Source organism: Talpa europaea (genome assembly GCF_964194135.1).
Source record: "Talpa europaea genome assembly, chromosome: 6".
NCBI lineage: Eukaryota > Metazoa > Chordata > Mammalia > Eulipotyphla > Talpidae > Talpa > Talpa europaea.
This window is the reverse complement of record NC_140072.1, coordinates 44,917,522-45,061,700: the sequence shown is the minus strand read 5'-3', so window position 1 is coordinate 45,061,700 and position 144,179 is coordinate 44,917,522. Positions and strand designations below refer to the sequence as shown.

Genomic DNA, 144,179 nt, shown 5'->3' with positions numbered 1-144,179 from the left:
GACCAAAAGGTGATTGTTAGGGGAAAAGGATGTCCTGAGTTAATCCCATACAGGCTTTGTGGACCCCACCCCCACTCCAGACTAAAGCCATCAGGACATTGGGAAAGACAAATCCCGTCACCCCCAAAGGGAAGGTGGCTGGGACCTGAGGGTGGAGTTGGGCAGCCAGGTTGGATATAAAAAACCAAACACGTGGGTCTTGGGGGTCTCACTATCGCTCGCCTCCTGGCTTCACCGTTCCTGGCTGGCGGCCAGCTCTCAGAGTGCCATTTTGGGATTCCTGATCGGCGGATCGGGTAGGACGCATTTAAGATTTTATTTCCTTATTTTCTCCCTGAGCTGTACATTTCCTCATTTCCCCTTCCCTTATAAATAAACCTTTTATGAACCTTTCATGTGTGCCTGCACTAGAACATTGATAAGTCCTTTTAAGCGCGCGGGTGAGGACCCACAGTCAGGCACCCCATTTTGTATCGGGGTTGCTCTACAACATGACAAGGATGTGGGTGAGAGACCCATGGGAAAAACAATGGAGGTTTTTGTCTTGTTGATTTTGCTCTTTTCCCTCCAGACTTGTCGGGTTGTTTCTGATCCTTTTCTGTGGGTCCCCACTGGAAGATGCTTTAGACTTGTGGCAGGCTTTGGGGCCTTGCTCTGGGCCAATCCCATTTGAGTGGACTTTTACCCATGAGGGGACGGGTAACTTTGGGTGCTTGATTTAGAAACTAGATTCATTGCCTATCCTGTATTGTTTCCTAATTGTATTAAAGTTCCTTCCCATTAAAGTCTCATGTGTTTTGTGTTGATGCGGCAGATGACAGAACCTATTCAGAGCAGGCAGGTTTGTGGGATCTGGGGTGCCCCTCTCCCTGCCGTGTAACACAACCTGCCCAGCCAAGTGATTTTGATCAATGAACAACAGTTTTGCCACTGAGTGCAGACGGTAGGGTACAGAGGGGTGTAAGGTGTTAGAGGAGCATCTGGGCAGACAGCACCAGACTACAGATCATTTTAAAGTGTGGCACAGTTACCTCACAAAACTTCAGGGCAAGAAAGGAGGCAAGAAGCCTCACCTCCTCAGGCAGCAAGGGGTCACACGGTGGCCCTCAGGGAAAGGGGAGGTTCCAGGTTCCCTGCCCCACCCAAGGAAAGGTGGAGCTGAGCTGGGAGGAGGACAAGCTGCAGAGGAGACTCGAGTAGAAAGGAGGAAGGATGGAGAGCCAGAAGGAGACCTGGAGTAAGCACATGGAGCAGAGAGACATGTGAGAAGCTGAGCTTGCCATTTGGTCTTGGACTGGTTGAAACAGGTGTGGGTGAGGGACCCATGGGGAGATTAACAATGGCAGCTTTTATCTTGATTTTTATTTTGTTTCTCTGGTCCAGATGTGCTAGGGCCCTTCTGCCCCTTTCTTTTGGGTCCCCACCAGGAGGTGACTTAGACTTGTGGCAGGTTTCTGGGCCTCAGTGGCCCTGTTTTGGGCCAACCCTCTTTGGCTGGGCATTTACCCATGAGGGGATGGGTAGCTTCAGGTGCTTGATTTGGAAACTATATTCTTTGTTTTGTTTTCATTGCACGCTAATTGTATTAAAGTTCCTTTCCATTAAAGGTCTTATGCACTGGAGTATGTTTTGTCTTGATGTGGCAGATAGTAGAACCTATTTAGAATGGGCAGGTTTGGGGACTCTAGGGTGCCCTTCACCCTGCCCTATAACAAAGTTACACATGTTCCTCCTGCATGGCCTGGCCCCAAAGTTAAGTTTTTGGTCTCGCTGTGGGGTAAAGAGTCACAGGGGAAGCTACCTGCCTCTGCTTCCTTCCTGGTTAATCTTCCTCCTGGTTAATGAGGAGTCAGCTCAGTCCCTCCCCTGCCAGAGCTTGGTTAGCAGGGAACTATGCTATTCTGAGGGACTGTCAACATACCATGCACGTTGTTTTCTCCTAGACAGGGCATTATCTCCTAGACAGGGCATTATCTCTTCAGGAAAGTCTCTCGTACTGCTAGATTGGAGTCTTGTTCCTGTCTCACACACACTTGAAGCTCCAGAACGGCACCTTCATTATCTGGTCCCTATGAACAATTGGGAAGGGACAATATGTATTCCAAACAGCTCCCATTGGCTTCCTGCACATAATAGGTGCTAAGTTTGTTGAATGAAGGACTGACTATGTGCTAAAAGTAGGGTAAGATTCTTTTCATGTCCCTGCATTGCCACAGCAGTCTGACAAATATACAGAAAAGCTTTGGATAATGTCAAAGTTGGGATATTTGAAACTGGGGATTGTCTCAAAAAACGTGGCAGGACTTAGTGTTAAAATTCCTTTAAACATTCAGAAAGCATTCAAATACCCAGTGTTTTAAAATCTTTCAAGCCAAGATTGGCCTGTTTATATTTTATCCAAATCTTGCACCTTGATGAATTTAAATAGTTTGCCTCTATGTGTGGCACTGGTGAATTTTTACAAATATCCCTAAATACTATCTGGCATTTTCTCAATTATAATTGGAATGCCTACCTGTCAACACTGAGATTCATGCAGAAATATCTGAAGAGAAGGCCAAATTTGTCAAACTATATTGTTTTTTTCCATTTCATTCCTAATACTACTCTCTTCTCCCTGAGTAAATGATAGAATTAGATCACTTCAAACATGATGTTCTAGCTATGCAAAGATGCCCTAATTAATAGTCTGTGTTTCTTTGAGTCTAAGTACACTCTCGGCTTTGAATCTAAATGCGTTCTTAGGTTTACAGTCTCTCTCTCTCTCTCTCTCTCTCTCTCTCTCTCTCTCTCTCTCTCAAGGAAGAGCCATAAGCCCATTGGAGGCATGGGGAGGTACTGGGATGAATAATCCTTCCCAGAATTCATATCTTTCCCTGGAACCTCAAAAAGGTGACCTCATTTGGAATAGGGTCTTTGTAGATATAAGTTAAGATGAGGTCATTCTAGATGAGGCTGGGTCCTAGATCCCCTTTTCTTAAAAGAGGAGAAGACACACAGGCACACGGGGAAGACCATGGAATGATTAGGACAGGGACTGGAGAGGTGCAGTTATAAGTTAAGGACTGCCAAGAATTGTCAGCTATCACCTGAAGCTAGGGGAGAGGCATAGGACAGATTCTCCCTCAGAGTCTCCAGAGGGAACTAGCTCTGTCATCACCTTGCTTTCAAAATTCCAGCTTCTAGTGCTGCAAGAATAAGTTTCTGTTTTGAGCCCCCTAGTTTGTGGTCATTTGTTTTGATAGCTCTAGGAAAGGAATGCAGGCAGCTGTCTTCAGAATACCTGGGGGATGGGCCTCCCTGGTGGTGCAAGGTGTTAAACATCACACTATGAAGCAATCCGCAGTATCTGCAGCCAAGTTCGATCCCTGGCCGGCCAGAGAGAAACCCACATGGCAAAGCAAACCTCTCCTGTCTCACCTGCTGTTCCCCTCAGCAGTGTATTTCAGTCTGTCTGCCTGTTCTGCTCCCCACTTTGTCTCTGGTGAATCCTTTCACCCACCCCCCTGCATCTCTGACCTGTACCCCAGCTCTTGTATGCATAAATAAATTTTAAAAAAAAAGAATCCCTGGGGGAACTGCCTTTGTTTCCCCCTGCTCTCTGTAGTCGGGGCTCTTTCTGCGTCCCCCCTCTCCCCGGCAGGGCCCAAGATGGAAATGAGAGCCATATAAGTGAAGCACAGAGCATGGTGGGTTTGTGACTGCCAGTCACAGGAGCAGCCATGTGTGCACACAGCCATGTGCAAAGTCTAGGCTGAATGCATTCATCTCAGCTGCCCCTCTCTACAGTGAGGCTAACACGGCCTGGTGGGCAGGTAAGATTAGTGAATGGGCACAAGTTTGCTAAAAATAAGTAAAGCTGGGTGATGGGGGACACCAAGAAGTTAAAGCATATGGAGGTGATGACCCAGTATTTGTTAAAATGACTGTTTGCTGAGTACGTAACATACTAGGCACCATGCAATGCATTGTCTCATTTTAACCTCAAATCAGGTCTTTGCCCAGGGTCAGAGAGCTAAAAAGTGACAGAAAAGGGCAGATAACACACATGCACCAGGAAAGAAAGGAAGACACAACGGAACTGAAGATAGCGTGTGCTTAAGACACAATTTGTTATAGAGCAACCCAACATTAAACGGGTTCCTGGCTGTGGGTCCTCACCCGCGCGCTTTAAAGGGACTTATGAATACTCTACTACAGACACACACAAAAGGGTTAATAAAAGGTTTATTTACAAGAGGAAAGGAAATAAGGAAAATGTACAACTCAGGGAGAAAATAGGGAAATAAAGTCTTTAATGCGTCCTACCCGATCCGACGACCTGGAAACCCAAAGTCACTCTCAGAGCTGGCCGGAGCTGCGAGCTGGCTGAGAGCCAAAAATGGGGGATCCTCCAAAGCCCACCTGTCTGCCTTTTCTATCCACCTGGCTGCTTAACCCCACCCTCAGGTCCCAGCCACCTTCCCTTTAGTGGTGATGGGATTTGGAGTTCCCAGTGTCTTTGACTTTGACCTAGGGTGGGGGTGGAGTCCACAAAGCCTATATGGAATTAGCTTTGGGAATTAGCTTTTCCCCCCTAACAAATTCAGCTTAAAAAAAAAAAAAAAAAAAGTGGTGTAGAAAAATCTGTAAAACAGAGACATAAACAATTCCAACCTCATAGGGTTCTTCTAAAATGTAAATGAGCTAAAGTTTCAAAGGATTTTCTCTTACTTAGCATAGAGTAAGCTCTCAGTAAATACTAAATATTCTAATTATTTTTAAAATAAGTGAAGCAGAAGAGCCAGAGCCTTCCAGAATCCTTTGGAAGGATAGCCTAGAGACAAAAATCAAGATTCAGGAGTGGTATTCTGGAGCCAGGTGTGTACATGGAGCATGAAAATGAAGAAAACAGATATATTCATAGCTAAATAAAATGAAAGGAATTGGGAATGCATTACATGGCCTCCTGAGCTAGACAGTCCTTGAAAGTTGCTGGGGCACGGGTGGGTAGAAGGCAGATGTCACAGGTGTGAGGTCCTTCTCTACCCAACCCCTCCTCCACCCCAAGCCAAACCATTAAGCTGTTGCACCCATAGGACAACATCAAAGGATGACATCAGATAAAAGGACATTAATTCCTATCTTTGCTCCTCTTGCCCTGTGGTGTCATGTATATTGCTTTACCTCTCTAAGGCTCAGTGTTCCTGTTGTGAAATAGGGAAAATATTAGTGCCCATCTCCCAGGAAGATAGGGAATATTACAGGATTCAATGCGTGCAATAGTGCTGATTCCTAGTGTTAGGGGAAAAGGATGTCCTAAAGCTAATTCCATATAGGCTTTGTGGACTCCACACCCCACCCACCCCCCACACTCCAGACCAAAGCCAAAAGACACTGGGAACTGTAAATCCCATCACCACCAAAGGGAAGTTTGCTGGAACCTGAGGGTGGGGTTAAGCAGCCAGGTTTGGTAAAACTGGACACGTGGGCTTTGGAGAAGATCCCCCATTTTGGCTCTCCACCAGCTCGCAGCATTCGCCAGTTCTGAGAGTGCCTTTGGGTTTCCAGGTTGGCGGATGGGGTAGGATGCATTAAAGACTTTATTTCCCTATTTTCTCCCTGAGTTGTACATTTCCTTAATTCCCTTTCCCTTGTAAATAAACCTTTTATTAACCTTTTGTGTGTTCCTGTAGTGGAGTATTAATAAGTCCCTTTTAAGCGCGTGGGTGAGGACCCACAGCCAGGCAACCCGTTTTATATTGGGGTTGCTCCGTAACACTAGTACTAGCAAAAGGATTCCACTGTCCCCCTATAGAGGAGGAAATTGCTGACCAGAGACAGGAAGTAACTCCTTAAGTTGGCTAGGCTGGCTACAACAAAGCCAAGCCAAATCAATTTTAACATGCTGGATGCAGGCCCATAACCTCGACCTGTGCTTCCCCTACGCCAGACACAGTGCTAAGCGCCTAAGAAATGTAACTCATTTAAGTTCATGGCACTCCGAGGAGGTGAGATTTATTATTCTTCCCTTTTACAGACAAGGAACCTGAAGTCCAAAGCAGTTAGTAATGTGCCCATGGGCTCAGAATTGGTTAATGGCAGAGCTGGGATAAACCTGGCACCAGACTATTAAACTTTGCCTTAAAAAAGTTCAGTCTCAAGAGAGAGTTGGTGAGGGAAAAATCAAGAGGTTGGGATATAATTTCAAGGGTTGAGGGAAGGGGCTGGTTAGGCTGTGATTGGGACAAGCATTTTAGGGCTGGCTTTGTCTATGAATCAGCCACCCCAACAGTGTCCTCCAAGACACAAGCTTCCTAGTTGAGGCCCCTTTGCTCTTCTCCAGGTGCCCCTCAGCCTGAGCTTCCTTCTGGCCCTAGCTCCTGGATAGATGAAGAGCAGCACAGCCTTTCAACTCCTGGGGTCAAATCCAGCTCTGCCACTGCTGAGGACAGGTCATTTAACTTCCCACACCTTATTCCTTTTCTGAAAAATTTCCTTTACTTTGCCCTGAGGATTATACCAGTGTCGGTAAAGCTAGTGGAACATGGTATTCACTAAATTCTTGCTGCTTCCCCTACCCCATTCCCAGCCTGCTAAGCTTCCTCCCACCTTACACCCCTACCCCCTACTGTTTACCCCTATCTTCCCTCTGATTGCAGAATCCTGAGCAGTGGTTCTTTTCCTGCAAACATACCTCTATCACATGAGTATATGCCCACTCAAATGGAACTCAATCAAAATTTATAATAGTAACAAACATTTGGAGCATTGTTATATACCAGGGTAGTGGAAAGCTCTTTAAAAGCATTTTCTTGTTAAATCATCATGCTAATCCTGTAATTTCCCAAGGTTTTAAATACAATGAGTAACTTGCCCCAGGTCACGCAGAGATACAGTATTAGAACAGGATTTGGATTCAGTGATCTAACTCCCAAACCCAAGCAGATGGCCGCTCCCTAGTGTCTGAGTCATACCACCTGTCTCCCCAAGAGACCAGCAACCTGTGTTTCTCCCCTCAGCAAGGTCGATCTCAGCAAGATCAGGCTTATGTCCTGCAGCTCAGGGACTGGCCTGAGGGAGGTGCGCCCCCTGGGGGAGCGGGTGGGGAAGGCCCTGAGGGAAAATAAAAAGCAAAAACCTGGAGTAGGGAGGAAGAGGGAGGGTGTCTTGGAAGACACACACCACCAGTACTCACCCTCATTCCCCCAAGCCCATGCCTGCACCCCTAACTCCCAAGCATCCCCAAAACTCCTCCCCCTGCCACCTTTAGCATATACTGGGTTCATCCTGAGAGAAGACAGTGGGTGAGGATAAGAATTATACCAGTGTCCATAAAGCCAGTGGAACATGGTATTTCCATTTCTTCTGGAGAAGAGCAAAGGGGCCTCAACTAGGCCTCAACTGTGAGAATATGGAAAGAACCAGTAATTGGTGGCTGAGAATTTTAAAACAAAGCAAGTTCCTCAGGAAGCTGGCTTCACAGTCCCTGGTGCTGGTCAGCTGACATCATCCTCAGTCTTGCGTTGGCCAGAGGCTCCTCAGTGAGGTGAAAGCTGTTCATGCCCAACTTAGAGAGCATCAAAATTGAGAGGAATAGGGCAACTGGCTTTTACAGAGGAGGACATTTCAGGTATAGAGGACCCCTAGATAGTCAAAATGACTCCTGCTCTGGATACAAAATTAGAATTGAAAGAATATTCTGAAAAGTCTATGACTGAAGTTTCCGTATCAAGATTCTATGTTGGTGTGTTCCAGGGAAAAGTGCCCCTTGGGAGGCTTCTCACACCTGGGGTTAATCTGAGGATTACAGAAGGACTTTTGGAGAGAATATTGATAAAAATGGGGGCTACAGAATTGAGACTGACATGTCTGGAACCAACATCAGATGTATCAAAGTCTAATATGCGCCACAGAAACAGGAGCAAACTATGTTGAAAAAGCACCTTAGAATCAAAAGTATGAGGAACTTGCTGCTCTAGCTCCTTTGCTTCTGATTTGGTGACTATTGAGCAACTAGGGAGTGACAGGTAGAAATGAGTGTGGCTGGAAAAGAAAGAAAGGCCAGTGACTTGTTCTCAGGGAGATCTCACACCAGAGGGCCAGTCTCTCACACAGACCCCCAACCCCATTAGAGGGGCACTTGTGGTCACAGCGGTGTTATGGTCACTAGCTATGGACAGAGTGGCCACGTGTAACACCACAGACACCATTGGCTAGTGACAGGGCATTCTGGGAAATGACCAAGGCCAGGAACGGGATGTGGTCCCTTACTCGGGATGGCAGGTTAGCAGCCACTGCTCTGCTCCGGGTTCACATCCCCTGAGCATCTGTGGTAGGCCCTTCTCCCCTGCCTGCCAGACAGACCAAGTGTAGGGAGGAATTTCCAGTTGTTTACGACTGGAAGAGAAACTAAAATCAAGTAGAGAAACCAAAAAATACTTGGCTATAACCTGTGTTCTTTAATTTATGGCTAGCTTCTATTCCGCAATCATGGACTTGAGGTTGCTGGGAAGGATCCTGGGTCAAACCAAGTCCTTTATGAGCTGAGTCTGTTGGAGTTTCTGGGCCAGCAGGTGAGGAGCCACCAGTTCAGACTCCCTTTTCTGCTGCAGAGCAACTTTTGCACCTAATCATGCTGTTTCCTAAAAGCTTTTGATTTGTTACGTGACTCATGTTACTCAGAGCCTCAGACCTCTTGCTGAAGTGGGCTCACGTCCTCAGGGTAAGTCTGGCGTCCTCAGGGTAAGTCTGGCAGGTCCATTTGGGCCCCTCAAATGTAAACACTCAGAGTGAGGTGTTGATGTGCTGAGCACAAAGCTGCCCAGCATCTCGAGGGCCTGTTAAATCCTTATAAAGTGGCCACCTTCATTAAACTTATTTTTTTTAACTTGTTAAAAAGATGGGGTGGGCTGGCCTAGTGGTTCTCAAAATGTGGTCTCTGCCAATTTCTGTATCCCCTGGGAACTTGTCAAAAGTTCCCACCCCAAAAGACTTATTGAATTAGAAACTGTACAGATAAGCTCCAGGAATATGTGTTTTAACAAGCCCTCCCAGAGATTCTGATACAAAGCCAAGCTTGAGGACCACATGTCTCAAATTCATCTTATTCTGTTCTTATCCTTTGCACGTTTATTACAGTATTGATTTTATTACTGTTAATATGATAATATAACATTCATTAATGAGGCACTTAGAAGTCAACTTGAAAATTAACAAGGCATGGTACTTTCTCAGTAGGAATTTACAATCCAATGGGAAACTTGATTTTAAATAAAACAAACTGATCTCCTCTTCAGTGAAGAAGAGATAAACATGATAAGGGCACTTGCCACTGATAAGCTGAGGGGAAGCATTACTGAAACAATGACAGTGATTCGAATCTTGAAGGATGTTTACAATTTCCAGCAAGCAAAGGAGGAATTTATTATTACTAAATAGCCATTCAAATATCGCTGAACTGGAGTTTTCCCTTTAAGTTCAACAGAGCAGAATAGCTGTTATCCTACGTATCTTTATTTCCCTGACAAGTCAGGCAGCCTCATTTGATGGTGGCTCTGGATAATAACAAGAAAAGGAAAATAAATGATCCTTATTAGTTCACAAGGTCACTAATCATCCAAGGTCATGGCCGGACACTGTTAACTTGGATGTCTAGTTTTTAGTAGAAGAGTTATGTGCAGAATAGAACAATGTGTAAGCTAGTGAAGGCAAGAATGTGTGCTATATGTAAAGGGTTAGATGCCTGAAATGGGGAGAGAAGAATGAGAAAGATGTCAATAGAGACAAGGAGAGAAGAATTGGAGAAGGAATTGGCCAAACTTGGTGGCTGCTGGGGGGAGGCCATCAGAAAAGAGAAAGAAGCAATATTTCCGTTGTGCTTATACTTTGCCTCTTAAATTAAATGTCAAAAAGGCTTTTGACCTGAAAACATAGAAGGATAACTAAGTCAGAGTTTGAATTATTTAAAACTGCAGCACAAGGGCCTCCCTGACAGCACAAGGGGTTAAGACACAACCTATGATGGGCCTCCCCTGGTGGTGCAGTGGTTGAGCGCTGGGCTGCAAGGCTGCCCGCAGGGTCTGCAGCACCAGTTCATTCCCTGGCCACCGGTGAGGGTCCCACAAAAAAAAAAAAAAATAAAAAAAAATAAAATTAAAAAAAAAAAGACACAACCTCTGCAGCACAAGTTCGATCCCCGGCTGGCCAGCAAGCAACCTACACAGCGCAGCAGACCTCTTCTGACTTGCCTGCTGCTCCCCTCAGCAGCGTCCTTCAGTCAATCTGCCTGTTCTGTTCCTCACTGTCTCTGGTGAATCCTTTCATCTCCTGCACCTCTGGCCTGTACCCCAGCTCTTGTATGCATAAAAAAAAAAATCTTTTTAAAAAAACAATGCAGCACAGAATGTTTAGGGCTGGGTCAGAGCTGATATCCAAGGTAGCTTGAGGAGTCAGGCTGCATCACCCATTAAAGAGATCAGGGCAGCCTAGCCCCTAGATTAGTCATGGTGCAATCAGAAAAGAGAAAACACACAATTTCAAGAGGAAAGCTAGATATAAATATTAACTCTAGTAGTGGATTAGAATTATAAGGGATTGACTAGTAAGAAACAAAATAGAACCCTAAAGACTAAAGGACTAGTGGATATGCCACTACCCCTGGGGTTGCTGTGGTGCACATGCTGGGGGAGTTGCTGAGATATTGCAGCAGGAGAGATGAGAATCAGCCATCTTGGGTACTGGGGAAATCTCCTCAGGGGAGGTATCATTGGAGGCACTTGGTACAAAACTGTCAATGATGGGATGCCAAGGGAGCCTGCTGCAGGAATCTGCTGAGCAAGCACTCTGGAACCAGGAAGTAAAACTTTCCTTCCACAATGTCTCACCAGTGCTCTCTACTGACAAAACTTTAATACTGGTTGTGACAGTCCCAGTCTCATTTTCACAGAGCAGTCAAAAAGGGTGAATTTGGAGCTGAAAAGCAAGAAACTGTTAATCAACACAATAACTACCTTAGGATGCTCAGGACATTAAAAAACTGTTTCCTTTGATTTACATGGGACACTCCTTACCTGAGAAAATTACTTAAATCAGTCTATAATTGGAGTTTCAGCAGATGGTGACTTGCCTGATGGACAACTGACCCTGACCCCGTGTGCATCAAAATCTGTGTACAGGGCCTCCCTGGTGGTGCAAGGGGCTAAGACACAACCTATGAAGCTATCTGCACCCACTGCAGCACGAGTTCAATCCCCAGCCAGGGAGATATCCACATGGCGCAGCAGACCTCTCCTGACTCTCCCGCTGCTCCCCTCAGCAGTGTACTTTGGTCAATCTGCCTGTTCTGTTCCCCACTCTGTTTCTGGTGAATCCTCTCATTTCTCCCCTCCCCCTACTTCTGGCCTGTACCCCAGCTAAATCTTTTTTAAAAATCTGTGTACAAATTCATGTTCTTTGGGTTTCTAACAACCCAGGATAAGCAGATGCAAACAAATGTCCATTTCTGTTCTATGTATAAAAAGGGGTAAAAATGGCTTCAAAATCTGACAACGGGAAAACAGTTTAAAAAATTTTGGTGTATTCAAAAGATAGCATATTATGTGGCCATTAAAAGTGACATTTAAAAAAAAAAATTAGGGCTTGTCTGGTGGTGCAGCGGGTTGAGCACTGCGCTGTGAAGCTGCTTGCAGCCTCTGCAGCGTGGGTTCGATTCCCAGCCTGCCAGGGAGCAACCCACATGGCGTGGCAGACCTCTCCTGCCTCGCCCGCTGCTCCCAGTGTTATAGAGCAGTCCCGATATTGAACCGGGTTCCTGGCTGTGGGTCCTCACCCGCGTGCTTTAAAGGGACTTTTGAATACTCCACTACAGGCAAACACAAAAGGTTAATAAAAGGTTTATTTACAAGGGAAAAGGAAATAAGGAAAATGTACAACTCAGGGAGAAAATAGGAAAACAGGGTCTTTAATGCGTCCTACCCGATCCGACTACCTGGAAACCCAAATTCACTCTCAGAGCTGGCCGGACCCTGCGAGCTGGCGGAGAGCCAAAATGGGGAGATCCCCCCTTAAGCCCACGTGTCTGCCTTTTAAATCAACCTGGCTGCTTAACCCCACCCTCAGGTCCCAGCTACCTTCCCTTTGGTGGTGATGGGATTTGGAGTTCCCAGTGTCTTTGGCTTTGACCTGGGGTGGGGGTGGAGTCCACAAAGCCTGTATGGAATTAGCTTTAGGACATCCTTTTCCCCCTAACACGAACAATGCCTGTTCTGCTCCCTGATCTGTCTCTGGTGAATTCTCTCACCCTCCCACGCACCTCTGACATGTACCCCAGTTCTTGTATAAATAAATAAATCTTTAAAAAAAAATTAATGAAATGGGAAAATGTTCATGATAGAGCATAAATGGGAAAGGAACCAAAATAATGCATCTGCAATAGATTCCCAATTATGTTAAAATAAATGGGTGCTATATATGGGTGTATAATAAAATAGAAGGAAATTATAAAGGTGTTTATCTCTAGATAGTGATCAAATTTTCTTCGTATTTATCTATATTTTTTCATGTTTCCCAGACGAAGCATGTGTTCCTTTTATAATTAAAAGAAAAAGTGTATTTTAAGGAATATGCACATCTCTAACATTCAGTAGCATAAGAGAAGCTTGACTTCATAATTCCTTTTGGGAATTTACATTCACGATGTTTTTTCTCTCCAGGAGCACAGACATTTAACTGCCTGTTTACAGCTCCTCTGGGATATGTGTGGGGTGTCTGTTTCTGCCTTTCTCATTTCCTCTTCATATCTGTCTTGGATCTTTTCTCTTTCTGTGCAAGAATAGTACAGAAACATGCAGCAGTGTGATAACAAGGTCTTAGAATGCTGTTTCTGACAGCTGATAGCAGGGCAGCCCACAGTTTATTTACTGACTACAGACCCTCCCACCCTCCCTCCTCAATATCTCCCTTTGCCTGCTTGGTTTTTACCAATTTATTTGTATCCGATGCTCCTTCTGAAACAATCACCGGGATAAGTTGAACTTTCTTTTCGCTTGCTAGATCAGTGTTCCAGAATTCAGGTGTTGTTTTTTTTTTTTTTTTCCTTTTAACCAAACTCAGTTATGCTAAAGACATGGCACACAATGTAACAATCACTTCAAATGTTCATTTAAATTAATACAAAGGGCCTCCCTGGTGGCGCAGGCGGTTGAGCGCCATGCTGTGAAGCTGTCCATAACCTCTGCAGCAAGGGTTCGAACCCAGCTGGCCTGCAAGGATCCCACATGGCGCAGCAGACCTCACCTGCCTAGCCCGCTGCTCCCCTCAGCAGTGTTTTCAGTCAGTCTGCCTGTTCTTTTCCCTGCTCTGTCTCTGGTGAATCCTCTTGCCCTCCCGCGCATCTGGCCTGTGCCCAGGTTCTTGTGTAAATAAATAAATCTTTTAAAAATTAATGATATAATTAATTAATACGGAATATTAACATCCATGTTAACAGCATCCTCTATAATAAAAGAAATTGCATTTTCATAGGATACTTTCAGTACATCACCGTGTGACCAACGCCTTCATTTTTTCATGATCTGATGAAAGATCAGCAATTTTTTAAGACTTATTTATTTCATGCATACAAGAACTGGGGTACAGGCCAGAGGTGTAGAGGGTGGTGAGCGGATTCACCGGAGACAGAGTGGGGAACAGAGCAGGCAGACTGACTGAAATACACTGCTGAGGGGAGCAGTGGGTGAGTCAGGCGAGGTCTGCTGTGCCATGTGGGTTGCTTCCTGGCCGGGGATAGAACTCATGCTGCAGAGGCTGTGGATTGCTTCATAGGTTGCGTCTTAACCACTTGTGCCACCAGGGAAACCTTGAAAGATCAGCAATTTAATGACAAAGATTACTGAAGAAATCATGGGGGAAGAATAATAATGGGAAGACTAAATGGGAAGAGTTTTAACTATTAACCAACACAACTCCCACCTGACCTGCCATACACACATTTGCAGAGGAGATGAAAATTCTCTCTGGCCTGTGGAAAATGACAGCTGGAGGGGCGTAAGAGAGTTGCAGGTTTGGCAGGGGTCTCGGAGGAGAGGATCTAACCCACCTACATTAGATCCAAATGGAAGAGAAAAACAGTCTAGTGGAAATTTCTGAGATGATGGAAATGCTCTTTATCTGCACCCCCCAAGGCAGTAGCCATGTCATAGGTATCTGTTAAGCCCCTGAAATATGACTGATCTGACCAAGGAACTGAGCTTTAAATTTCATTTAAGGTAAAATACCTCTTTGTGGTTAGTGGCTACTGTGAGGAGCACAGAAATTGAGGTATATTTGGAGATCTGAGAGCAGAAGAACCCTATTGAGTCTTCCTCTCCAGAATGCTGCTGCCCACAGGAGTTTTTCACCTCAGGCTGTAGTACCCTTGGAGCAAAAATGGCTAATGGGATGCCAGGGACACAGAGATCCTAGTTAATTAACCTCACCTAATTTCCCATGGCTCTGAAATGGCATGGGGGAACAGCCCACTACATTTTTTGCAAACTCACTCCCTCACCCCCCACCAAAAGTTCAGAAGTTAGTTAAAAAGAGAGAAACGCTTGCTCCAGAATATCTTGGTCATAAGGAGGTATGCGTGCTGTATGACTGTGGCTATCTGAGGACATGCACCGAGAGGTGGAAGCCATGCTATAGCGGGTACTATGGTGTTTCCCCCATATTTATGCTCAGAGGGACACACCTATCTCTAATCTCAATACAGCTCTTCACTACTGCTCTTCACTGGGAATTACCTTGGCTTTTTTTTTTTTTTTAAGATTTATTTATTTATGCATCCAAGAACTGGAGTACAGACCAGAGGTGCAGGGGGTGAAAGGATTCACCAGAGACAGAGTGGGGAACAGAACAGATTGGCTGCAATACAATGCTGATGGGAGCAGCAGGCGAGACAGGAAAGGTCTGCTGCACCATGTGGGTAGGTCCCTGGCCGGCTGGTATTGAACGTGCTGCAGAGGCTGAGGATAGCTTTACAGTGCTGTGCTTAACCCCTTGAGTCACCAGGGAGGCCCCAGAATTACCCTGGCTTTAGGGGACTTTCCTGGGTGGAGCAGCTCACAGCTAGTGACTGACAGGTATGGGGATCAGAAGACCGGTCTCCCTTGCTTCAGTTTGGGTCAACTCTAGAGGGTCATTCCAGCTCCAGAGCTCCTCCCAGGTTGTGCTGAGGCCTCAGTTACAACCACATTCCAGGCTAGCGTCTCTCTGTGTCCAATCCTACCTTCTTCCTCTCGTACAGGTGCACCTCTAGCTAGCACTGTCCAAAACCCTCTCTATGGGAGCATAGTGTGCAATTCTCCATTTCAGAGTGGGAATTCTTTCTAGAATGGTCAGTGCTAGGACAAGTCTTAGGCTACCATCTGTAAAGAAAGATTTGGGAAATAGACAATTTGCTGCCTAGCTGGCAATGAGGACTCTATAACTGGTGATTGGTCAAATACAGAATCCCAGCACTGGAGAGGTATGAAGGAGACAGTGACCAGAGGGACTATGTGATTAGGTGACCTTTGCTGTGTTGACAGAGACTCTGTAGCTGGAAGGCAGGACAGAGGATCAGACTCAAGCTCAGAAATTAATCATTATTGTGGAGCATGGGGAATGCTGGATTCTTAGCCCAATGGCCATCCATAGTCAGGCGCCTAAAAGGTAAGTAGTGGGATCCTGAAACTTAAGATGGGAATATTTGGGTAGACTCAACTGAGCACTTCAAAATGCTCAGATTCCACTGAATTCTATGGACCTGTAGGAGTAGCCCACTCCCTTGTCACCTTGTTGAAAAATAATGCTTCTCCCCTTGCTTGAAGAGCACATAAGTCTCCAATAAGACAGGTGCCTTACAAGATAATGCTTGCTCCCTCAGGATGCACCCACATCTCTTCTGGCAACCAGACTAATAACCAGGTCAAGTCCTGACATAGCCCAGTTGACTGTTAAGGATGGAGAGGAACTACAAACCCAAAGAATTAATGTGTACTTAAAGGAACTGGGAGCATAGGCATGGCACCAGATCCTTAAAGTATGTTGGATAGGTGACAATTTCCTAATATATATGTAACCTTTTCGTGTTGGCACTTTTTCTGAGTGATATGCATTTAAGTGTCTTCCATGTCTTTTCATGGTTTGATAGCTCATAATATAGCCATCTAAGTAATACTTTGTTATCTGAATCTAACACAGTTTAGCTATTCACCTACTCAAGGGCCTTAATAGTCATATCAAAGAAAAGCAGATTTTAAACAACCTGATTCATGTTGATTACTTGTAGCAAATTAACCAAAACAAAATTTGTAAATTTTTTTCAATACTATGAAGGCAATGCAAGTTGTCTCATTTTTTTGCAAAATATTTTGACAATATGCAACAAGACTCCTCCTTGGGGCAAGAGCAGAAGTCCAGTTAGGAGGCTGTTGCCATTCTCTTGGTTGGAGATGAAGTAGCAGTAGGATGGTAAGAGGCAGTCAGATTATAAGTGTATTTTTAAAACTTTGATGATGGATTGGATGTGAGATGTTAAGAGAAAGAGAAGAGCTAAGGATGCAACCTGTGCTGACATACCTTCTCATTTTCACACAGTGGTTTACTCACAGATGTGCTTCTTGAGTGATTTCCCTAAGTGGCTTTGCTTACTGCTGTGGTTCACCACAAGTCTGTTTCCATTGATGGTGCTAATTATGGTATCTTTAACATCACCACAAAACTATTGATTTATGTTTTGTATCCTCTCAGCATGACCTTCAAGAAGCAAACACTGCGTAATATTTGGAAATACTTTTAACTCTTTCATTCTCCCTGAATTTTCCCCTTTCTCTTTCCTTTATGAAATTCTCCAACCCAAACTCAGGAATAACGTAATGTGTTACCAGAAATGAACTGGGTCACTTTTTTTTTTTAAAGATTTATTTATTTATACAAGAACTGGGGTATAGGCCAGAAGCGTGGGCAGGTGAGAGGATTCACTAGAGACAGAGCAGGGAGAAGAACAGGCAGACTAAAGAAATACACTGCTGAGGGGGGGCAGCAGGCGAGAAGGAGAGGTCTGCTGAGCCATGTGGGAATCTCCCTGGCTGGCCAGGAATCGAACCTGCGCTGCAGAGGCTGCGGACAGCTTCACAGTGCTATGCTCAACCAACTGCGCCACCGGGGAGGCCTGTTTTGTTTTTTTGTTTAAAGATTTATTTATTTATGCATATAAGAACTGGGGTACAGGCCAGAGGTGTGGGGGTTGAGAGGATTCACCAGAGACAGAGTGGGGAACAGAACAGGCAGATTGACTGAAATACACTGCTGACAGGAGCAGCGGGCGAATTAGGAGAGGCCTGCTGTGCCATGTGGATATCTCCCTGGCTGGGGATCGAACTCTTGCTGCAGTTTCTATGGCCAGCTTCATAGGTTGCGTCTTAACCTCTTGAGCCACCAGGGAGGTCCAAGTGGATCACTTTGAAGCTGAAGTTTAAAGAACAAGCACGCAATTCTTATTTTCTTTCCCTCTGCCACAATGATCAACAATATTGCATAGACAGGTGCTTCATTGGCATGGGTCCTGAAATGAAAATAACATGCAGTGAAAACAGCTTATTGCCTTAGCTCACGTGCTGGTCCTCCTATCTAGAACAACCTTCCTTCTGTTACCCACTTGGCTTGTTTCCACACATCCTAAGCACTGGGCACTCTGCCCAGATGTAACCTTTTCACTTAGAGCCCCATTATTATTTTGTTTTTTCTTCTTCATAGTATTTATCATCATCTAATATTCTATACAATATGCCATGTAATTTTTCCCATCTCCCCACTAGCATGTAAACTACAGAGGGGCAAGAATTTTTTTTTTTTTTAAGATTTATTTATTTATACAAGAACCGGGGTATAGGCCAGATGTGCAGGAGGGTGAGAGGATTCACCAGAGACAGAGTAGGGAACAGAACAGGCAGACTGACTGAAATACACTGCTGAGAGGAGCTGCGGGCAAGCCAGGAGAGGTCTGCTGGGCCATGTGGGATTCTCGCCGGGTGGCCAGAATCGAACCTGCATTGCAGAGGCTGTGGACAGCTTCACAGTGCAGCACTCAACTGCCTGCACCACCAGGGATGCCCAAGAATTTTTTTTTATTAATTTACTTACTACTGTCTCCCCAGTTACTAGAACAGGGCCTGACATGTAGTAGATGCTCAGTAAATTTGATTAAATGTTAAATGATTCTTCTGTAGCTGAAAAATAAAAAACAAAGTTGTGTCCTTATACTAAGTTACATCTGCACTAAACCAGTTTTCTTACCTGTGTCCCATCTTGTGGATAGTGTCACCCCATGGCTGATTCCAGAAAACTGGGACTCATCCTGGATTCCTCCTATACTCTCAGCTCTTCTCTAAACATCACCAAGGTCGGCCTAGTTGAAGTACCTCAGCAAAATAGTCCTGTCTGACAGCTCACAGTTCCTTTACATTAGAATTAGGTTCTGCTGTGAGTAATGAAATACTCTGAAAACAACTATAGCTTAAACAAATTGGTTTCTCTCACTTTTAAAAAATACAGAGGTTGGTTAGTTGAGAGCTGGACTAGGACACCACACTCTCAAGGAGGCAAACTTTTATCTGTTCTACTGGCTTCCATTCCCAAGATTACTTCTGTAGACATAATGTAAAATTTTCTGGGGGCCTCCAGCCACTTGCCTGGAGGGCAAAAATAACAAGACTTCTACACTGACACCACCTTGTATGCAAAATCTACTGCCTGAAGGTATAAGTCAGTCTTTTCAGAGTAAAATAAGTGGTTTAACAATGGGCACCCAGCCTTTGCATTGCTGCAGGATATTCTTAGGAGGGGAGGAGATTGGATGCTGCTTAGCTATACTCTAGATCAGGAGGTCTTTGGATCAGGACAATTTAGAGGCTAAGGTACAGTTATCAAGAATAGTTATGTGCTTGGTGTTGATGACACTCTGTTTTTGGCTTTGTAAACTGGATTCAAACTCATTCTTCTCTGAAACAGGTCTCATAAAGATCTGTTTGGGCTGTTTCCTGGGTTTGAAACTTCACTTTGATTATCTAGTAAACACATTGTCTATTCTTTACACTTTTTCAGTTAGCCCTGCATACAATAGCTGCAGGAATTAAGCTATCACATCTACATTACTGGAAAAAAAAAAAAAAGGAAGAAAAGCATGCACCCAGTCACTATTCAGTAAGAATATCTGAAAGTCTCATTCACTGTCTGTAATAGTGTAATTCCCATAGAAAGGGGAGGTTCCATGTTCCCTGCCCCACTTATTGAAGGGTAGAGCTGGGTATCAAGGAGAAGCTAGAAAGGATCAGATGGAGACTTATGGGAATAAGACTTAGAGGAGCCACGTGGAGCTGAGACATGTAAAGAAGAAGCTGTGCTTATTTCTCAGCCTTGGGCTTATGCCAGGGACCGGGGACAAGAAAGGAGACACTTAAAAGAAGCATGGGTGAGAGACCTCTGGGGAGGCTGAATGTCAGCCATTACCTTGATTTGTATTTTGATTTTGCTCTTTTCCTTACAGACTTGCCTGGTCCCTTCTGTCCCTTTCCTATGGTTCCTCATCAGAAGGTGCCTTAGACTAGTGGCAGGCTTTCAGGCATCCATGGCCTCATTTTGGGCCATCCCTATTTGACTGGACATTTAACCATGAGGGGATGGGTAACTTGGGGGTTTAATTGGAAACTATTGTGTTTTAACTATATTATTTCTCTTCTCTCTATTGCATACTAATTGTATTAAATTTCTTTTCTGTCAAGGATCTTAATACACTAAGAGTACGTTTTATTCTTATGCAGTGGCTGGCAGAACACATTAAGAGTGTGTAGGTTTGGGGGTCCTGGGGTGGCCCTCCTTTTTCCCACTAACATGTCCACTAACATTCAGTAGCCAGAACTCAGCTAATATGAATTCCACAACTGGAAGGAAAGTTGAAAAATGTAGTCTTTAGCTGGGCATTCATGTTCCAAATCAAAAATCTGGGTTTCTTTTTGTTCCCCCTCTACCTCCTGTTATTATTACCTGTTAAAGTAATAATAATAATATGCAGCCCTGTATAGAAGGAAAAAGTATTTACTCTTGGAAGTGAAGATGAGGATCAACCTGGAAGAAGGGACTGGATGTGAAACTGGATGGTGGTCATGACAGTCATTTGCTATTTCTGCTTATCTTACAAGCACAAGGTGGACTTGCAACAATGGGACAGAAATACTCCTACTCATTGTAAACAAGGAAAAAAAGACAATTGCAGCGTAAGCTAGGAGTGATATACAGAGGGGGACCCCAGAAAGCAGGGGAATGGGCCAAGCTGGTAACCCGACCAGGACAACAAGGTGAGACCTGGCTCCCCTTGGACACTGTAAACAATAGACTGGAACTGGCAAGACCCCTACACAGTAATGCTTCGCAGACAGGTGAGCTCCGGGACAGAATTCAGAAGCATCCTCTACAGACATTGTCACAGCCTCTGTGAGCCCCAGGAAGGGGTCTACCCACCACAACAAGTTGAAAATCATACCCCAGGAGTTCATGGATCTTGAGGCCCTCTGTGAACTTCTTAATTTGCTTATCCACATTTTTTTTGGCTGCTTCTATAGCCTCATGAGCTGTGTTTTTTTCTTCTGGTAATGGATCTTGATCTTCTCCTTCCTCTTCTTTTCCAGGGTAGCTATTATTGCCTGGTACTTCCAGTCAATCTCTGCTTTTGTCATCAGGTTCATCTCCCACAGAGTGCCATTAGCCTTTAAGAACTTCCCTGGGGATGAGGGGTTCTTTCTTGTGGGGTTATTAGCAGTGTTGCTAGAGTTTCTTAACTGTATTAGTGGAACAACAGACATAAGGAGAGGCAGCAGTACACTGGTAAGAACATGGGCTTTGACTCATGAACCCTGTTTTGTGACCTGGTTCTGCATAATAAGTTAAATTATCTAAATTCTATGGGGCTCAGATTCCTCACAGATAAAATTGTTCCGTTATATCTACCATGTAGGGTTGTTCATAAGACAAGATTAAGTAATGTTAAATGATTTATTTTTTTAAAGAGAGCCATGAAAACAATATATCTGTAATTTTTAGGAAATAGATGTTTATAGTTATGTATTTTATTTATGCACACATAGTCCATTACTGTGTTTATAAAATTAAAAATTAATTTTAAAATAGCAAAGTAGCACAGCATTTTCCTTTGAAGAATGAGGAAAATTATCCTAATATGTTAAGGCAGATGTTGTTTGCATTGTGCAATATACTTGAACTAGTGAGATCAAAGGATTAAGGACATTGAGATGGAATGTAAAGTAGAGACCAAAGGGGGTAGGACCAAGAAGCACAGCTGATTGGCTGTGGATATTTTATCATACAGATGATAAAACTTTATAGACTTTTTAAAAAAGAACTGGGGTACAGGCCAGAGGTGTGGGGAGGGTGAGAGAATTCACCACAGACAGTGTGGGGAATAGAACAGGCCCACTGACTGAAATACACTGCTGAGGGGAGCAGCGGGCGAAGACAGGAGAGGTCTGCTGCGCCATGTGGGTTTCTCCGACCAGGGATCAAAATTATGCTGCAGTGGCTGCGGGTAGCTTCATAGGTTGCATCTTAACCCCTTGCACCACCAGGAGGCCCGGGCTTTTTGAAATATTACCCAGTTCCTGGGACTCCCTGGTGGCACAGCGGGTTGAGCGCCACGCTGTGAATCTGTCTGCAGCCTCTGTGAGACTGGTTCGATTCCCGGCCCACCGGGCAGAAACCCACATGGCACGGGCAGACCTCTCCTGTATCGCCCACTGCTCTCTCAGCAGTGTCTTTGGGCCATCTGCCTGTTCTGCTCCTTGCTGTGTCTCTGGTGAATTCTAATCACCCTCCCGCTCCTCTGACCTGTACTCCAGTTCTTGTATAAATAAATAAATCTTAAAAAAAAAAAATTGGAAAAAAAAAAGAAATACTACCCAGGTCCTACTAGCACAGCCTATGCTAAAGGCAGAATTACTGAGTTGGATTTATTTTTATTTCACAGGTCATCAGCATTTGTTTTAATATTGCTTATTTTAGATCTGTAACTTCTTAAACGCTGCATTAGGAGATCGAGATGGAAAAATAAAGAAGAAAGGATGAAATTATTCTTAAAATCTTCTTTTCTTGGGCCTCCCCAGTGGCGCAGCGGTTGAGCGCTGGGCTGCGAAGCTGCCCACAGCCTCTGCAGCACTGGTTCGATCCCCAGCCACCGGGCGCGGGTCCCATATGGTGTGCAGACCTCTCCTGCCGCCTGCTGCTCCCCTCAGCAGTGTACTTCATCAGTCTGCCTGTTCTGCTCCCCGCTCTGACTCTGGTGAATTCTCTCACCCTCCTGCGCTTCTGACTGTACCTAGTGCTTGTATAAATAAATAAATCTTAAAATAAATAAATAAATAAGACAAAACTTAAAAAAAAATTGTTTTGCTAATTAATTCTTATTGGTACATTTAAATATATTCCATTCCTTTTTATATGGTATAAGCTTTCCATCATGTTTCATATTCCATTTATTAATTTTATTTATGCATTCCAGAATTAAAGTATATTTAGATTATTTACAATTTTTCACAACCTTAAAAAATACTGAAAAGAACAAACTTGTCGATGCCTCCCAACTTATATGTGCGGATATTTTTCTAAAAAAATGTATATTTTTACTTTTCTAGTAAGTTTTATATTATTTGTTAATCACAGATATATAGTACAAGTGTGTGCTCTTAGCATTCCTAGTTTTCTAGGTTGTTTAATGTTCAATGCAATTGTAGTCCCCTTTAAGACAACAAAAAATAACATGATTTTTCTCTTATCACCTGTTGTGGTGAACTAATTTTCTAGTGTGAAACCTCCATGTATTCATATGAAAACCCTGAACAATCATGGTTATTCTCTAAATATATATATACTGTTGGATTTAATTTACTATTATTTTAGATAAGAATATTAGTTCCATAAGTGTAATTGAGCTATAGTTTTTCCACTCTTGTGCACTCCTGTTTTGGATTTCATAACAGGGTTTGGCAAATTTTATGAAGTTGGTGGAATATTCTCCCTGCATTCTGAAACTATGAATGTAACAGAAATTTTATGTTCCTTGAGGTTTGGTAGAATTTGTCCCAAGTGATTGTTTTTAACATTAGTCGTTAATTATGTAACCTAAGTCCTCCATACCCTCACTTATTTTTAAAATCTCTTTGAGGTACCTATTTTTGGGACATATATATTTATATATTTTACTTGGATTGCAGATTGTTGAAAATTTTCTCATTATTGTAATAGTTTAGCCTTACCTTAGGCTACTCTATTTCCAGTCATACCAGCTTGCATTGTATATTATCTTTGAGGACTTTATCTTTCATGAAAATAAAATCCTTTTTACTTTTGATGCCTTGCTTTCAATTATATTAATATTCCTGTATTACTTTCCTTTCATTACTTTTTGGCCAGTAGATCTTTTAACCTAATATTTTCAAGCTTTCTGTGTCATTGTTGGAGTTTGTTAAACTGTGGTCAATTTATAGCTGGATTTTGTTTTTAATACAGGATGTCTTTTTAACTTGTCAGTAAAATTAACCCATTTATATTTACTATATTTATTGTAAATACTAATATTTTGACTTATTTCTCTCATTTTTTGTTTAACATCCTTCTATCTAGTTTATTTTTCTTTTTTCATTTCATTTCTGACATTTGTTGGACTGGATAGGTTTTCTTTGTTCCATTTATACTCCTCATAAAGGTCTGCTGGTTAAAAATCCAATTTGTCTTCATTGTTTATTCTTAATTTAAAAAAATATTTACTGTCATGTATTCAGAACATTTATGCTGAAAATTAACATCTGGCTTTTATTTGTAGCTATAATCCCTTGAACACCTTTCTCAACTTTTTCTGATTCTCAGTTTTCACACTCGTAAAATTGGAATTTTGAGTTCTTTACTAATCATCTTAAGGACTAAATGTGATGCCCTATTAAGCCCCAGCTGTATAAGAGATCTTTAGTTCTTTTATCTCATTTCTTCCTCATTTAGCCAAAAAAATAAGTTCCAAAGCACAGTATCAATTTTTATCTCCTTTGTCCTTCAAAGTCACCTCTTCTACCACATCTATTCCATCACTTAGGCCTTAACCCTGTTTTTCAATTTATTTGTCAGTTTCAACTTATCTTCTCAATCTATCTTTACACTAAAAAGAAATTCCATTCTGATTTGTACGGAATAGTTTCTTCTGCTCTGATTTAATGAACGTCATTTTCTCTGTAACTCCACGCCTTTCTTCATTTTTCCTTCAAAATGGCGGACTTTAGACTTCCATGATCACCACCACGTGCGCCTGCGCCTCCCGCGGCCATTTCACCCGTCAGCCCAAGCTTCAGCCTCTGCTCCACGAGGCGCCTGCGCACAACCCTGAAGCGCACAGTCGCTCCTCCCTCTAGCTGAGTACGCCTGAAACCGCACGTTCTCGTCCCTTCCCTCCCCCTCCGACTCTGTACCGCCCTCACCCCTTTCCTGTGAGATTCTTCCGCCAAGTGGAAGGCCCATCTTCGGTCGACAGCCTACGCAATTGAAGAGCAGTCCAATGGGCATTTACAGCCCTGGGGTTCGCTATTAGGCATTAACTGTGCATCACAGCAGTTATCCTATGAGTCCTAAAGTCGATAACCAATTTCGCGGTCCTTTTTGCATACCGTGAGGCAACTAATGGAAAGAATGGCTTGTGGCGGAGGGATCTCTCGTTTACGTTCTGCGTACTTTAACCTAATGGGGGTCGTCCGGGAGTCGGAAGGGGGAGGGGTAAGGGAGGAGGCAGCCAAGGAATTGTTTTTTTCTCTCGCCCCGCCCTCGCCGGTTTGACCAATGGCGGCGGGTTATTTCCTTACGCGCCTCGCCCAGTGTCTTGGACTCAGCCAATGAACAGCGGAAGCGGCTCGGAGGGGGCGGGCCCTGGAGGCTGTGCGTGTCTTGTGAGAGCTCTTGAACCAAGTCAGAGCTAGAGTCGGCTGGGCGGCTGGGAACGGTGGCTGCCGCCGGTGACTCAGGGAGGCGGGAGGCGGGGTAAGAGCGCCGCGGCCTCGGCTGCGGGGAGACGAGGAAGAAAGGTGAAGGCGCGGAATCCGCGGCCTTCCCGTCCCCGTGCCGCGGCCAGGCCGGAGCGAGGGGCGCTCGGGCGTCGGCGGCCGGGAAGCGGGCTGTCGGGGCGGGGCGGCGGGGCAAGTGCGGAACCGCGAGCTCGCCCCTCCCGCGGGGCCGCCTGGGGCGGGGACCCGGCCGCCTGGGACGGGCCCTCTGCGTCGAGGCCTTTTTTTTTTTTCTCGGGGTGAGGGCAAACACTTTAAAATCCACGGAAGCCGCAAATAATTGTGTCCTCACTCCCTGTACGTTGAGGTTTAAGGTTTTTGGAAAGCGAAACTTGAGGGAGCGAGGGTCACGCGGCGCTTAGGCCCGTGTTTGCGGTGGGGGAGGGACTGGGGGGCGGGGAGGGCGCGGGTGGGGAGAGCGGGTGCGGGGTCCTCCCTCGCACCCCGCCGCCGTCTGGGGTCCGGCTCTCCTCGCGGGGGTTGGCCCCCCTCCCTCCGCCCCTGCTCGGGCCCCCTCCCGCCGGCCGCCCCCAACGCATTTTGTTTTTGTGTTTTTGCAGGGAGGAGCCCTTCCTGCTGGCGTGGAAACCATGGTGCTCACGCTCGGAGAAAGTTGGCCAGTATTGGTGGGGAAGCGATTCCTCAGTCTGTCCGCAGCCGACGGCAGCGACGGCGCCCACGACAGCTGGGACGTGGAGCGCGTCGCCGAGTGGCCCTGGCTCTCCGGGACCATCCGGGCCGTCTCCCACACCGACGTTACCAAGAAGGATCTGAAGGTAAAATCAGCTCCCGGGCCTGGGCAGCCGGACGTTTCATAGTTACCGTGGTAACGAGACAGCCAGCACTCCCCTCCACTCTTCAGAAATGGGTGACCGGAAAGTTGGCATCTGATCTGAAGGTGTAGAAAACTAGACCTTGAACGTGTTTGAAATGGTTGTGTGTGGAGCCGAGGGGTGTTGGTGTAGAGGTGCCTGTGTTTTAATAATGGGCTTAGGATTGTTAGAACGTGCTTCGCTGATCCCTTGTGTCCCCGTCGGACTGCACGATTACTTTTTCGGAGGAAGAGGATTGTTAATATTAGGTTGGACAAGTGGGTGATGTTCGGAATCATTAAAAATTGAAGGCTGTTGCTTGGAAGTCCTGTCGTTTTTTTTGTTTGTTTCCTCCCCTTAATTTCTTCACCCAACTTCTAAAAGTTTGGGACTTGTTAGAAATAAAGTGAGTGTAGAGGGAGGAGCTTAGTTATGTTTGGCATTTTAGGGTGGGTGAATGTGTGTGGTGGGTCAGATCTGGAGTAGGTTCCTGGTTGTATGTGATAAGTCTGTGGGTGGATCTAGGATATGACCATATACGGAGAAACAGGGGTGGAGCTGCCCCTTATATGGTATGTTGGAGGAATGGCTTGGAGATACTCCACTTGAATGTTGGGGGGGGGGGGGAGATGGGAACTAGTGCTGCCAGTGATATTTAAACAGAATGGCACTGAGAACCTTTTTCAGTGAGATCTTTTGAAAAAGAGGTGAATTTTGTTAGTACTCCCTAATGGAAGTATTGGTGTGAAAGGATTTGTCTGGGAACAACTGAGGAAGCCATTGTACCAACAAAGACCCCTTTGTGCAAAAATAACTGGAAAAGGTTCCTAACAAAGACTCCAAGTGGTGGAAACTTGAAGGAAGCTTGTCAGACCAGAAGATATTTCACCTTGGCTAATAGATTGTGTTTCAGTATCCTCACTTGGTTGTCCTCATTGCTTTCTCTTGAAAACTGTACTCGAATAAGGGAAGCACATTGTAGCTTTGACTGTTGAATATGCGTTGATTTTTGAAAAGCTGTTCATTTGAACACTTTCAGGGTGACAGTGCTTGCCCAAACCAGTGTTATATGTGGAGAGTCATGGGGAAAGGTGGTGGTGTTATGTAATTTTAAAGCTTCCCACAGTATGCTTTCATGGTGAAAAGGTGGAGTGACCATTGAGCACTTAAGTACATACCAGGCACTTGCTGAGCACTTCACAGCAGGTCTTTGGATGGAGACACTAATAGTGCCCCGTTTTACAACAAAAAAAATGGACTGGTGGACATGAAGTATCACCCAAGGTTATGTACCTGGGAATTAGTATTGCCTGAGTTTTAATCCAGGAAGTTTTGATTCCTGAGCCCACCTTTTTATCATCATGCTCCCTGATCTGGACCTGTGCCACAAAAGGACTTCTGTCATACACTGAGGTTTTTCTACTCTGTTTCACTCCTTCTAGGAAACTGGATTTTGAAGAATAAGTGTGTGATGCAGGGATGGTAAACCTGTTTTTCTTAGGCTTAGTCTTCATAAGATTGGCTTTGTGTACTAGATTTCAATCAGTTGTGTTTTGTTTCACCTACCAACTAAAATTATTCCAGTGCCCTTGTTTTTCTCTGCTTTGACTGGAAACAAGATTTGATTTAAGCTTTACAGTCTTAGTTCTTTGGCAGATGGTGAGAGACTAGGTGTTTCTTCCCCACTGTATTGCCTGTTAGGTTAAGCAGGCAATAGGAGGGTCTTTATGAGTGTTTTTAGTCTCCAAATCTTCCCCACCCCCACCCCCTGAAGTGGTGTTGATAACTTCCTTTTCAGAAAGAGGAAATAGATTTAGAAAAAGGATTCTGGTCCTGACTTGCATAGTTAGCTACTTAGTGACTGAGGGAAGATTTGAATCTAGGTTTGGATGTGTCTATTTTCCTCTGCTAAGAGGTACTTAATCTGGAAGTAGTGAGGATTTAATTTCAATAAGAATTTTGACTATTGGGTTTTTGCTTTACCTGCAGACAACAGTCATCATAGAAGGTGCAAAGATAATTGCAAACTTGGTTTCTTTTTCTAACCATGGTTTATCACTACATTAAGTAGCACATGAAGTAATTGGTTTTAATTTAGAGGCATTTTGTATAAGCAAAAAAAAAATTTTAGTTTTAAAACTCTAGACCAAATTGTGCTTGGTGAAATGTAGGCAGGAGCTCAAGACCATGCTTACACCTGGACTTAGAAATGTTCAGCTTTGGGAGGGGAGTTTGTGACTGGGTGTTGAGATTAATATGAATGAATAAAATTCAGGTAGTATACAGCTGTTTCAGTATTAGAAGAACAAGTCTGACTAGACTTGATTTGTGTCTTCAGTAGGGATAGTATTAAGTAGGCCAGAGCTTGTTAACTTTGTTTCAATTAGAGACTGTGACAAAGTGACTTATTGAGATACACTATGTCTAGTAGTTAATTACAAAGAAGAGTGAAGTCATAATAACATTTAAATACTTATTATGTGGCAAATAATTTATTTAATCCTCACAAATACCCTAGATGGTGTAAACCCCCTTTTTCAGTGTCAGAAATTGAGGCCTAAAGAAGTTTACTTGCCCAGATTGCTCTCCAGTGTCTTAGTAAGCACTAAGCTTTAATATTCAGGTAACGACGTAGCACACTTAATTTTGTTAGCCTTTATAGCCCTATCACCTATGTACTGCTTGGCATAAAGTGTTTGTTAAAATATTTGAATGAACAAATGAAAAACAACCCTAAGATTATTATCTCTACCTGGAAAATCAGTTTAGAAATAATCTGATGAAGCAATGGTATTCTGTTTATATGGACTAACAACACATCTAACCACAGTTGTGGCTATAAGGGTCTCTTTAACCTTGTTTTTATCTTACTCTTAACTTGTGAGGCAATTTTCTTACTAATTGGCTTTGTTTATTATACATGCTGAGAATACCCTCCTTCCCCACTTGGCCATCTAGGGTTTCATTTCCTAGGAATTAACTTACTCCTTGACTCTTTTGCCTCTTCTTAGTCTTAGAAATAGTGATTTGAGCAATGAGTGCTTGCCATCTTTATGTACCATTTGTTGCTAGTAAAGCCCTTTTTGGCAATTGGTACCTTGACCAATGCCTAGCCTTTCATCCTTACATACACTTGACAGTCAAACCATATAAAATAAGTTCCTAGGACGGTAATAAAAACTGTTTACTCCTTATAATTGAATACTGGACTCTGAGATTTTTTGGCAAGTACTTTGTGTAAGAAGACCTAAGTAAAAGCATAATAGATTAATTTCTTAATGTGTTGAATAATGAAATGAGGGATATTTTGCATCATAGTGCTGGCTTTAGGTAGATAATGTCATTAAATACTGCTTGACCCAAGATCATGCCATTCACTGCCTTTTAAACTTGGAAACATTTTACTTGGCCATACAGTTTTCATAATCAATACTCAAGTGAGATTAGTTTATATTAAGAGCAGGAAGATTTGAGATTAGCTTGGATCAGATTAGCTCACATAGTTCATATAGTTTGATTGGATTAGTTCATATAAAAAAGTGATTTCCATTTTGGAAAAACAAGCTTGAAGTAAATAAATTTGAGCTGTCCAACACCAGGTCAAAATATCTGATTTCTAATAAGGTACTTTTTTTTTTTTTTTTTTAAATCAAGAAAAGTTTTTCCTTTTTTCTATGTATAGAAGAACTGGAGTGTAGGTGGGGCCAGGGGAGGGTTTACCAGAGATAGAGTGGGGAACAGAACAGGTGGATTTACTGAAATACACTGCTAAAGGGAGCAATGGGCAAGACAGGGAAGTGTGCTGTGCCATATGTGGGTTAGCTCCCTGGCTGGGGATCCAATTCAGGCCATATTGGTGATAGTGCTGAAACTTAACCCCTAGGCCACCAGGGAGGCCCAAATGCCCTATTAAAAGAATAGCAAATTTAAAAATACTAGGTAATGAATCATTAATAGATTTTTTTTACTTGGCATTTGGAGAGCACATTAATACCTTTCTTATGGACCAAAAAAATAATGGGGTGGGGGGAGAACAACACAATATGGAATTGGAACTAGTCACATCAGTCAGCTTGCTTAATCAAGTCAGTTTAGTTTGCCCTTAATTTGAATTCTTACTTATTGGGGGACGGTGAGGAAGGAATGTCCTTATATTTAGTACCTCAAACCTCAAGCATCAATGTCAGATATGTAGCTCTGACAGGTAACTTCTGAAAGAATATTGAAGAAAACTTAAAACTTGTTAGTTCCATTATATTTTTTTAAAAAGCCATCTTTTTTTAAAATCAGAGTTAATGTGCATATTTGACCATTGCTATACTCCAAAGCCATAAACTAATTTTTAAGTAATTAAACTTTATTTTCAAAATCACTGAGAAACTGGGGTTTAAGGAGGGAACTTGTCTAAATTTTGGTTGATTGTTAATCATAGCTTTACATAGATTGTGGTAAAAGAATTGTGATATGGATTATGTTTTGGGGAATCACTTCAGGTTTTAATACTCTACCTTTTTCTGCTGAATAGATATTGGATAATTATACTAAAGCTTTTCTCTCTCCCGCTTTTAAGAAGTGATAGCCCTTATAAATTAAGATTTGAATTACTGTGGAAGTCAGTGAGGGGTGGTTTTTAGTAGTTACCTTTTGAAGCTAGCAAAACTAGATTCAAGCAGCTTACATATAAGCAAGGATTCTTAATGTTGGGTGCAGGTTAACTGACTTCATTTTATTTTGTTTTTTATTATTTTTTAAAGATTTATTTATTTATTTATACAAGCAATGGGTACAGTCAGAAGCACGGGAGGGTGAGAGAATTTACCAGAGGCAGAGCGGGGAGCAAAACTGGCAGACTGAGGAAGTACACTGCTGAGGGGAGCAGCGCGCCATGTGGGACCCTCGCCGGTGGCTGGGGATCGAACTGGCACTGCAGAGGCTGCGGGCAGCTTCGCAACCCACCAGGGGAGGCCCTTATTTTGCTTTTTTGAGAATCCTTGTGGCTTTTATTTTCTGCATGTAAAATGATTTTAGTGTCACCATCTGGCATTCAAGCTAAGATCTCTTTGATTCTGATATAAGTTTCATATGCTTACTCATTCCTCTTAGACCAGATTGACTGGACAACTCCATCATTCAAAGCAAGGTTGGTTATGTCCTTGAGGTGATGTGCAGCAGAAAAACTAGCTGATTTAGGGGAGATACCAGGACCAGAATTCTGTGGCTTGGGAAACAGAAAGGAAGATGGGCTTTCTGAAAAGCTCTATGAAAAGACTATTATAGAATAATAGAACTGAGGAGAGAGAGTATGTGGAACCCTGGAGTTACATAGTAGGTGTTCACATATTTGCATTTATTCTGTAATAACTGTAAGGTTAAAAGCCTGTCATAACAAGATAGTAACTTCTTAAGGGAAGTTACTTAGGAATTTAGGGATGCATGTTTTGTTGTTGGAGGGAAAGGGTAAGGTGTGTCTTAAATTTCATTTATTCTTAAAGTTAATCTATAGCTATAAAACTGGAGAAGGTTTGGGATTGGGGCCAGTGATACATCAGTTGGGAACTTCCTGTGTATCTAAATGGATGAGAGAAACAGAAGGTAAGAGCCCAGTTCAGAAATTTACCCATTAATTGAGTAATGGCCAGGAATTGAATATCAGTGAAATATAATGGTAAGTAAAAGGAGAGTCTTGACCTATTATTACAACTTATAATATGTCAGTCAGTTAACCACAAATAAATAATTCAAAATGTGGATAAGTGCTAGGAAGGAGAAGTTTTAAAGGCCTTTGAGGAAAATTCTCCAGGGAGCACACACTCTTGGGAGAGAGGGACTCTTTGGAGAAGGGAAGGCTTCTTTGAGGAAAGGAATTTTGAGTTGGATTTTGATGGATGAATGGAAGTTGAACTTTTTTTAAGTTAAAGATTGAAAAGGGAGATCTGACAGTGTATGAAATTATGAATAGTATGATAGATTTACTAATTCTTTGAACCCAAAAATTAGAGACCTCTTTATTAAGAGAAAGTATTTTAAATCAAATAAAAGTAGTGATTTTTGCACTGAACATTGAGGGAGTTCTATTATACATCATTTAAAATTAAAAAAAATTTAATTTAAAATAAATTAATGGAAAACATGTTCATTACTGGGTTAAGGAAGCTAGGGTGTTTTTTTAGTACACCGATGTGACCTTTAAAGTTTTGTTTCTGATTCCTCCATCTAGGTCACTGTCAAAGACCCACTTTTGGACTGAATTCTTTTTTTGTGTCTTAAAATATTTATACAAATTGTAAGCGTTTTTAATTGTATGCTTAAAGATTCTTTGTGAGAAGCAGAAAACTTTATTTGGAAAATGGTATTTCAGAGCTAGTTTAACTTTGATAGATAAATCTAGAGGTCATTCCAGAAAACTTGAGGGTAAATTTATCAATTACTTTTTTCTACATTTAGCCAAGTAATCTTTGACTCCAAACTGAAGTAAATTTCCCAGTTCAATCATCTGAAAGGGATATTGAGATGCCAGCTATTGGACCTTGGGCTAAATCCCACTGATACCTGAGGAATTAAAAAGTAATTGTGGGAGGAGGGGCAGTTTGTCTTAATCCCATAGACAATGTTAACATAGAATTATAATGCCTTGGGATAACTTCTTTGGGGTTTCAGGTTTTTATCTTTGATTCTCAGAAACGCTGCTGTTCGAATTAGCATATGTAAAAGCCTTCTGCCTGGGGGTTCTTTGCTTTCTGGACTTTCCAGAGGTTACTTTAGGGGCAGAGACTTGCACTCTAAGCCCTTGACTTCTGAAAGTGGTTGGGGAACCAAAGCCTGATTCTTGTCTGCTTAGTTTATTTTGGACTGTGAAGAAAAGGTGTGAGAGGGGACAGCATGTTAAATAACACAGTGAAGTAGAATAATGAGGATATTTTTCAATTTGGACATTAGTCATGTATATTTTTGTTAATTGAATTTGCTCTTTTTCAATTGTTTGTCTAGGTGTGTGTGGAATTTGATGGGGAGTCTTGGAGGAAAAGAAGATGGATAGAAGTCTACAGCCATCTAAGGAGAGCTTTTTTAGTAGAGCATAACTTGGTTTTAGCTGAACGAAAGTCTCCTGAAATTTCTGAACGAACTGCTCAGTGGCCTGCAATAGTGAGTAAAACCTGAACTTTTTGAATAATAGCTGTTCCCTGGCCATCAGGGTTTCCAGTGTTGATCTCTTACCTCTAAGGTTTTTCAGGCTCATAATATTCTTTGGCTCTAAAAATAGTAGCAGTCAGTATAGGATTGTGCCATCTCCACATGGTAAGGCCAGTGTAGTTAGAGGAGAATAGTGATTACTAGGTCCAAAGGGGACAGTTCATGCTTTATGAGATGTGAGCTGGAGTATAAAGGAGAAGGGCTAGATTTAGATAGTTGGAAAGGGTGGGTGTGTGATTGAAAAGTTAAGCAGACAGTGAAGGGCATGAATGCTGTGCTAGTAAAGGTAAGATTCTGCCTATGGTTGAGAAGAGCTGCTGGAGGTTTTTGAGTGATGTAAGGTTTTGGTTAAAATTTATTTTGCTCTTTGTATTTCTTCCCCTGGCAATTAAGAATTTGCTAAAAACACAACCCTTTTTTCTAAGATAAATGAACATACACACAATTCTCTGTATAAGTTTTGGGAAAGCTATGCATTTGTGGCTCCAGACCTATATGTTAATGGCTCTTCAATGTATATCTGGTTTAAATGATTGATTTTGGATAAAACTTGTGTGATTTTTGTTGTGGTTGCATAAGTAGTTGTTTAATAGAGATATTTTCAATAAATAAAAACGTAGTAGCTTTTTTCTTCCTAAGTGTGTGCAAAATTGCTAGTCCCCATTTTTCAGAATTATGCTGATAGCATTTATGGGGGTTTCATTTATGAGACTTCATAAAAATGAGAAAATTGAGATTGAAAATGGTTAACTCGAAGTCAGCATCTAGATCTGAAAACCAGTTTTCTTATTCCATTCACTTTCTAGTACTTGACAGAATTTTTGATGCTGAAACATTTTCTTTTGTTTTGTTTTAGATGTATAAATCTCTGTTGGACAAAGCTGGTTTGGGATCCATAACTTCTATTCGCTTTCTAGGAGATCAGCAAAGAATATTTCTTTCTAAAGACCTTTTGAAGCCTATACAGGTAAAACAAATGATTAGTAAACCCTAAAAATAGAAATTCAAAGTCCTGTAACATGAGAATTGAAAATGTTAAATGCTGTATTTCAGATTAATTACTTTAGCAGTTAGTTATTAGATGTCATTCCTCAATCAGTGTTAGCCACTGGGTTGGCACTGTTCATTTGGAGTTGGAAGGACAAAGATTCTATAGTTGAGGGTGGGTGTGTATGGAAACAACCTAAGTGATAACAAAAATAATTTGTCAGTTTTCATTATTCATGGATTCTATGTGAATTCACCAATTTATTAAATGTATTTGTATTCCCAGAGCACTTTGTGCTTTCATGGTCATTTGCAGACACACCAGAAGGGTGAAAATTTTTAATTGTCTGACTCATGTTCCCAGTTGAGGTCCAATAAATTGACTCTGACTTCTTGTTTTACCTCATATTGTTAACAAATATCGTTGTCAAAGATAATGAATTTTTATGTGCTTTGTTGGTGATTTCACTGTTTCAAGTGGCCCCCAGGAGTACTACTGAAGGTGCTGTCTGGTATTCCTAAATGCAAAAAGGCCATGCATTTAGGTCTCTTATGGAGAAAAATACAAGTGTTAGATAAGTTTAGTTTAGCCATGAGTTAAAAGTGCTGTTGTTGATGAGTTTGAGGTTAATCCCGAGCAGTATGTACTAAAGAATGTGTCTTTCAAAAGAAACACATTATTGAGTATTTCAAAACTGGCTTGGTGAAGACTTTTGTTACCCCTCCCTCTTCCCTACCATTTGTAAAGAAGAATGAATTTGGAATTCTAGTTAGGTTAGGTAAACTAGTGTAAAATAATTTGTTAAATACAGTAATTTCATGAATTGACACTGGATCAGTGTGTTTCTGCTTGCTTTCTGCCCTTTAGATTTGGACCCGTGATTTCCCTAATCTCTAGTGTTTTGGGATAAAGTGCTTTTGATATTGTTGACCATGTAATTTGTTTGCTTATTATATTTCCCATAGCCAAAGCTGTGTCATATTAAGGTTATATGCTTGTGCCACTCTTCTTACTTGTCATATTCTTCTTAGCTTAGGGTGGTGACTTCAGTCTGCCTTATATCTGTGAACATCTGAAGGGTGTACCTACTATTTGACCTAATTCATTGGAATTGCAATGGTTTGGTGTCATCAAATGGTTGTTTGACACTGCTAAACCCCTGATTGAGCTGACTGAAATATCCACTGGAATTTAAACAACTTTTCTTACTTTTACCTTAAAATGTAACAATCTTGCATTTTTCAGGATGTAAATAATCTTCGAATCTCTCTTATGGATAACCAGAATGTCAGTAAAGAATTTCAAGCTTTGATTGTGAAACATTTGGATGAAAGTCATCTTTTACAAGGTATGTGTATTATCTGTTGCTGTTAATTCGTTAGCTGACCAGTGATTAGGTTATAAGAAACTGTGCTTTAGTCCTTCACAGTTTTATGTGAAAACTGTAAAAGTAGTTGACTAAAAAAAGTCAGCTCTATTTTGACATGGAATTTGATATGTTTGGAATCTCAGTTTTTATAAAATTGATGAAACATTAATTTGGTAATCCTCATCTGCCATTTACTGTTCTGGAGTTTCTTTGTCATTTTCACAATCATAAGTGTTGTTTCAATTGGGGCTTCTGAATTTGGATCCTCTAAAACTGCAGACATTGAATTAGGTCTCAATGAATTACCTGATAGTAGTTGATCTGATACAAATGTTAGAAAAAATGTATTGCTACTCTACGAAAAATCAGTAGGAAAATGAAGAGTTTACAGTTCCTCTTAGCTTTGTTTGTATTTATGGTAGTATCTTCAGTGTTTACTCTTACCTAATACATTTTTAAAAGACTAAGGAAAAGATTATCTTGAGTGATGATAATGTTGGAACATACAATGCAAATGCAAATTGCTCTAAGGATTTATTTTTTTTTTTAAAGGTGACAAAAACTTAGTTGGTTCAGAAGTGAAAATTTACAGCTTGGACCCTTCTACTCAGTGGTTTTCTGCAACCATTGTAAATGGCAATCCAGCATCAAAAACTCTTCAAGTCAACTGTGAAGAGGTAAAGATGATAATTGTATGTAATACAAATTGACAGGGGAAGATATTTGTAAAAAGGAGTTATGGTACCTTACAGAAGTGAAACACCATTATTTTATTTATTTTATTTTTTTATTTTTTATTTTTTAAATTTTTTTTTTTTTTTATAGAGGCATGCTTTATTTATTTGTTTGCTGGTTTGTTTGTTTTTTTTTTGTTTATATATGCACTGGGTACAGTCAGAAGTGCGGGAGGGTGAGAGAATTCACCAGAGCCAGAGCGGGGAGCAGAGCAGGCAGAAGGACCGAAGTACACTGCTGAGGGGAGCAGCGGGCGGCAGGAGAGGTCTGCACGCCATGTGGGATCCTCCTCCGGTGGCCGGGGAGCAGCCGGGGATCGAACCGGCGCCGCAGAGGCCGCGGGCAGCCTCGCAACCCAGCGCTCAACCGCTGCGCCACCAGGGAGGCCCAAAACACCATTATTTTATATTAAGATAGTAGAAGAGAAAAAAATACAATTTTTTTCAAAGCTCTTTGCAAGCAGCTTCTTTTATTCTATTAATAGAACTAATTTATGGCATGTTCCTGAGCATTTTTCAGACTTTCTCTCATTTATTTTTAAGATTCCAGCACTGAAAATTGTTGATCCATCACTGATTCATGTCGAAGTTGTACATGATAACTTTGTGACATGTGGTAAGATATCTTTGAGTAAAATCTTCGTCATTCCTCTTTCTCATGTTAAGAGAAACAGGGAAGCCATCTTACCTATTTTTAAATATTTTAGGTAATTCTACAAGAATTGGAGCTGTAAAACGCAAGTCTTCGGAGAATAATGGAAGCCAGGTTTCCAAACAAGCAAAATCTTGCTCTGAGGTAACCTTGATTTATTTTTGTCACTTACGTAAAGTTTTTCTTAACTCTTAACAGTGCATGGCCATTTTGTTTAGTGGTTACAAAGCTGTCTTCTCTGCTCTTCTGTGTTGTCTTGTCTGCTTTTTTTTTGCTAGTTCCAGATCTTGGCCATAATTTCGACACTCAAGCAGATGGAGATAATATAAGTTTCTGGTTCACTTTTGTGTGTGTGTGTGTGTATGTTAAAAAATGTTTTGTTTTTTGATGTTTGCTGAAAATTCTCAGTAGATTTGACACTTTCACCAGATGCAGGTGTTTCTGAAGGGAAGTAAGGTGTGTATCAAATGAGAATGGTTGGCATGAGACAAAAGAGAGAAACCTTGTAATTGTGAGTAGACTTGTTGAAATAGGACTCCCACCTCCCCACTATTTGAGAGATTTGATTGGTCATTTATAATTGAGTAAACAAATATGCTAGTTTTTAAAAAGTGGTTGGTTTGCTACTAATTTCTACAGAGAAAAGTTAAGGCTTCTGTGGATGCCACTGTGCATTCAAATAATGGATTTAATTCTATTATGAAGTAGGATTTCAAACAAGAAATTTAAGGTTGTTTCTCTTTTAGATGAGTTGAATCCTTAAGACCTAGCAGAGTACAAATAATTTTTTTACAAATTAAAATTAGGAATCCAAATGCATATGTGTTACATGGACAGTTTTCTGTGTCAGTTATTAAAAACACCTTTAATGGTATTCTGCTCCAGGCTATAGTTTAGAATTTCAAAATTGACCAAATTATTAAAATTGTTGGCAGCATTTTAGAGGGAACTTTTGTCTGGGCATGCAAGACAGAGAAATGGGAATGGACTAAATTTACTAAATTTTAGTAAATTTAGCATTCTTGATCAGAGCAGACTGGACTATGACATCAACTAGAACCAAGCAAGTACTGTGCAGCAAGGATTATTGGTTTTCCTAGGTACAGGTCTAGGTACAGGCAACAGGAGTTTTGACACTTGACCATAAACTTTGTAAACCAAGATACCTAATACCTCTGTCTTCCCTTCCAAGTGTGTAGACCTTACTTCAGGTAGTTTCAAGAAAGTACAAAGAGGTAATTAGGGAAATTATTATTCCTTTCATTTGTACCTTAAAGTTTACACAGGGAAGGTAATGTAGTAGGATTGAAACATCAGGCAAATGATCATTGTACTTTAGAGTTAAGTTCACAGAGGATAAGATATTGTCAAGTAATCCACTGTATTACTTGGAAGCTGAGAGAGAAATGAGGTGGATAATAACATGCTGGGTTTTGGCATTGCATAAATTGTCAGTGATCTTGGGTAAAGGTAGCAAATGCTATTTTGGAGAAGTTGATTGGATGTTGCTTGTCATGGAGAATGCATCAGTGTAAATGATGTGATGAAAAGGAGAATCTCATGATACTGTGAGAGGGGAAATGGCATCCTTATGGAATCAACCTGGCAAACAGGCAGGAGTGGGGCCAGTGAGGACTTCCTGAGGGAGAAAGTACCAGTTCTTTCAAATATCAGGTTTTTCAGTGATGGGACTGGTTATTGAGCATGTAACTCTTAAAGAGGTGCTTGTAAATGTGCCACTGTGTACACCTGTAAGTGATCCTTTTTGCATGACATACAGTTGAAGGGCAGGGAGGATGTCTGTATGATCTCTTCTGGCATAGTGTCCAGTTTGTCCAGTTTAGTAGGTTATGATTGATTGTTGGGCACAGTGGAAGCTGTTTTTTAAAAAAAGTCTGACTTTGACTGGAGATCAGTCCCTTAATCTTTGGGAACCTTAACTTCTGCATCTGAAATGAGAATCTAAATTTGATATTTTAAAAATGGCTTTTTCAGCTCTTAGTCATCTCATTCTAAAGGAAGTTGAAGATGGTAGGTTTTTACCTGTGAATTGACATTTTTAGAAAATATCAAAGACTGTTCTATTTTATACTATATTTGTTAAAATAAAGATTCTCATGTTAAAACAAAAGTTATTCCCATTTTAAAATTGTTGATTAACTGAAGGAAAGATGCAGCACTTGTAATTGTCCTCCTCCTGCCTTTTTATTCCCCCAGAGTATTTATGGAGTTCTTTTTTTTAAAATAAAAAACTAAAAACTATATTCTTTTGTAGCTCCCTCTGATTCTTTTACAGTATATTGTGAATGTTTTTTCATATCAATAAATAGGTATTTCTTATCCCAGGTAATTTTTGTAATCAGGAAAGTTTTGGTCTACTGGGCTGGCCTAGACTTCAAGATAGCTAGAGAGATAAAGGAAGAGTGAGGGAAACTGTTGATTTAAATGTCTTGAGTGAAAGGTGAGTACAGCAGAAACACACTTGGCATTTACATACCTGTGTCTACGCATCCCAGATGTGTCAGAATGTCAGAGTTTACTTTTAGGGTGGTCTTTGGATGACAGGAGTTTGGGATTAGGTGAGACTTTTGATTGTCTTGATACATACTTTTGGACAAGATAAACCTGTTTGCCATTAACATATGGCTTCTTGAAGGTCTTCTCTGCCTAGGCGACTATTATTCCTCAGAGTTAGGACATTGCTTGGTTAACTAAAAGAGTCTCTTGAGGTATGTGAGCCAGCAGTGTCCTTTTTAGAATACAATCGTACACTCAATTATATTATCTCCGTCTGCTGGCAGGGAGGAACTATTGCCATGACTGGTATAGAAGACCTTCAGGGAAAACTCTTCAGGTAAGAAGAAACTTTGACCTTTGTCAAGTCAGAGACCAGTGCAGCGGTGTGCACACGACGATGGGGTTTGGAATTGGAGCCCTATCCCTGATGAGCTAACCTTTAGGAAAGTTGTAGAGTGATATACTGCAGTTTCTAAAGGAAAAGCATATCCTAAGTTATACTAATTCTAACACATGGTGACAGAATTGGGAAAATTTTCGTTTGTTTTGCTTTGAGACAGCTAATGTGTCAGATGTGGTAAAGCACAGCCTAGTAAGGTATATTTCATTGCTCTCAGATTACAGATGAGGAAACTGCAGCTTAGATTGGTTAGCTGACAGAGTAGGAAGTAGCTGAGATGGGATTTAAACCAAGTCTAACACCAAAACCCAGTCACTTAACCACTGTGCTGTTGTCGCCACTCTTCTCCATATCTTTTCGTTGCTATGGTGGGCCACCATTATGAAAATCAAAGATTCCTTTATCCCTCTATCTCTCCATCACTCTTTCTATCAAATTTTTATTGAATACTTAATACCAGTGTTCACATTGGTGAACATCACTGCATGGCTCTTGTAACTCAGCACTTATTTATAGCTATTTTGAAACATTAAATGCTAACAGCATTCATTTAGTCATGTACTCTATCAGTCTTATTCAGTATCAGCTGTGTTGCTTTTTATAAGGTATAACAATGCCCACAAGAGCCAGGTCTCTGCCCATAAGCAGTCCACATTTTATTGTGAGGCAATTGACAATAAGTAATTTATTAGGTGCTATCATAGTGTAATAGTGCAGTGAAAGACACAAATATAGCATTATGATAAAGAATGAGTTGGAGGCTTCTGGGGCACTGCTTTGGAAAGTGATCAGAGTGTCTGAGGATGTGACAGTTGAACAGATTTGAAGATGAAGGATCAAACCAGTCAGTCATGTGAAAACTCCAGACAGGACTAGCATGTACAAAGGCAAGAAAAAACGCAGAACATTTGAAGACCAGAAAGGAAGCCAAAATAGTGTGTTGTGAACAACAGGAATAATATAAGTGGACAGGGTTGGTGGAGACCAGACCACAGGATCCCTGTAGATGGTGAAATGTTAAGATCTGGTTGATTTATATTTTGAAAAGAATGTTCTGTCGGCAGGAGACAGGTTCAGACGATAATGAAAGGGAGTCAGTCCAATTAGAAGACAAGGGTTCAGGGGGAAGATGGTGGTAGTGATGGTATGGAAAGAAATGGATAGCTGCTGTAAATATTTTGGCAGTAGAGGCAGGATGAACTGATTCACTATTTGAATATGGAAAATAAGGTGGAGGAATATTTGGCTTGAGCAGTTCAGTGGGTATTCTACATAATAAAAATTTATGCTTAGATTTGCAATTTAAATTCTTAAGTACATCACTCTAAGAGAATAATTTAAGAAAAGGTACTGTATTAGTGTATGAACTCTAAATATTTTTAGAATAAGGAAAGTGATAAGCAAGGAAACATGCTAGGTAAAAGTGAGCCTTGAATTTTTGAAATGACATGGCATTAGTATTTTGGGAGGCTAATCTTCTAATAGTTGATTACAAGAGAATTGTACATTAGAGTCAGAAAAGACGTTAGGAATAAATGTATTAACTTCCTCATTTTAAGGATTGGGAAACTGAGGCCTGGGGATGTGAAGTTGATTATCCTAAGGATATTCTTAGAACAGCCAAAATTTCCCTCCAGAAATTCACCTGGGGAACACTAACCTAATGTTTAACCAAATATAGTATATAGGATCAAATAACTTAGTATTAAGAATAGTTTGATGTTTTCTACTTAGTATATGAAAAACATTATTTTCAGGGCTGCCAGAATAAATGCCCAAGGAAAAGATTGATGAGTAGATTACGTACAGATATATGCACAATTGTGAGGTTTAAAAAACTAAAGTTGTACAAAATATTTTAGAAGTTAATAACTAGAAGATGAAGGCACTGAAGATTCTTCCAGTTTAGATTTGGAATCTGTGGTCAGATGAATGTAATCAGCATCGTGGTGTGAAAGGAATATGATGAGAAAGGCGTAGGATAAGGTGTAAGCACATGTGAAGAAGGCATTTGTCAAGGTGTTGAATGGATTTCACTTGTTTAGCCAGACTAGTTGTCTAGAGATGAGTTTAATCTCTTCTTTTTCTGTTGTGGGAAGTTTTTATTTCTGGTTAGAATTAACTAGGAAGAGTAGGTCTATTATTTGTATTTTTGTAAATATAAAAGTACATGAAAGGGAAGGGGACAGGTGTCTTAACTTTGACCCACAGGCCTGTCATGACTTGATATTTTTTGCAGCTTGAGATGACCTTTGTGACTCTATGAGCCACAGAAGAGCAAGAACCTGTCCTCAACCTTTATTACATTATAAAGGCTTATCTTGGTACCCAGTAGGCACTACTGCCTACAAGAGTCCTACGTGGTCTGGTCTCCTGCCAGTCTACGCAGTAAGTGCGTGGTGGGCACTCAATAATGTTAAACTGAATGTGTGTGAAACTTCCACCATTTGAAGATTGTCAGTTTAAAGCTTATTTCTGTGCATTGCATTATTAAAGTAATTGCCACATGGCTGCATTTTTCCTGCCATAATAATTCAGAGTTCTGTAAAAGATCAGCTTGTGATCTTTTATAGGAAAACTTAAGTTTTGTGAAAAGCTGGAGTGATTTACTAAACAACCTTCAGATGCGTACTTGATTTTGCAATTTGTCACTTATTCTACTGTCCTTTTTATTTGGTAATGGTATTGTGCTTGTTTAGTACTAAAACCAAGCAAATAAACTTGAATCTTGGTGGCACTGCATAGTTCCCCAACTAAGTACTTTCCTTTTAATATCTGTTGGTTTGGTATTTTTTAGGCCTCTCCCAGTGTGTGTCCTGTACAGTCCGTTCCCACACCAGTTTTTAAGGAGATACTATTGGGTTGTACTGCAGCAACTCCGCCTAGTAAGGACCCAAGACAGCAGAGTACTCCTCAAGCTGCCAACTCTCCTCCTAACCTTGGAGCAAAAGCTCCTCAAGGGTGAGTTGTTACTTGTTAAAAATGTTTTGTCATAATAATAACAATAATTTTCATCATGGTTCTTTTTGTCAGAGCTAACATTCCTCAGGTGGCAAGACTTACCTACATTCAATGTTTCAGATAGTATTAAAATGGTTAAAATTTGGCCTGCTGTTTATTGTATCTCAGATTTTCCAGGGAAGTTTTTCTTTAGAGTCTCCAAATCTGTCAAGTGCCTTCAGAGGTGGAAGTACAATAAGCATACAAAACAACATAGAAGGTGTTATAGAAGTGAAGGGGGCATGAGAACAAAGCAGTTTTTTTGACTTGATACAATGATATTGGAAAACTGAAATACTGTGGACAGTTGTAGAATAGACATCTGCTTTCAAGAAAAAGGAACAGATTCGTTATGTATAGGAGACTTTAAGGTTAGTGGGATTGTGGAAAAGAGGGGAGACATGGTTACAGTCAGCCTGGACCTTAAGAGTAGGTGAGAAATGTGGCAGTAAGGAAGATAAAAGAGTAATAGAAATGAGGGAACTATAGCTGTATAGTTAAGGTGACTATAGTTTAGTAACTAAGGGTAACTAAAGAGGTTTAGTTTCTTGTTTGAGGGTGGGGGTGGTAGTCTGGGCAGATTATAATGACTTAAGATATAGATCAGAGAGACTGGTATAGAAAAATAGGTTCGAAAGACCATCACTCCAAAAAGGTGGGAGAGGTTGAGCACGTTGGTTCACTGAAAGAAAACACCGTCTGGGATAGAACTTGGAGGAGGCCACATAGCAGTCAGTCTTCAGAGCAGAAAGAGTAAGCAGTTCTACCATATACAAGCAAAACTTTCTAATCTGAGTGCTTAAATGAGAATTTTTTTTTAAGATTTATTTATTTATTTATGCAAGATCCAGGGTATAAACCAGATGCACGGGAGGGTGAGTGGATTCACCAGAGACAGAGCGGGGAACAGAACAAGTAGACTGACGAAATACACTGCTGAGGGGAGGAGCGAGCGAGACAGGAGAGGTCTGTTACACCATGTGGGATTCTCGCCGGCCAGCTGGCCGGGATCAAACCCTTGCTGCGAAGGCAGAGGACAGCCCCACAGTGCGGCGCTCAGCTGCTTGCACCACCAGGGAGGCCCAAATGAGAAATTTTTAAGGATCAAATCTTTTGTTAGAGGCAAGAAAAAATTTAAAGGGAAATGAAGAGTTGTGTTTCACAGGGAAAAAACTTTAGGATGAATTTCAGAGAAACAATATTAAAGGCTATTCTGATTAAGATGGGGGCTGAGGAGAATAGCAGATCATTCTGTGGACAGTCAAGTAGTCAGTTGATGCTTTTATTTGCTTTGGCTCCTGATCACTGTCCAAATAAGAATGAAATTATCCAGCCTTAGGCTGGTTACTTCTATTCATAGGACAGAATTTTGTATTTCTGTTGGTTTTGTTTTCATACAATATAGTCTATTTGAGGAAAAGCTGTGATTCATTATGCAATAAGAAGTAGAATGAGGGCCTCCCCTGGTGGCGCAGCAGTTGAGCGCTGGGTTGCGAGGCTGCCTGCAGCCTCTGCCGAGCCAGTTCTACCCCCAGCCACCAGTGAGGGTCCCACAAAAAAAAAAAAAAAAAAAAGAAAGAAATAGAATGAATTTAATGTAGTTAGGGATCTATGAGAAAGTAGATAGGATTCAGAGTTCTATTTTTCTGAGTATTTAATATTTTTGCAGAGCCGTTGTCTGTTTTTAACTTCAGCTCTCAGAAACCTGTCCTAAATTCTCTAATCTAAGGAAGTTGTTTTTCTTTTTCTTCCCTCATGGTTGCCTTAGGGAAGTAAAACATTGTACTTGGAAGGTTGGGGAGAGAGAAAAGAAGCCTAGATCCTAATGATCTATTTTTCTTGTTTCAGATGTCATAAACAAAGTTTACCAGGAGACCTTTCTTCCTGTCTAAATACGAAGTCTGAAACACTAAGAACAAAAGCAGATGTTGCTTGCAAAGTAGCATTGCTCTCTTCAAAGTCCTCTCAGATTGGAAATGGAGACTTGAAAACACTGAGTGAACCAAAAAGTACCTGTTCCCAGCTGAAAGCAAACACTGATCAGGAAAACAGATCAGAATCTGTTCTTCAACCATCAACTGGTGGAGGTATACTTCCTCTGGAGTGCTTACCTGCAAAGTCATCTACAAAAGATTTAGAAATTGCCAGTACTCCTGAACTTCAGAAGCATCTAGAACATGCACCTTCCACTTCAGATGTCCTTTCAAATAAACCGGAAGAGAAAGCAGTAATCAGTAATGACAACCCTAACAGTTGTGTGGAAAAAAAGGTAGAATCTTCAGCTTTAGGTTGCCAGTCACAGAACTTAAAGGAATCTTCAGGGAAAGTGGATAATGAAAGCTGTTGTACAAGAAGCAACAATAAAATTCAGAATGGTGAGTGTATCAACATAATGTTAATGGCTAGAGGTAAGAGATAGTGGTGGGTTGTGAGGGTACATACAAAATCTCCTTTTTAACCGTATAATATGAAAATATACAAAAAGTTCATATAATTAGAAAAGTTTCAAAGACATAAAACCCCAAAATCTCAAACTATTACTGTTAATATTTTGGTGGACCTGGTTCCATATATATAGAAATACAAGTTATAACTGTGTTACACAAATGAGTTCATACCATGAGTTTTACCTTGTGAGTTAGTGTAGGTGTCTATCAACATTTTAAAGGTTTCAAGGATTCCATTATATGTATCTGCTATATGATTTCACTGGTTCCTGTTAGGTGGGTAATTAGGTGGTTCCCAGGGTTAGGTTGTATGTAAATATTTTTGCCAAAAAATTTATAAAGTAATCTGATGATTCTTTTTTTTTTTTATTTATTTTTATTTACTTATGTATACAAGAACTGGGGTGTAGGCCAGAGGTGCAGGGGGTGAGAGGATTCATCAGAGACGGAGTGGGGAGCAGAACTGTAATACACTGCTTAGGGGAGTAGCAGGCGATACAGGAGAGGTCCGTACAGGAGAGGTCCGCGTGCCACGTGGGTCAGCTCCCTGGCTGGGGTTCGAACTTGACCTCAGGCCAAAGTGGCTGGCTTGATAGCCTGAGACTTTACCCCTGCACCACCAGGGAGGCCCTGATGATTCTTATCTCCAGCCTATCACTGATCTCTCTGTGACATCCAGGTTGGAGTGGAAGAGGTGATACTTTATGTTCCTACACATCTGAAATTCAAAACAAAACAGGATTACATCAGTACCTTTAGAAAGGACTTTTCCTTAAAGATTTTAACGACACGGCTGACCCACCGGGCAGAGCCCTTTTGCTTAAGGGGGTTCTTTATTGCTCCACAATTCAAGATGAAATGTTCTTACAGAGAAAATGGTATGCTGTGTTTTACACCACTAATAGGAACTTTGAGGATGCATTCCAGTGATGGTAGTTACCAGAAACTTTCTTACTTAGAATCAGTGGAAGTGGTGGTTCATTATGTCAAAAAGTTCAGAGCAATTACAATTTAAAAATACTTTGGATAGGGCCTCCCTGGTGGCGCAAGGGGTTAAGCACTGCAATCCACTATGAAGCAATCCACAGCATCTGCAGCACAAGTTCGATCCCCTGCCTGCCAAGGAGAAACCCACATGGCGCAACAGACCTCTCCTGTCTTCGCCCTCTGCTCACCTCAGCAGTATATTTCAGTCAGTCTGCATATTTGTTCCCCACTCTGTCTCTGGTGAGTCCTCTCACCAACCCCCACCCCTGCATCTCTGGCCTGTACCCCAGCTCTTATATGTATAAATAAATAAATCTTTAAAAAAAAATACTTTGGGGACCTCCCCGGTGGCACAGCAGTTGAGCGCTGGGTTGCGAAGCTGCCCGCAGCCTCTGCAGCGCCGGTTTGATCCTCGGCTGCCGGTTTGATCCTCGGCCGGGCGACAGTCCCACATGGCGCACAGACCTCTCCTGCCGCCCGCTGCTCCCCTTAGCAGTGTACTTCGTCTGTCTGCCTGCTCTGTTCCCTGCTCTGGCTCTGGTGAATTCTCTCACCCTCCCGACTTCTGACTGTACCCAGTGCTTGTATAAATAAATAAATAAAAATAAAATCTTAAAAAAAAATACTTTGGGTAATTGTCAGCTGTACAAGAAAAATTAGTGTGGAACTTGATAATTTTAAAAACACTTAATAAAAACATTATATTCTTTGGATAAGTAAGAAGTGAATTATCCACGCTATATAGCTTTTACTGCGGGCCTCCAAAACTAGATAGCAACATAGGTAGATTTGACCAGGGGTCAAGGCTTTAGTCTATATAGCTGTTAATTTGTATAAAATTAACTGCGTAAAATTACTCTTGTTCATTTGGAGTTGTGAAACACCCCAAAGAACACCGTTTTGTTTTTTTTTTAAAGATTTATTCATTTATGCATACAAGGGGTACAAGCCAGAGATGCGCAGGGTGAGAGGATTCACAAAAGACAGAGTGGGGAACAGAACAGGCAGAGTGACTGAAATATACTACTGAGGGGAGCAGCAGGCAAAGACAGGGGAGGTCTGCTGTGCCATGTGGGTTGCTCCCTGGCCGGCCGGAGATTGAAATCGTGCGGCAGAGGCTCTGGATTGCTTCATAGTGCATTGCTTAACCCCTTGCACCACCAGGGAGACCCCCTGTTATATTTCTTTATTCTCTTTAGAGTCCCAATCATCATATTCATTTACTTTTTTTTTTAATAAATTTTATTTTTATATTTCCCATACAATTGCAACTCCCTTATTATGACCCCAGTCCTTCCCCTCGCTGCTCCCCACCCCCCCCAGAATGTCTCTGGTTCATAGTTTTTGTTGATTTTGATTTTCTCTTTCTTGTACTTATTCATTTTCCTGGTCCCTTATTTAAGTTTTCTAAATTCCTGCTATGAGTGAGACCATCCGGTATTTTTCTTTTTCTTTCTGGCTTATTTTGCTGAGTATGATCCCTTCCAGCGCCATCCATGTTGCTGCAAGTTGCATGTGTTTATCTTTTTTGAATGCTGAGTAATATTCCATGGTGTATATGTACCACATCTCCTTGATCCAGTCATCTATTTTTGGGCATTTGGGTGGTTTCCAAAGCTTAGCTATTGTAAACAGTTATAAACATAGGGGTGCAGGTGCTCTTTGGAATTGATGTTTCTGTGTCCTTTGGGTAAATACCTAGGAGTGGAATTGCTGGATCATATGGAAGCTCTATGTTTAGTAGGTCCAGAAATCTCCACACAGCTCTCCATAGTGGTTGGACCAGTTTACACTCCCACCAACAGTGCAGGAGAGTTCCTTTTTCTCCACAACCTCGCCAACATTTGTTGTTGCTAGTTTTTTTAATATGTGCCATTCTCACTGGTGTAAGCTGGTATCTCATGGTAGTTTTGATTTGCATTTCCCTGATTACAAGTGATGTTGAACATTTTTTCATATGCCTGTTGGCCATTTGCATTTCCTCTTCAGAGAAGTTTCTTTATAGCTCTTCTGCCCATCTTTTGACAGGATTCAGTTACTTTTTAAGGTAGATTATTTTAATAGTATATGAAGGAACAGTAACAATAATTCTGTATCAATTACTAATCTTTTATTTTCTCTCCTTTCTTTACTTTTTCACTATAACAAAATGAGAATGTTTAGACAATCAAGTCCTGGCAGCATCACTTAGCATTTTAGTGTGCTGTAGTCCTGTTTTCAAAGAGGTGTGAGATTATATCACTTCTAAGTTAATTATTAAATTGTTAAAGCCTTCTTTGGTTTGGGATATTTCTTCCAATATCCTCTTAAGACCAGATTCTCTGATCTGTCTCTCAAGTGGTTTCCCAGAAGTTTTATGGTGTTTTTTATTTGTGTTTGCCTAAGAATCTACTTTCCTCCTCTTAACTCCCTTAGACTTTTGAAAAAAGATTTTCTGTTTTATGTAAAACAGTCCTTAAAACTTTTGACTTATAAATGGATTCCTTTCTATGTTGTTTGGGCTGACACAGTGCTTGCTCTTACTGTTATACCTCTATTTTTCTTTCTTTTTCAGTGGATTCTTCTACTCATTACAATTAAAATTCAATTCTGTCTTTAGCTAGCGCTCATAATCTAGAACATTGAAGACATGTCAAATCACTGTAAGACATTTAGAACACAGATCTTATTTTATACACCAAGGGACCTGTGCAGGAAAGCTATTTGATTTTTGCTATATTCAGGTGGCTAACTTTTGCAGAATGCTTTAAAAAATACATCTTGAAACAGTCTGTTGAGTATGGAAAGTGACAGAATTGACTTCCACACAACCCTCTGTTGAGAACAACCAGTCTGTGCACTGCTGATGTTACAATGCATTTGAATTAAGTATTTTTTTTAATTAAGTATTTGATTTGAAAAAGGATCCCTAAAATATTTCTTTTGTGAATAGTGGAAGTGTATGGTAATTTGGAATTGTGAATTTGGTTGTGGAATTGAGATTTGAAGTTTCCAAATAGATTCACCAGATGAGAACTATGCTATTTATAGAAAGTAAGACTTTGTCATTTATTCTGTTAGTTGACTTCTGTTAAATCATGGCTAGAAATTACAATTGAGTTGTTCTCCTTTTGAGAAAACCAGTCTTTTGAATAGAATTTAATCAAATTGTGATGTGATAATGATGATTATTACGATAAAGCTTAAGGCCCCTTTCCTTAATTTTGTTTTCCTAGCTCCGTCCCGGAAGTCGATTTTGACAGACCCAGCCAAACTCAAGAAGCTGCAGCAGAGTGGTGAGGCCTTTGTACAGGATGACTCTTGTGTGAATATTATTGCACAATTGCCCAAGTGCCGGGAGTGCCGTTTGGACAGTCTCCGAAAGGATAAGGAACAACAGAAGGATTCACCTGTGTTTTGTCGCTTCTTTCACTTCAGAAGGTGAGACATTTTAGGAAAAACTCAAATAATCTGGACCATAGCGCCTACTTCTTCCTCCAAATCTTCTTTTATCTACAGTATACTTGGAACTAAAAAGAGTAGAAGGTGGTATTTTTAATCTGTGGATTGGGGATCCTAGATACTATTGAGCATTACCCTTTCTTATTCTGCATTTTAATTTCCTTTTTAAATTAAGAAGCTTGAAAATGTAAAACTTTATTTTGAGAAGTAATCAAACAGAAAAATGATTGAAGATTCAGAAGAAACCAGTCCAGATAACTACTGGTATATCTGTTTTATTTCATTATTAAATTTTTAAATTTTTGAAGTAGCATGGATTTATAACATTAGGTTTTTTAACATGTTGACTCTTTTTTTTTCTTCAAAGAAGAAATTTTAATTGAAATTAGTAAATAAATTCAGTGATAATGAAAATTCTGTGTTACATTTTAAAATGTGTGGGATGTAGGTAAAGTAGTATTTAGAGAAAAAATGATAGCATTGGTCTGATCATATTAAGAAGAAAGGCTTATAATTAATTACACAAATTTCCACTTTACAAAAAAAAATAAATTGCGCAAAGTAGAATAAAATAATAAGATAAAAACAGAAATCAATATACTGGAAAATAAACTGCCAGGATTTTTAACAGTTTTAACAGAAATTGCTTTGAAAAATTCCACAAAATCAAAAAACCCCTAGCAAGATTAAGCAATTTTTTAAAAAGGAAACGCAAATTACCAATACATGGGTTGGAAGAAAGCATATTTACCAGTTCTGTAAGCATTATAATAATATCAAGGGAATTTTATGAACAGTTTTATGCCAATAAAGTTGATAACTTAGATGAAATGAACAAATTCTTTGAAAAATACAACATCAAAATAACATGTTGACTCTTTAGCAGTGCTTTTCCCAGTACATAATAGGAACCACTTGATCATAGTAGTTTGTTTTTTTTCCCCTGCAAATACTTTGGAACTATGTAAGAACCCATAACAGTGCTTGATAATTCACTTAACTAATGCCCTTATTGGTGTTAAGATTATTTTTGCCACTGGAAATAATGGAGAAATTTGTTCACATCTTTGATTATTTATTTTGGAAGGCTATCTGGAAGTGGCATTACTAGATCAGAAGGTGTCTGTTTTTGGGTTATGATACGTGTCTTCTGCCAAGTTGCCCTACAGGAAGATTGCACCTGTGTCCATGCCCACTGTGGGAGGGTTTGAGCATTCCTGTTTCCTTATATCTTTGCCAGCAGGAAGCACCATCTCTTAAAAAATTTTTTTTCCCTTTACATTGTATTTTTTTAAAAGTCAAATTTTCTTTGAATTCTTTTTTAATGAGTAAATACATACTCATATATATATATTCTCATATATTCTCATGTACATGTCTCATATATTCTCATATATTCTCATGTACATGAGTATATATATGTGAGAGGTGTTCTATTTATAGATGAATTTTAGATGTTATACACTCATGTATATTTATGAGTATATGTATGTGAGAAGTATTCTGTTTATAGAGGAATTTTAGATGTTACTTTTTCAGAAATCTAGATATTTTCAGATTTAGTAAGTTCTGATCACGGACAAGTGTTAACTTTAATGTTTTTTTATTTCTCTCCTTCCCTTTAGCTTTATTAAAATTAAAGATTGCTGATGAACTGAATTAAGAGCACAGTTAATTAGACCATTAATTATACTGGTGGTGGTAATGATCAGATTCAGGCTTTTATTTAACTCAAATTATTAGATAGTAGTTTGCCCATTCATTTCTGGTTCAAAAGCACCATGAGAGAGGGAGAGAGAAGCAGGGGAGAGAGAGATACTGATTTAGAATTGTGATAACCACTAACATTGGTGTTAAGATTATTTATATTAATATGTATTCTGAATAATGTCTGACCTAGAATAAATTCTCAGTAAAGATTAGCTTGATTCTCCTTCTCACCTGGAGAATTTTTTCCCCCCAGTAAGTAGTTGGTAGTTAAGATGCATATGCATTTGTGGACACTTGGATCTTTTTTGAAGAAAGTGCAGAATTTAAGTTAAGCTTTAGCTAGATCTGTGTATTCCTATCACAGACTTGATTTCATTTCATTATGGTTCCTCTACTGTGACAGGTCTGAACTGTAGGAGAAATTGGTTTTAGTTTAAGTTGCGAAGTCATTTTAGGAAAGGGATAATTACTTTTCTTTCTGAATACAACTAGAGTTTTTTAAAAACCATTACTGTGTAACCTTGTAGAGGTCATTGATTTTATGAGTTAGTAGTTTTCCCAATTTTACCTTTTGAAAAGGAAACTGTGTTTACTTAATATGTATAGGGGTAGAGACTTGCACAAATTCCCTTCCTTGGTCTAAAGAATATCATAATTTTAACAGCAGCTCCCCCACTGTGTATTTTTTGTTTTATCTCTGATATGTAGAGTGAAGATTGAGGCTTCTCATCCTGTTTGTTTCTCATTATATTCTCTGGAAGATAAAATAGAAAGGGTTAGGCCTCAACAATAACTCTTTGTTGCTAGATCCTGTACCTTTAAATTGACTTCAGATTCATCTCTTTAGTATTATGACTATCTCTGATACGGGTTATCAATGTAAAACTTAAATCCCTCTTGGGACTTCTTGAAATGTGCATCTTTTAGGCAACTCTTTGCATCCTTTCAGTTCATTTTACACTCTTATGGACAAATGGTTTTTCTAAAATACAAGTTATTATATGTGTCCCTGGGCTCACAGTTTTGGCAACTGCTCCATGTCTAGTAAAGAGATCAAGATTCCTGGATTTTTCTTGCTTTTAATATGAAATAGTGTTTTCTTGACATGTCTTCTACTAATATCTACCTTTTACTACAAGGCCAAACCTTCTCTGTCGTGAAGTCGTGACAAAACTCACTGTCAGCACTGCCTTCTCTGAGATTTAATGATTGTTATGCATCATATCCTATTCACTTTGTTTTATATCCACTTCTTTGTCTCCAACTAGATTGACCTATGATGATATTGTGTTTAAAAATTCAAAACATGGCTTAGAAAAAAACATTTAAATGTCAAAGATACTGAAAGAGAATACTGAGGGAATTTTCTGTCTTTTACTCTGCCTTCTTAAGTTGTGAGGCCCAACTTAATACTGCCACTCATTCCAGAAGCTTGCATGGAAATTTGCAGCCAGGATTCATATGTGTGCTGAATATATGGATCATTGTGGTTGTAGTTTCAGTGATTCACCAGGGTTAGCAACCTACCTTTGTTGAATATTATTCTTTTTTTTTTTTTTTAAAGATTTATTTTATTTATACAAGCACTGGGTACAGTCAGAAGTGCGGGAGGGTGAGAGAATTCACCAGAGACAGAGCAGGATGCAGAACAGACAGACTGACGAAATACACTGCTGATGGGGAGCATTGGGTGCGGCAGGAGAGGTCTGCGCATGTGGGACCCTCGCTGGCTAGCCAGGGATTGAACCGGCGCTGCAGAGGCCGCAGGCAGCTTCGCAGCCCAGTGCTCAACCGCAGTGCCACTGGGGAGGCCCTGTTGAACATTATTCTTAAGAATAGTAGTTGAATTCAACTCATCAGATTTTGGGGGGGAGGTGAGAGGGTCACCTTCTGTTTGTTAGCACTTTATTTCTGCGGTGGCTTGTGATTGTACTTTGCTGTTAAGTTCCAGGTCTGGCAGGTTCAGCTGTCCCGGGAGGCAATATTATTGGTTCAAGTGCAAGGCACACCTCTTTCTCCCGCCTCTCCCCACCCTGTGTCTCTCTGTGTGCCTTTCTCTCTCTGGCTTGTCTTTTGGGGGAAATCTTGAAAGATTTTTGGTTTTTTAAATCTTTCTACTGATAGATACTTGGTTGCCAAATACCAATTTGCTTTAATTAGCTGTGGAGTCTATATAGAAAACCGGGAAGGAATTGTTGATTTAAATAGTAGCTGTAAGATAAAAATAAATTTTTGAGAGTGTCTGTAATAATTCTCCCCTCCCCACTTTCTCTAGGTTACAATTCAACAAACATGGTGTGTTGCGGGTAGAAGGCTTCTTAACACCAAACAAGTATGACAGTGAAGCAATTGGTTTGTGGTTGCCTTTAACCAAAAACGTTGTGGGAACTGATTTGGATACGGCAAAGTATATCCTGGCCAACATTGGAGACCACTTCTGTCAGATGGTGATTTCTGAAAAGGAAGCTATGTCAACCATTGAACCACACAGTAAGAGCATCTCTTAGGGGGTAGGATTTTGAGTCCAACTTGATTTTTGTTCCTAAATAACACCTAAATCCTACTTGCATGGGATTCATTTTCATCAAGAAATTTTGATGACTTTGGTATAATGAGTTTGCATTTTTCCTTTGTAACAGATTCTGCTTCTTTCATCAGTCAGTCACCATTTATTTTGGGGTAATTACTAAAGGTCTAGAACTCCTTTTTCTTAAGAAAGGTAAAGGTGAGGCGGTGGTGCAGTTTGCACAGCCCTGCCAGTGATGTGAGCTCACCAAAAGAGGATGAGACTTACATGTTTTTTTTTTTTTTTTAAAGACAGGAATTCTTAAACAGTATTACATTTCAGAGGAAATAGGAATTGGTAGACTCTGCCTTAGGCCTTTTGAGTCAGTCTCTGGGGAGCTGAATTCTAGGCTTGAAAATGGAATGAACTTAGATGAAAATAATTCTATGAGAGCCAGGAGGAAATACTTTGAGGAAATACTTGGAGGTTCCAGCTGCGCGCGCGCGCGTGCATGTGTGTGTGTGTGTGTGTGTGTGTGTGTTTCCTCCACTTGGAGAGCACTGTCAGGCCGATTTGTCAGCCCAGTAAACCATAGGTATCAGTGTGGGTGACACATTAGAGCTTACCTCTTTCATGATATCTCAAGGTATGTGTCTGGGAAGACAGCTCACCACTAACTGTCCATGTGCCTCTGTAGAAGTGCTATATCTATCCAGAAGCACCAGTGGGCATCTATCTTTTAAAATCTCATGTTTTCTTCTACCATTTTATCCTTTGCAAATAGTTGAAATTTAAAGGTGATGCCTTTCTTTTCCCCTGCTGTGTATCTTTTCAGACTTTGTATATCATGTTTCAGTGCAAACATCCACACATACTAGTCATAAGAATTTTGATTGTAGTTACCAAAAGCTAACTGAAGCTACCTTTAGTGCAGGAATAATTTTTGAATATGTATACTATTACATTTCAGAGTCCAAGGAATGGGAACTTGGGTAGTCCTAGGAGTAGGAATTCAAGCTAGGTGGGAGAAGAGGATGATGAGTTTCTGGGGTAAAGTCCTACTGAAGAAAAGAGCAATTTTATAATCACCCCATTCCTTTAGGGTAGTAGATACTTAATAAATCAAGAATCTCATTTAACTTTTTTTTCCTGTAATGTATCTAGGATAAGTGATACTTGTTTTTCAGTAGAGATACAGAATTTCCTCATGATACATATTTAAGTAAATGTGATTTAAAGAAAAAGATTTACAGAAAAATTCTAAAGTAACTGGTAGAAAGTGGTGCATAAATGATTGGAAAGTAGGAACACAAAAACACTTCTTTGGAATACATTAATAGCTTCACTCCTGAATCAGCAGGACTGTTTTAAGCAACTCATATTTTTTCTTTGCTAAAGGTGAGTCATCTGGAAAATGCTTTTTTTAATACAATAAAGGGTACAGAAGACTGGGTTTCTTCTAGGAGCAAAATTAAGAATCTCTGTCCTTGAAAACTTGAATGATTATTAACTTGATTGCTCGTCCCTTTTTTGATTATCCTGTTCCTCTTTTATTTCCTCTGACAAACTGATCAGTTGGAGAGAGGAACTTACTATGATTGATATTGAAAGATACCATCAAAAGATATTTCCAGAGGGACTAACCTCTGATTCTGAAAGGAGGAAGCAGGTTTCAATCTTCATACACTTTTGGTCTTTTCAATGACAGGCATTAAGTGGCTGACTACAATATAGACTATCCTCTAATAAGACAGTCTAATCCATTGACCAAGGTGAAATTCATAAAATCTCACTTGTAAAGTGCCTAGAGCTTTTATGTATTAGGTACTGAGTTGTTATAAAATGGAATGGCAGAAATTCACTCAGCAACCAGATTAATTTGGTGCAAGCTGAGGTTGGTCATCTTCCTTGTGTTTAGTCTGAAGAAAGAATGAATAAGAAATAGACTGGATTAGGAAAAAAGAACAAGAATGTGGCAGTATTATCCTGGTCTTGTTCAGGCAACAGACAGATTGTAGTGAGTCTTATGATTTAGACACTGGGGCTTTTTGAACTTATTTTTTGAAGCTTTCTGATACCTGATTTGGCATTCTTGATGCGGGGGAGAGGTATGATGTCCTGGCCAGTCCTGGAACGCCCCTCCCTTCAGTTACCAGGGCTTGCTGTTTTGTGGAATCTTAAATTGTGCCTCAGTTTGTTGGATATTTGGTTAGTGTGAATCAGTCCTGGGTGTGTGCACCCCGGGACTAACAATGTCAAGTTTCTGACTCTGACTTGTGAAGGAGCCAGTGTTGAACTGTTGGCTCCCCAGTAAGTTAATGAGCTGCTTCCATCAGTTCCCTGAGTGTCATTTTTTCCCATGGGTAGTCTGAGTGGATTAAGGATATGTGAAAAAACTAACATTCTTAAGATGAATGTTGAATTTGTGTATCTTTTTTTTTTTCCTTCTGGAGAAAGAATAGTCAAAGGGGTTACAGAAAGGAGAAGAACTGCTGTGTCTGAACTCCAACTTTTGTAATCCCTGCTGCTTTTTCATTGATTTATTCAGCACTACATGTACACGCCACCAATGTGCAGCGCTTCTTGGTGGGGGGTGGCAATGAAGGAGGGCACAGCAAGCAGGGATTTTGCTTGTTTGGAGTTTAGCCTCCTCAAGGGAGGTAAAGCTGCACCTGACTATATTCATTGTAAGGAGCTGTGAGTCTGAAGTATAAACACAGGTGATGAGAATGCCGAGGGAATTCAGGATAGCTTCATGACCCCAAAGGGGAGGGTGGAGGAGTAGTTTTGGGGTATTCCAGGCACAGAGAGGAATGACATCACTCCCTTCCCCCTTCATGTTTTATTTCAGAAGCCCCCTCTTCCCCAAGACTAAATGATTTTTTTTATTTTTGTAGGACAGGTTGCTTGGAAACGAGCTGTCAAAGGTGTTCGAGAAATGTGTGATGTATGTGACACCACTATCTTCAATCTACATTGGGTGTGTCCTCGGTGTGGGTTTGGAGTATGTGTGGATTGCTACCGGATGAAGAGGAAAAATTGCCAACAGGGTGAGATTGTCTTTCAGTCTCCTTACACAAATGAAGCCTTTTATTTGATTTGTGATTGATGGATTTCTGAAGTATTTAGGGTAAGAGTCCATGAAGAACAATTATTAATGATCAGTTATTTGCAGGTGCTACCTACAAGACTTTCTCTTGGCTAAGATGTGTGAAGAGTCAGATACATGAGCCAGAGAACCTAATGCCTACACAGATCATTCCTGGAAAAGGTATATCATGTGGTGTTATGATTTTCTTTCCCCCTTCTTTTGGTTAACTAATAGGAACTGGTAGTTTAGTTTTACTTTGTCTAATTACTTGCTAGCTTTAATTTATTTTGTACCATAAATTATCCAGAAAAGTATTAAATCTCCCAAAACTTTTTGATGAAGGTCTTATAATTAGCTTTGCAGAAGGAAAGAAAATGGTACAGTTAAGGGAAGGCTATTAGGATGAAAGAAGGGTGTGTAAGTACCATGCTGCTAATAAAAAGTAATTCTTTTGGAAATACCAGCTTCTCCTTTGTAATATTGAGGTCAAAATGCCTAATGTCCTTGTTTGTCTCTGCCCTTTTTTAGCCCTCTATGATGTTGGTGACATTGTGCATTCTGTAAGAGCAAAATGGGGGATAAAGGCAAATTGTCCCTGTTCAAACAGGCAATTCAGACTCTTTTCAAAGCCAGCTACTAAGGAAGACATAAAACAGGTATTATTGTTTATGCTAGATTCACCATCCTTGAGATTGTTGTCTGTTTCAAGCTTAAGGATTTCTATAATGTATTTGAAAGAAACATGGGGAACAGCTGTCAATGGAAAGAGATAATTTATGTTTCAGAGGCCATTCTCACTTTTCATAGTACGTGTGTGGACCTCATCTATAGCCTCTTTAGTAGGTTTTTGAATTTTGTTCTTGAAAAAACGAAAACCAATTATAGTCTACCTAATAAGTTGTGGTCAGATTTGTATGTTTGTTTTTTTTTTTTTTTTTGAAGCTTCTCATGTTTTTCAGAGTATAAATTTTCAAGTAAACTTAAAATTTTTTTTAAAAAATCACTAAATCTATTTGACCTATAATATATATGAAGAGTTGATGGCAAATAATATTGAAATGAACCTTCATGTACCATCATAACATAAATTTTCAGTAGAGACAGTTCCTTAGTGCTCACGCAGCTCTTCCAGGTACAACCCTTTATCACTACTGTCCCCTTTATCTCCTTCACTCCAGCAGCCATTACCCCACACTGTTTAAAAATCATAAAATCTCATATATTTTCATAAAGCTGTGGTGTCAAAGGCAGCATGGGTAGAAGAGTTGTGATCTTTGAAGTCAAAACTGAGTTTTAATTCTTTTCTGCCACTATTTGTATAATTTTGTCTCAAACGAATTGATTTATCCATGCTTCAGCTTTCTCATCAGTAATAGAGGATAATAGTTCTGATAATTGGGCTTCACAGAAGTACATCACATGTAAAGGGGAGGGTGGAGACCACAGCAGCAATTTGACTATCCATTTTCCTTCTTAAGTATGTAGAAACTCAACCAGCTGAATTTTCAAGGTTGGGTTGTTTTTTTCCCCTCTCCCCCACCTCAAGTAGTTCTTTAAGTAACAGCAAAATAAATGGTGTAGTCTTTCCAGTTTTTTTTTCTTCAGTTTATGTTTGATTTCAAGATCTGTTCATCACATTTAAAGCCTGCTATAAACTGCTAAATCAGAATAGCATTTTCTTTTCTCTGCAGTCTGCTTTTTTCAGAAATCACAGCCATACTTTAGCTAATCTGCCTCATTTATTCATTTAGCATCCATATTTTTAGGGCCTGTTAGGATTCTAGGGTGAGTATCCAGAGAGGTGAGCACAAACTGGTCATTTTAAAGCAACATGGTAGTTGGAGTGATAGGGGCATGTATGAGCATGGGACGAGTGGTAAAGGGAGGAGAGTCTTGCTATATTTTAATTTTTGTTTTATGCTTTCATTAGTAATACCTAGGAGCTAAAAACCAATCTTTCCTACCTTATAGTTCTGCCCTATTACCAGATTACTGCAACTAGTTATGTGCAGGGCTATTAGGTGGTGTTGCTTTGGATATTTCTTACCAGTAAGATGTTTAGGGAAAGAGGTAAGAAAAAGGAAATACCGATTTTCAGATTGTATAAAACTCTTTTTATACTCAACACAGACTCCCTTAGCTGGAGAAAAATCCACTCTTGGTGCCGGGCTCCAACAGAATCCCTCAGTGTTGGAACCAGTGGCTGCGGGTGGGGAAGCTGCCTCTAAGCCGGCCAGCAGCATAAAACCTACCTGTCCAGCCAGCACATCTCCTTTAAACTGGCTGGCAGACCTGACCAGCGGGAATGTCAACAAGGAAAACAAGGGTGAGTGTTTCCTACTTTCCTCTGGGTTCTGAGAACTTCAGTTCATGTGCAGCAGGACTTGGCAGTGAGAACAGAGTGGTTAGAAGTTGTATGGAATGAAAAGTAATGGTTCCCTAGTGGTCACTGTGTGAGACATGAGTTTTCAAAATGCAGTACCAGAGAGAACTTTCCCTGATGATAAAACTGTGGGTAAAGGTGAGGTTATGTTTGGCAGAAATGGAGGTGGGCTGAGTGATTTTTCACATTTCTGTGTATGTAGCTTCTATGTGGTCTAAATTGGAACATTCACTTTCACATGTTGTCTCAGGATGCATGATGATAGATTAGAATTTAGGTGGTTCTGCTTTCTGGCTATTACAAGAAAGGAAAATTGCAGATCAGTTTCTTTCACACAAAGGTCCTAAAACAAAATTTTAGTGAATAGAATTCAGCACTATAAATAAACTATAAGGCATGATGAAGTAATGTTTCAGAAATGCAGGTGTAGTTTAACATTCAAAGTGTAGGGGAAAAATCACTTTATGCGATGTAAATAAAATTGAATACCCATTATGATTTTTTTTTTTAAAGGCTCTTAAATATGAAAAAGAAGGGACTGTCTTTAATGAACTTTAACAGCTTTCCTCTGTTCAGGAATAAGGCAAGGATACCTGCTAACACTATTTTCTTCTTAATCTTTATTTATATATGTATTTTTTTTTTTAAGACTTATTTATTATTTATACAAGCATTGGGTATAGTCAGAGGCGCAGGAGGGTGAGAGATTCACCAGGGCCAGAGCAGGGAGCAGAGCAGGCAGAAGGACCGAAGTACATTGCTGAGGGGAGCAGCGGGCGGCAGGAGAGGTCTGCGCGACATGTGGGACCCTCCTCCGGTGGCCAGGGAGCAGCCGGGGATCGAACCGGCGCCGCAGAGGCCGCGGGCAGCTTCGCAACCCAGCGCTCAACCGCTGTGCCACTGGGGAGGCCCTCTTTATTTATTTTTAACTGAAGAAACATTGGGGTATATCTGTTTGGTATTACCACAATAGCGTACCCACCACCAGCTCGTACTCTGCCACCACATACCATTATACCTCCCTTGGTCCCTGTTCTTTCTCCTCCCCTCTTGGTGTGTCAGTTTTGGAGTCAGCTGTGAAGGGTTAGTTTTTCAGCTTGTCTGTATCTGATTTGTAATTTAGTTGCTTTATATTCCACATATTAGTGACAACATCTGACATTTATCTTTCTCCTTCTGGCTTTTTTTGCTTAGCATTATCCTCCCTTCAAGCTCTATCCATGTTGCTGCAAATGGCATGAGTGTATCTTTTTGGATTGCTGAGTAGTATTCCATTGTGTGTATATACCACATCTTAATTCACTCATCTGTTCTAGGGCATGTAGGTTGTTTCTACAGTTTGGCAGTGAACATTAGAGTGCAAATTTCCTTTTGAATCAGTGTTTTTGATTTTTTTGGATAGATGTCTAGGAGTGGGATTACCGGTTGAATGGCAGATCCATATTTAATGTGTTGAGACACCTTGCTGCTTTCCATAAGGGCTGGGCCAGTTTGCATTCCCACCATCATTGTCACTGTTTGGTTGAATGTTGTACTGGAGGGCCTGACTACTGCAATGAGGCAAACAAAAAAATAAAGATGTTAGATTGGAAAGAAAATAGTATTTGTCTTCTAAAGTATTTTGGTTCCAGAGAACAAAAACCATATTCAAATGTAATTCTGTTAATAGAAGACTAGTGAAGGATTTGTCTTTCAGAATGCTTTTCCATTTATATGTTTTGTTTTGTTTTTAGAAAAACAACCAATGATGCCAATTTTAAAGAATGAAATCAAATGCCTTCCACCCCTACCGCCTTTGAGCAAATCCAGCACAGTTCTCCACACCTTTAACAGCACAATTTTGACACCTGTGAGCAACAACAATTCTGGTTTCCTCCGAAATCTCTTGAACTCTTCTACAGGAAAGGTATGCATTTATTTTATTGTTTGTGCTCTCTTGTAAAGATGAACATAGTCAGAATAAGAAGAGATGAGAGAAATTAAAGCAGAAAATAGGAGACTATGAATTCCGTGCTGTCCTTGGTGGGTATAGAGGTTTGTGACATTGGCAGTTGGGCTGCTTAGAGTTACAGTACTAGGCTGGACCATTATCTCCTGTTACACTTTTTCCTGTTCCCACTTCTATGAGTTACGATGTCAGGTGGGGAAAGGGCACTTAACTCTACATGGGGTCCTCGCCAGCACTCTCTAGATATATACTACTTCTCTACTATTATAGGAATGAGTTTTCTGATGGTAAGCAGTTCCATATTTAGGAATTGTGTTCTTTTTCAATTTCAGACAGAAAGTGGACTCAAGAATACACCAAAAATCCTTGATGACATCTTTGCATCTTTGGTGCAAAATAAGACTTCCTCTGATTTACCTAGGAGGCCTCAAGGACTAACGATTAAGCCTAGCATTCTGGGCTTTGACACTCCTCACTACTGGCTATGTGATAATCGCTTGCTATGCCTGCAGGACCCCAACAACAAGAGCAACTGGAATGTGTTTAGGGAGTGCTGGAAACAAGGGCAGGTAATTGCCTCTCTTCCCCACCCCAATTCAGTTCCCCATTCTCAGTTCCTTGGGCAGACTTCATTTCCTATTTTTGTACTTTACTGTTTAGGGTGAATATAATTAGGGCAGAGTGTGACTGAGTTATTTTTTTTTTTATTTTTCAGATTTATTTTTCATTTATACAATAGCTGGGGTACAGGCCAGAGGCGCAGGAGGGTGAGAGGATTCACCAGAGACAGAGCGGGGAACAAAACAGGCATATGGACTGAGAGCACTGCTGAGGGGAGCAGCAGGCGAGACAGGAGAGGTCTGCCGTGCCATGCCGCGCCATGTGGGTTTCTTCCTGGATGGCCAGGAATTGAACCTGCGCTGCAGAGGCTGCAGACAGCTTCACAGCACTGCGCTCAACCCACTGCACCATCTGGGGGGTGCGGGGGGGGGGGCTTGATTCTTACTTTTTACAGCATACATTCCTGAGCTGTCTTTTCCAATAAGAATTTGATTACTTCCTACCAGTGATCGCTGAAATTTTAATGAGAGCATTCTGAGCTCAGTGATTCTTTTATGATAAACCTCAGTAGAAGTAGGAGTATCACTGAGAGGCTGATGGGGTTTGGGGAATTAGACAAAATATGGTAGAAAGTCATAGGTTAAATGATTTCTGTAAATTTGAACTTCGTGCTGAAGGTAGTTTTAAATGGGCCAGAGCCATGTCGTGATATCTGGGAATTAGTGTGTGGTTTAAAGGGCAGCATTGTTTGAGTTTAAATTTTGGCTGATAACTTGGGAGATGCATACCTTTGTTGACCTGTCTCCTACTTTATTGTTTTGAGTTTTGTTTTCTGGATCTTTGGTTTTTTTTCTGGGTGAAGTAGTGTATGAACTAAAGAATAGTTTACTCTTCCAACAAAGCCAGGTTTTGGGGAATTGCCATATCGAAAAGTTGTATGTATTTAAGGTTTTTTCAACCCTGTGTACTTAAACTATTTGCTCATTTAGTGGTTTCAAAAAAGTGAATTCTGCCAGTGTTTCAGTCTTGCTGTTTCACATAAAGATGAGAATTCTGGCTTGTCTTAGATAACCAAAAGACTTGGCATCCTCTCAGGTCTATATTCCTCCCTGGCAGCAACAGGCTTGAGGCTAGTGGCAGTGAATGTTTTCTTTGAGGAGTATCTTGCCAGCCTTTGTCTCCTTCACATGCCCTGCCTGGCCCTGGCTTGACTTTGGTATTTTTGTGAGTGAGGAATCTGAGTGAGAAGGTGTCATCCTAGCAAGGAATATGTGTCCTAGGTGAGTGGTGAAAACAAGAAATTGCATGGGAGCTCAGGACTAAGCTGTCACTTTGGGATCTGAGTCTAAGAACCCAGTCACATAGAAACAAACCAACTACTGTTTGAGGATGTGCTGAGGGTATGTGGACAAATATGGGGGAGTTCAAACTAAAGTCTCCATTCTCTTCTTTTAGCCAGTGATGGTGTCGGGAGTGCATCATAAATTGAACACTGAACTTTGGAAACCTGAATCCTTCAGGAAAGAGTTTGGAAACCAGGAAGTGGATCTCGTTAATTGTAGGACCAATGAAATCATCACAGGAGCCACAGTAGGAGACTTCTGGGATGGATTTGAAGATGTTCCAAGTATGTTTGAAAGACCTGTTAAGAGGGTTGAAGGATGTGGGGGGGGGGGTGCGGGAGGCACAGGAATAGCAGGAGTCGGAGGCCTTTTAGTGGCAACAACTACATTTTCCATGATTTTGGAGATTAAAAATAGCATCTCATCTCTTCCCATTTCTTTTTACAAAGCTTATACTTTTGAACTGTGGTAAATTCAGTTTGTATTTACTGAGAGAGGAGCTTTGGTCATCTGTTCTTCAGGTAGTTTCATGTCCATCCTGTGACAGGAATGCCATGCTTCCACTTGTGCCCAGTGGACAAGTGCAGAACCAGTGCTTGCGACTTAAGGCTGGTAGTTTGTGTGTCTCATTTTCATAGATCTTTTTCTTTCTCTTTTAAAAAAAAATTAATTATTGTTTAACAAGGTAAGTAGAGCTGATGGTGCCAGGAAATATGAATTCATTTAACACAGAATTGCCCAGTCACTGTCTACTTCACTGGGGGGGCTGAAGGGAATTGTGGGAGTAAGAAGGGTCTGGTGTTTGGCCTTTTCAGTAAACTTTGCAACATCAAGTCCATATTGGCTCCTTTAGGTCCCATCAGCATAGCCACAGGTCACCGTGTCCCCCCAATCCCACTGGAGGGTTTCACATTTGATTCTTTAGACTCAGTAATTCTATTCACTCATTCATCATTCTCATTCTTTTTAGACATATGTTCATTTTTAAAATCTGCTTCCTTGTTATATTACCTGCACTTATAGATTATAGCCTATACTTGTGACAAATTGTGCAATAGACTTAAAGCTAACTCCTGTATAAGGTGTGATGGGGTTTTCCACAAGTTAATTCTAAAATGGAGTCTCACATAGATGATTATCTAGGGATCAACATCTGTGAAATGAGAACATAAGTGAAGGAGGAGGAGGTAAAAGGACTGGGAGAGAAATGGAGTCAGCTGTAATGCAGACTGAACAAAGCTTTAGCCAGTTTGACACGGAGTAGCGGGCCCAGTATTTTCCCTTGTGTCATACTGCACTGAGTGGGAAATGGCAGGCCCTTATCCCCATACCTCCCTCAGTCTCTAGATACTGTGCTGGGAAGGCATGACCTAGTGTGGCAGCTCTTTGTAGCTGAGGCAAACCCTAAAGCTTTGTTTGGCAATGAGTTCCCCGAAAGGGGACTCTGGAGGCACAGCTCCAGTTAGGCTTGGGTTGAAATCCTGATTCAGATATACTTGTTGCATGTGTGAGCTTGGTAATTTAATTTGGAGAAGCTCAGATGTCTTCATTGCCTATAGATGGTTATAGCAGCCCACAGTCAACCGCAGCCTGCCTTTTTCCATACTGACAATTCTGCTGTACTCAAGCCCAGGACACCACATGGAAGTGCTGCTGGTGTTCAGGCATACAGTGTAACCTTCATTTTCCTGTTTTTGTTGCTCCCTGGATGTACACCTGTTTTATCTTGGTTATGAGGTAGTGGTTGGTTGACTCCAAAACATACAAATGTTAGTCCTCGAGTACAAGTTCTGAAGTCAAATCCAGGTTCCAGCTCCAAGTTTGACACTAACACCTTGATGACCTTGGACATCTGTCAATTTCCTGATCTGAAAGTGGGAGTATTAACTAGAGCCTGATCTCATTGGGGTGTTGGGCTTTAGTTTTAAGGATTAAATGGTTAAACCACTTAGCAGAGATTTGAACCAGCAAGAAATGAAATAACAGTTGTCATTCCTGTTAATCGTAATTATCAGTGTATGTTTTCTAATTAGAGCTCTCCTGGGTTCTTGATTCCTTGGCACTACCTGCAACAGTTAATAATTCTCTTAAAGGAAAATAATTTTGACTAAATTCTGCATTATCCTGAAGATAGGGGGCAAGGGAAAGTGGACTGTTGGCCCCAGTTGTCCCTAGACAACATCATCAGCTGGTTTATCTATTTGAGTAAAACAAGTTATTTCTTTTTCATGTGATTGTTAGACTTGCATTGCTGTTGAATGTTTGGAGAACTGGTCCCTTCTCCCAGAATGCTCTATAGGAGATAATTATCAGAACACCCCTTTTGGGTAATGGGCAGAAGGGAGTGACTAAAATCTCCAAGAATGAGTAAGAGTTTAATAAGCATCTGGAAAATTCAGCAGGACCCTAGTGTAAGTTAGTGGGCGATCTTAATTTTGCTGCTCCTTGAGCACCTTCTTGGTATGGATGGTTTTCTTGGCACATAAAATAAATTGGTTGGAAATTAGAGGTGGGGAGTATTAGAAAATATTTGTATGCTAAATGCATCAGGTTATGTAGATTTTTTAGAGATCAATAAATTTGCATTGTTAAGGCATTAAATGGTAATTTGCCATTCATTTTGATGTTTCTGCATTAGGAATATTAAGTTATTCTGGTTGCTTTTTAGATCGCTTGAAAAATGAAAAAGAACCAATGGTGTTGAAACTGAAGGACTGGCCGCCAGGTGAAGATTTTAGAGATATGATGCCTTCCAGGTATGATTACGTAGCAGTGGAGAAATTATTCTGTACTTGGTAGGATAAGTTCTATTTTGAGCTGGCAAGAAAAATTTTCAGGGAAATGTGCAAGATTCCACAGTTTTACTGGCACTGATTTCTCATTTCTAGTCTGTACTCTTTGGAGATGCTTTTTAAATAAGATGAAATTGTTACTGACTTTTAGTTCCATATTTCCACCACAGAATTGGCTGACTTAGACTTGCAGGCACTGATCTGAAGACAGCGTTTGGATCAGACATGGCAGGCTTCAGTGTAATGTAGTGATATCATTGCATTAGACAACAGGAGAGCCAAATTGATAGATGGAGCGCAGACCTTGAAAAAGATCCACAGAGCTAATCCCTGGGCAACACTTTTTATCTAGAATTTATTGATCAATTCTTTCCTCTGAAATACTTTAGACCATTTTGATATATACGTGTGGTGTAGGAGAGTAAGACTTCCTTATTCATAATTACTGTAATTCTAATATTGACTATTATTGTTAATGATAGCTTTCCATTTTTATGAGTACAGGTAAACCTGTTCCTTTCAGTGTAGAAGGAACAAAACAAAATTAAATTCAAAATGATGAATTAGAAGAGGAAGTTTATTTTGTAAATTCCTGGTTCTCGTTCTAGATTTGATGATCTGATGGCCAATATTCCTCTGCCTGAGTATACAAGGAGAGATGGCAAACTAAACTTGGCCTCTAGGCTGCCGAACTACTTTGTTAGGCCAGATCTGGGTCCCAAGATGTATAATGCTTACGGTAAGGAAATTGCTAACTTGAAAAATTATAAAGGAAATAAGGCAAGTAAGGTGTTTAGAAAATGTATTTTGGGAGAGAAACGGAAAATAGCCATAATCTTAATGTTTGTAGTAATAGGCCTCATTTTTGTTTATTTCCTTGCATTCCTTGGCTATGTGTATGTGTACCCCTTTTTATAGTTGGGAGTTGTAGCAATTATGCAGTTCTTTATTCCTTTTTTCTACACATAACATTGTAAAGTCTATATGTTGCTTAGAACTCTGGCATGATAATTTTTTTTAAGGATTTATTTATTTACACAAGAACTGGGGTATAGGCCAGATGCGCGGGAGGGTGAGAGGATTTACCAGAAACAGAGCGGGGATCAGAACAGGCAGACTGATGAAATACACTGCAGAGGGGAGCAGCAGGTAAGACAGGAGAGGTGTGCTGAGCCATGTGGGTTTCTCCCCAGCTGGCTGGGATTGAATCAGCGCTGCAGAGGCTGCAGACAGCATCACAGTGCAGCACTCAACCGCCTGCGCAACCAGGGAGGCCCATGACATGATAAATTCTAATGGGTTAATGTTGGCCATTTAGGTTAGTCTGCTAGCATTTCCAGCTATTCCACTTAAATGCGATGTTCTGTGTTGGAGGGTAGAAGTTAATTACTTAAGTTAGTATTGAAAAGCACCCTTTGAATTAGACTTTTGTTGTTTGGATATATGGTTCAGTAAACTGTCCAAAAAGAGGATTGCCTGGGATAGAGATTATTTTCTACATTAAAGACAAAGCCATCTTTTCTCATTATTGCCGTGACCTTTATGTAGGTCTTGATTTTATCAAATTTGATTTAAGTTGGCCATTTTGGAGGAGTTACCTATTTTTATTGTTCAATGACATATCATTTGTTCAGGTCATTCAGTGGATTTGGTTTAATCTTTTATGCTATTTCTCTCTCTCTCACACACACACACACACACACACACTCTTTTCCAGTCCTTTTGGAAATTACTACTTGATTATATTCTTCTTTTCCATAACTACTTCCATTGCCTGAGGGTGGTAGCTCTCCTGAAGAAAGATGGACTTGTTCAGTATCTTAACCTTGTTCTCCAGAGACTTGGGGAGGGCAGGAACAAGGACTTGGACCTTAATCTTACAGTTCTGTTACTGTGGTGTCAGCCCAGGGACTGCTCAGAGTGGTGTCTGGGAACATTCTGCGAGGGGATTTTCTGTTGGGAAGCTCCCACAGTCTAGAGATGCCAATACAGTTCTGCCAGGGCATAGGGTGAGGAGAGGAATGGTTGTGGGAGAGCGCACATGGCAGGCAAAAGTCCCCTTGCCTGTTCCCTTTACTTCTCAGATCTCAGTTCAGAGACTTGGACCTGCTCTGGGTCTGCAGCATGTTTTCTAGCCAAGTTCCCTCCTTTTCTGCTTAAGTACGTGGTATACTGTCACATTTCCTTTCTTCAGGAAATCCTAAGGTTTTATACAGTAAAGGCGGTTTTCTGAGTAGTTTTCGAAATAAATTGGTTTAAATAGCTTGGCTGTAAGTCTTTTCTCCTAGATACTAATAGATAGATGGCAGTGTTACTCTGTAAAAGCTTTACCTATCTCAATACTGTTGCTGTCCAGTGGAAGCAGCTGTGGGGGGAAAATAATGAAAACGTGTTCATTTTCAGACTCCTTTTATAAACATTAAGGAGTAGTCATTTTTCAAAGGTTAGGTGGTTGAGCTGTGACTCCCCAGTCAGACAGTAAAAGGGCTCTAAAGAGATCACGTGGTAAACCACCAGGACTTTAGGACAGTAGCCTGAACACTGACCTGCTTAGGGTCCAGAGGGCAGAGCTGATGGTAGGTCTGGGACTGAGGTCTCTGGATTTCTTGGTGAGAGCATGTCCCTTGTTCTGCCCTGACCGAGTGCTATCAGCCAGTGGCTCCTTCTGTGGCAGCTCATGTTTCTTTTTGTAAAAGTCCATTGTGGTGTGTTTTGGGATTTTCTACTAATTCTTTCATTGGGACCATCATGTCTTTATAATCTTGGTTCCATTTGAGTTCAGGCTTCCTCAGTTTGTAGACTCTTTTTCAATATGCAAGTCACCCAGAGCGGGGATTGGATGGACTGTGGCCAGTGGCTGGGTAGGTATTGTTTCTTTCCTCATTTTGCAGTTCTCTGTATTCAGCTTGGCACAGGCTAAACCAGCAGGCAGCCTCAGAGACCTGTTCATCTTGCCTTACTCTTCTCCCAGCTCTATCCCCTGCCTTCTGCCCTCTTTATTAACCACTGTCCTTAAGTTTGTATTTATCTTTCCCTGCAAATATAATTTTACCGTACATATTTGTATTCCTACAGAATATTTTTTTGTTTTCAGCCTGTTTTGAGCTTTATCGAAATAGATTCAGACCTCTGGATATTTATTCATCCCTGCTGTCATATATAACTGTTTATTCATTTTCCTCGTTATGTTAGTTTTTTCTTCAGTTTTACTTATGTATGGAAGTATTTTCTAAATGCATTCAAAACTAGTGTCTATTGCAGTGATTTCCCATAGACTCATCACTTAGTTACAACTGTAAGTTTTTTGCCATTATTGTTTCATTGTCTCTTCCCTTTATATTTTTGTTTTACTATTTTGAAACAGATTTACAGAGTCTAGGATTTCAACCTAATATCTGATGTTTCTACTTACTCCTTTAGCTGGTATTTCACCAAATTGGAAAGGAAAGCACAACAGACTCTAAGACCACAGTCCCAGATTGAGTTTATGGAGCACACCCCCTCCTAAAACCACAGGCCTCAGCAAGCCAAAACCCCTTGGCTCCTGGTCCAAACAATTTAGCCATTTCAGGGGCTGCTGTCAGGCCAGAAGATGATCTCTCCTTGCCCACCACAAACCATACTGCTCCCCGTTCCAGAAGCAGAGTCCTTATGTCAGGATGGGCTGTCCAAGGTGACTGCAGAGCTTGCTGGGCTTGAGTGCTGAACCAAGGGGGGCCCTCGCCAGTGCTGAGATTAGGGTCTCAGACTATAAGTAACAGCAGGAACCTCACTCCTTTTTATAGTTGAAGGAACCTGTTAGGCATTATTTCCTCCATTTCATGTGTGTGCGAGAGGGATTTGTGTTATACTTCCTTAAGTGGATCCTGGGCTTTCTGTCTTGTCCCAGAGCCCTCCCAGGCTGTGACAAACAAAGTATGAGTTCACCTGAATGAGCAAATAACCTTTTGGCAAATCCCTGCTTCAGTATTCCATTTTACTTTTCCTGAGCTTCTAGTTTCTGAATATTTCTTTCCTTGCCAGCACAAGAATTGTTTTAATAATTTCATCCAGAATTTTTAGTTGTTCTTAAGCAGCTTGAGGGTCTGTCATGAACCTACCTTGCCTACCACTGGAGACAGAAATTCTAGTATTTGGAATGGTTTAAGTTTTACAATTAAATATTAGATTATTTTCTTTTGAAGTTGAAAGGATACAGTCATTTAATACTAAATATTATTCACTTGCTTTTACTTGATTAGAAAGACAGCTTTTAACTTTTATGTCCAAGGCTCTCACAGGGAGTTGGAAAGACTACAGCAGACTCTGTTGTCTTCTGTAAACTTAAGACATTTCTGTTTGCAGGATTAATTACTCCTGAAGATCGGAAATATGGTACAACTAATCTGCACTTAGATGTCTCTGATGCAGCCAATGTCATGGTCTATGTGGGAATTCCCAAAGGACAGTGTGACCAAGAAGAAGGTAAAGTGCTGAGTATAGAAGTGGGACCTAACTCTAAACTAGACTGTTTTCTGATGTTTGCTTTCTCTCACTCCAGAAGTCCTTAAAACTATCCAAGATGGAGATTCAGATGAACTCACAATAAAGCGATTTATTGAAGGAAAAGAGAAGCCAGGAGCTCTCTGGCACATATATGCTGCTAAAGACACAGAGAAGATACGAGAATTCCTTAAGAAGGTATGTTCCTTGCCCCGTGACATATGAAGAAAAGCATGGAGAAGAGCAATATTATGAATTGGTACATGTCAAGAACTAAGTAAAAGTTACTAGGGAGATACATACTCTCAAAAGTTAAATCCATGCCTGTTAGGTTGGGTAGGCTGAAGCTGGTTGCATAGGAACAAGGATTTCTAAAGCATTACGCTCATATTTCTGAAAAGAAGGGTCTTGTCTTTTTACTTAATTCCGTGTTCTATTACTAGTACATTTGGAGCTTTTTGTGCTCTACCTTCAAATTAGCTTGTCACATTATCTCAGCATGTTTTTATTCCATCGAAATACTTTAAAACCTCCGGTAGTATTTCTTGACCCTTGATGGCTGTGTTCTGAGTGAGTTACTAAGGTCCCCTTTACTTCTGTCCACCCTCTCTTGGAAGTAAGTCAGGATCGTCTCAAGTCCTCTTTGTGGCCATTAGTTTGTAAAGGCCAATTAGAGAGGGATGCGGGGAGTTCAAAGATTGCAAGTTTTTTTGTAGTTGGCAGATAGTTGAGCCTGGGCTGTGTGTGGATGTTGTAGGCTGCTGGAAAGACGGGTGTATCCAGTTGGTAACCTGTTCATCACTGATGTTGCTCGTTGCAGTACCAGGTGCTGTGGTTGCTATTCTGTAGTTTGTGAGAAATGCACACCCTCAATCTTTTGCCTGCTACTAAGTAGGTCATTTTAACCAGGATGTGTTTGAATCAGGATGTTTCAGGCAAAGGACTATTTGTGTTTCTGGACCATTTGACTCTTTCAAAAAGTCTGCCAGTCACCACACTGTTCTTTGGTAGTGTTCCCTGGAGTCTGTAGTACCAGATGCTGGATCTAGAACAAACACGCTTAATCTCTTGCTGTCTTTGGGATTGTTTTGAATGCGGGTTTTTAATGACTGTAGTATAGTAGTATTTCTAAGGAGCTTGAGCCTACTTACATTACAAATCTAGACCAAGATACTGCTCAAACATAGTATTTACAAAAATAAGCAGACTGCCAGTCATGGTTTATATAGTAAATGGCAAAGGAAAGCCATATTTATCACCTTTTGGTTTATTCATTTTAATGTCTTTGAATAGTACTTGTCTCTTTCTATCAACAGGGGCCCTTATGTTTAATAAGGCCTGACATTTATTGATTGCCCACACTCTTCAGCGGGAACAGTGCCCTTATTGGGCCTCAGCATATATGTTGCTTAGTTTCATAATATTTTGAATATTCTAGGTATCAGAAGAACAAGGTCAAGAAAACCCAGCAGACCATGATCCCATTCACGATCAGAGCTGGTATTTAGACCGATCACTAAGAAAGCGCCTTCATCAAGAGTATGGAGTTCAAGGCTGGGCTATTGTTCAGTTTCTTGGGGATGTGGTATTTATCCCAGCAGGAGCACCACATCAGGTAAGAATATAATTTCATTCTTGATTCTTTTATACCACAAACTATTGTGTGTATTACTGATGTGGCTTGGTGTTTTCTAGGTTCATAACTTATATAGCTGTATCAAAGTGGCTGAAGATTTTGTTTCTCCAGAGCATGTTAAACACTGCTTCTGGCTTACTCAGGAATTCCGTTATCTGTCACAGACACATACCAATCATGAAGATAAATTACAGGTAAAAATGGCATTGATCTGGCATTCTCTGATGGCCTACTCTTTCATGGCCCATTTCTGACCTTATAACTGAGCTTGGCCATACTGTGTATTTGTCTAGTTAAGGCAGAAGAGGAAAATAGAGAGGAAATCTCACCTTGGTTTGTTACTGTTTATATGGGGCTATACCTGAAGAGGAAGGTTTTTAGTATTGATTTCTGCCCTGGCTCAGCTGCGAGACTGGGGTTTTGAACAAACACCTTGAGTGCTGCTGCTCTCAGCCTTGGGTGAAGCACAGTAGCACCTGGGGATCAAAAGAGTGTCTGAGAGGGTGAGATTTTTAGAGGTTTTCCACGGTGGCTTATGTGATACATAATTTCATATTTGGAAAACTAGGAGATTGTAAACTCTGAAAAATGAAACTACCCTGGGACTTCCCTTTTGTTGCACTCACTGAAAGGTAGAATAATGTGGCATCAAAGCCTGTGGAAGGGGAAAATTAACTTTTAAGTCTTCAGAGGATACACTATTAAAATGTGTATGAAACACTGGCTTAAAGGAGTTCAGTGGCCATTCAGATACAGGCATACCTTAATTTATTGTACTTCCCAGTGTGCTTTTTATACCAGTAAAGAAATCTTTCTCAAGGTTCTGATGATGGCTAGCTTTTTTTAGGAATAAAGTATTTTTAAATTAATGTATGTACATTGTTATTTTAAGAATGCAATTGCACATGAATAGACTACAGTAATAGTGTAATAGTGTAAACAGAACTTTTATATATATATATACTGGGAAACCAAAATACTCCTGTGACTTGCTTTATGGCAATATTCACTTTATTGTAGTGTTCTGGAACCCCCAAATATGAGGTGTCCGTATATTAACGTTTCACTGAATATTGCTTGCAATTCTGAGGCCATGGTAGTAAAATTGATGGAAAAGTTGATTCTTAGTGACAGTTTTTAAGTTTAACTCATTAGACTTTCTGCTATTCTTTTAGGTGAAGAATGTTATCTACCATGCAGTGAAAGATGCCGTCGCTATGCTGAAAGCCAGTGAATCCAGTTTTGTCAAACCCTGAGGGTCCCAGGGACACCTTAACCCTGCACATTGGACGTGAATTACTGGCAGCTGTTCAAACTCTTCAGGCAGGATTCCTGTGGACTTTGAGATTCATGTTACCTCATCTTCTTTTTTAAATTGTACCCAGCTGGTGAGGGTACTCTGTCTAATGTATATTTCTAGTGTTTACAGACACTAAATGTGTATATGTAGTAACTATTTACAGAACATGCATCCTTAAACTGTGACTTCTCACCTAGTGCAGAACTTCTACCAAGCTGTAAAAACAAAACCTCTTATCAGCTCTGGAACAATACTTGCAGTTATTCCCCAGCTGTTTAAACAGCGTAGTCAAAATGGGTTTTTTATAACTATTAGGAATCTCTGCACAGTTTATTTGGGTTGTATTTTGTTTTGTGTCTGAGTACCCTCTCTCTGATCCCTTAGGATTCAGAAGAGCAATGGAGGAAATGACAGCTAATGATGCAGTTCTTACTGCATTGCATTAGAACTGACATTATATAGCAGAAATTAACTACTGTACAATTCTTGGGGTTAACCATCTTTAGCTAAATGGAGTTTTAACTTAAGTGAAGCTTTGCTAATTTTAAGTGTTAAGCATTTTGCATTAAAGTATTCATATAATAATTTTGACTCAGCTTATTGGCTTCTCCTCTGGTTGTGGATTCTGCATACCCATCATTATATGTTAGTGGAGTATGAGATTGCCCCAGAAAATAATCTTGAAAGGAAAAACAGATACTATAATGATTTCTGAATGATTACTGCAGTGCTAACATGGAAATAAGTGTCTCCCCATCCAGGTGGAAACCCTGCCACACTTTAAAAAAAAAAAAAAACCCACCAATTAACTAAATTTAGAAGTGAAAATTAAACAAAACTCAAATGGTGACTGGTTAAATGCTTCTAAAAAAAAAAGGTAATAGATCAAAATATGCTGTTTTCTTCTGGTTCTTTATAATTTGAAACTGTAAAAAGGAAAACAAAACTGTTGGAAGTTTGAGTTTATAAAGAAGCTGCCTTTCTAATATAGCTTAGAGTCTCCTAGTCAAAGGTACCTGTATAGTAAAAGGAGTTAAACTGAAATAAATCAAGTAGTATAGATGCCCAGAGCTTGGAGTTTTTATGGTAGGAGGACAAAGATCACTGGCTAATGCCAGCCCACTTCATGTCAAAACCTGCAATGCATGAGCTTTCAAAAACATTACCAGAAAAGAATAAATAGAAATATCTGCCTATGTCAGTAGGAGTGGCACTGTTTCTCAGAAATGTCCCAAAGCCAAAAGACTAGGAAAACTCTTTAGAGGAAACCACCATTATGATAGGCCTCCAACCTGCTAAAGATGGAGCTTCCAGATGATCCAGCAATTCCACTCTTAGGTATTTACCCAAACAACACAGAATCATTAATTCAAAAGGGCACCTGCACCCCTATGTTTATAGCACTGTTTACAATAGCTACGCTATGCATACAACCCAAATGCCCAAAAATCGATGACAGGATCAAGTGTTGGTACATATGCACAATGGAATATTACTCAGCAATCGAAAAAGATAAGCTCATGCCATTTGCAGCAACATGGATGGAGCTGGAAGGGATCATGCTCAGTGAAATAAGCCAGAAAGAAAAAGAAAAATACCGGATGGTCTCACTCATAGCAGGAATTTAGAAAACCTAAATAAGGGACCAGGAAAAAGACTAATTATAATAAAGTAAAAATCAAAATCAACAAGCAACTATAAACCAGAAACACACTATGGAGGGGAGGGGAAGGGATTAAGGTCAAAATAAGGGGGGTGGTGGGAATTATATGGGTAATCTATCCAAGATGAAAATGCATACATTGTGCAAAAATAAAAGATGTAAAAAAATATACAATTAAAAAATATATATATAATAAAAGGTCTCAAAGCAGTCTCACAGATACTTCCAATTCCAAGGCCTGTTATAATCATGTACATTATAAACAAAAAAGCAAAGGCCAGCACCACCTACCATTTTAAACCTGCAAAGTTCTCAGATTCTGGATTAATCAATACTTACTTTAGATTCACTTCTGTGGTTTAGATTTTTATTTCTGAAATGGTTCAGTGACTATAAGATGGTATTCTGGCAGCTCAGAAGAAAACTGTCTTAGGAAGTAAATTTTGAAATAGCATATAAAAGACTTGGAAAGTTGAAACCTGTTTTATATTGGTTTTAACCAAGTATCACTGTCCATCAGCCCATCTACCCTGATAACAGTTTTAATTTTCATTTCTGTAAATAAGCTAGTTTGATAAATGGAATCATAAAAGTACCATCAGTATGTCAACTTTTCTGACTTGATTTAGATTCACGTCAATCCCAATCAATCCCAGCTCGTTATTTTGTGTATATTAACAAGTGAATTCTGTAGCTTATGTGGAGAGGCAAAAAACTCAGAACAGCCAACACAATATGAAAAAACGTATCTGCAGGACTGACACCTTCCTGACTTTTAAGACAGTGCTGGAATAACAATATCCACATGCAAAAATATGAACCTAGACATAAATCTTACAGCTTTTACAGGAAATAAGATTGTCAGCACATCTAAATGTAAAACACAAAACTGTAATGCTCCTAAAGATAATAGGAATTCTAGGTAACTTTAGGTATGGTAATGACCTTTTTAAAAAAGATTTATTTATGCATATAAGAACTGGGGTACTGGCCAGAGATGCAGGGGTGAGAGGATTCACCAGAGACAGAGTGGGGAGCAGAACAGGCAGATCTACTGAAATGCACTGCTGAGGGGAGCAGTGGGCACAACAGGAGAGCTCTGCTGTGCCGTGTGAGTCAGTTCCCAGGCTGGGGATCGAACTCATGTTGCAGTGGCTGGCGATAGCTTGATAGTGCTGTGTCTTTAACCCCTGCACCACCAGGGAGGCCTGGTGATGGCTTTTTAAAGCCAGCAGTAAAGGCATGATCACAAAAGAATTAATTGGCTAGTTAGACACCAAAATTGGAAATTGCTCTGTGAAACATTGTGAAGAGAATGAGAAGACAAGACAGATTGGGAGGAAATTGGTTGTAAAAAACATCTGATACAAGACTTACAGAAAGAACTCTTAGAACTCAGTAAGATAATGAACTACTCAAAGAAAATGGCAAAAGACCCAAAGAGACACCTACCTGATCAGGAAGAAATACAAATGGCAAAAAAGTTCATGAACGATGTTCTACATTGTAATAGGGAATTGCAAATTACAACGAGACCAGCACTATACACATCAGAATGGTCAAAATTCAAAACAACAGCAAATACCAGTGAGAACGTGGCGCAACAGAAGCACTCACACCTAGTGGAAATGTAAAGTACAGCCAGTTGGAAGGCAGTTTGGCAGTTTCTTACAAAACTAGACAGAATTTACTCTAGGCTCTTATGTCTCATATGCCAGGCTACAGCGCGTCTTATCAAGGACAAATATAAACCATTCTGGGGCAGCAAACATCTTGAGAGTTCAGTGCACGTTCTAGAGTGAGACCAAGTGTTAAAGCAGGAATTTATTAAGGTCCATGTATATAGTCTTTTACAGGCAAATGTATAGTCCTCAACAGTCAATCAACTATTCACAGAAGTGCTTCTTAAGATTTCCTTGCCTTCCCCCCAAAATACTTAATACTCCTGAAAATGATGCATTTATTACATCACCACTCAGATCCTGTTGACATCCCAAAACCTCCGCGGAGACTGAAGAGAGATTAGCAGAGAATCTCCACAATGTAATGCCTCACCACAGAGCTGTAGTGCGAGAGATACACAAGACGGCGGCTGCCTCAGCGGAGTGCGCGAGCCGGCGGGCGGCCGTGAGGAGAGCCTGAGCCCCGGGCAGCCCCTAGCTGCGGAGCGTGGCGAGCCGGGACTGCATGGCTTCCAGAGCCTCTTCCTCCTCCTCATCTTCTGAGGCGGCCATTGCTCCTGAAGGTTCGGGCTCTGGAAGGGCGTCTGTGACTTTACTAGGTGCTTTGCCCAAGGCCCCTTAAAAGAAACAGCAATGATAAGCAAACTATTGGTTTAAGACGTGATTCTTCATCTTCCCTACCTTTTCTGCAAGAATTAGTCTAAGGTTTCTGAGTAAGTATTTTAGTGCTAAAACTCTTAAGTTCCTATACACTATTGAATACTTGATTTTTGAAGATTTTGTGAAGATGTTAAATCTTTGAAATAAAACTAAATTGTTTCTAAGTATTTACAAAAATGTCTTTCTGAACTAGTCTTTCTCCCAACAATTTATTACAAAAATGAAATCTCATCAATTATTTTTAACATAAAACCCAGAAAATCCAGAAATAAAATCTAAAACCTCAAGATACCTCAAAGATAACTTTTTATTTTTCCCTCTTTCAGACTTTTCCTAAAGACAGGCTTTTTTTGCAAAAAAAAGTGTATTTCAGTAACAAGACTCTCCTTATTGTAAGCCCCTTTCCATGTTAATGAATATATATGTTAATGACTACATATCATCGATCCCAACTATAGTCTATTAAAACATAATCAATGTTCTATTGCTCATTTCACACTTTTCAATATTATAAATAATGCTACTTCAGACATCCTTAAATCTTTCAGGACATCCTCATGTCAATGTTAGGTCATGGGCTACTGACAGCTACTCCCGTATCATTTTCAGGAAAGTAATAATTTAAGCGGCTAACAGCAGTCTGTGAGAGCAGTATTTCCCTTTAGCATTTATAAAACGGTAGGAAATTATGTGTTTTTAAAGATGGCTAGGGAAACCTGTACTTACTTGCACAATCTAAAAAAGCACAGAATAGCCTACTAGGTAAATTAGTGAACATAGGAAGACTGCCATAAAAAGTGAGACAAAGGAAGATGAATCTGTCATACCTGCTGTAATTTCAAACAGAATTTTGTCAATTTCCATTTCTGCTGCTTCTTCCATTTCTTCCTGATCATCCATGCTGTCAAAGGTGTCCTCCAACATCTCCTCTATGATTCCAGCCTGAAGACAGAATAAACCTTGTCACTTCCCTCAGTTAAATCTGCTCCCAACGACACTTCTCTAGGTTCAGCATCAGGCTGAGTTCTGTTGTCTCCAAGCCCATTCGCCCTTTTAAGGGCTAAAAGGCAACCTAGGCGGTCACAGGCAACACTGGATGCTGTCCTGCAGAAGGCCAAAAGGACACCGCTCTTTAAATACAGTACCAAAATTAGAAGGTGCGCTAATGGCTACCAGTAGAGTCACAAACTATACTCAGGGTAACCCCGACTATGATGGCAGCTCTTGGGGAGCAACTTGCTGATAGATGAGCATATACCCTGAGCTCTCTTGGGAAGCATTTGCCCTAACATTGCCAAGTATAATCTGTGAGGGCAGGGCTGAAGCATGGTATGAAAACTGGTTAGAATCACAGCAGACACTACTGTGACAGCAAATACCAAGAGCAGGGTAGCACTCCCTCAAAGCCCATAAAAGGGTTGAAGAGAACTGCAGCATGTCCCAGTTACACCTGCTGGCAGGATCAATCTAATGGGTTGATAGGAATCAGTCAGTTCACCAAAATCTGATTTATCTAACAGTATTTCAGGACCCAACAAAGGAAGGACTGCCCACTCTGCTGTGAGTCCTGGGCCTGGCAGCCTGAGGGCAGCCAGACAACTTTTGCTGTCAAAGTAGCGTGGCACCACTGCCGGGCACAAGAAAACTGCTCTCTAACAACACACAGGCCCTGCAAGTCTGTCTTGCTGAGCAGTGTCCTCAGTTTCCAGGTAAGGTCCTAATGAGGGTTTCGTTGTTGAAGTAAAAGGTTGGAACTGTTTCCCTTAACTTCAGAAAGGGGCCCAAGACATTGTGGGCAGAAGAGGTAGGAAGGGGGAAAGCTGGGAAGCTGCCTAAAGAGAAAAATCCTGACTGCTTTATAACCTGCAAGTCTGAGCTACTTGCTTTGTACTTGAAGTTCCCACGAGTCAAGGAGCAGGTCATGTATGGTAGCTCCAGCCTTGGTTCCCCTCAACCAAGGCATGTCTCTTACTGATCAGGCTGCTGATGGGATCAGATTAAAAGCAAGCTCTCCCTGCCTTTCTGTTCCCAGTTCACTTAATTATATGACTAACTGGTACCAAATCCTGCCTATTCTCAGACCTTTTCCTCTCAACCAAAATGAACAAGTTCACAGTAAAGGTCACATAGGTGGAGCCCTCTTGCCTGAGTGAGCAGTTGGCATCTTAGTGCTGGATGCTACTGTGAAATTGGTTCAATACATCCTAGCTCGAGTATGGTTCCGAATATGTATCTACCATAGCACAGAGATGCATGGCCCACAAACTGTAAAATACATTTACTATCTAGCCCTTTTCAGAAAGTTTGCCAATCTCTGATCTAGAACCACCTCCTTGCCAGTTTCACTAACACACCCCCAGAGCAGAGGACTAGGTTATTTTTTGTCTCTTTGCTCATACTCCTAGTTTGTCTCAGTCTTGCACAGTTGTTTCCTGCGCCCCTTGCCTCCCCTGGAGTTCTGGGTATACCTGCATTTCTTCTATGGGGTACTCTTGCACTCGGGCCAGTTTCAGCTCAACTCAGGTGGTTTCAACCAATGTTAATATATGCTCCTCAGTCCTTAAAGGAATTTGTGTCTAGCATGACTTGTCATCTGGAGTGGGACGCAGGGTCATCTCTAGGTTACCTTCATCATCTCTTTGGACAACTCCCGCATGGTGGCTTGGATTTCTGGAATCTTCACAAGACTCTGCATGGCCTTCATCACTTCTGTGCTCTTCTGTAGGGAACCGGCCACTCGCAAAACCGCTAGAGGGGAAAAGTAACAGGATTCTAATTATAAGCCATTCCAGTAAAAGGCAGTAGTGGGTGATTTTCCAAAGTTATTTGTATACTTTTAGTATACATTCTTGGGCTAGCTGACCAAGAAACTGACTTTTTAAAAATGTGTGCTGCTCAGCAAACACTGGTACAAATCCTTGGCTGGCCAATCTGAAAAGTGTCCTGAAGGCCTGCAAATGAACTTCAGGGAAAGCCAGCTAGGAATGACTGACACCCAGGACAAGTCTTACATGGGAAGAACAGTTCTAGACCTTGCCAGAGCCACACTGGAAAACAAAGCTTTAAGGTTACCCAAGTAATACACAAGCCTATGAATGGTGGCTACTCTGTGAGGAACCTGTCACTGGTTCTCAGGAAAATGAAAGAAATCAGGACAAGATACTGTGAGTATATGTGTACATCACATGTTCTCTGCTAGGGGAACATTTTCTGTAGTCTGAGATCATACGTACACTATATATTCTTTATAAGAAATCAAGGTAGTAGTAAAGGATCACCTCCCCACTCCACTTAAGTCTTTAACATGTCCAAGTTGGCAACCCTCTAAATCTGTTTCGAAATTTCATGAGACTTAAAGTTCTGAAAACTGCTATATACACAGCAAACTGCTCATCAAAACTGGGGTACAGACTTCTTCCCAGCACTGCAGTGCCTAGCTAAACCAGAAACCCCTGTAAATCCAGACTCTAGAAACTTTCACATGTAAGGGAAAACAAAACATAAGGAAACAAGCAAACAGGGAAATGCCTGTTTGACACAGTTTTTTAAATTTTTCTAAAGGAATAAGGAAGCTTGCTAGTTGCATAAATTATTTTATTTCCTTTAATGTTGGAATGGGAAAGTAAAATGCTTATTAAGATTAGTATAGCTACAGAGAAAGTATCAAGCATCTGTATGCCCAATACGAATATATAACAATGATATAAAAAAGATAATTCTAAAATGTTAAAGTTACTATCGTAAAAAATTAAGTGATGTGAAGAAGTGAAAAAAGATGAAAATAAAGCAAATTCCATATAGTTGTTTGAATTATAAAAGTCTGATGTCTACACAGGCCCATGTTTTATCCTAATTTGCATCCTGAGCTGTATCAGTGTGTTTGAACTTGTGCTCAATCTTTTCTGAGCTGAATTAGTAAAAATAAGTATAAAGTACTTATTAGTAAAACAGATTAGTAAAAATTGCTAATTAGTAAAAAGATGGAAGAAAAAAATTGGTGTGACAGGTGTTACGTTTAATACCAAAACACTTGTGTTTTATAAAAATATAAATTTCCTTGGTTGTTAAAAGAAACATGAGAAGGAAAATTCAATAAAGTGGGGAGGGGGGAAGGCGCAAACATTAATTCCTAAAAGATTTGATTTGATAACCAATCAAAAAGGATTGGGTAAAGGATTTTTAAGGAAGTCAAAATAAATGTATGCTGTACACTGGAAACTCAAAATAAATACATAAAGAAATAGATACAGGGCCTCCCCGGTGGCGCAGCGGTTGAGCGCTGGGTTGCGAAGCTGCCCGCAGCCTCTGCAGCGCTGGTTCGATCCCTGGCTGCTCCCTGGCCACTGGAGGAGGGTCCCACATGGTGCGCAGACCTCTCCTGCCGCCCGCTGCTCCCCTCAGCAGTGTGCTTCAGTCCTTCTGCCTGTTCTGCTCCCTGCTCTGGCTCTGGTGAATTCTCTCACCCTCCCGAGCTTCTGACTGTACCCAGTGCATGTATAAACAAACAAATAAATAAATAGATAAAACATGCCTCTATTAAAAAAAAATCTATTATAAAAAAAGAAATAGATACATAAAGATACATAGATAAAGACTATACTGAAATACATTTTGATGCACTACAAGGAAAAAGGTATAAAAATATTTTATAATAAAAAGTCAACCCTTGAAGAAAATGAGAAGTCATAAACTAGAAGAAAATATTTGCAAAAGACATATCTGATACAAGTCTGTTATCCAAAGTATATTAAGATTTATTCAGCAGTAAGAAAATAAATAACTCAATTAAAAAATGGGTAAAGACTTAGACACACAACCAAAATAGATATACAGATGGCAATAATGATAAGGCAGTCTACTATGTGAACAGGAAATTAAAACTAAATCAATGAGATAACCACCATGCACTTACCAAGAAGGTCAAAGTACAAACACTAGCAACAACACAGACTGGTAAGGATGTGAAGCAAGAGGAAAACTCATTCCTGGCTTGTGGAAATGTAAAATAGTACAACTACTTTGGAAGTTTGGCGGTTTCCCACAAAACTAGACCTAGTCTTACTATATGATCCAGCAATTATGAACCTACGTATATATACATTTCAGAAGGTGAGTATAGAGGAAATGTTGAAAGGAGTTCTACAAGGAAAGAAAAATCACAACAAAAAACCATGAGCAAAATGTTAATAGGAATACAAAATCAGAAACAAACAAGAATATTATGAGTTGACCAAAAAACAAAGAGGAGGAAGAAATGCATGTAACCTGTACAGTTAAAATTGGAGAGCTGACAACAGCTTATAATGGCCTTTTTAAAATGTGTTGTTTGTTATAATCCCCATGGTAACCACTAACCAAAAATTTAGAGAAGAGGCAGAAGAAATGAAAAAATAGAATCACTAGGGAAAAGTATACTAATAAAAAAAGAGAAGCAAATGGAAAAAGAAACAACAGAAAGATAAATTTAAAAAAAAGTGAAAGTAAATACCATCTATCAACCAATCACCCTAAATGTGAGTGGCCTGAACTAGCCAATTATAAGGCAAGAATGACAAACTGAGTTAAAAAGTTTCAGCCATCTATAATTTGGTTACAAGAGACACATTTAAAACTGAAAGACAAAAATAAAATATAAGGTTGGAGCACAATGTTTCATGTCAACTCAGAGAGAAGAGCAGGAATTGATATTATATCTGATAAAGACCTTCAGCCACAAAAGGTAATAGGGACAAAGATGGACACTACAAATAATAAAAATATGAACAAATAAATGAAGTAGAAAATGAAAACTCCAAAAGATTAGTGTCATGAGAGTTGGTATTTTGGAAAAAATAAAATCCACAAGCCCTTCAGAAAGATATGAAAGCAGGCAGCACTCCGTCTGCCCATCTGTGACTATGCAGGTGCTTCCTTTCACCAACTCTCTCCCTCTGCAGGGCAGCAGCCTCCTGCCTGTCCGTGACCTGTACCTGCCGGAACTTCTCCTCACTGACTTCCCTCAGTGGACGCAGCTCTCCTCAAGGCCGCCCGCCTGCAACCATTCAGGCCTCTCTCAGCAAACCTGTCCCTTTTGGGGCAGCTCCTCCTATCTGCTTGTGTCTATGCAAGTGTCTTTTACTATCCTATCCCTTTTCTAATAAACCTGCTCTTTAAATATAAAAAAAAAGAAGAAAGCTATGAAAGTAGACTGAACTAAGTGGAGGGACAAATCAGTGATCTTGGCAATAATTCCCAAAGGATCCAGGTTGAAGAAGAAAGAAATATGAAGGGGGGAAAAAAATGAAACACTTTGAGAGCTATCCAGTCCCATTAGTAAAGGCAATAATAAGGGTATTCCAGAAAGAGAAGAGAGAAAGGAACAGAGAAAAAAAAATATTTTTGGGGGGGAACAGAGAACTTAAGGAAATAAAAGGAAAACTTCCCAAGCTTGGGGAATTAAGTAAATATATAAATCCATGAAGCCAAAAGAAACATTCTCTCTAAATGTAATGAGACCTGAAGAGGACAGAGTTCTGAGACTATCAAGACAAAGAAAGAATACTGAAAGCAGCAAGGTGAAAAAAAGCTGTCAGTCTATAAAGGTACCTCCATCAGGCTGACATCAGACTTCTCTAAGAAGTCTTTTATAAAGGGAAGAGAGAATGGAGGGATGTACTCAAAACAAATTGCTAGTGAAGAATATATATCCTGCAAGACTCTCCTTCAGACATGAGTGAGAAATAAAGGTGCTCCTTCAGGTGGTACATATATAATGATGAGTGTTGTCTTCCTGATGCATTGATCCCTCAATCATTGTATAATGTCTACCTCTATCTCTTGTAGCCTTTTTTTAGCTGGAAGTCAAACAATACAGTGAAGAGGCAGGTTACAGAATTGATTTACAAAAATCAGTTGTGTTTCTATATGCAAACAAAGAGATAAAAAGAAATCAAGAAAACAATCACATTTAAAAATCTTATCAAGGGCCTCCCCGGTGGTGCAGCGGTTGAGCGCTGGGTTGCGAAGCTGCCCGCAGCCTCTGCAGCGTTGGTTCGATCCCCGGCTGCTCCCCGGCCACTGGAGGAGGGTCCCACATGGCGCGCAGACCTCTCCTGCCGCCCGCTGCTCCCCTCAGCAGTGTACTTCGGTCCTTCTGCCTGCTCTGCTCCCAGCTCTGGCGAATTCTCTCACCCTCCCGCGCTTCTGACTGTACCCAGTGCTTGTATAAATAAATAAATCTTAAAAAAAAAATTAAAAATTAAAAAAAATAAAAACCTTATCAAAAAGAAATACCTAGGGGGCCTCCCTGGTGGTGCAGGTGTTAAAGTGTCAGTGCTATCACGCTATCACCAGCCACTGCAGCCTGAGTTTGCTACTGCCCAGGGAGCTAAACCACATGGCTTAGCAGACCTCCCCTATTCACCTGCTGCTCCCTCAGCAGGTTCCCCTATTTCAGTAGATCTGCCTGTTCTGCTTCCCACTCTGTTTGGTGAATTCTCTCACCCATCCCCACACCTCTGGCCTACACCCCAGTTCTTAGATGCATAAATAAAAATAAATCTTTAAAAAATATATCTAGGAGTAAACTTAAGAAAGAAGATGAGGGACCTGTACAATGAAAATTACAAGACATTATTAAAATAAACAGAAGACACAAAGAAATGGAGAGCTATTACCTGTTCATGGACTGGAGAAATTAACATTGTTAAAATGGCCATCTTCACCAAAGCGATAGGAATTGAATACAGACTCAATACATTTCCTATCATATCTGCTATTTGTCAGTAAGAGGGGCTTTGGCCAGGACAAGGGAACTGATGAACACTTACTTTTTTATTTTAAATATTCCTGTAGTGAATCTAGAAAACTTAAATAAGGGACCAGGAAAAAGAATAACTATAAGAAAGAAAATATCAAAATCAACAAACAACTATGAACCAGAGACACTCTATGGGGGGGTGGGGGGCAGGGAAAGAAGGGATTGAGGTCAAAATAAGGAGGCTGTAATTGTATGGGGAATATAAAAATAAAATTTAAATTAAAAAAAATAAATATTCCGGTAGTATTTCTTAATAGTAAGCCTGTATAACTTTTAAGTTATAAAGACTAAAAAATAATGAAAAATGTGCTTTGATTCAGAAGATTGGTTTAAATACCATGGCATACTTTGTAAACTCACAGTCAGGTGCTCTAATCAAAGCAGACAGACAAAACAAACTAGGCCAAGGAAAGAAATCACAATAGGTACTTGGCCTTCTCTTTCACTGCCTTTCTCACCTTTCTAGACTCTGCTCATTCAGTCTCTGCCACCAAAATTATGCCATGGCTGAGCAGTCAGACCTGCTTCATTTATTTTGTTTATTGCAGCAAAGTATGCATAACACAAAATTTACCATTTTAATTATTTCAAGTATACAGTGCATTAAGTACATTTACCACCACCATCCATTTCCTAGAGCTTTTTTCATCTTCTCAGAATGAAATTCTATACCCATTAAACTTTTCTCCCAGCCTCTGGCAACTACCATTCAACTTTCTGAATCTGACCATTCTACCTACCTCACAGAAGTGGGATCACACAGTATTTTTCTTTTGTAATAGGCATATTTCACTTATGCCTTCAAGATTCATTCAAGTAGAAAAATATGTCAGAATTTCACGTTTCATTGGTTTATATATATCACATTTTGTTTATCTGTTCATCTTTCAACTTTACTAAAAGTAAGTGTTCATCAATTCCCTAGTCCTGGCCAAAACCCCTCTTATCAACCAAAAACAGATATGATAGGAAATGTATTGAATCTGTATTCAATTCATATTGCTTTGGTAAAGCTGGTCATTTCAACAATGAATGTTTGGGTTGTCCTTTCTGGGTTACCTTTTATCTATTATAATGTTGCTGTGAACACAAATATGCAAATATCTTTTTGAGTCCTTGCTTCAATTCTTTGTGTATATACCTAGAAGTAGAATTGCTGGACCATATAGTAATTCTACTTCCTGTCCTACCTTTGAACCTTTCTCTTAACTTTCTCCCCCAATCAAAACATACTCATCATCTGTCTTATTGCAGAAGAAGCTGCTATCAGGAAGCTGTCATTTGGAAATGACAATGTATTAATAGCTGACAAGGCTTAACAGATTACCCCTCCCAGAGGCATGTGCATTTTAATTGGGGAAAATCTTAAGGAAAAGGAATAATTTCATCAAAAGGTGGCTTTTCAAAGATGCAACAGGTTGGGGGTGACATGAGGGGACATCCAAGGGAGAGAGGGACAAAGACCTCTCAAGAACTCTGGTAACACTATTTCCAGTTATTTCTCTTCTCACAAAGATTCCTCCCTCCTGCCCCATTCGAGATTCTTCAGTTACTTTTGTTGTGTTTAATTTGCCACAAGCAACATCCAACTATAAATGCTGTCAACAATTCTGCCTGGGGCATCGCCCCCACCAAATACTGCCTTAGGAAACTGGGGAAGCAGAATGATGCTCATGGAGCTTGTCTGGACTGACCAGAATAAACTCTCCTTTCTTATGCCTGTATCTAATCCTGGGAATCCAGTGTGTTTTAATGGGCCTGCAAGTTTTTGCAGGTTCAAGGACTTGGAAGATTTCAGATTTGTCTAAACCTTCCTCAGGACACATTTACTCTGCATCAGAAACAGTTTCTGACAGTGTCCTCCCTGCCACTTCATCCCATTAGATTACTTTCTCCAGACCCTGCCAGTTACCTCTCAGGTCCCACTGCCTCCCCCTCCTTGCTGCACCTGCCCTTGGTCTTACAGTGCCCCAAGGCTTTTTACTGTCTATGAAATTAAATTCCTCAGCTTAATGCCCAAAACTCTGTCTCCAAATTACCTTTGCAGCTTTACCTCCTACTGCCCCAATTAATACATTCTTAAAAAACTGAATCAAGCATTATTTTCTAAACAGCCCAAAATATTTCACCTATGCCTTTGTGCACCTTAACCCCTCTACTCAGATGCTGCCCCAATTCTCCCCCAAATATTGGGTTGTCAGAAAAGTCATGACATATTTTTAAATTCATCATGACTTTTCCAACAACCCATTAGTTTTCCTTTGAACTCCCACTGCACTTTATCTGCACCACTGCTATAGCATGTCTCAATTTGTCTTTAAGAACTTTTGCTCTCCTAATGACTGTAAAAACTATCTTCTTTACCTCTTTACTCATCTTCTTGACCATCCTTTCCACTTTTTTTGGGGTGCCCCAACCTCCCAGATTTTTCTTAAGTGTTTTGAATACACATTTTTTCCCAGCTCCAGGGATTTCACCCATGTTGGAACCCCCTCACCTACACCCCCCACCACATACTTAATTGCTCATCCTCCCTCAGATATCATTAGTTGCTAAAGGAGCCATCCTTGAGTGTATTTACCTTTACAGTTTGCAAGAACCTATCAAAATTTGTAATTACAAATACCTATTTTTTATTTTTAGGTATTTTATTAAATATTCTAATTTTATTAGATATTTAATGTATATATAAATTATATATTTAACTTTATTAAATATATCTACCCTATATCTAATAGGCAATGATTATACCTGTATGTTTACTATTTTATCCACAGTAGTCAGCAATATAACTAGGGGCTGAAAGAAATGTATTCATTAAATTTGCCTGAAAAGACAGGGGAAGATCTCATGAAACTTACACTTACTCAGGTCTCCCCTTTCCTGTCCCCTCTCCTTAAAAAATGAGAAATAATGCAAGAAACACAGAAACTTTCAAAATGGTTGTCAGTAATAAGGGAAAAACAGTGATTTCATGAATTAAGATTTCTTTAAAGGAACTATCAGAGAACTTTTTCCTGGAAATTAGCATGGCTAAAATTAATAATTCCTCAGAAGAAATGGAAAATAAAGTTGAGGAAATTTCTCAGAAAGTAGAACAAAGACAAATTTATGATGATAATTACCTTAATATTAGGAACCAAATATATAGCAATTACAATTTCCAGGCATTGAATTAATCCTCAATCACCCTTTGGAGAAGGTATTATTTTCAAAATGGAAAATAAGAAAGAGAAGAAAATTAAAGCACCAGCCTGAGAAATCCAACAATTGACTGTAATCTTTTGTTTTGGGTAAGAAACAGAAAACACACTGGAAAGAAAATAAGCACAAGGACACATCCAAAACTGAAGGACAAGGGGCTATAAATCTTATGGAAATACAAACAAAATTATATGATGTCTTGAGATTCTGAGGGAATTGGGAGCAGGTGGGGATAAAAACAAAGACAAGCAGCCAAAATTTTTGTATGGGCCTATTAGTTCTGATAGGCCCATTAAGAAATGAGTTGAGAAAATAATCATACATTTAAGTGATAAAATCAGGGATGAAAATAAAAGATTGGAAATCAGTGGCATTTAAGTAACATGGTTGGATGAGATCAACTTGAGGAAAGACAATCTACAACAAAGCCTTAGAGTACAAAGATCAAACAGCAGAGAGTTTACTTTTCAGTTGTTATATAAAGTCCCGACATGTATTTAAAACATCATAAAAGATAAGATCCTTTAAATAATAAAGGATAACTGATTATGTGTAATACATAAAGGAACTTTTTGTTATGTTTACTAAAGAAAGTACAAGCTATAGAAGAGATTATTTTTTCACTTTAGATTAATGGTTAATCTGCTAATAGGCTTGGTGAAAAGACAGAAAAAACCCACCCGGTGCTGGTAGGAATAAAAGTTCCTAAAGCCTCTTTGAGAACAATTTTGGAATTCTAACAAAATTTAACCAAACTATTTTAACCCAGCAATTCCATTTTTGAGTGTATAACTATTCTAAAAAACCTTATTCAAGTGCAAAAGTGATGACACTCACAGCATCATTGTTAGTAAAAATTTATAGCCTAAATGTCCATCAATAGGGAAGAAAAATAAATGTGATATTCCTATGATGGAATATTTACTCTAGGAATAGCAATCATTATTTCAAAAATACAATGTTAATTTGGAAAAAAGGTGCAGAATACTCTGTGTAGTATACTACCATTTATACAAATGTTAACATTCCTGATAATGGTTATCTCTAGGGAGGCTGAAGGGGAATGGAATTGAGACTACATATTAAAGGAAATCCAACTTTAGTAATATTGTTTTATTTCTTATATAAAACTGAAGCAAATATAACAAAATATCTGATCTTATTAGTTCGAGGTGACAAATATATAAGTATCAGCTATATTATCCTGTGTCCTTTATCTCTGCAACTGGGGAGAGAAAGAGACTGTGCATGGAGTGCTTTACTCATAGGGAAAAAGGGCAGAATGAGCAATAAATTTTCTGATGTTTACTCAATAAAAGATATACTGAAAAAATTTAAAATAAGCTTATCATGACCAACTGAACATATATCTTTTCAGCATGCTGCAGAAAAAACAGGGAATAAATACAAAATTTTCCAATACTGGCTGGGTACAGGCAAAAGTATTTACTTGAGCTTTCAAAATGACAGATAAAATTATTTCTTTATGGCAATGAACTTTTGGCTTGTTCAAAAGGTACCTATCCTGGTGATGTTTCCAGTATTTAAAGAGCCTGAATACGCTAGGGCTGAAATAACAGTTCTTAAAAGCTCAGAACATGTGGCACAGTTTATCTTATTTTTCACTTTTTCCCAGTTCATGATTATTTTCTTCAGTATCTAGAGAAAGAAACTGATGATATACACTCATTATCAGGCATATTAAAAACCATATTCAAATGTTAAAATTTAACAAAAATAATTTCAGAGGTAAATACAACCAAATGATGGATTACGTACTCATTTGACACCATCCCCAAAACGGAAAAGTCTTCTAACTTTTGAGTGTGATATACGTAATGAATCTAGTGTCTGACAGCGGATTTAAAATATTCTTTAGTGAAAAATTTCTCCATATTTTTGAGTCCTCACTCAGTCTAAATATTCAACAATCATTTGTTGCCATTCTCAAAGTATAATAATTCTGAGCTAGGATGTCTTCATTTTACAGAAATTAAGTAAGAAGAAAATCCATTTGGAGATAAAATTTAACCTATTACTCAAGCTGTCACCACCTTGGAGACAGAAGCTTGTCAAAGACCACAAATGGTATATTGGATGCTGATACTGTTTATTTTTATTTAAAACATTTTAATGATTTTTTTGTCAAACTGATAGTTTACATGCATGCTAATACACCTTATGTAGTCTACAGATTCCTAAAATGTGAAGAATCATTAGGTAGAGAACCAGTGAGTGGGTGAGGCTGAAAAGATGAGTGAAAGCCACTGACAAATTTAGTCTCTCTAAAAATTTTGCCTAGGGCACACATAGGCCCACTTCTTAATCCTATGACTCAAACTCTCACATCACTTTGTAATAGAGGTATTCTATTCTAAATTCTAAATAAAGATTCATATATAAATTCTGTCATTAGTTCAAAAACAATGACAGGGCCTCCCCTGGTGGCGCAGCGGTTGAGCGCTGGGCTGCAAGGCTGCCTGCAGCCTCTGCAGCACCGGTTCGTTCCCCGGCCACCAGCGAGGGTCCCAAAAAAAAAAAAAAAAAAAAAAAAAACCCACAAAAAAAGTAGTGATAGAATAATAGTGAGAATAATTTTTTGTATTTGTATAACTAAGACTATAAAGAATAAAAATCAAAGCTGATTATTATTCTTCCTATTCAAGGAAACTAGTGTTGTTAATAGCAAGAACATCAGCATCTGTGAAGTGGCCATAAGGTGACTGCCACTTACCCAGCTGGTTCTTCATCCCCATGAGCACCGAGTTCATGTGCGCTTTGGATGCATACAGCTTGCTCACTGCCTTCCTCGACCTGATCATCTCTTTGGCCAGAACCACACAGACATCCTTCTGACCTTTCTTTGCAGCATCTTTCACAGATCGTTTCACTTTTTCTTCTTCTCTTTGGATATCTAAATTCAGAAAACACAAAAATTAAGGATAAACAGGAGGTTTACTGGCATTCATAGCTTACTGTTCTTACTGTGATCTAGATGTGCCTATGAAATAGGAAAACACAGAATGAAATAAAGTGTGGTGAGTATTCACTATTTCTTGAAAAGACAACATTAGAGTAATTTAAGAGTAAAAAAAGTAAATCCTTTTTTCTAAAACTGCTCTTGTGAGCCCACTCTAACATTTGTTGTTACTGATGCTAAGAAACTTTAAAAAGTCTGTAAATACATTCCAGAGCTTGGTCTAACAAGGAGTAGTGGTGGGCCTCCCTGGTGGCGCAGCAATTAAGTGCTGGGTTGTGAAGCTGCCCGCAGCCTCTGCAGCACCGCAGGTTCAATCCCCAGCCTCCGGGTGAGGGTCCCACATGGTGCGCAGACCTCTCCTGCCACGCCCACTGCTCTCCTCAGCAGTGTACTACGTCTGTCTGCCTGTTCTGCTCCCTGCTCTGGCTCTGGTGAATTCTCTCACCCTCCCATGCTTCTAACTCTACCCAGTGTTTGTATAAATAAATAAATAGATCTTAAAAAAAAGAAGTAGTGGTTCTATGATCATCAATGATTTATAAAAATCTGCCAACTTAAGGAACCCCTTAAAAATAAAAATATCAAACAGTATCAACAAGAAATAAGCTATACTTTTATGAGCAGTAGTTAGTTACTGTGGTTAAAAAAAAAACATGGTAAAAAAATAAAAATTACCATCTTAACCTTTTTCATTTATTTACTTTACAAGACAGTGCTTCTTTATGAAATATGCAGGACTAACCAAGGCAATGAATTATTCTCTACAGACTTATAAGTGGCCACATTTTTGTTTGCCCACTACCATCCCTTCTACTCTTTTGACTGTTTCTTTCTCCCACTGCCTTCTTGACCTCAGAAGCCTCACTTCATTTTGTCTACTAGTTTTTATAAATACTTTGCTTTGTTGAATTATCTGATTTGTAAACATCTTTTATTTTATTTTTTTTTTATAGAGGCATGTTTTCTTTCTTTCTTTCTTTCTTTCTTTCTTTGTTGTGTTTATACATGCACTGGGTACAGTCAGAAGCGCGGGAGGGTGAGAGGATTCACCAGAGCCAGAGCGGGGAGCAGAGCAGGCAGAAGGACCGAAGTACACTGCTGAGGGGAGCAGCGGGCGGCAGGAGAGGTCTGCGCGCCATGCGGGACCCTCCTCCAGTGGCCGGGAAGCAGCCGGGGATCGAACTGGCGCCGCAGAGGCCGCGGGCAGCTTCGCAACCCAGCGCTCAACCGCTGCGCCACCGGGGAGGCCCTGTAAACATCTTTTAATTGGTGAATTCACATCATTACATGTAAGGTAATTATTGAGACATAGGTGCTTATTGCCATCTTGTTCCTCATTTTTTAATTTGCCTTTTTTATTTTGACATCTTTTTCTTTTTCTTTTTTTTACATCATTGTTTCTTTTTAAACAATATTTGCTTTCCCCCACCCCCTCAGGTGTAGCCCCCATAGAGTTTCCTTCACCAATGCACCCGTGCACCATCACCACAGCCCCCTATGCTCCTCCCTCCCTCTGATCCTTCTTCCTCCTCCTCCCCTACAGTATGTCCCTGATTTCTAATTGTCCGTTTTTGCTTTTTTGTGTTTTGTACTGTTATTTTTTTTTACACTGATGTCTTATTTGGTTCCCCTATATTCCTGCTTAAGTGAAACCATCTGATATTTTATAATATTTTATAATTCCTTCTAGCTCCATCCAGTCATCTATTTTTGGGCATTTGGGTTGTTTCCAGGTTTTACCTATTGTAAATAGTGCTGCAATAAACATAGGTGTATAGGTGTTCTTTTGAATAAATGTTTTTGTGTCCTTTGGGTAGATCCCTAGGAGTGTAATTGCCGGGTCATATGGTAGCTCCATTTCTAGTAGACTGAGGAACCTCCAGACAGCTTTCCATAGAGGTTGGACCACTTTGCACTCCCACCAGCAATGTAGGAGAGTTCCTTTTTCACCACATCCTCGCCAACATTTGCCGTTGCTTGTTTTTTTGATATGTGCCATTCTCACTGGTGTAAGGTATGACATCTTATGTTTTAGTCAGGGATTATGTCCACTGCCTCATGTGTTCCTTCTGTGGATTTCTGTTTGAAGATTCTACCGAGGCTGATATATGAACTATTTTTGTGGTCCGTTGCATGAACTGGTCTCAAATTTGCTTGATAGGCTCTCCTCCTCCAAGTTGTATAATCTGGGAGTCTGGTTTTTTGTTGAGGGAAGTCTCTTCTTTCTTGTTGCTTTAACAATAGCTCCCTTTAGTAAGTACTTCTTTCATACATGGGTTGGTGTTGATAAATTCTTTTAATTTTTGCTTTTCAGTGAAGTTTCTTTTTTTATTTTTTAATTTAAATTTTATTTTTATATTCCCCATACAATTACAACCCCCTTATTTTGACCCAATCCCTCCATTCCCCACCTCCCTCCCCCCCATAGAGTGTCTCTGGTTCATAGTTGTTTGTTGATTTTGATATTTTCTTTCTTATAGTTATTCTTTTTCCTGGTCCCTTATTTAAGTTTTCTAGATAATCTTGCAGGACAAAATATTCTAGGCTGGAAGTTTGCTGAGTACTTTAAATGCCTTCTAAATATCTCCCTCCTGTCTGTAAGGTTTCCACTTAAGTTTGCAGTCAGTTAATAAGTGTTTCCATATTGGTTATTTTCTTTCTCTCAATGTTTTTAATATTCTGTCCTTGTCATTCATTTTTAACAGCTTGATTATAATGCCTTAGAGTGTGTCAGTCTGGTATTATTGCTTGGAACTCTTTGGACCTCTTGGATCAGGATGTCTAGTTTACTTGAAAGGGTTGAATGAGAGGGTTCTCAGGAATTACTTTAAATTTTCCATGTCTTTCTCTTTCTCTTCTGGAATCCCCATGATATGGATGTTATTTTTCTTTACATTATCCCAAACAATTCTTACGCCGTCTTTCTTCTTTTTCTTTTTTCTCTTTGTGGTTCTATGGGTTTGTTCTCTGCTATCATGCTTACAAGCTTACTAATTTTCTCCATTACTTGTGTTTATCCTTTGTCGATGCCTTCTATTGTGTTTTTAAAATTAAGTTATATTTTTTAGATCCATTAGTTCTAGTTTTAACAGTCTCATATTTTCTTCATCTTTTTATTTTATATTATCAATTTTTTTGTCTTAATTTGGCAAGCATGGTTATAACTGTTAGTGTAAATTCCCAATAAAGCATTTTCTGTAGTTCTGCTTGATTGAGACTTTCTTGGGGTTTTTTGCTCCAGTATTTGTGATATGTTTTTCTTTCTATTCATTTTCAATTTTATGAGTTGTAATAGGGAGTTACCTTTTCTTATCTTAATAAATTAGCTTTATACTCCTTCTATAAGAAGTTGGGTATAGGGCCTCCCTGGTGGCACAGGCGGTTGAGCACAGCGCTGTGAAGCTGTCTGCAGCTTCTGCAGTGCCGGTTCGATCCCCGCCAGCCTCGGAGCAACCCACATGGCAAGCAGACCTCTCCTGTCTCGCCCACTGCTCCCCTCAGCAGTGTATTTCGTCAGTCTGCCTGTTCTGTTCCCCACTCTATCTCTGGTGAATCCTCTCACCCACCCATGCATCTAGCCTGTATCCCAGCTCTTGTATAAGTAAAATAAATCTTTAAAAAAAAAAAAAAGTTGGGTATAATCCTAGGTTGTTTTTTACCCAGGATCTTTAAGTCTATTATTTCACAGACTGACACCTTTGTACCTGTTTAGAAGCCGGACACTGGTGCCGGCAAGGGGTAAGAGGTAGGAAGGAACCAGAGCAGTAGAGCATTGAAAGGTCACCTCCAGGAAGCACTAATGGTTCACCAACTATAGTGCCTCAGTTTCCCAGATTGTGTGGTGGGGATCCTCCATGAGGCAAACTTCTTGACTAAAATGTCTCATAGTGGCCTCATGCTCTAGGCTGTGCTGAGTAATGGATGTAGTAGCCCTGGGTGAGGATTATAGTTGAAATAGGGCCACAAGTTAGAAATTTCTCTTTGCTTTTTGAGTAAGAACTTAATCCTGGGTGCTTGCTCCTGTTATTAAGGTTCAAGTGCAAGTGCATGTGTATCTGTCTAATTATGATGTTTTCTTGCTACACTGAAACTTTTATTAATGTCCTTTGTCTCTTATTTTTTGAGTTAAATTTTATTTTGCCTTATAGTTGCATAACAAATTCTACTTTCTTACTATTTCCACAGAATATCTTTTACTGTCATTTTACTAGTTGTGTCTTTGGATCTAAAGTGAATCTCTTGTAGACAAAAAACAGGGACATTTTTTGTTTCTAAAACCTTGAGCCAAACTCTTAATTGGAGACTTTAATACACTTAAAGTAATTACTGATAAAGAGGAGCTTATTTCTGTCCTTATATTCTATAGATCTTATACATTTTTTTTGCCTTTCATTTTCTACATTGTCTTTTGTGTTTGACATTTTTGTCATAAAACATTTCAATTTCCTTCTCATTTATTTTTTATATAATCTAAAGCTACTTTCTTTGTGGTTACCATAGGGATTACACTTAACATTCTAAAGTTATAATACTAATTGGAATTTATATGAGCTTAACTTTAATAACATACAAATATTTCAGTTCCATACAGGTTTGCCAGTGTTCCCTAATGATGTCACAAAAGTACATGATTATGTATTATATATTCAATATATAGCCTAATAATTTTATGCTTATCCTGAGCTCTGCTGAATTTGCTTACAGCTGTTTTTTTTTTTCCTTATATATGAGGATTCTTTGGGATTTTCTATACGTAGAATCAGGTCATCTACAAATACATAGCAGTAGTAAAAGAGAGCGTAAAGAGCATTTAACAGGATAAATGAGCTGTGAACATGAGAATAATTATAATGATCAAAGCACAAAATAGAAATAAACAAGGATTGTGACACTCTAACTAAACTTATGAAACTTTTTAAAGATGACACCAATTGAATGGTTGTGAATTCCAGCTGGGTGGCAGCCAGACCTGCCAATAAATTTGAGAAAGAGCACATTTGATAAAGAATATGGAAAATATTTTTCATTTGGTGAGAATGATTAGGTCTCCTCTTACTACCAAGAAAACACAAAGACCAAGATGAAAGACTAGGCATAGGTGGGGGCTGCCAAAATGACAGCCCCAGTGCCAGTCATGATGTGGAAAAGTAGTTAAGCCAAGTGCCTGTCCTGGCCATACCACCTGGCTTTGGTAGAGATAATGTTCTCAAAACGGTCTAGCCTGAACAGACCAAGACAGACTGGTTTGACCATGCTTTACATAAACAACTCAGTTTGTCTACAACTGTGATATACAGCCCTCACCAAGGGTTTGTCTACTTGTTCCTCCTGTTGTGATTCTTGCCCAGCCCTGGTCATCATCACAATTGCCTTGGCCTGCAGTTTTGCTTCCCATGCTTGCCAACCCAAGCCACTCCAGGCTTGTTCCATGAAGGGGTTTCTATAGGAGCATTTGGCTCTTCACCCTTAGTAAAGGGGTCCTCTAGTAATTCTGAGCATTCACCACATAGATGATTCATTCCTCAACAAAGGGTTTAATGCACAGAACATATTTTTTTTGAATAGAAAAAAATAAAGACTAGTAATTAGAAAAGATGAACTTATTTTTGAAATTACTGTTTTTGTGAATGGGAAGATGTGCATGAACTTTACCAGAATTCCTCATGACTACTATTCTCCCTCAGGCCAAACATGTGCAGTATGGTCACACAGAACACTATGTGGTTATAAATGAGCTGGGGAGCTTCAGAGACTTTAGGTTTCCTCATCTGCTCTGTTTGTATCACCATGTTCTTACTGGATAATTATGTTTCATAGATTGTGTGGACTGGATACTAACAACCGTGTTTGTGTCTCAGGGACTTTCTTTTCTTTTTAAAAAGATTTATTTGTTTATACAAGCACTGGGTACAGTCAGAAGCGTGGGAGGGTGAGAGAATTCACCAGAGCCAGAGCGGGGAACAGAACAGGCAGACTGACGAAATACACTGCTGAGGGGAGCAGTGGGCCCAGCAGGAGAGGTCTACACAATTGGGACCCTCGTCAGCAGCCGGGGATCGAACCAGCACTGTAGAGGCTGCAGGCAGCTTTGCAGCCCAGCACTCAACCGCTGCGCCACCAGGGGAGGCCCTTAGGGACTTTCTTAAGAACTTTATATTAGGGCCTCCCCTCGTGGAGCAGCGGTTGAGCGCTGGGCTGCGAAGCTGGCCGCAGCCTCTGCAGCACCAGTTCCTTACCCGGATGCCAGCAAGGGTCCCACATGGCGCGCAGACCTCTCCTGCCAGGCCCACTGCTCCCCTCAGCAGTGTATTTCGTCAGTCTGCCTGTTCTGTTCCCCTCTCTGGCTCTGGTGAATTCTCTCACCCTCCCGCGCTTCTGACTGTACCCAGTGCTTGTATAAATAAATAAATCTTAAAAAAAAAAACCTTTATATTACTAAACTCATTTAGTTCTCACAACCCCTCCAAAATAAGATGCCATTAATCAATTGTGCTATTAGAATACAATTTACTTCTATATCATAAGTCCCATAATACACTATTTTACTTTAAATAGTAATTTTTAAAAGCATTTTTAAAAAAAAGATTTATTTATTTATGCATACAAGAGCTGGGGTACAGGACAGAGATGTGGGGGGGTGAGAGGATTCACCAGAGACAGAGTGGCGAACAGAACAGGCAGATTGACCAAAGTACACTGCTGAGGGGAGCAGCAGGCAAGCCAGGAGAGGTCTGCTACACCATGTGGGTTGCTCCCTGGTGTGGGATCAAACTTGTGCATCAGAGGTTGCGGACAGCACCACAGGTTGTGTCTCAACCCTTGAGCCACTGGGAAGGCACCTTAAAGGCATTTTTAAAGCGAGAAAAATTATATTTACTTACATTATTATCATTTCCAATTTCTAACTTATTTCTTTGGGTAGATCCAAGTTTATATCTTGGATATTTTATTATTTTTTTTAAGATTTATTTATGCATTCAAAAGCTGGGGTACAGGCCATAGATGCAGGGGTGAGAGGATTCACCAGAAACAGAGTGAGGAACAGAACAGGCAGATTGACTGAAATACACTGCTAAGGGGAGCAGTGGGTGAGTCAGGAGAGGTCTGCTGCGCCATGTGGGTTGCTCCCTGGCCGGCCAGGGATGGAACTCATGCTGCAGAGGCTATGGATTGCTTCATAGTGCGGTGCTTAACCCCTTGCGCCACCAGAGAGGCCCATATCTTGGATATTTTATAATATAGATCTACTGGCAACAAATTGTCTTGGATTTTGTGGAAGAGTATCTTTACTTTGGCTTTGAATGCTATTTACATTGGCTACAGACAGAACATGATTTTTCTTTCATCATATTAAAGATGATTTGGTTTGCATTGTTTCTGATAAGGTTTTAGTTATTCTTACTGCTTTCTACATTTAATGTCTTTTTCTCAGACTGTTCTTTTTTTAACTTACAGAAATTTATGATGTATCTTGGTATGGTGTTCTCTGTGCTGATCCTGTTTGAAATCCATTGAGTTCATTGGACCTGTGAGTTTAGTTTTCATCTGATTTGGAGATCTTTAAGCTATTATTTCATCTTATCCTTTTCTGATTCCTTTCCAACTGCAACTCAAATCACACTTTATACCATTTGATATTGTTCCACCAGTCATTAAAATTATACATATTACATTATATTGTATTTTCCTCTACATACTACAGTTTGTATAGTCTGTATTACTATCATTATTTTTAATTTCACTGATCTTGTTTTCTATAATGCCTAATCTGGGCTTCACTTAAGTTTATTAAGTGAACTTTTCATTTTATTTCAGATCTTTCATCTCCAGGACATCCATTTTGTTCTTTTCTAAACCTTCTATTTCTTTCATTATGTTCATGTTTTCCTTTATATATCTTATTCCAATCACTAGCATACCTGAACCCTGATCTATCTCTTCAACTCAATGAGACCAGCAGGCTCTGCTTGGAATCCCCTTCTATGTACTATGATCCACAAAGTATCTCTAGGAAAAAAATCAGGGCCATACTAAGGTGCTCTCCCTTTTTCCACCTTATCTCAGTGATAAATGTCCTACACTGCCTATTGTCCAATGTTTGAAAACAGATGTTTCATAAATTTTCTCCAGTGTTTATTTATTTTGAGATAAAAGCACAAGTGCAAGTCTGTGCTTTTAATTAAAACTAAATAAATTATTAAAACTAAATTTTACATTAAATCACTATGTGCTTTTAGCATATGCTACAGAAGGTCAGAGAACAGAGCAACACTGACAGAAAAAAACTTCGTTTACATTAAAAATGTTTCTTAACACTTGAGTCTAATAAATACTCTACCATGGTTGGGTATGGAATTTCCCCTCTAATTCCTTTTTTAAAGGGAGTAATATTTGGATATCTTTATAATGTTAATTTTTCTCCAGTCATAAAAGTGTTAAAAATCATAAGCTTTTTAAGGTTACCATCTCTGCAAGACACCTGAATTTTAAGTGGTATTCAACAATCAACTTTACTTAGAAATATATTTTCCTCAATTTACAGCCATGCTAAGATAAACAACTAGAGTAAGTTAAAATCTAATTGCATTTCTTACACAATTTAATTTGAATTCCCTAAAATACTCTCTTTAGCACTTATAAAATGAGTTCATTGTGTCTTGTTTTTCTTTATAGTGATTAGGTGGCAAAATAATTAAAGCAATGATAATTTTATAATAAAATATGTCTTACAATATGTAGTTGTTTATTTTTATGAATACCAAATGCAGCTAGAGGGTGAGGGACAGAAGATGTAAAGTGATAATTTACCTCTTATTTGCTTGTCGACAACTCTCATTTCCTTTCTTATCTTCAATGACCATTCATTGACCTGGGGAAAAATTTAGAAAAGGAATTAGAAGAGAAGCTAACACTTCTGTATTACAGAATTTTATGTTAATTCTACATTTAATCCATCCAATTCAAACACACAATTAGGCCACTTTCAAAGAAAAAAGCTATTTTTATTGTTCATCTTTTTATTCACATTACATATAGGTCCAAACTATTCAAAGATTGTTATCTGAAGTGATACTAAAAAACACTTTATACAAGACCTCAGAGAGAGTTCAATAATCCTGCAGATACACAAAGATTTTCCAAGAGGTTACATGGGCAAAGCTTTTAAGAACATCAGATTTTTAACTTTCACACATCATTATTCAAAAACAGTTCTGCCTGTCTCATAAAAATTTGCCATTTCCTTGTCCTTTTCAACAATAATGCTTTCTCATTTTTCAAAAGAAAAACACTCCTCTTTACCATGAGAGCCAAAAATCTGTGAAGCACTAAACAGAGCTAACTGGACATACTGCTATAGGTATTAAGTGATCTCTATCAAATTCTTATGCAATCATCTTCCAATGCCTTAGTATCATAAAAACTGAAAGGTAATCTGAGTTATCAGCTGATAAATTGTTAAAACTAAATTAAATCACTATGTGCTTTTTGGCATACGCTACAGAAGGTCAGAGAACAGAGCAACATTGACATAAAAAAAAACTTCGTTTACATTAAAAATGTTTAACACTTGAGTCTAATAAAACATAAAATAGGGTTTTTTTCCCTGATTGTGGCACCTCATGGTGAGGAACTGTTGTCTACACACACAGTGATGTCCAAGGGCCCTTTGCAGTCAGTGCAAGTCTCTGGATGCAAGAAGATGGCCACAACCTTGGCTCAGATACAAGGGGTGATAACCTCATGTGAACAAGCAATTCCTGGAGATGATCCAGCTACGCAGATTACAACAGAAACTATTGGAATCTGTCCTGCTTCTGGGCACAGAGCAATTGGCTAGCATGGAACTCCATGTCCATGTGAAGGGTGGTGTTCAAGAGTTCCACACTTACATAATCTGCTGTCCTTTTAAAGTATTGGCGGCCCATTAGCAGAAATATGTGGATCAAGCTTCCAAGGACTGCTCAAAGACATCCTCGGTATGTGCTAAACCTGATAGCTGTTGCCAGCTTTTGCAAATCTGTTAAGTTTGGAGATCTTGGTGCCTGCACTTGATACCACCAATCCTACCTAAAGACCATCATAAGGATCAGGATTCATCTCTATAATAAAAAATGGTTGTGGGATTGAAGGTTAAAAAAAATAAGATGGGAATAGAACTGATGGTGAACCCTTTAGTATTCACCCATGGACAGATGAACTGAATGGCATAAAAAAAAATCCATACTGACAAGATGTATTTCCAATAAATTTCACTTTTACAAAATTAACAAAAAGCATTATTTTATTTTTTAAAGATTTATTTATTTATACAAGCACTGGGTACAGTCAGAAGGGCGGGAGGGTGAGAGAATTCACCAGAGCCAGAGAGGGGAACAGAACAGGCAGAGTGATGAAATACACTGCTGAGGGGAGCAGCAGGCGCGGGAGGAGAGGTCTGTTGCACTATGTGGGACCCTCACCAGTGGCCAGGGATCGAACCAGCACTGCAGAGGCTGCGGGCAGCTTCGCAGCCCAGTGCTCAACTGCTGCACCACCAGGGGAGGCCCCCAAAAGCATTATTTAATAAAATCTGTAAAACATTTACTATACAATTGTAATTTAACTCCACCCAGAAGAAATACCCAAGCACTTAAAGCTGCACGATTATACTAGACAAAATTTTAATGTTAGTGAATTTTTAACAGAGAAATTCATACTATCAACCATTTTAAAGTATACATTCAGTGGCATTTAGTGCCTTCACAGTGTTATGCAATCACTATCTCTAGTTTCAAAAGTTTTCAACATGTCAGAACACATTACATACACTTTAAATAATCTCGCCCTATTACCCTCTTTTCACCTGTTCCCTGGGGAAATCTGCTTATTTTGGATATTTCATATAAAATGATTGATACATTATGTGGCCTTTTGTGTTTGGCTTCTTTCATTTAGCATAATGTTTTGAGTTCCAGGTTATAATAACATGTATCAGTACTTCAGTCCTTTTTATGGCAGATCTGTGCATTTATGTACCACTATTTGTTCATCCATTCACCCACTGAAGGACATAGATATTTTCCATCTTTTGATTACTGTCAATAGTGCTGCTATGAACATGCGTGTACAAGTATTTGTTTGCAAATCTATTTTTCAAATTTTGGGGGTATATACTTATGGGTGGAATTGCTGGGTGTAGTGGCAGGAAGGGCCAGAGCAGGAGCTCTACGATTCAAGCAGATGGGGTAAGGAAAGGAGTCCTGGAGCCATCGGCGGTGGCTTTTGCAGGGTTTTATTGGGATTTTACCAGGTACACGGCAGGCAGGGGCATTCTCTCTGGGCTCTCCGGCGTTCTCTCGTGGCCTCTGCTTCTCTGCTCTCTTCTGGTAGTTCTCTTTTGCTCTCTTGTTCTGCTGTTCCACTCTCTCTCTTCTTATTCTGGTTCTGGTCTTCCGGCATCCCCGCTGCCCTTGTAAGCCCAGTTTTAGCCCAGGTGAATCCCCTTTACATATGCTGACACCCTACTCCAGGTGCCCGCCATTAGTCATGCATTCAGGACCACAGGGTTCCATCATCATTCCTAATGATGGTAGGGCAGAAAAGCCTAATACTTTACTTACCCTGCTCTGGGTCATATGGTAATTGTATATTTGTCTTTTCAAAAGAGTTTCATCATTTGACATTCCCAGTAGCAGTGAACAAGGGTTCATACATCTCCACATTCTTTCCCAAACTTATCTTCTACCTTTTTTTTTAACCACAGCCAATCTGCAGTTTCGACTTACATTTCCTTAATGACCAATTAAATTGAATATCTTTTCATGTGTTTGCTGGCCGTTTGCATATCTCCTTTGGAGAAATGTATATTCATATATTCTACTCATTTTTAAATTCATTTTTTGTTGCATTATATAAGTTCTTTATATATTCTGCCAGACTCTTATCAGATACATGATTTACAAACATTTTCTTATTCTGTAGGCTATCTTTTCACTTTCTTGGGAACATTCCTTGATGCACTAAAGCTTTTAACGCTGATGAAACACAATTTACCTATTTTTTTTCTTTTGTTGTTTATACTATCGGTGTCAAAGCTCAGATTATCAGATAGGGAGTCATGAAAATTTACCCCTTTTTTTCTTAAGAGCTTTATGGGTTTAGGTCAAAGACCTTCATTCAGGTCTTTGATCCACTTTGAATTAAATTTTGCATACGCGTGAGGTTGGACTTTGCTATTTTTCATATGGATTTGTGCAGAATAATTCTTCAAAGAAACTGTCCTTCCCCTATTGAATGAGAAGCATTTATAAATGAGAAACTAAATGTTAACAAATAGCACAGTATAAAGAAAAATTTGTAGACATGTTGTGAAAACAATGAGGAATTTAGTTTCGCCCCTAAAATATATTCTCTATTCAAATTCTTTCATAGAAAGTCTACTGCAGAGCAAGCAAATTAGGGAGAGGAAACTAGAGAGAAATAGTAAGCCAAATGGCAAACAAAATGACTATTCCCGTACTTCCCTAAAATTAATTCTGGGTAGGCTGAAGATTTAATTACAAAATGCAAAAACAGTGGTACTATAATAAATAGAGTATAGGAGAATATCTTTACGATTTCATATTAGCAAAGGATTTCTTAAACAAGAGACAAAAATCAATAACCATAAAGGAAAAGACTGGTATTTTAATTTATACTGAAGTTAAGAATTTGTATTTGTAAGGGCAGGAATGGCCACAGGGCAGGATCTCTATGACCCGAGCAGACTGGAGAAGTCCTAGAGCCCTCGGTGGCTTTTGCAGGCTTTTATTGGGATTTTACTGGGTACACAGCAGGCAGGGGTGTTGGGGGCAGGGAGGCTGGCAGGCCTCCCAGCCCCCAGCAAGTCTTCACTCTATCTGGGCTCTCTGGCGTTTTCTCGTGTTCTCTCTGCTCTACTATTCTTTCTGCTTCTCTGGGCTTCTGCTTCTCTGCTTCTGCTCTGCTTCTGCTGGTGTCCCCATGACGCTGCCCTTAAAAGTCCAGTCTTAGGCCCAGGTGAATCCCATCTACATATGCCCAGACCCTATTCCATGTGCCCACCATCAGGCATGCATTCAGGACCACAGGGTTCTGTCCTCTATCCTAATGGCAGGAGGGCAGAAAAGCCTGATACTTTTTACCTTACCCTACAGTATTCAATATAAAAATACCATTTAAAAGAAAAAAGTCACAAACTTGGGAAAGACATTTGTAACCACATAAATGATAATATGTAAAAGCACTTATAAAGACTTGGTATCCAGAACAAATGTATTATAAAGATTTTCTATGAGTCAATGCCTTTTTTTTTTTTCTTTTACTGAATTCTGACCACTGTGTATGAAAATACACAGGGTAATTTAAGCCTCTGGACAACATTATCTTCTTCCAGAGACTTACATTTATTTTGCAAACATCTAGCAACAGCAATGGCAACTACTTAATGAAGATTAATGAATCAAACTGGGGGAGAGATTATTTGAAAATGGACTTCAGTCTTTGTGGAGGGTGGTTTATTTCCAGGTCACTGTTACTGATAAAAGGTCTATCTTTTCAGAATCCCCAACCAAAAGTCCAGGGAATTTACCTGAGTCCTTATCTTTGGTGTGCTCTCTCAACCTTTTATCATAGGCTCTATTAAAAGCTTTACTGAAATTCTCAGTTTCTATCTGCATTATAAATTAGAGGATCCCTGAAGGGGGGAAATTATCCCAAATGATTGTGCTTGTTTAACTGATCTTCCTCTTCTGTGAGATCTTGATTTTGCAATTCTTTACTGCCTTGGTAGCTTTCAGGGCTTTCAATTAGTTAACTTTTGGTCTAACTCTTCTAATTACTTTCAATAGGAGGGCTGGTTCTTAGTTCTGTCCACTTAAAAGGCATAGATACAAGAATACTATCATAGCACCATAAGCAACTAAATTTTGATTTCTAAATACAATTCCCACTAAAAGAAATGGCTAATTCTGGAAGAGGAACAGTGCGGAGTAACCTCTGAGCCAGTGGGTGGCGCTCACAGGCAACTCAATGACAGGTGGAGTTTTCCAGATGTCCTGAGGGGAGGAATAGTGGGAAATGGACAGAGTTGGGACTTTTGGCAGTTAAAAAACACGGGGGGCCTTCGACAGAATACTGGCTTTGGCAGTTAAACTACTGGCACCGAGGCAGTTAAACCAGTGGTGAGGAGTTGTGTCTGTGGAGAAGCACCACGCAGCTGTGACATGCAGCTTCAGTTTGAACCCAGTCTGGGGTAGGACAGAAGGCATCTGGCCACATGCCAAACAATTATTTTTCTCTCTCTTACACATTCCCTACCTAAAAAAATCCTGTTACTGTTATTGTCCCCATATGTCTGCATTTTGAGTCATGTTCTACACTCGTAAGTGCACAGGTGAGGAGCCACCAACTGGGTCACCACAGATCCCCTGGGTTTGTCCTGTTTCATTTCCAGGTCTCAGGCTGAGATATATAAGCTACAGACAGAATGTTTTCATCCCCCCACCAAATTCCCATGTTGAAACCTACTCCCCAGTGTGATGCTATTTGGGGGAATGATTAGGTCATGAGGCAGAATCCTCATGAATAGCGAGAGAGCCCTTACTGAAAAATAAGACCCTAGAGTTTGATTCCCCCTTTCCACCATGGGAGGACACAGCAAAAAGATGGCTGTCCATAAACTAGAAATTGGCTCCTCATCAGACCCTGGATCTGTGGGTACCTTGATTTTGAACTTCCCAGACTCCAGAACCATGAGAAATGAATTTGTTGTATGTATTCTACCCAGCCCATGGCATTTTGTTATAGCAGCCCAAACAGACTAAGGTATATGTGAAAAGTAACTTCCCCTCCCATTTCTGATTCTCAGCTCTCCTCTCCCTCAAGGCAATCCTTATAACCTAGGATTTTGTCTATCCTTCAGAAGTTAAAACAAACTGGAAATTAGCCAAATTAACAAAAATTTACCTATTCTGGTCACTATTGGATGGAAAGGTAAAAAATGGTTAATCATGCTATATTTCAAATGTGTGAGCATTTTTCTCACCCCATCTTTACTCATCAACCAAATACCAGACAGGTGACTTATGCTTAATAAGGGAGTTCAAGACAACATGCCCGGTGGGTGACAATGAAACACATGATCCTTGATATCAATAAGTTTACAACTGTTGGCACAGCAGACGTCTCCTGTCTCGCCCACTGCTCCCCTCAACAGTGTATTTCAGTCCATCTGCCTGTTCTGTTCCCCACTCTGTCTCTGGTGAATCCTCTCATACCTCGCACCTCTGGCCTATACCCTAATTCTTATATGCATAAATAATTTTTTTTTTTTAAAAAAAGGAAGTTTACAATTGTGTGGAGGAGACAAAATAAAAAATAAAAATATTCTTCCAGGATAACCCCTTAAGGCCTTTCCTGATCTCCTGAATCCTTTCCCTCCAATATCACCAGGCTTTCAAAACTGTTATTTTCCTAAATTCCCTCAATTTCAGTTCATGATATCACCACTTAGGAGGATGATAGGTTAGATTACGGGTGAAGGTAAAAGAATCATCTTTGCACGCCCATCCCACATCCAATAGGTCAGCAAATTCTGACTAGATATCCTAAATATTTCTAAAGCTCATCATATCTTCTCTAGACCCATTTCCAGTCTTAGTTAAGACCTACATCATCTCTCATCTGGGCTTTAACTGGCCTCATACCTAACTCTGTTCCCTCCAATTCTTACTCCCCCAAGTATTCTGAAATCTCTCCAGGTTTAAAAGGCACGACACACAAGCCTTCACTAAGATGTCCTTCCTCTCCAATGTTGGATCTCCACTGTCAGCACTCCTCTTCATTCCACTCAGATATAACAGTGTTTCCTTTTTCAACCACTCTGAACTTTTTTCTAGTTCCTCCAACCTATAGTCCAGACTTGCACACCTCCCACATGCACTTACTTTGCTTGGAATGGCTCTTCTTTCTAATCCTATATTAATGCATCAACATAGCTAATGCCTTTTGTGATAAAACAAAGACACCTCCCTGTCAGGTCATCTTTCCCACCACTGTGGCATCACTGATCTTGTACACAGGTTATTTCTCTAATTTACCCACAGTAAGTATTTATTTATAAATAAGCCAGTTTCTCAGTAAACTTTGTATCCTTTGAAATTCTGATCCAATGCCTTATTTTTCTGTAAACCCAATGTCCAACCTAATGCACACTAAAATAAATGTTAGCTATATAAACTATGTGAATAAAGCTTTCTCTTTGGGGCCTCCCCGGTGGCGCAGTGGTTGAGCGCTGGGTTGCGAAGCTGCCCGCAGCCTCTGCGCGCCAGTTCGATCCCCGGCTGCTCCCTGGCCACCAGAGGAGGGTCCCACATGGTGCGCAGACCTCTCCTGCCGCCCGCTGCTCCCCTCAGCAGTGTACTTCGGTCCTTCTGCCTGTTCTGCTCCCTGCTCTGGCTCTGGTGAATTCTCTCACCCTCCAGCGCTTCTGACTGTACCCAGTGCATGTATAAACAAACAAACAAACTAAATAAATAAAGCATGCCTCTATTTAAAAAATAAAAAATAAAAATAATTATAAAGCTTTCTCTTTGTCTGCATCTCCCCTTATCATTTTCTTCTCTTTTCTGATAGCACCTCACAGGCAAGAGTCATGACTCAGTCTAAGGATCTAGGTTATGTAATTTAAGAATACTGATTCCACTGAAGCTGACTAGCCAAAGGCTAAAGTCCCCACATAAGGACAGCTCAATTTTCCAGTAGAACCTCAAGTCCAAGAGAATTTTTCCAGAAGAATCTCACATCTTCTTGAGTACCACTCCAAGATACAAGTTTCTAAATGAATTACAGGGCTCCTCTCATCCTCAACAGCCCCAATCAGATTAGTGTCTGTGATGCCTGGGATGAGACTTTATGCTGTAAGACTCCTTATATAGCTAAAGTTTCCCTGGAACATACCTTGAAACATTAATCATTTTAGGATTACTGGATTTTAAGCCTTGTTCTTTTTTCTTTTTTTTTTTTTTAATAGAGGCATGTTTTATTTATTTATTTATTTGTTTTGTTTGTTTTGTTTTTATACATGCACTGGGCACAGTCAGAAGCGCGGGAGGGTGAGAGAATTCACCAGAGCCAGAGCGGGGAGCAGAGCAGGCAGAAGGACCGAAGTACACTGCTGAGGGGAGCAGCGGGCGGCAGGAGAGGTCTGCGCCATATGGGACCCTACTCCGGTGGCCAGGGAGCAGCTGGGGATCAAACCGGCACCGCAGAGGCCGTGGGCAGCTTCGCAACCCAGCGGTCAACTGCTGCGCCACCGGGGAGGCCCAAGCCTTGTTCTTTTTCTAATAGTTGTTCATTACTCAACATTTTTATCGCACCTACTCCATACTACGTACTATACTGGAGCTCTGGGACCAACATAATGGAGCTTAATGGTCTGTTACCTTGGCCTACATGACAACAAGGGTGACCCTTGCTCCCTGTTTACCCTGTGCCACATGCCCTCATCTTCCAGCCCCCAACAGAAAATGTACCACACAACTGAGAATGCAGCATTTAGTCAATTCCCTCCTTCTTTTTCTAACTCTTCTCTGTGTCAACAATATCTAATTTGTTTTTCAATTTCCTTTACTAATCTGCTTTTATGAAGTTAAATATTTAATTTCTCTCTTCTTCCTAAATAAATGTCAAAACTAACTGTACTTGTTTTTCTAGTCATATATGGCACCCAATACATTATCTGTGTGTCAGCAGCTCTAAAATAAATAAATAAATAAATTTCCCATCTCTGCTTTATTGGCACTCTCTGGAATTAAAATTCAATGCTACTTGCTATAAGTGACAAAACACTTTCCTTAGTTGTAAATCACAAGGTGGAGTCTTGGAAGAAGCTGAATCTAGAGCAAACACTTTTCTGACAAACTAGAACAAGATATAATCGGAACTGAAAGGGTAGCATGGAGTAGTTGAGCAGAATGATACATATATACTGGAGATCAGTTTAAACAAGTTTTCTCTGAATCTTATCTCATTTTATGAATGGCAGGGTAAGGTCAAACACTGAAGGTTAATCATCTCTCCTAACATCAAAAATACCCTTCTTTAGTAAGAAGCCTCTTAGACTACACACACATCACAAAATGTGTATTTACATAATGCTCTAGAATTTGCAAAGTAATGTCACAAATTTAACCTCATTTAAGTTCCACAATTTTAAATTTACCAGGGAGTAAAGTCAAGTAAATTGCCTGAGTTAAGTAGCTACTCTTCTAGAACCTATGGCTTAACAATAAAAAAAAAATTATTTAACACTACATATGATGTGTCAGGAACTGCATTAATGCATGCGATTGGTTTTAAACTATGCTTACTGGAGCGAAACACCAAAAAACCACTTAATAAACGATTTTAGATTTTCTTCCCCATTATAGATGTCTGTACTGGGTTTTGTAGAGCAATGCTTCTCAAACTTTACTGTGCATACTAATCACTGGGGATCGTGTGAGAATTCAAATTCTGCCTCAACAGATCCTGGGGTGGCCAACAGTTCTAACAAGCTCCCAGGCGTAGCTGATGCAGTTGGTTTGCACTTGGGTGGCAAGGCTGCGGGGCACATAAAAAACAGCCTTAACCGACATGACCAGCTACAGCCTGACATCCATTAATGTCCTCGTCAATGACTCCGAAGTGATACCACTGTCATTCCTACCTGACAGGAAAGACTAAAGCACGGAGAAAGCAACTTTCCCTAGTTTACAGAGCAGAGAGATACAGGGGGACAGGGCTCCGACTCAAGCTGGCTGACTCTGGCAGGGCTCGCTTAACCGCGACCCGCGCTCCCGGTGGTGTCGGTTAACAGACAGCTCTGGAACGCCGAGCCCGGTCCAGGGCGGCCGTCACAGCGTGCTTCCGAGCCGAGGCCCCGCTCTAATCAGTGTATCTGGGGACATCACGGCGCCGCACGGCAAAGCAGAGCAAGCGGCGCCTCCCTCTCCACACGGAGGGGCGGGGCGGGGCGGCGGGGCCTGGCGCGACCCTCCCCACCCAGCGCCGGGCCGCGGCGGGGGTCGGTCGCCGGCCGTGGGGGCGGGGCCTGCGCCGGGGAAAGGTTCCGGGCGGGACGTACCAACGCGCGTGAGCCGAGGGGTGCCGGGGCCGAGGGCCGAGAGGCTGCCTCCGCGCCAGTGGCGAGGGTGAGGAGCTCTTAACCCAAACCCCAGCTTTCCCGTGGGGCGCCGAGGCCCCAGGGAGCTCTCTCCCCGCAGCCCCGTCAGGAAAGGCTCTCCCTGCGGCCCCTCGGCCGAGTGGGAGGCACCGGAAATGGGGGCCGCGGGGGGAAGTGTCCGGCGGCTTGCCAGCGCCGCTCCGGCCCACGCAGACCCAGCCGCTCCTGTATCGCCGCCGCAGCGCTTACCATCTCTTTGGGCGGCTTCTCCTGGGTTTTCCCAAACAGCCCCATGGCGAACTGAACTCGTCTTGCCCCTTCCGGCTTTCCGTTCCCTGCGCCTAGGCAGGTCACGGGCAGCCGCCTGGGCGGGGCCGACGAGAGAACAAGGCCAGGCGCCCGGAGAAGGGAGCGGCCGCGGCGACTGTGTTGCGCATGCGCGGAGTGCGTGCGCAGAAGGGCGTCGGGCGGGCTTCTGCTCTGCTTTGACGCCGCGCGCACGTTGTGGGTGTCGGTTTGCGGACCTGGGCTTTAAGTGAGGTCTGTCTTTTCGTTGTAGAAGTGATTCCTGTGGAAGATTTTTGCTTGGTGATTTTACAGCTGCTTCTGATACTTCACCTAAACGTTGTTGACTGGGAAGTGTGTGTTTCTGTTATAGGGCAGCCCCGATACAAAACGGGGTGCCTGACTGTGGGGCCTCACCCGCGCGCTCAAAAGGACTTATCAATGCTCCACTGCAGGCACACACGAAAGGTTAATAAAAGGTTTATTTACAAGGGAAGGGGAAATGAGGAAATGTACAACTCAGGGAGGAAAGTGGGAGACCAAGTGTTAAATGCGTCCTACCCGATCCGCTGATCTGGAATCCCAAATGGCACTGAGAGCTGGAGGCCAGCCCCTCTAGGGCCCACGTGTTTGGTTTTTATACCCAACCTGGCTGCTTAACTCCACCCTCAGGTCCCAGCCACCTTCCCTTTGGTGGTGACGGGATTTGTCTTTCCCAATGTCTTGATGGCTTTGGTCTGGAGTGGGGGTGGAGTCCACAAAGCCTGCATGGGATTAGCTCAGGACATCCTTTCCCCCTAACATTTCCACCAAAGGTAGACTATCCACCACTTTCCCAACTATTTCACTCTGTGATATGTGAGCGCCTCATATGGGAGAGTAACCCCTTCCTCTAGACCTATTCCTCCCCTCTTGTTATCACCGTGGTCAAGGGCATGTCATGCCAAATCCCAGTAATTGTAACTTTTCAGTATGTTTGAACTCCAGCTCTCCTTTTCATCCCAAGTATCATAGCTTTTTATTAAAGGCCATTACTACTTTTGATAGAGATGAGTCCCAGAGAGAGAGGGAGAAAGGGAGAGAGAAATACGAATGGATATACCCATTGTGATAGATCCCCACAATGGAATGTTACTTAGCAATAAAAGAGAACTATTGATACATGCAACAACATGAATGAGTCTCAGACCAATTATGCTGAGTGGAAGCCTGGAAAAAAACAGAATACATACTTTACGATTCCATTTGTATAGCATTCTAAAAATGCAAAGTAATCTACCTTCATGCATCAGTGGTTGCTAGGTGACAGGGATGGGGTCAGAAAGAGGCAAGAATGTGGGATTAAAAAGAAGCTTTTTGGAGTAATGGGTATGACTTTGTGATGGTTTCACAGAGTAATAGTGTCAAAACATCAACGGAACAGATAATATATGTGCAGTTTATTTTATGTTAATTATACGTCAATGATGTCTTTTCCCCTTTGTAAAAATAGTAACACATATTCATTGTAAAAAGTAAAACCATTCTCACATCCTCAAGGGGTAATTGGTGTGAATTCTTTTGATACCTTTTCCTTTGGAGAATATTCTTTATATATATAATATATATAATATATTTAATATATATATATTGCTTACTTGGGATTGTTTTAGTCATACTTTTCTGAAGTCTCCTATTTTTTTTTCTGCAGTTTTTAAAAGTTTGTATAGACTTCATCGATGTCCACCTCTAGAGCTAGGGATTCCATGACAGGAATCTACTAAAATTCATTTCACCATTTCCCTATTGTATGGTATTAGGTAGTTTCTGATTTTTCCCCTACTAAATAATGCTTCAAATATAGACAGTTAAAAGATTTAAATGTATATAAGTTGTACTATTTTGAACTACAGTAGTGAATGAGAGCTCCATATTTCCTAAATCCTTACTAATAATAATATCAATCTTACATTTTTGCCAACCTGAGGGCATAAACTATTGTTTTTTATTTTCATTTCCATGATTAATCTGGGTGAACACTTTTTTGTATATTTTTTAGCTATTTGCATTTCTTCTGGAAGTTTTCCATTGAATTGTCTCCTTTTTATTGATGTGAAGTAGTCTTTGTAAATGAGTGAGATCTATGGGAAATTTTTTAAAATTTCCTTTACCATATCCCTCTTCATTTTTTTTTTAAATAATGAATTATAAGGCAGCAGTTTTTCAGGTGGGCAAATACTGGACTCCCAGTCAGTCAATAATATTTATCAGATGTCTATTGTATGTCAGGCATTCTATAAGCTTTTGGGGAAACTACACTGAACAAAGAAAAGGACCTTATACAAGCTGATGAAAAAGACAGGTATTAAATGATAAATAAAAGTGAATTATTACAAATATTCAAAATTCTAACTATAAGAAGAACATGGTGATCAGTGAATTTTCCCTGAGCAGGTGATAACTGAGACCTGAAGGATAAAGCAGCAGAGAAATGAAGAGTATTCTGAGCAAAAGAAACAGTATGTGTCAAAGAGCTTTCCCAGTTTCTGAGTGGGAGTTCTGGGCCACAGACATTGCAGTTTCTAACACAGCACTTATTCTAAAGTTGGATATCAAGGGCAGAGAAGCCAGTGTGGAGGAAGGTTTGATTTGGCATGTGGTATCTCACTGAAATACAGTGTATAGCTCCTGACAGAACCCTATGAAGACATCCATGCTCCTCAGTGACTGGAAGGGCACTATGTATCTTCCACACAGGCCCCCAGAGCCACATATATTCTCTGTCAATATTACCTTGGCATTGGACAAAGATGCCACTGTGACTATAGTTTGTCCTTCCTAATAGACTTCAGGGAGCATGTACCAGATTCTCCCACCTGCTAATGCTGGAGTCTCAGAGGGTGGGAAGAACTAAATGAGCAGACATTCTAGCTCTTTGTTCCTGCCAAACACAGCACGTATTTAACAGGATCACACTCCCCTGCCATATGTTCATATAGACATTTATTCACACACATTTTCAAAGTCTTTATGTGCATTCTTCCCTGATCCCTGAAAAATATAGATACATATTTTTTTCTTGAGAGGTACTGTAGTTAGCCAAATGCTGTAAGTCTTTCCTTGAATTTTAAATGAAAAATGGAACTGTTTTTCCTTCACTCCCTATTTTATCCTTGCTCATTTCAGTAAAATTTCCAATTTTACAAAGCTTCCTGGCTCAAAACTGTTCCCCATTCACCAGGTAGATCATTAAATGACGTGCTGAGAAAAATCACAACTCAATTTCTGGCAGGAATTTTTGCCTAATAAATTTAAGATACACCTTCTTTTATACAACAGATGGACTCCAAAAATGTTAGCTATAAGCTGACCTTTGGAAAAATGAATTCTCTCCCATGCCTTGTATAAGAGTAGATTTATGTTAATTTCTGACCAAAATTCAAGTTTGAAGCACTCCTAACCATAATTTATGACTTGAGATATGGCAAAGGAAAATCATGTCATCTGCTCATTTCAAATCTTCTTCCACCATCATCACAATGATCCTTAGTTTCCTAGAACTTCTGTACCAAAGAACAACAAAGTAAGTGGCTTAAAACAACACAGATTTCTTCTCTTAGTTCAGGAGGCTAGAAATTCAAAATCAAGGTGTCAGCAGACCATGTTCCTTCTGAGACTCTAGGTAGAACTCTTTTTACTTTTTTCCTAGGTTCTGGTGATGACCATCATCATTGGTCTTCCTTGGCTTGTATTACTCCAATCTCTGCTTCTGTCATTATGTCACGTTTGTGTCAGTCTTGAACTGCATTGTAAAATACCATAGACTGGGTGGCTTAAACAACAGAAGTTTGTTTTCTTATAGTTCTGAAGGTGGGAAGTCTGAGAACAGAGTGCTTGACATGGTCAGATTCTGGTGAGAATGTTTTTCCTGACTGGCCTCACTGTATTCTCACATGGTGGAAAGAGAGCTCTGTCATCTCTTCCTACAAGGGCACTAATGCTATCATGAGGTCTCTACCTACATGACCTCACCTAAATAAATGGATAGGTATATCATATTCAATGGAATTCAATATTGTAAATATAGTTCTCCAAAAGTGTCCTGTAGATTTAATGCAATTCCTATTAAAATCCCAGAGGGCTTTTATAGTAGATTTTGATGAGCTAATTTTCAAACTTCATGTGGAAATGCAAAATACTGAAGTTGGAGGATTAACACTACTGTATCAATAACACAAGATTCTAATAATTAAAATAATGTGATATTGGTGCAAAATTATTATAGAGACTAAGGAACAAAGATTATAGTAGCAAAACCATATATTAACACTCTTTATAATTGATTTACAACAAATACCTCCATAATTCAGTGAGGGAAATCACAGACCAATTTAGATATCCATAAGGTGGGGGAGGAAGAACTTTGATCTCTGCCATCACATACAGAAATTTATTTGAGGTGAATGGCAGATTGGAATATGATAGGCAAAATAATTAAAGCTTGTAGAAAACAAAAAATAGGAAAACATCTTCATGCTTGTGGAGCAGGTAAAGATGACTAAGATGAGTTAAACAGGACACAAATTTTAAACAGCTATAAAAATTGTTAAATTGGATTTCTTTAATGTTAAGAATTTCTATTCATCAAAAGGTATCACTAAGAAGGTAAAGGGGAAGCCAGAAACTGACTCATATTTCCAAACTAAAAACACATCCAGGATATAAAAAGGATTCTTAAAACTAATAACAAAGACCAAGCCCATTTTTTTAATTAATTTTATTTTTTTTTAAAGAAGTTTTTTTTTTTTTTTAAGATTTACTTATTTATTTATACAAGCACTGGGTACAGTCAGAAGTGCGGGAGGGTGAGAGAATTCACCAGAGCCAGAGCGGGGAGCAGAGCAGGCAGAGGGACCGAAGTACACTGCTGAGGGGAGCAGCGGGCGGCAGGAGAGGTCTGCGCGCCATGTGGGACCCTCCTCCGGTGGCCGTGGAACAGCCGGGGATTGAACCGGTGCTGCAGAGGCTGTGGGCAGCTTCGCAACCCTGTGCTCAACCGCTGCGCCACCGGGGAGGCCCCAAGCCCATTTTTTTTTTAAATAAGTGAAATACTTGAATAGATACTTCATAAAAGAGGATATTTAAGTTGCCAATGAGAGTGTAAAAAGATGACCAACATTATTATTCATTAGAGAGAGAAAAAATTCAAATCAACAAAATACCACTACCCCCTACAAGAATGATTACTATTAATATCAAGTGATGGGAAATGATATGGATGGAGCAACAGAGACACACACTGCTGGTTAGAATGTATGTTGGTCCAGCTAGTTGGGAAATGCTTTAGCAATATCTACTAAGCTAAACATACAAACTTTATGATACAGCAATTGTATCCCTTGTTATATTCCACATAAATAGGTGTTTATTTCTGCTAAAGACATGTACAATAATATTCAGAGCAACTTGATTCACACTAGCAAAAGATGGAAACAAATGTCAATTGACAATCAAATGCATATATAAATTGTCTGAAGTATGGATACATATAACAGCATGGTTGAATCTCAGTAGGACCTCAGAGCTTTGCTTGAACTTGAGCTCTCTGGACCACAATCATGAAATTGTCCAGTACAAAGAGCTAAGTAAATGTGGGCCTTATCTTACCAGTTTCTCTTCTTTCAGGGATCTCATCTGATACTGTCTGTTTTCACTGCCTAAAAACAATGTCCTCATATATTTTTGTGTGGTTTTATAGTTATTTATAGCAAGATAAATAGTACCAGTAATCACATCATGACTAGAAGTATAAATCCTGTGTTGTTTTTAAGAAGTAATATGAACTGCAGTTAGGAGTTGAATACAGGAGTTGGGAGAAGAAAGATGACTAGGTAACTGCAGGAAACTACTCATACTGGAACTATAGACATAGGCTTTTTCTATGGAAGATGATTAGTAAATTTTGGATATCACATGGGTGAGATGCTGTAAGTCAAGAGTCAATCCACTGTAATAGAGACCTCCTTCCCCTAAAATGCAAAGATTTAAACAGGTTATTTTTGTTTTGTGGAATAATCCATTAATATCCAGAGTCAGGTGGATCTGTGCATTGGCCATACCTAACTTTCAGAGTTGCATCAATTATCAATATCTACCAGGTTGGTTTGAAAAATGAAAGTTAAAACCACAGAGATAGCAGGACCTCCCCGGTGGCGCAGCGGTTGAGCGCTGGGTTGCGAAGTCGCCCGCAGCCTTTGCGGAGCCGATTCCATCCCCGGCTGCTCCCCGGCCACTGGAGGAGGGTCCCACATGGCGCGCAGACCTCTCCTGCCGCCCGCTGCTCCCCTCAGCAGTGTACTTCGGTCCTTCTGCCTGCTCTGCTCCCCGCTCTGGCTCTGGTGAATTCTCTCACCCTCCTGCGCTTCTGACTGTACCCAGTGCATGTATAAAGAAAAGAAATAAAAGAAAAAAAGAAAAGAAAAGAAAAGAAAAGAAAAGATGCCTCTATTAAAAAAAAAAACAAAAACAAAAACACAGAGATAGCTCTGTTACATGCAGCAGAATTGCTAAAGTGAAAAAAAAATCATCACATTTTAGCAAGTATGTGGAACTAGGACTCTTACATGCTGCTTAAGAGGGAATTGGTACAACTACTTTAGGAAACTGTTGGTGTCTACCAAAATCAAAACAGGCATAGTTAACAATCCAGAAATTTCACCCTGAACAGGAGTGTGAATATTTGTAAACCAAAGTGATATATAAGAATATTCATGGCAGCACTGTTTGTAATTGCCAAAAGCTGGAAATAAGTTAAATGCCCATTACAATAGAATGGATAAATTGAGGGGTGTTCATATAACTTAATACTATACAGTAATAAAAATGAATAAATTACTGCTGCCACAATAGATGTGAATCTCATAGACTTAATTTGAAGTCCAAAAAACTATACACAAAATACTGTATACTGGCCTCCCCTGGTGGCGCAGTGGTTGAGCGCTGGGTTGCGATGCTGACTGTGGCCTCTGCGGCGCCGGTTCGATCCCCGGCTGTTCCACGGCCACCGGAGGAGGGTCCCACATGGCGCGCAGACCTCTCCTGCCGCCCGCTGCTCCCCTCAGCAGTGTACTTCGGTCCCTCTGCCTGCTCTGCTCCCTGCTCTGGCTCTGGTGAATTCTCTCACCCTCCCGTGCTTCTGACTGTACCCAGTGCTTGTATAAATAAATAAATAAATAAATAAATAAATAAATAAATAAATAAATAAATCTTTAAAAAAAAATGCTGTGTACTATATAGTCTTATATAACATTCAGAAAGAGGCAAGACTAATTTATAATTTCAGAAGTTATCACTGAGATTGCATTTAGGGAGGATAGTAATGACTAGAAAGGAATCAGGGAAGGGTTCTGTGATGCGTTGTTCTGTTTCTTGATCTGGATGATACCTTTGTGATAAACTAATAATCTGCACATTTTAGATTTACACACTTTTATAGCAGTAGAGTACCCTTTAGTAAAAACTTTAAGGCAGAAAAAGAATGTATGTTCCCTAGATGGCTGAAAAGTGGTGACAGAAAGAAAAGATAGTGACAGTACTGTCCATTTGTTCCATCCTTTTCCTAGCCTCCTACTTCTCTCCTTGTAGCTGACTAGTACATGTTATAAGGCATCCAAAGCCTTTCCCTAATTCTTACCTATGAGTTGCCCTATAGAAATATTATTTCAGAAGACACTAGTAATACTGCACTCAGACTATGGAATAAGTCTCATAAACAAGCAATTTATAGTTAACCACCACATTCTCCTTGTCGAGAAACACCTAATCTATTTGAACAAACTACGTCTCTGATTACCAAATTCTAAATAAAACATGTTCTTTCCCAAAATGTGTTAATTGGATACATTCCTGCTTATCGTTAAAGGAATATTAACTAAATGAACCATTGCAGTCTTTTCTAGCCCTTATAAAAACTTTGAAATTGTAAAGGATTCTTTCTTTAACTTCTGTATAAGTCAGTCTGACATATATTATGTCATAAACTGTCTTTGTTTTGCTGATGTTACTTCATCCTTCCCATAACCTGGAAAATACATCAGAGACTGTGAAAATCTGCCCTCATTCAGTAACCAGAGCATATGCTCTGGTGGAAGCAGAAAACGACAACAAAAACTGATCATGTCTCTTGTTCCCTGTTTTGGAGATGTCCAGTGTAATGGAATGGGGTTTAGTCGCACTCATTGTCATGGTTTTAATATCTTAGAGTTCAGAGATTTCTCTATAAAGAAAAATCCAGGTTAAATCAATGACATTTTGATGAATAAATATCATCACATATTTCAGTGCAAGTAGGTTCCATTAGGACTTTTTCCACATATGAACTCCTAATTAATTTTCTTTTCCGAAGATGGTGATGTGGAAAGTGTTCAACAAAGTGTCCACATCTGGGCTTCCAGCATCTGCTATTGCTGTCTTGCCAGCTAACTGCATACTCTTCTGTGGATCCTGGTAGGTGGACTGTTTACAAATTTTTGCAAATGTAGCATGCCTTCTGTTAGATGATGAATATGCAAGTTGATTCATAACAGGGACATCAACCATCTAAATTAAGGCAGAAGACTGGACAAAATGGCCTTCAGATTTGTTTTCAGCACTCAAAATTTATTATTTTGAGAAAACTGTAAATGAGAAAACTGTAAGAACCACATTCTCTTTTTTCCTCATGAAACAAAATGAGGTGCTTTTTTTTCCTTTTTTTTTATAAATAATAAATTTTATTTTTATATTCCCCATACAATTGCTAACCCCCAATTCTGACCCCAATCCCTCCCCTCCCGCCCCCCACCCTCCAAAAAGTGTCTCTGGTTCATAGTTTTTTGTTGATTTTGATTTTCACTTTCTTATAGTTATTCATTTTCCTGGTCCCTTATTTAAGTTTTCTAGATTCCTGCTATGAGTGAGACCATCCCGTAAAATGAGGTGCTTTTAAAGCAAAGCAAAATACATCAACATTGGTACAGTCCACCATGTTCAATACTAACAAAATATTTGAATGTAAGTTACTGTGTTTAAAAATCTGTTTGGCATTTTAAAAGATGTCTCCTGTCTAAATCTCTGGCGTCAGCTTGAGGCATTTTGTGCAGAAACCTATTGTTTTAGCCACTTGGCTCAGGAATTAAATAAAATGAAATGGAGAGCACTTAAACAATAAAAACAAAAGCGGTCCAAAAATATCAGAGTTCTAACTTCCCTTTTCTGTGTCTGAAACCCTACTGCATTGTCTTGGTAAAAGAATCTCACAAAACTCCAAATAACCTATCCATGTGGAAACATGTCACAAGACTGTTAGATCAATAAATATATTGGTGTTCTCGAAATGAAAAGATTAGAATTGTGCTAATAGCAGGACACTGACTAAATACTGGATATGAAAGTCATTTTTCAATTATGTGACTGATAGCATAATTTGTGTCAAAACTGATGAGACTGTTAAGACATTACCTGTTTTTAAGTCAAGGAACAAGATTTGTTTTTATCATGGGCTTTCCAGAAAACAAACTTTTCTCTTTGTTAAAATTAACTATATTTAATATTATATAATGTATTTTCCTGCATTCTTGTGAAAATGATATGGTAAAATTTTTTTTTAAGATTTATTTTTCTTTTTATACAAGAACTGGGGTACAGGCCAGAGGCATGGGAGGGTGAGAGGATTCACCAGAGACAGAGTGGGGAGCAGAACAGGCAGATGACTGAAATACACTGCTGAGGGGAGCAGCCGGTGCGACAGGAGAGGTCTGCTGCGCCATGTGGTAATCTCCCTGGCCGGCCGGGAATCGAACCCCGCACTGCAGAGGCTGTGGATTGCTTCACGGCCCTGCGCTCTACCCGCTGTGCCACTGGGGAGGCCCTAAAATTTCTTTTTTGATGACAGAGTCATTGTGGGTAAGATTGTGATACCTCTTTGGGAAATTGTTATTGCACTACCTGGCCACAAACTGATGTTTTTTGTTTTGATTTTTTTTTTAATACCTCTACCCCTTCTAGGGCCTCCCCGGTGGCGCAGCGGTTGAGCGCTGGGTTGTGAAGCTGCCCGCAGCCTCTGCAACACCGGTTCGATCCCTGGCTGCTCCCCGGCCACCGGAGGAGGGTCCCACATGGCGCGCAGACCTCTCCTGCCGTCCACTGCTCCCCTCAGCAGTGTACTTCGTCAGTCTGCCTGCTCTGCTCCCCGCTCTGGCTCTGGTGAATTCTCTCTCACCTTCCCGCGCTTCTGACTGTACCCAATGGTTGTATAAAATAAATAAATAAATCTTTAAAAAAAAAAAAATACCTCTACCCCTTCTATCGATTATAACTATGACTTTCTTGTCTGGTCTATTTCTAGTAGGCTCCTCCCTTACTCCATAGTTTTTCTACGTATAACTTCTATAGACTGGGAAGCTAGATTACCAAGTTCAAACTCTATGTAAAATCTCTCTATCATGCATCTGCATGGCTCTTCATTCAGTAATTATATTAAAAAAATTGAATCCATCAAGAAATGAATGGATAAATAGGTGGTGTGTGTGTGTGTGTGTATTTAGCCATGTAGAAGAGGAAAATTCTGCATCTGAAACATGAATGGACTTTGAATGGGTATTCTACTAAGTGAAATAAGTCAGAAGAGAAAGACAAGTACTGTATGGTATTACTTATATGTAGAATCTAAAATAGCTGAACTCACAGAAACAGAGTAGAATGAAGGTTACCAGGGCCAGGTGGGTGCTGGAAATGGGGAAATGTTGGTAAAAGAATACAAACTTCCAGTTAGAAGGTGAGTATTTTTTAGGGATCTAATACACAGAATTATGTTTCTAATTTATAATAATGTGTTGTACTTGCAAATTGCTGAGAGTATGCATACTACAAAATAGAAATGTTCATTATGTGACATGATGGAGGTGTTAAGTAATGCTATGGTGGTAATTACATTGCAATATATAAATGCATCAAGTCAACAAATCACACTTTAAACTTACACAATATTCTATGTCAATTGTATCTCAACTAAACTGGGTGCCTACTTTTAAGTTTACCTTTGTTCCTCATTATTAGATAAATTATATGTTCAGTTAGGTGTCCTCTATATCAATACCAAGGGTATATTTTAAAACACAGACCATACATAAGAATATTCAAGCACCATTTGTTTAACTAGAGCCTATTACCCCATCATGCACACAAACTAAGAGAACTTATTAATAACAAGTATGCAATTTAACATCAGCATGAAGGATAATTTTGACAAGTTTCCTAGAGTTGTCTTTTCTACAAACATACTTATTTTTGAGTGAAAATAAGGTAGAAAAAACCCTGAACAAGAGCATTAAGAGAATTTTGTCAAGAAATTATAGAAAGGCCACCACTAGCTTGATTGACTGCCACTATTTTTTGGAAAAATATTCAAATGCCATTGGTTGGCACATATATACACTGTTGCCCTTGCCACTCCCAACTACTCAAACTGTTTCCCTGGGCCTGAAGACATACAAATTTGGAACTGTGTTCTGTCATATCTTGGTTATCCTGTGTTCTTGATCATCTATTAAGTGGGACTTCCTTTCTGTTCTACCTCTTACACAGAAATATTAGGAAATAAAATGATGAACTACATATGAAACAATAAAAACTTGAGAAGTCAGTGCAAAACTTTAAGAGATTGCTTAAATTGATCACAAATCTATAAACTTAAATTATTGACAATGAAGAGTAAGAACTGATTAAAAACATTCAAAAGAGGTAACTGACAATTCAATTCTAATTTTTTCTCTCTAAATTTTAATCAGATCCAATAGCAAAAAGGATCTCCTTATTTTTTGTCCCTTTGGTAGTTTTAAGAAATAATAAAATGACCAGGGGAAAAAATGTCAGAGCAAGAAATATAACATGAATAATCTTTCTGTCTCTCAATCGAAAGAGATGAAGTATGTGATGGGGGGAAATTAAGATATTTGTCTTGGAACAGGCCGTAAGTGAAAATACAATCTCTATATCAAACTCCTGTACTCAGAATTCATTTTTTATCTTTTTAAAGAAATAAAAAACCTACACAAGAAATAATCAGAGAATAGAAAAACTGTTTAGCACAACAGAATAATGTGTCCTATTATAGATTAACTACAAAACACACACACTTGGAATTAAATACAACGGTTGCTCTAAGAATTCAAACTTTCTTTTTAAAGTTTAGAGTGTCAAACTTGAACTTTCCTCCAATTCTTTACCTCCACGAAAATCTGACAAAAGCATTATTTGCTATGCTAAACAATTAGGAAATAAGTCAAACTTCCTTGGAGACTTTCAACAGTTATCAGCGTCAGTAATTATCAATTACCACCATCATACCTTACCGTAATATTTTTACTCCATGTCTAACATTTGTGTCTATTTTATCCCTTGCATTAGAGCTATGTAGATTAATAAAGCAGTTTCTACCTTAAGCGAGTTCACCTGAAAAACACAGTTTTAATACACACATGTATGATGTCTCACTGGGCTTGAAGGGGACATAATAGGAAAGTATTAGGTCTTACATGGGATTAAAAGGGTTTGTTCCATTGTAGGTGATGTTACCTTTGGTCACTTAAGCTGAGCTTTCACTATAAAAAAATACCTTGGTCTTTTTATGAGCCTGGTGGAGAGGATGAGTAGGAAGGTGCAGAATTTCTGGAGAAAGTGGGATCCAATCTTTATAAAGGCTGGTGAGGTGAGGTGATAATACCACCCAGAGTGGATAGAAAAGCCCAAGACAGACTAAAAGCTGGCTTAGAGGAACTTCCAGCTAGCCAAATTTGGGATATGATCTGAGCATCAAAAGAATAATAATTTCAATAAATTGAATATAAAATAAACTGTGAATCCACAGTGATATTCAAGTATAAGAGAAAAACAGAAAACTTCTTCACAGAAAAATGACAGCTAATAAATGGAATAAAAGGGTGGAATTAGAAAATCCTTATGATACAACTCCTATTAATAACTGATTCAGGCTAATCATCAATAGATGTTAACAATATTGGATCAAGGTTGAGAAAAGGATATTCACATGGCCTGAAAGAGGAAAAGTATCTTAAAATGGAGAAGGTATCACTTTTTTTTATATTAAGATTTATTTATTTATGCATATAAGAACTGGCCTCAGAGGTGTGGGGGGTGAGAGGATTCACCAGAGACAGAGTGGGGGAACAGTACAGGCAGATCTACTGAAATACACTGATGAGGGGAGCAGCAGGCGAGCCAGGAGAGGTCTGCTGTGCCATGTGGGTAGTTCCCTGGTCAGCTGGGGCTCAAACTTGCGCTACAGAGGCTGTGGATAGCTTCATAGTGCTGTGCTTAACCCCTTGTGCCACGAGGGAGGCCCGAAGGTATCACTTTCAATCAACGAGACAAAGTGACATGTTAACTGCCAATGTCATTCAAATGGGAAGTATATCATCAAGGCAATATTCTTTAATTTAAATCTAATCATGAAGGAGCACACAGACAAATCCAGAATGTGGAAAATTCTAGTCAAGTAAATAGTTTAGTACTCATCAAAAAGGTATCAGGAAAGATTAAAAAAAAAAAAAAAAGTAAAGTAGGAATTATTCCAGAGAAAAAGATGAAAGAAGGGAGACTAAACCCAAAGCATGAACTTTGAGTTCACAATAAAAACAAAACAAAGATTTAATGGATATTTTGGGAGCAGTTAGGGGTTATGAATTGTATATTAGGTATTACTGAATCAATGTTAAATTCTTGGGTATGATAATGGTATGGTGTTTATGTTTGTTTAAAAAAAGCCCTTGTTCTTAGAAGATTGTCGTGATTATATTTGGTGGTGAAGCACGATGATGCCTGAAATTTATTTTCACAGGGATTTCACAGCAAAAAAAACACCCCCAAAAGAAAAAAGATAAATACGCACATAGTGAAGAGAAAGGAAATTTCACAAAATGTAAACACTTTGTAAACTAGAGAAATGGATGTTCCTTGCATTGTTCCAACTTTTTGAGTTTTGAAATATTTCAAAAATAGTCAGGAAAAAGATATAAATTAATTTCTATATGGTAAACTGCTATAGTTGATGTAGATTAATATGCTAATTACTCACAAATTACTTAATACTTTTAAAAAACCCCACCATGAAATTCCTTCTCAACAAAGCTAACCAAATTAAAAAAGTGGATTAACACCCCCTCTGGTTAGTGTTGGCAACATAATTTCTGTCTACTTTTTTCTACAAAATCACCTTTTACTTACCTGTGAAATGAACAGCAAGTAATTATCGCAAAATACCTACAGTGTTTGAACATCTTATCAAAAACAATTTTAATATTGGAAAAGCTGCAATCCTTTGGTTTTAAAATAATTTATTTCATAGGTCTGTTTTAATTTCATGTCTCAGCGCATACATTATTTAACCAAGAGGTGGTGGACAGACTGTAAAAAGGGAGGAAACATTTAAGATAAGAAACCACCTTAATTCCATTAGAATCTGATCCTATCTTGTAAAGTCTTGCTAGGATAAATTTCTATCATACTTCTTTTTGTGCTTACAAAAACATTAACTTCTGAATTTCCAATGTTGTAAATAAAAATTTTTACAATTAAGTATGCATTCAAGTGACACACAAGGCAACCAAATAATTGTCATCAACATTAGCATAATGTGTATTTCCTGTCACTGCACTAACATTAAACTAAACTTCAAACCACAAAAACATTGTGAGTAACATTAAAAAGGCAAGCTGTAAGATACTCAAAGCTTATAAAGGACAAATTGCACATGGTTAAGATGGGACATCATTTGACAAGGGCTGGTGTTGTGCATATGGCTGCTTTTTTTTATAAGAAGGCCACCGGCAAACAGGGCAACAGTGTCGACCCCCAGCCAACCACATCACAATGCAATTCTGGTGGAACACATGACCACAAGGCAATCCCATCAGCAAACATCCATTTTCAAAATTCTCTAGGCAAACAACACATTCAGTACAGTGCAGCATATCAGCAGGCCAAGTTAACCAATCAGGTTCCATATCTTCATTAGTGTTATATGATCCATATGACCTCCCCTTCCTTTCATAAGGGCTGGTCTGACAATATTTATTGGCACAAGAACAAGCTGCAGCATCACAGTGACTTGCTCTTCCTGGAGAATTGTGAATTATGCTTTGCTTATCTTCAAATACTTCCTTCTCACTGCTAAAAGTGTCTGTGCTCTCGCTGTCTGAGTCATTTTCAACATCTTGAGAACCCTCTGACATTTCCTCTTCAGACTGGAGTCCAAGACATTTAAATCGCCACATTGGCAAGTTTTTAATATAATCAGTTGGTATCAGAGGGTGAAGCCAAAGGTCAGGAAAAGCTAATCGCTCCAAGAATAAATCAGGGTCTTCGTCCCAATCAGATTCTATAGGGAAGTTCTGAAAAGAAGCAATCGGGTGGAAAAGGTAGCTGGTGTACCAGTCCCACAGACTTGATAACCATTCTAAGTTATTTGCATTGACTTCATCGTTGTTGTTGCGCCGTCTCTTCTTCTCAAAGTAATCAATTAGTAAACCATGTCCAAGGTATGTACTGAGAAACAGGGCTGGGTGTGAAGAGTAAAACATCCAGTCTGCTCTTACCCATGAAGCCAGTGTGGTTGTATTGGAGTATCTCAACAATTTTAAGCTGTATTCATAAAAGCTATCTAAATAAGGGAGCTGTAAAAAGCCCAACACAGGTAGCCAGGAAATAATTAATAGAGAATTATATGTCCCTAAAGTGCTTATGAGAACCACAAATCGCTTTATGGTAGCTCCTTGTGTGATAAATAAGTCCATCCAAGCCATAAGATTAACTAAAACCAAACTCAAAACAAAAAGATCATTTACTTCAGGTTGTAAGGAGCGCAAAAATGAATCCATAGCTCGAAGAGAGATAAATTCGCCTGTGTGGTTTCCATATCTGTAAATTCCTTCAGGAGTTCTAAGTATGTAAGATGGCATGTTATATATACCAATATCTGTCATATAACTCTTGTTGTCCCAATTTTCCACATTAACAAAAATAAACTCAACTCGTCCAGTAAACTTTATACTTAGTGCAGAGAAGAAAGCTGGGGGTTGGTCAAGGTTTGCAAATAGGTATATTTTTACCCAATATTGATCACTTTTATTCCATTCTTGTTTCAAGTGTTCAACATTATAAATTGTTTTGATCCGAGAAGCTGCATGAGCAGTTATCCACTTAAAAATGTGCTCTACTTCAATCTTGCGTCCACTGTATTCTTTAAGCATGACTTTCCCTTTAGAAGTACTTGTTTGTGGAACAGACATTATGAGTGTAGATCGTACCCAGCCTCTTCTCCTGCAGTATCTGTAAGAGAGTTAACTGTAAGTAAACAGCTGGGCTGCTAGATGAGCTAGTTTGCACATCTTCTCTGTTACCCAAACAACTTGTCTTCCTGTGATAAAATTCTTTAGTCCCTTTCTCCCAAACCAAATAACCTCCAGATTATCAAAAGTAGTAATAATTCTTAGCAGTTATACAAGAGGAAAAGTATGCTTTCCTTCAGTATTTGTTTTTTATCTCCATTTTCCTTTTTCTTTCGTTTTAAAGAAAAGTGGACCTTGAAAAGCCTTTGAGTCGAGGGAACCAGCAAATACTTCAGTATCTTTTCTGTACCTATTACTATATTGATAAAATCCAAAAGATAGGAAAACAATTCCTTTCATATGGAATTTAAAATCTTATGAAGGAAATAAAACAGAATCATAAAATTATATATCCTATCACTAAGTAATATAAAAGAATTTCAAAGGGAATATCATTAGGTATCTGATGTGGTAAAGATTTTATGGAAGGTTTGGGAGCTGAACTAAGTCTTGAAGGATAGTCAGATGAGTGAAGACGAGAAAAGGAAATAGATTATCCTGCATGCTGTGTCCTTGATTTGAATGTAACTCCTTGAAGATGGGAATCAAGCCATACCAGTTCATTAACCCAAGCACAATTCCTGACACACACAAGCACTGTTACAAAGTTATCTGTACAAAAGCTAATTTAGAAGGGAGTAAGTCCGATAATTTGCTTCATTCTCTCATCTCTTTAATGAAGACCATGAAAAGCAGTATTTGATATAGAAGAAATAAAGAGAACGAGATAGAAGATTAAGAAGAGTCAATCCAAGAATGAAGCATATTATACATTTATATGACCAGATTAAGAGAAAGGAAAGTTTTGCCCTACTAGCATATGGTCTTATACTGATAATACAATTTACTTTGATCTCAGGAATATTGTGATATGATTTAAGGTAAGTGAAGACAACATGTTATGTCATAAAGACAAAATTAGTAATGACTCTAGAAACTATCTGGGTGGCTCAGAACTCGGACCATGACTCTGAGTTTCTTACTGAGTTAATTTAAGAAGATAGCTTAGGGCCTCCCCAGTGGCACAGCGGTTGAGCGCAGGGCTGCAAAGCTGCCTGCAGCCTCTGCAATGCCGGTTCGATCCCTGGCCACAGAGAGGGTCCCACATGGCGCGCAGACCTCTCCTGCGCCCACTGCTCCCCTCAGCAGTGTATTTCGTCGGTCTGCCTGTTCTGTTCCCTGCTCTGGCACTGGTGAATTCTCTCACCCTCCCGCATGTTTCTGACTGTACCCAGTGCCTGTATAAATAAAATAAATCTTAAAAAAAAAAAAAAAGAAGATAGCTTAAATTAAGAAGATAGCTTCCATAATATCAATGCTGCTTTAACTGAAATAGTTTTAGAATTATATATTCTTACAAAATATCTTCTATCTCTCAATATTGTATTTGTCTAGTATAAAATAATTCATTGACATGAATTCTAGTTTTATCCTTCCCTCCAAAAAGTACTCTGAGTTAAACTGCTGGATTGGGGAATGAGGGGAATTAGGGCCAGGCAAGCCAGGTAATTTGGGGGAAATAAGGTAAAATTGCTGCCATGGACAGACTCAGAAACTGCCGAGAGGTGGTGGCCCTAAGCATTCTTAGGAGAACTAAACAGGTAAGGAAACTGCACAATAAGAAGACTGGCATATCAGAATAGGGTGCCCCACACCAAAGAAAGAACTACAGTCAAAGTGGTAGTCAAAACTACAGTCAAATCTTACACTAGTTGGAAGATTTTCCAAATAAAAAGAAATATGAACATGGTAGTACTGAAACTGAAATAAGTAACACTGTACAAAAGTCTTTGTGATAAAACAGAAAATAAAGCAAAAGTTCTTTTTTAATAACAAAAAACTGCTACAAGAAAAAAGCAAAAAGTTGCTAAAAAATCTCTCTTTCATAATAAGAGGTGGGATATTTAAAAATGAAGATTTAGAGGAAAATAAATGGAGGTGGCTTATATGTATGTCTTCAACTCATAGCTAATATAGAATCAAAAAGAGCTTTTCAAAAAAAAGATACTAAAAATATCTACACAAATCCACTAGATTCAATTATGATACTTCTGATACACTGTTTTAGAAGATTATACTAAACAAAATCAAATACTACTAATTCCTTCAGTTTTCATGTTTAATAACTTCATTTTATGTTGTCTTTAATTCTTATGTTTTATTAGTTGTCTTTATCTTTTTATTAGTGTTATCTAACAACTTACATTAAACTGCAATATATAGATAGCACTTATATTTTTGTAAATTTGTTTTTACTTGTATTTTCTAATATATTTACAAGTTACAAGGATTGAAATACATTTAGTTCATTAATTTTTAAAAAATAATTTAATATTTTTTAATAAACAGTGATAGTAAATCTAGCTTAGTATCAACTGAAAAAAATCAAAATATTAGGACTATCACATTTGTTCTAGTATTGAAATCACAAGTGGTGGCGGGAAATCTTTTCCTTTTTTATAAAGATTCATTTATTCATGCATACAAGAACCGGGATACAGGCCAGATACGCAGGAGGGTGAGAGGATTCATCAGAGACAGAGTGGGGAACATAACAGGCAGATCTACTGAGATACACTGCTGAGGGTAGGAGCAGGTGAGACAGGAGAGGTCTGCCGTGCCATGTGGGAATCTCCCTGGCCAGCCAGGAATTGAACCTGCACTGCAGAGGCTGCAGACAGCTTCACAGTGCTGTGCTCAACCACCTGTGCCACCAGGGGAGGCCCAGGAAATCTTTCTTAGACTGTTTAGAAATGACAGAATCAGACCAAATTCAACTGTCTATGGCAAAGGACAGAAAGCACACAGAATCAGAAAGGGAAAAAAGATTTCAGAGAAATCAAAGTCAGGAACAGAATCAAGTATCTGCATATCATGTGCCAAACACTGTTAGTTTTCATTTAAACAAGTTTCTAAAATCACTCTTTATTTAAAGAAAATTCTGTTCAGCACTTAAATTCTACTTACTTGGGGTCACTGGAACAGTTAAAAGTGCCCGTACGTATTCCAAATCTTGACACCTTTTTCACCATTTTCTCCCAATGGATTTTACCTACCAGGGGACTTCTGTCATTTGCTATGACCTGTTCCCCAAAAAAGAAAAAAGAAAAAAAAAAAAAAAAACACCTTTAATTACCCAAAATGGAGTCAAACAAACCATTTATATGTATATGACTTTACTTGTTGAAAAAGATATTCTGCTCCTAGTTTTATTCACTATGTCATCATATTATCATCACAATTCTAATGTAATAGGAACAACTATTCAATTGGAAAAGACTTAAAACATTAAATAAAGGACATTAAATTCCCACCACCTGTGGCAGTTCCATACAGGGGAATCAAACCACATTTTTAAACTAGCCACCAGTTGGATTGTTCTCCAGAATTAAGTCATACAGGAAGAAAATGGCACTTGGAGTAACTTCTGTTCTGAAAAGGAAATATAAAGCAATAATCCCAATGACGCTTTCAGAAAATTATCACATGTGGGCTCAACAGTTCAAATTTCACTATTAAAAAGGGTAATTCTGGAAGGTCAAGCATATATTCTATTAATCTATGTTTCAACTAAATCACTACTACTAAATTCTAAGTAAATTCTATGGCTTTAAATTTAAAATAATAATAAATTTCTTTTTTTTAAGCATTAATATTTTTTCCCTTTATTCTCTAATCTTCCAGCTCTGAAGGCGTAATTTCAATAAAAATCTGAGATGTTCAGGAGGGGAGAGGGTAGGAGAATAGAGAACAGGGTGGTAGGAGAAGATGGTGGAGTGTGGTAGATGACTGTGGGCACTTTGGTGGTGGGAAACCTATGGTGACTACACCTGAAGGGAGAAATCCTATATTGTGAAAAAATTAACAAGGATTTTTTTTTTTTTTAATAGAGGCATGTTTTATTTATTTATTTATTTATTTGTTTGTTTGTTTGTTTGTTCTGTTTATACAAGCACTGGGTACAGTCAGAAGTGCGGGAGGGTGAGAGAATTCACCAGAGCCAGAGCGGGGAGCAGAGCAGGCAGAAGGACCAAAGTACACTGCTGAGGGGAGCAGCAGGCGGCAGGAGAGGTCTGCGCGCCATGTGGGACCCTCCTCCAGTGGCCGGGGAGCAGCTGGGGATCGAACCGGCGCCGCAGAGGCCACAGTCAGCATCGCAACCCAGCGCTCAACCACTGCAGCACCGGGGAGGCCCAACAAGGATTTTTTTTTTTTTGATGTGACCCTCGCCGGTGGCGGGGGAACGAACCGGCGTTGCAGAGGCTGCGGGCAGCTTCGCTGCCCAGCGCTCAACCGCTACACCACCAGGGGAGGCCCAACAAAGATGTTTTTTCAAAAACCAAAAAAAAAAAACCCCAAAACCCCACAGTAAAATAAATAAATTTACATATTACAAAAATCCACGCAAACAAAAATAACTATATTGAAACAAAGGAAAGCCAAAATGCCTAAAGTCTTCATGAAACCCATCTGTTTGATTTCTTTTAAGCCTAGGATATATACGCCAAGTTTATTTTCATGAAGGCTATATTACTAATGCTATTTAATGCAAAATTACAACACAATACTCTGGGGGATTCTAATCTTTCTGGGAGGAAGGGCCAGTTTCATGGTTCACAAAGCCTCCAGGAAGTAAATTCCCAGAAGGGTGGGTGAAATCATTTACCAGTGTCAATAGTCAAGTGGCTGGGAGAGGCCCCACATCTGTGGCCTCTCTGCTGGGAAGCCAAAACAAGTTCAAAAGGCAGCACAGAAGAGAGTACATAGTGGCAACAAGTGACTTAAAGTTGGCTTTATGTGACAACAGATGACAGTAACCCCTACATATATCATATAAACTGTCATATCAACACAGACATCCACACATATATAACATTGCTTAGATGCTTTTACACACATATGCACACACACAATTTAGGGCATCAAGCCAAAAGTTTTTATAGTGATTTTTAGTGAAAATAAATTGAGAGACACAAGTTATTCAGATGCTCAGATGGCTGAGGTAACCAGAAGAGGGCAATTTGAGGACATGGTCTAAGTAGGTGAAAGTTTGTTATGAGGAGGTTCACCCTGGTTACATTACCCTACAAATCACTAGCTTTCATATTTTTCCATGTTTGCAGGAGGGGAGAGGGAGTGCTTTATATATTTATAAAGTAAAAGTGCTTTACAAGTTCCACCTGAAAAATAAAGTATATCAAGCAAAACAGGCATTTCTTTTCTCCTACTCAAGCCAACTACTCAAGTAGTTTTCTCCTACTCAAGCCAACTACTCAAGTAGTTCTCTTAAATCAAATACAAGAAATCTTGAACTTATTTTTCATATTAGTTATAAGGATTAGGAAGTTCCTGTGCAATCCTATTATCATACTCCTACTCTGTATTTTTTTTTAAAGATTTATTTATTTATGCATACAAGATGGGGTACAGGCCAGACGTGTGTGGGGGTGGGGGTGAGAGGATTCATCAGAGACTGGGGAACAGAACAGGCAGACTGGCTGAAATACACTGCTGAGGGGAGCAGTGGGCGAGGCAGGAGAGATCTGCTGTGCCATATGGGCACCTCCCTGGCCGGGGATCGAACTTGTGCTGCAGTGGCTGCGGATAGCTTCATAGGTTGCACTTAACCTCTTGCGCCACCAGGGAGGCCTCTGTCTTCATTTTTAAAGAATTCCCTTTTCACTTTCCCATTGCCTAATCAGGGTTGCAAATAACCCAAGCATTTCAGGTCTGTGTTTATGATGACATTGCATCAAGAGATTCAAGAATTGGGCCTCCCCAGTGGCGCAGCGGTTGAGCGCTGGGTTGCGATGCTGCCCGCAGCCTCTGCAGCGCCGGTTCGATCCCCGGCTGCTCCCCGGCCACCGGAGGAGGGTCCCACATGGTGCGCAGACCTCTCCTGCCGCCCGCTGCTCCCCTCAGCAGTGTACTTTCGTCCTTCTGCCTGCTCTGCTCCCCGCTCTGGCTCTGGTGAATTCTCTCACCCTCCCGCGCTTCTGACTGTACCCAGTGCTTGTATAAATAAATAAATAAATATTTAAAAAAAAAAAAAAGAGATTCAAGAATAATCAATGTAAAGTATGGCCCTGTGTCTAGGGGTATCTTTCAGTAACAATGCTGATCACTGCACAGGTATTTTTCACACTTACAGCTCCAATACTAAGAAAAGGAGGAATCAGAAGGGGTTATTGCCAGGCAGCACTGGTTACAGTACAAACAGAAGCATACAAAGAGAGGTGGGAACATCCCAGAGGCAGGTACATGACAATGTTTAACCCCAGAAACTTATTTATTCACAAAGCTGTTCGAGCATCTGCTTTTGAAGAGTTTAATGTCCCTGACTGAGGCAGTCACACAGAAATGAAAAACTGCCTAGGCATTGTATAAAAAAATTTTATTTAACTCTATTTATACAAGTAGAAAGTGCGTTGTCCAATGTCCTATATAGTTGTATTATTCATCTGAAGGTTTATCATTTATTGAATTTGGAGGAGGTTGAATTAAACAATCATTAAAAATAGTATTTTCACAAAATAACTCAGCTGGCTGACTCACATGGCACAACAAAACAATCTAAGCCTATTACTACTGTGTCACACCAGCTCATATCCAGAAGTATGCACAACGCTTCTGCTGGTTTTCTTAAAAGTGGAGACATATTCCTTGGCAGTTCAGGAAGGAGGTTGTGTTCTCTGTTGGGAGTATTTTCAGAGACTACAAAAACACTGGGTTTCGGTAATACAGTCTGAGTTTCAAGTCTGGAACAGACTTCAAAACAGAGGCTAAAAGTGAAGCAATCTTTCCCAGGGTGTATGCCTCTCTAATTGGGATTCTTGAATTTGCTCACCATTATATTTCCTGCAGCTTAGCATAGAGCCTGGCTCATCTGGGTGCTCACTAAATATTTATGTTAAACTAAACTATTCTAGCTTTTTACAGGTTAGCAACTCATCTTGTTCTCATTACACATTTTCTCTAAGGACTCCAAGTTTTTTATTTCTATTATAATAAAATCCCCAGCAACCCATGATCTGGATTGTTTTCTGGACAAACATTAGCATAAACAGTACCTTGCAATTGCACATTGATATTCTTTTTTTTTTTTATTATTCTCTTTTTTTATTCTTTTTTTTAAAGATTGATTGATTGATTGATTGATTGACTGATTTATACAAGCACTGGGTACAGTCAGAAGCGCGGGAAGGTAAGAGAATTCGCCAGAGCGGGGAGCAGAGCAGGCAGAAGGACTGAAGTACACTGCTGAGGGGAGCAGCGGGCGGCAGGAGAGGTCTGCGCGCCATGTGGGACCCTCCTCTGGTGGCCGGGGAGCAGCCGGGGATCGGATGGAACAGGTGCTGCGGGCAGCTTCGCAACCCAGTGCTCAACCGCTGCGCCACCGGGGAGGCCCTGCACATTGATATTCTTGACCCCATCAGATATAAAGACTTCCAATTCAGGGTGTGTAAGATTGGGGGTTATGGGGGTGGGGAGGCAGAGATCTCCAATCCAGTATATATATATATATATATATTTTTTTTTTTAAAGATTTATTTATTTATGCATACAAGAGCTGGGGCACAGTTCAGAGATGTGGGGGGTGGAGGAGGATCCACCAGAGACAAAGTGGGGAACAGAACAGGCAGATCGACTGAAATACACTGCTGAGGGAGCAGAGGGCAAGACAGGAGAGCTCTGCCTCACCATGTGGGTTTCTCCCTGGCCAGCAGGGGATCAAACTCATGCTACAAAGGCTGTGGATTGCTTCAATAGTGCCGTGTTTAACCCCTTGCACCCCCATGGAGGCCCCCAATCCAGTATATTTAAACATATACTTTAAAAAAAAAACCAAAAAACTAAAAGCAAAACAACTGCAATTTGCCTACCTTCTACTTCACTGTCTAATAGAGTTCTTTAGGTTTTCTAAAAATGCTAGCACCATCACCAACCATCTAACTCAGCTGGGAAAGATAATCAGACTCTAAGACTTTTACTGGTCTACATATTTTAGAAAGCCAAATAATAAGTTGTCTTATGGCACAGATAGGTATCGTTGTTTTTAGTTCTTATTATAAATTAAATTGGCACACATTAGATTTCAATAAATATTTGTTAGATAATTGGATGGGTAAATGGATAAACTAGTGGTTTGTTTGTGAATGTTTCACAACTAGCTCTTCAGAAGAAAAAGGAAGTTCTGATTTTTATCACATACTGAAAGACAGAAGTTTAAGTAAGGGCAAAGCAAGAAAACTTAGAATGTTAGAAATAACTGTTAGGAAAAAAAGACTTCATTTCTTCCATGGATTTAATATTATTGGTAAAGGTGTCCCATAAGTGTTTGCTATCTTGAAAACTAAAATGAGCGCTTTTCACCTTGCATTAAAGAGAATATAGGATATACATAGGATATATATATATAGGAAAAGACTGATATGAAAAGGGATATTCTAATACTTTGTTTAACATGAGGATGATTCATGAGCACGATTACATCTTGAAACAATTAAGAGGAAAAAATAGGAAAATCATTGATATATATTATTCAGAAAATAAACTCATTGTAATTTTCAGAGAAAAAAAATCATAAAGCGTATGGGATGAATTAGGTAAATTACAGAAATTCATCTTTCCTTTTGTAGTGTCATTCTACACGTAGTCACCAAAAAAGATTACCAGTCTATTCCAGAAAAATAATTAACTAACCATGTGATAGAATAGCTATGTCATATGCCCACCTATTAAAATAAAAATAAATCCTTCAGTGACATGGTATATAAAATATGAGCTGCTAATTACTACATTTATGCCATTTAACTACATTTTCCCCTCAATAAATACAAAAGGAAACTATGATTCACTTGAATAAGGAAATGATATTAGAAAACAAGAAAGGAAAAGAAAGAACTTTGATATGCCTAAATATTTCTTACACAGGATACCTAAAATAAATTACCTAGGATCAATGCATCTTCACAAAATCAAAAAACAGGATAATAAAGAAAACTGAAGTTCAAATTTTAAGAACAAATAGAAAAGAATAATTCAAATTATTAAAAACTGAATTCTTAAAAGTTATCCTTTACAAGAGATTTGATAAATATTATCTGAGCTAAAGAAACAACCAGAATATTTTTCCTGTTTCTAGCAGATATTTTCAATTTTAAATACAACTAAAAAAACTACAAAAACCAACCTGGTCTTAACGTGCTAAATAGTGAGCTTAGCTGGTGAGTACACAGTGCTGAGGAAAGGGTTTTAATCTCAATCTTCTCAGTTGTCCTGCCAGAAATTGTTCTCCCAGCCCAGCCAGCCATTTCTCATATGTAAGCCACTGGCCCCAAGAAACACAAAATGGACAGCAGTGAACAGTACAAATTTTGAGGGTCACTGAAAAAATTAAGTGTGTGTTCTACTGTACATTTTCACACACAGAAAACCGTGTAAATACATTCTAGTTTTCTTAGGAGTGTTCAACTATAAATACTTACAAGGTTTTAAAAATATTTCCACAGAAAAATAATTTAGTGACTTCAATTTAGAATGCTAAAATTATCATTCATGATTTGTTCTTCATTTCATTCAAGTATCTTTCAAGAGAACTCTCTGTCACTCTGTCTCCTTAACCTGTTAATTTTTCTTGTTAGCACTTTCCCCTAACTGATATTATATGAAATATTTATTTATTTAGTATCTACCTCTCCCAACTGGAATGTGAGCTATCTGAGACAGCAAGGACTTAGCCTGGTATATGTTCCTGCTGTCTCTCTAGAGCCTGACACTCATATATATGCTGAATAAACTCTTAGATTTTGTCACATACGAAGGAATTAAATCCATGGTTATCTTTAATAGGACAACAAAAATAGTAAATGATTTATAAGTCAAGAATATATTGCTAACTAGTGAAATAGAATGTATAGGTAGTCTCTAGGGAGTACTCTATAGACCAAAGAATTTTGAGATTTTTGACATGGGTCTTCCAGGTTTGGAAGGTGTTCACCATCTTCACCATTCATCTCTATGGGATCATTCAACGTGGGGACAAACGTTTACACATAGAACATAGGGCAGTGGAACTGGCTATTTAACTCAATTCAGTAATAAAACAAAAATCATCGAAACTTGTAAGTCTTCCTCAAACTATCAGAAATGTCTGGGAAAAGAAATGAAATAATGGTTTACTTATAAATTAAAGATTTAAAGATCTACAATTTAATTTTCAATAATTAACATAGAAATAAACTAGAATTCGATGACTAACACATAGACTATACCTATAACCTCCAGGTTCTCTCTTGGTTGACTTTAGAAATTACTAAATTAGGTTATCTAGAGAGCAAAAAGGTCAAACAATAGGAGGAAGTCTGAAAGTAAAGGCCACAATGCAATCATCTGAAGAATGCTCAAATTAAAACTCTTTAGTGGATTATAGTATTATTCCAATATATGAGGCCTTTTGCAACAGAAAATCTATCTTACCATAATCATAGTGCAAATCAGTGACAGAAGCAGACCTGCAGCTAAGGTCTCTAAACTCATAGCACTTTCTATCACATTTTGCAAGCATGGTTCTCTGAAAGAACTATGAAGCAGCATCTATTTTTGATTCATATACCCTGAATTAAATTTTGTTAACCCCAGTGTGACATATTAAAAGCACTGCAAAAAGCTATCAGTGGGTCACAGATTTGCTGCTGGTTGAATATTACATGACCTTGGACAAGCTACTTTACCTCTTAGAGCCTCAAAAAGTGTCAATGTGATATGACTTTCAAGCTTTAGCCATTCTTAGACTACACTTACAAATTTAGCTGAATTCATGGTGTTAATTCACCTGATTTGTTACTTTAAGTGAATTTACATTTGAAAAATTGTAATAACTTAGCTCTGTCCTAAGCAATTATTTATGAAATCACATTTTCAACTGAAAAAATATTTTTCTAATTTACATTAAAATATAGATGATAATGTGCGCCTACTCATTTACCATGAATTGTACATAAACCACACTTTGGGAAACATAAATGATGATGTTAGTGCTCTTTGCAGGTCTAAAACCTAATGATGCTAATTAAATCTCCTACCGTAGGAGCTAGGGATTAAAATGATCATCTTACCAATGTCATGAGCAAATGAGGACCCCTACACTTCTCACAATAATTTTTCCACTATAGGCACAAAGTTGACTATTTCCCTAATAGAAGGATTCCTTTACTTCTACTTTAGTTTCTTCTTTAGATACAAAAGTTATTTAGATCACTGAATTAAAAACTTGAGTTAACAAAACTAAAACAGTGTTTCTTTATGACGATCTAGCAAGTAAAATGGATTTGCCTCTGTGGATTCTAAATAAAAACAGTCAACCCTATTTCTCTAACTAACTTACCCTGTCCCACTCTTAATTTTCATTTCCTTTGGTCTACAAAAATCTCTTTAAGAGGACATTGGAGGAGCCTTCCCGGTGGCGCAGCGGTTGAGCGCTGGGTTGCAAAGCTGCCCGCAGCCTGTGCAGTGCTGGTTCGATCCCCGGCTGCTCCCCGGCCACCGGAGGAGAGTCCCACATGGCACGCAGACCTCTCCTGCTGCCCACTGCTCCCCTCAGCAGTGTACTTCGATCCCTCTGCCTGCTCTGTTCCCCGCTCTGGCTCTGGTGAATTCTCTCACTCTCCTGTGCTTCTGACTGTACCCAGTGTTTGTATAAATAAATCTTTAAAAAAAAAAAAAAAAAAGAGGACATTGGAGCCTCCCTATGAGAAGTGAGTTATATCTATGAAACACGACTCAAGTATACAGCTGGTGAATACTATTTTGGAAAAAATAATTTCTTTTTAACACTGTTTCTGATACCTGAACCAGCCAGATGCCATCTTTTGTGTCTTCTACAAGCTCATAGAAGTGCATTTCACCACTGAAATTGGTACTAGAAACAGATTCAGATGCTTCTTCTTCCTTGAGTGCAGAATAGAGTTCACCCTCCATTAAGTCACCTAAAGAAAGTAAAAAAAGAACATAAGATTTCAAAATCCCATGTTCCAAACTCCAATGATAAATTCCATTTTACGCTGTTTATAAGACAGTATACATCATTGCACTTTTTTGAAAAGAATAGTAGAGCCTGGATATACCAAATAAAGATTTCTATATCAGTAAATATGTAATAAGAAGCTACAATGAGTCAAGCAAAAGTTAACAAAACAGAACAATCCATTTCTTCTTAGAACTAGTCTATTGGAGTCATCACATATTTATTAGGAAATTGTTGCATTTGTACCAGTTCAGAAAGCAATCACAATATTGTTTTATATTGTGCGTAGCATTTCCAGGATTCAGACAATTTTTTTTTTTTAAAGATTTATTTATTTATACAAGCACTGGGTACAGTCAGAAGCACGGGAGGGTGAGAAAATTCACCAGAACCAGAGCGGGAAGCAGAGCAGGCAGAAGGACCGAAGTACACTGCTGAGGGGAGCAGCGGGCGGCAGGAGAGTCTGCACGCCATGTGGGACCCTCCTCCGGTGGGTGGGGGAGCAGCCGGGGATCGAACCAGCGCTGCAGAGGCTGCGGGCAGCTTCACAACCCAGCGCTCAACCGCTGCGCCACTGGGGAGGCCCAGGATTCAGACAATTTTTAAACAGTATGATTTATATAATGACATAAGATTTAGAAATAGATGCACAGAATTTGCCCCATCGCCACCTGCTTAAAATAGTAACGGTGCTTATATGACTTGGACAAAAGATTACCTCTAGGAACAAATTCCATATTCATGAGCAAATTTACAGTACAAATTTAGAGCTCATATCATCAAATAAAGTTTAAAAGAAACACTGTCAAATTATTTCAACTTTTGCTTTACATGTTAAACAATGAGAACAAACTAGATCTGACAGTAACAAAACGAGTCATAAGGAATACTTGAATTTTAAAGTTAAATTGCTATGCCAAGACCCTACTACAAAATGTGTGATCTGAATCATACTTTTTGTGAGTCCTGTATATTCTTTAGATGATATGTGGGCTTCTTGTATGCTAAAAGAGACAACTATTTTTAAGCCCAAAGGAAAGCCACACCAAATAAAAATCAAAAGGAAAAAAAATGTGTTATTAAACATTTTACCAACAAAAATGGTTTGGCTTTGGCAGTTAAGACCATTCTCATTTCTAAACCCAGAGAGCTTATTTAGTAGAGGTCTTTTACTTTAATTACTTCATTCTCCCCACCCTGTGGTTGAAAGAGAAGTCACCATAAACCAGTAAGAGGCAAAAATAATACGCAATTTTATATTTCTCAAAAGAAGTCTCATGTTAACAGAGAGGGTTCCTAACCTAGCAGTGAGATGTGAATTTGATAATCCTTAACCTATAAAGATGTGGATGTTAAAGTTCTTTGGAGTTAGTATTCTTATCACACTACCTACCTGGTATATTTTAAATATTTTAAACGAGCTGATATACTTGAAACAACAACAAAAAGATAACCATCAGTTTCAATTGCTTCCTACAGAAATCCCCAAACATCTTTCTTAAATTAAAATACATATTCCTTCCAGGAAGACTACCTTAAAAAAAAAAAAAATGGATAAACTTTGTACTGGGTTGGGGGGTGGTTAATCACATCTCTCATCTAGTACTTCCTCCAAACCAACAGTTATTGAAAATGCATTCTTAAAGTTGGTAAAGATTCTACAGCACTATTTCAATTCTATTTTTTCGACCCATTTACGTTGATGCAGCAGTGCCTGTGACCCAGAAGGGAAAAAAAAGTTTTCATCAGGTTTTTTTTTTTTAATCCTGAGAGAAACAGCCAAAGCAGGCAATCACTTAAAATTTTCACCAAACTTAGAAAAGCTCAAATTGTACAGTGTACACTTCATCTATATCTAAACTCATTAGTTAGGCCTAACAGTATTTCAGTATTTTTCCTTCTGGGTAACTAGCATAACAATAGTTTCAACAGACAATGTTTTGGGGTTCTTCTTATATCCGTATTAATATAAACTAACAAATAATACTTTTTAAGTGGCTGACATTCCTAAATTTTGAGGAAAGAACACTCAACTTGGTAAACAATGCTAAGAAGCTGTACTATAGACTTATTTTAACATGACCTTAAAAAGACACACCAAAACCCCTACAACTAATTCTGACCCCCTTCTCAAAACTGGGATTCACTTCTTTGTGGAGTGGGGGGATAGAAAACCTGGGCAGCTCTCCTAGTAGTCTGCTTCATCTTCCCAGGTAATCTCGGTACCAGAAAGTAAGTCTGGGTCGCCCCATCCATCAGATACTCGCCTGACTTTTCCACCAGTTCCCGGACGTCCTTCTTTTCGGGCAGCCCCGAATATCCCAGACCCCGGCACTCCAGAATGGTTTTCAGCTTCTTGAAGCTCAGCGCAACCGGATCCACCAGCTGGGTGGCAAAGATGCCAGTTTCATACCACACAATGGCCTCAAAGAACCTGGCCAGGACGAACAGGACCAGAAAATAGAGGAGCAAGAAAAAGAGCTTCAGCCACATCTTCCCCCGCGTTCTCGCTCTCTCCAGAGAGCTCAGAAGACGAAAACGTGGAGGGCAGAGAGGGAGCGTTCACGCCAGGCTGGGCTCCGGCTCGGCGTGGCCGGGCGCGCCGCCGTCCCTGCGGGTCCTCCCCGGCCCGGAGGCAGGTGGATCTGGGTGTCGGAGCGGGGAGCAGGGACAGACCAGGAGGGGCAGAGGCGCAGAGCCTCGCGCGGGCCTTTCAGTCCAGAGGAGCGGAAAACACGGGCGAAAGCTAAAAACAAAAACCAACCAAACAAAAACACCACAAAAAAAAAAAACCCGTCAATGAAACACCGACAGGAGCGGCGTGCGGGGAGCGCCGCGGGAGGGAGCAAACGGGGGCCGCCTCCCAGAACGGGGGCCCCTGGCCGAGGTGGCTGGTCGGCCTTCCAGCCCCGGAATCTCCAGGGAGGCCCCCAAATAAAACAAAATAAAATCAATTCGGATCCACAAAGGAAGGTCCGGGCTGCAGTCCCGGGCGGAGAAGCGCCGGGCCTGGGAGGCGGCTGAGGCGGCGGCCGGGCTCCCGCGGCGGCGGGTCAGGAGGGCGCGGCGCTCGGCCCGGCCAGGCCCCGGGCCCAGCGCGGGGAGGAGCGGCCGCCGCAGCGCGGTGCCCGGCTCGCAGGCCCCAGGCCCCAGCGGCCGCCCAGGCTCCGCGAGAAGCGCTGCGGCCGCTCCAGATTCGCTCGGGCCGGCGGGCGGTGCCTCTCGGGCGGGCGGGAACCGCGGCCCGGCTCCGGAGGGGGCGTCGCGGGCTCTGCAGAGGGAAGTGGGACGCGCCGCGCGACGGTCCCGAAGGGAAAAAACAAAAATAGGCCCGAAGTGCTGCCCGCGGCGGCTTCCCGGCTGCCTCCGGGCCGCGCGACGCCCGCCCCGCTCGGATGGGCCGCGCGGGCTACGCCGCCGTCTCCGACGCCCCCGCCGCCTCGAGAGGCCGCGGCCGTCGCCTCCGAAGCGGATCAGCTGCGGCCCGGCCAGGGCCGAGACATAACAACTGACGTCGGCGGCGGGGCGGGGCCGGGGCGGGGCCGGGGCGGGGCCACGGGGAGCGCCCGCCCGACTCGAGGTGCGGAGAAGCGGGTGCGCGCGGCGTGGGGGCGGCCCAGACCCGCGGCCGCTGAGGGGTGCGGAGCTGCCGCCTCGCCTGCCCTCCAGACGGCTCCCGGGGCGCCGCTCCATGTCTCCGCCGCGCTCTTTCCGTTTGCGCTTAGATGTTTAGTAATTAATATGTCTGAAATGTGGGCTCTGGACTATAGCACTTTGGGGTTTTTTTTGGTAAAAATAGGGCAGCCAATAACGCTTAAAATCGGCTAAAATAGGAGCGTCCATTTATGCTGGGTCCTGGTGAATTGGGAAAATTTTGGCACAGTTGGTTTGAGTGAGTGGATAGAAGTTGAACCCCAGGAAACAATTTTCCATGTCTCGGTGAGAACATGGTTGTGTACATGTCTGTTGACTGGGGTTGGCAGAAAGGGTTGTGAGATCTAGGCCCGGTGTCCTTGCCTGTTACAGTCTCCCCTCCTCCACCCTGTTCCATCTCCAGGGTGTTAAAAGCCAGAAGTTGAAGCACCGAGTTTCCAGTACAAAGGTTGGCGTTTTATGTTCAGGTTCAAAGTTCCCCGTGTGTTTTCTTTTTTATTATCCTTTCTATGTGTGGGCAGTAGGAGCAAGAGGATCTCAATATGAAATGAGCAATGTGGGCAAGCAAGCAATTCCCGGGTCTGTATTCATTTAACTCCGCTGGAGCGTGTCTTCAGGTGTGCCAGTCTTGCGGGAGAAAGGAGTTGCATACATAAACTAAACAAGGCTGGCTTTTACCAGCCTGGTTGATCAGACAGGAAAAAACAGGAGTTTCAATAGAAACTTGAAACAAGAGAAGCTGTCAAATGTCCTCACTAGGAGTGAATGATTGAGGAAGGAGGGTGTGATCCTCAGTCTTGGTGAGAATGAGTAATAGAAAGCAAATAATGAACCTTGAGACTATTTCTCAGAATTGTACTCCTTTAAAATAAAGCAAACAAAGGCATTTCAGTGCTCAGCTAGTGGAGGAGGAATTGGAGGGAATGGGCCCAGGGTGTAGAGAGAAAGAATTGTGGAGGAGGTATAGGAATGTACAATAGCTCTTGGCCTCTGGTCTTCGTCCTAGCTAGCTTCAATGTAGCTTTGTTTCCAAGGCTGGCAGATCAATGTGAGAGACTGCCTTGAACAGTTTATTCTAATAAGCTTGATTCTGAAATTTCAGAAACCTTGGGCATTTCACAGTGACCCTCACACTGGGTGATATAGCTGTCCAAACTTTGACAGATAAGGTAAAGTCATTCACTACAAAGGAATGCACATACTAGCGAGGAAAGACAGACCCAATATAAAAGGAGTACCGGTAGAGAAA

The 144,179-nt window shown here is 39.9% G+C and overlaps 3 protein-coding genes across 4 annotated transcripts; 1 reads left to right on the top strand and 2 right to left on the bottom strand.

The window, feature by feature from the left end:
- Nucleotides 1-25,696: 25,696 nt before the first annotated feature.
- Nucleotides 25,697-73,352, top strand: KDM3A (lysine demethylase 3A; the record flags this gene model as incomplete). Its single annotated transcript, XM_084234685.1, has 25 exons — nucleotides 25,697-25,882; nucleotides 32,906-33,061; nucleotides 33,966-34,076; nucleotides 35,343-35,445; nucleotides 36,019-36,143; nucleotides 36,744-36,816; nucleotides 36,908-36,996; nucleotides 42,567-42,730; nucleotides 44,618-45,144; nucleotides 49,419-49,623; nucleotides 53,630-53,844; nucleotides 56,758-56,910; nucleotides 57,036-57,131; nucleotides 57,480-57,607; nucleotides 59,082-59,277; nucleotides 61,068-61,240; nucleotides 61,615-61,851; nucleotides 63,299-63,470; nucleotides 65,855-65,942; nucleotides 66,587-66,717; nucleotides 70,323-70,442; nucleotides 70,519-70,658; nucleotides 71,899-72,075; nucleotides 72,156-72,290; nucleotides 73,272-73,352. The coding sequence occupies 25 exons, from the start codon at nucleotides 25,697-25,699 to the stop codon at nucleotides 73,350-73,352; spliced, it is 3,981 nt and encodes a 1,326-aa protein (XP_084090811.1).
- A 3,803-nt stretch (nucleotides 73,353-77,155) lies between these two features.
- LOC311171578 (charged multivesicular body protein 3) lies at nucleotides 77,156-110,879 on the bottom strand. 2 transcript variants are annotated; one of them, XM_084234545.1, is made up of 6 exons: nucleotides 110,795-110,879; nucleotides 100,192-100,252; nucleotides 91,138-91,317; nucleotides 80,028-80,149; nucleotides 78,229-78,343; nucleotides 77,156-77,358 (listed from the first exon to the last, which is right to left on the bottom strand). In XM_084234545.1, the coding sequence occupies exons 1-6, from the start codon at nucleotides 110,837-110,839 to the stop codon at nucleotides 77,216-77,218; spliced, it is 666 nt and encodes a 221-aa protein (XP_084090671.1). In that variant the 5' UTR covers nucleotides 110,840-110,879; the 3' UTR covers nucleotides 77,156-77,215. The 2 variants fall into 2 exon arrangements, with proteins under 2 accessions (XP_084090671.1, XP_084090672.1); XM_084234546.1 differs by having other exon boundaries at nucleotides 80,028-80,096; nucleotides 91,205-91,317.
- Nucleotides 110,880-125,619: 14,740 nt separating this feature from the next.
- RNF103 (ring finger protein 103) lies at nucleotides 125,620-141,769 on the bottom strand (the record flags this gene model as incomplete). Its single annotated transcript, XM_084234544.1, has 4 exons — nucleotides 125,620-127,192; nucleotides 130,219-130,334; nucleotides 139,099-139,238; nucleotides 141,544-141,769. The coding sequence occupies 4 exons, from the start codon at nucleotides 141,767-141,769 to the stop codon at nucleotides 125,620-125,622; spliced, it is 2,055 nt and encodes a 684-aa protein (XP_084090670.1).
- Nucleotides 141,770-144,179: the final 2,410 nt, after the last annotated feature.

What these genes read in the sequence shown, in the direction of transcription:
- LOC311171578 (XM_084234545.1), bottom strand. Translation starts at nt 110,839, where the DNA reads ATGGGGCTGTTTGGGAAAACCCAGGAGAAGCCGCCCAAAGAGATG. An exon ending in TGTCGACAAGCAAATAAGAG is followed by an intron (nt 91,318 to 100,191) that starts GTAAATTATCAC and finishes TTCTGAATTTAG; the next exon opens with ATATCCAAAGAGAAGAAGAA. An exon ending in TGTCCAAAGAGATGATGAAG is followed by an intron (nt 78,344 to 80,027) that starts GTAACCTAGAGA and finishes TTCTGTCTTCAG; the next exon opens with GCTGGAATCATAGAGGAGAT.